This window comes from Lacerta agilis, chromosome 11, assembly GCF_009819535.1.
Source record: "Lacerta agilis isolate rLacAgi1 chromosome 11, rLacAgi1.pri, whole genome shotgun sequence".
NCBI classification, from domain to species: Eukaryota; Metazoa; Chordata; class Lepidosauria; order Squamata; family Lacertidae; genus Lacerta; species Lacerta agilis.
This window is the reverse complement of record NC_046322.1, coordinates 193-115,050: the sequence shown is the minus strand read 5'-3', so window position 1 is coordinate 115,050 and position 114,858 is coordinate 193. Positions and strand designations below refer to the sequence as shown.

Below are 114,858 nucleotides of genomic sequence, written 5' to 3'. Positions count from 1 at the left end.
CTCAGGCTGCCTGGGCAGTTGAACCCTCCCTCCCTCCTCTGCCAAGGCTGTTGCTCTATTGCCCCCCTCCCTAACATCTTAGCACCCACCCCCTCCAGGAACAAGGACAGGCCAGTCTGCCTGCTCCCCAGAAACAGCCAGTACACTGAGCTGCCAGCAGCTTCTTTTGAGCTCCCCACAATGCCCCCACCGCTGCTCCCTCCTAGCCAGGTGTGCAGAAACAGCAGCAGAGACTGTGGAGGGAAAGGGCAATAGGGGCTCAGGGGCAGAGCCCCACCTTCCCATGAGGAAGCCCCCACAGCATCTCCAGGCTTTGCCTTAAAGCCTGAGGAGCTGGTCCTGCACTGCAGAGACAGCCCTGAGTGCGATGCCTGCCCCAAGGCCTGTGAGCCTAACAGGCTGGTATCTGCTAAGTGCTCTAACATAATGGGACCAGTACCCAGACTGGTTTCCCTTGCCCTCCCCGCACCAGCCCGTTTCTTTTTTCTTTTTCTTTTTTTTATTAAAGATTTTACAAATACAACAGAAAGAAAAAAAATCCACCACAAATACAAAACTTAAATATAATTATATACAATGATCATTTTGGTTGTATGCGTCTTCTTTTCCCAATTCTGAACAAAGTATATTGTACATATTGTACATATACACATACAATACAACCAGCTAACAAAAAAGAAAAGGAAAAAAAAAGGAAAAAAGGAAAAAAAATAAACAACATAAAAGTAAATAAATAAAATAAACAACATAACAAAAAAGAGAAAAAATAGTAATGAACAATTAAAAATAATAATAATAATAATAATAATAATAATACTAAATGTTCTGCTCCGTGTTCGTTTATTATATTCACCATCTTCCTGACCAATCCCTTGACTTAAACTGCTGTAAATCTGAATGCTTACAACCCTGCACACTTCCTTGACTCCTTTCTACCATGCATTCTTAGGCATTTCATCGCTCTCTTCTCTTTACTTCAAACTATTTTCCTTCCCTTCACCCCTCGAATGCTGGCATGGTAACAATACTTTTATTATATCGCACCAGCCCGTTTCTGGGTGGTTCACTCTGTAATCCCAGCAGCAATAGCATCCTGGGGCAGAGGGTGCAAGGGAGCTCTCCTCCCCCCACCTCTGAGCAGGGCCTGCTCTTCTCCCTTCCTCTGAAACCCCCATCTCTTGGGGGAGATTTTGCTGCTCCTGCCATCAGGTCCCCAGAGAGTTGCCCCCAGGAGATGGGGAGAAGCCCCCAGAGCAGGCACTGCTCCCAAGGCAGCTGGAGCTGTGCCAGAGGTGACGTTATTGGCATGGGGAGGTGGTCCTAATCCTCAGCTGCCTGCGCTGAGCCCAGAGCCAGAAATAGCCCCCCGGGGCTGATCTGACAGACAGGTGGGCCGGTGGACAGGCAAACGGGTGCCCCAGAAGGAAGGCACCCCTTCCTCAGCCCCACACCTGTTCCTGGCTCATCACTCTGAGGGGAATTAGGGAGAGCAGTAGGCAGAGGAGCACCTTTGCTGCCCACGTTGTCCTGGAGCTGCCAGCAGCGTGGGACACACTCTGCTCTCAGTCGCTGAACACACATGCAGCACCTGCTGTAATTAGACATTCATTAGCAGAAAAGATGGAACAGTTTGGAGGTGATGACAGAGTTTATGCATGGAGATGCTCCCATGGTAGGAAAGGGGTTTCCAGTAGAGATTGGAAGGAGTCCTTGCTGGGTCTAGCACTGACCCTGGCCTGGCCTGGCCTGGGCTGGTCAGAGCAATTAACAAGTTTGCACAGCCTACAGAAAGGGAGGTTTCATAGAGAGCAGAATAAATATTCCCAAGCAGCTCTCAGCTGAGGGAGCTGGGCAGGAAAGAGCCCCCACAGCCCCACCCTGCAGGCAGCAAAAGGCACTGCATGCAGGACCGTGTAGGAAGGAAGAGGCAGGGCTTGGGAAGGCCCCATAAGGGTGAAGGGGCAGGAGCTGTGGCAGGGTGTCCCCTGGGGGTCCACATTGCCCAGCAGGCACACACCAGCAGTGGGACTGTTGAGGACATGAGAAGGGTCTGCTGGATTAGGCCAAAGGGAGCCCACCTAGGGCAGCATCCAGTCCTCACAGTGGTCAACCAGGTGCCAGTTATGGAAGCCCACAAGACCTGAGCACAAGAGAACTATTTGGACTCCCTCCACCCCTGGTGGCTTCCAGCAACTGGTACTCTGAAGGCTCCTGCCTCTGACAGTGAAGGGAGAACATGTCTCAGAGTATTGGGGGTGGGGTGGATTTTCCATGCTTAGCAAGGAGGTGCTGCCACTCCTGGGCCCAGCTGTGCCTTCCTCCTAGTCTGAGCTCAGATGGAGAGGGTGGGGGCCCAGCAGGCCATAGAGCTGCCTCCCTGGAAGGTCCACCCGGCACCCTCCCTCCATGCATTGTGGAAGGGAGCCAGTGTGTTCTGCTCCATAGAGATTTCGATGGGAGTGGCAGGAATCGATGTGTGTGTCAATCAGCTGCCTTTTGCTTTCCTTGCTGCCTGGTGTCATATACGGTAATCTTAGAAGTGTAGAGTTGGAAGGGACACCTGAGGGTCGTCTAATCCAACCCCCTGTGATGCAGGAATCACAACTACAGCATCCCTCAGCTTCCAGTTCCTGTCTGCCTTAATGGAGGCAGCTCCTACAATAGCAGGAGATCATTAGCAAAGAAAAAACAAGGATGATTGAGGGTAATTAGCCTTGCAAGTTCCCCCCAGGGACGGGGGGGGGGGCAGCCTTCACTCACAGTTCATCTCAATACCTGGCTCTCGCTCCAGCATGGAATGCAGGAGGCAGGGAGACGCTGAGTGCGAAAGCACTTCACCTAGAGAAAACCCTCCTATACCGCCATTAAGAAGCAGAGATTCTTCTGTTAATTAGAGTTTAATTTACCTGAAGTACAGGTGTGTGCTAGAAGAGATGACATCATAAACTGTGGAACAGAACCAGCTGCAAGGTTGTTAAGGTTTCAACTTGAGAGAAGACTTCCTTCGGTGCAAAAGGTGGTGTGGGGGGAGGGGAGCCTGCAGTTTCGGTATATAAAGTTTTCTTCTCTACATTTATGATTCAGCAACCCTCCTTTGAATGTTAGTTCAAATTATATATGCACAAGTGAGGAGGGATGAAACTGGATTATAGATATGGAATATAACATTAATTCTAGCATGGGGGGCCACCTAAATTATATAATTTGGTATTTGAATGATTGGTTTTAATAATTGTAATATAATTTGGTATTGTTATAATGAGGCTATTATTGGATGGTAATTGAAAATTAATAAAAATTATTATCGGGGGTGGGGTGGGGACAACTACAACATCCCTGACAGATGGCCATCCAACCTCTGCTTAAACCTGTTGTATGCTGAATTGGATTTCATCGAGGATGGTTCTGCTGCTTTCATATTTGTATGCATTTTTAGCAACCATGGGCTCAATTTTTAAAAGGCAGGGGTATAAATGTTTCAAATATATAAAGTAGACTACTAGTAGGAACACTGGATTATCCTGTAGTCCTGTCTTCAATTTCTCCTATCTCAGGATAGTAGGGAGCATGGGAGGCGGGTGGGGTCCAGATTGAGGATCTTGAAGGGTGTGTGTGTGTGTTTTCTAGGCTAAGGAGCACTTGGGATGAGGAGCTGCAAGGAGCCATAAGGCCCATTCATCTCCCGTCCACAGAAGCCTGGTTGTGGCTGTCAAATGGGATGATTCACTGGCTTCTTTGCGCATGCCTCTGCTTCTAAAAAGCTCTGCTATTACCTGCAGAAGATGGTGCTGATGAGGGCCAGTCAGGGAACAGCTCCTCCATCTGTTACCAGAGAAACTCCTCAGGCCACAATGCCAACACACACACACACACACACAGAGAGAGAGAGAGAGAGAGAGAGCAGGCACACTGGGGCCACTTGTCACCTGCCTCCTGCAGCAAGGCAGCCAAAGGGAAAATCACAGCAGAGGAAAAAGCAGTGCTAGGGAGTGAGGAGAAATTAAATTCAGTTCACATTTAAAGGGGGATCAATCAAATTTGCACTTTCCAAAACAATAGGAGAAAAGAAACACAACCTTCTTATTTCTTTTTTTTTTTTAATAGCTACAAGCTTGGTGGATCAGGGGAATGCTTTTGAAATTTATCTTGATTTCAACAAAGTCCCGTATGATATTCCTGTGGTTAAGCTGGTAAAATGTGGGCTACATCATTTGTGGATTTGTAGCTGGTTGACTGAACCCAGAGATTCTTTGTCTCAGCATCCATTGGTTTGGAAAAGTCCCCTTGGAGCTCTTCACAACAGTCTGGTTCCATCCCAGTCCAACCCTAACCCTTTTGTACAGCCCCAACCTGCCCAGTCCAAACCCCTTCTCCCGACACCATAATCTCATCCATGCATTGAGACACCCCCCCCCCCAAGCTGTGCCTGTCCGTCTGGCCCTGTGCATGGAGCAGGTAGCATTTCAGAGAAAGCTACCTTGGAGGTCTTGGCTTTCAGCATCCTACCCAGCAACCTACGTTGGGCTCCCAGGACCTCATGTCTTTGGTGCCACCAACTCTTCCCCAGCCCGGTCTCCCAGGCTACCAATGCAAGAGACATCAAGCTGGATCCTTCCATGTTGCGATGTTCTTTCAGGCCAGGCCACGATAATCCCACAGCCCCTCTGCCATCAAGCCAAATGCCAAACTGGCATGGCCTTTCATCAGGGAAGCCAGGACTCTCCTCCTTATCTCCCCCCACCCTCCCCTTGGCCACAGTGCTGGGTCAGCCCGGGGGGGGGGGGAGAGGCAGTCAGCCACCCTGGCAGAGGCCCAGGAGCCCAGCCCTGCCCCTCCTCTCCAGCTGTCCTCTGACCATCTGACACGGGGTCTCATCCTGGTAGTGATGATTACTCAGAAGGCCAAACTCAGTACAGGAACTATCTCTCTGCATGCCTTGACACTTGGGAGCGGGTGACTGGCTCCTTGTCTCTGGCTGTGCCCCCACCCCACAGCCCCTTACAAGGCCAGGCAGATGCCCTTCAGACAGAGGGCTTGGAGGAGCCAAAGACACCCAGCACAAAATCAGGTGTAGAAAAGAATCAGGACACCCTCCCACGGGGTTCCTCCTCCAGGCACCCCTCAAGCCTCTTGTGCAGCAAGCAAGCAAACCGGCAAGGCCAGGTGAGGAGGGGTCTTTGCTCTGTGGAGAGTGCTCTTGTGATCCACCAGCCAAGATGCCCCACAGCCACACTGCCCAGAGCCAAGGGCCCACTGGGGCCTCATTCAGGCAGCAGAGCTGGGGCTGAGCACTGTCACACTGAGGGCCCATCAGTGGAAGGTGTGGGATGGGTTATTGATGGGTAGGAGGGGATGTATTAATTACAATTTATCCCCCCAGTCTCCCACTTGTGGGTTAAGCAGAGTATTTAAACCCCATCCTTGGCAGCAAAACATAGATGCTTGAAACTAGGCTGCCAAGCATTATATTTTCTGAGCAATCCCAGCTAATGAAGGTTAGCTGGCTTCCCCTTTGCTTCCCCCTCTTAACAGAGAACCAGGCAACAATTTATAAAGTTAGCTTAAAAATGGTGTTTACTTACTTAACAGTTTTGCGTTGGATCACAGTAAAACTATGCAGGTAAAATACTTCTAGGCTACAAAATACATCGTTGATTACAAACATGGAGTCTGTGCTCAGAGAGGCCACCAACAGGCCTTGAAGACATGGGGAAGCAGAGAAGTGTGAGAGTGACCGGAAGCAGAAGGGCTCTCTTGTTTCTTCCCGCTGCTGCAAACAAGGAAAATGGCATTGCACAGAGCTCTCTCCCCAGCAATCACATTCCTGTGGCCTGAGTCTGTCTAGCAAGGCGGCCCTGTGATCGTTTGCCCCTCAACTTACTGTTGAGTATATGCTTTTGTCTCCCACATTGCCTGCTGGGATGAGGGGTCCCAGTACTGCCACCACAGCTGCTCAGCTGCTTGACAGCCCTTCCTCTTGGGCTGACAGCTAATTTACCCCACAGTGCCTGGGAGTTTCCATAACCCCAGGCTCAGCCCCCTGACTAGACCCCCTTTCTGGCCTCCCTCTGTAAGCTGCTCAGACAGACCTTTGTGCACTGTCTTCCTGGCCCTTCTGCTCCTCTTGCCTCAGCACTGTACCCCCCCCCCTTTTCTGTGGGGAATTTGTCAGTCCTGGCACCTGCTGGCTCTCCTCCTCTTCTAGGGAATGGGTTGGGTGGCAGGAGGCTGGCCCTGCCCAGGAGCATTACATGCAGCCTCAGCACCTGGAGAGGAAGAGCTGAGCACCAAGGCCCAGCAGCCTTTGCAGCTCACAGGATGTGTTGGCACAGGCAGGTTTTTGAGTGCAGGGGGCAGCAGCTGCTGCTGCTTCCACAGGGTCTTGTCTTGCATCATCCAACTCCTGTCCTGGCCACCCCATTGGCCCACCTGCAAAAAGACCCTCAGGATTGCTGCTGATCCTAAGGATGAGCCGCCTTCCAGTCTCATGGCTCTACTGCTTGGTGCCAGTCCTGTCCCATTGCATGGCTTCTGGTGCCACAGCTAGGACTGTGCTGTTGTGACACAGAAATAACAGCAAGGCATGATTCATCTGTAGAAAACCCACAAATACAGGAGAAGGCAGTAATGCTTCTGAATGCCAGTTACTCAGGGTGGGGAGAGGGCTAGTCTTGTGCTCAGGCCCTGCACAGGCAACTGGTTGGCCACTGTGAGAACAGGAGTGTGGGCTAGATGGGCCTTTGACCTGGTCTAGCAGGTTCTTTTCCTGGCAAAGGGGCCTTCCCCCAAATTCCCAACCCTCATGGTACCTGGCACTTGGGAAGATGTTTTCACCCTTAGATACTAGGACTAGGAGACCTGGGAGGACACAACACTGATGTTTTGGATGCACACACATCCTAATGAAAAGGAAGGCTAATTTGGAGCAGCAGAACCTCATAAGCAAGATGATTTGGAGAGGTGGTGGTGACACAGACTGGAAATCTCTACCGTAGAGAAAGATCCCGAGTGATGCACATCCCTGCCCAATGCCTAGTGACCAAGTTGGGGGATGAGGAGCAAAGCAAGAGGCTTCCTTTCTGGGCGGGGGTGGGGCGGCAGTCACTCCTCGGAGGCAAGTGTGCTGCAGATCGAAAGGGGAACAGGAGGACTTGCCTCACCTGCTGGTGCGAGGAGCGCCTTTGCATCTCGACTCCTGCACAGCGCAAGCACAGGAAGGCCCGGCTGAAGCCCCGCCAAGAGGCCCACCTGCTCCTGTCTGCTAGGGGCCGGCCAGTGTCTGCTGCTGGAGGTCACCGCTGCTCAGAAAGGAAGACACGGAGTGGGGCAGGAATGGGGAGATTTCAAGAGGCAGAGGCTATTCCAGGCCCGCTGGGCGCTTGCAGAGCTTCCTGTCTTCTGCAATGCTGGCTTGCGACTCCAGCGCAACCCAAGCAGAAGCCCCACAGCTTCGGACCCTCGCCCGCCCCATAGCCCTCCAGCATCTGCCTGATTCTGGGGAGCGCTGCGCAAAGGGAACACCCTCTGTTCCCAGAGCAAGTCCGTGAGAGAGAAAGCCCAAAATAGTCCCTGAAAGGGAGGAAATATGTGGCGCCGCTTCCCAAATTGGGAGCGTCCTCCAGCTCCCCTTGTCCCACGGCCTGCTGGGAGACTCCGGGGTGGGGGAAGCGGCTGGCCGGGCGGCAGCTGTCTTTGGCCTGGCGACCCCCGACTCGCCTGCCCAAGCGGAAGGGGGGCCACTCGGGGCCTGCCTTCGCCTGGGGGGCCTCCTGGCCAAGCGGGCCATGGGGCGACCCTGCAGAACGATCGAAGGCCCTGACCGGTGGGTGCCTCAGTGGCCGCTGGCGGGGCGCGGACGGGCTAGGCGGGCAGCCTCCAGGATGGGGAGGTTACTATAGCAACAGATCCAAGGCTAGAGGGATGGATAGCTGGACGGAGCGAGCTGAAAGGGGTAGCGGGGAGGCTCGTGCTCGAGGGAGGGGGAGAGGTGCCGGGACGCGTGCCGTCAGGCTGGCTGGCTAGCGGCGATGGGGTGGGGGCGTCCCGTCTCCGCGCCTGCCTGCCTGCTTGGCCGGCTGCCCGCGTCCCCGCCTTCCGCTCCCCGCTCCCGCCCGTCGAGGCTCGTCGGCCGGTCCCGTCTTTGCCAGCTTGTCCCTAAAAGGTGCTGCTGGCCGGTGGGGGAGGGCCCGGCCCCTCCCCGGCTTTTAGGCAGTGCGAGCCGCTCGGGGCGCGCAGCCAGTATCCACCATTCGGGGCTCCGCTCGCCTTTCCTTCTCGCTCTCGCCCGCTTGAGCGCCTCCGACCGTCCTTCCCGTCGGGTCCCGACGCCTCTCCAGCCGCAGCCATGGAAGCCATCAAGAAGAAGATGCAGATGCTCAAGCTCGACAAGGAGAACGCCATCGACCGAGCGGAGCAAGCGGAGGCCGACAAGAAGCAGGCCGAGGACCGCTGCAAGCAGGTGCCCGCCCGCCCAGCCCCACAGGCCTCTTGGCGCCCACTCCCCAGAAGGGCGGAAGGGCAGACCCCCAGTAGGAACCACACCTCACTAGCCCCCCTCCACCCCCGACAGTTGATCTGGGAAACACCCCCAACTTTGGGTGGACACTTTGCCAGGCAAGAAGACCCCCACCCACTAGCTGTGAATCCGTTTCCAGCTGCCCGGAATAAGTCAGGCAGATGCCCACCCAACTCCCACCGCTGGGCTCCCATCTCTGGAGGCTCCCCACCCCAGATATTCCTGAGTGCAGGAACGCCCTCCTGCCCCCCGTCAGGCCCCTCCCTTACCCCGGGCACCCACTTTCCCGCCGGGTAGGAGCGAGCAGCAGCGCCTCGGCCTCCCGCTGACGCTCCTCTCTCTCTCCCCCCGACCCCACGCAGCTGGAGGAGGAGCAGCAGGGGCTGCAGAAGAAGCTGAAGGGGACGGAGGATGAAGTGGACAAGTATTCGGAGGCCGTCAAGGAGGCCCAGGAGAAGCTGGAGCTGGCCGAGAAGAAGGCCGGCGACGTAAGTCCGGCTCGCGGGGCGGAGGGGCGGCAAGGGGAGGCGCAGGCATGCCCTCAGAGGGCCAGTCCTGCCCGGGCCAGGGTGGGTGGCGCCGAGGAGCAAGGGCATAGGGGACGGGGCCCCTCCAGGTATTCCGAGCTCGTTAAGCCCCGAGCAGCTGCCCGCCAGTGGGGCCTCCCCCCTCCCTCCCTGAGAATGAATTGAGCCGTCACTGGGCCATTAAGACGGGGCGGGCGCGGAGGGGAGGCTCCGGGCGCGGGCCTTGGCACCCGCGCCGCCCGTCAAGTTGTCAAGGCATTCCTGGGCGCTCGTTAGCTGAGGGTCTCCCCGGGGCCAGGAAGGGGCTCTTGGCGCGGGAGGTGATGACACGGCGTGCTCCTCCGGCCAGGCCGAGCTCCAGGGAACGACAGCTGCGAGGGCTTTAAAGAGGAGCCCCCTCGGGGGACCCGCGACTGGCTCGGCCTCCTTCGAGGGCATTTGACACCCTATAAATAAATGCTCCTTGCCCGAGCCAGGCCCGAGACCCGGGTGAAAGGCGATCAGGGGGTCTTAAGGATCGCCTAAAAGGGACCCGCCGCCTGGAGCTCCGCCAGCCCGGACCCGCCGCCAACAGCGGGAGGAAGGGCGGGCGAGGAGGGGGCGCAACCTGCGCGGCTGGAGCCAAGCGGGGAGCGCGGGGCGGGGCCTCTCGTGCTCGGACCGGGCTTCTCCAGGCTGCTTGCTCGGCTTGGTCCGCGCACAGCTCGGACACTGTGCCAGCACCTGCCCGGTATTTCCGGCCCGTGGAAAAGCCCCTTCTTGGCCGGGGCAGATCGGTGCCCACACGCGTAGCCTGCCTGGCGATTGCCTTTGCGCCAACGGAGCCTATCATGCCGGGCCAGTCCAGGAGCAAAGGCCGCCCTGGCTGCTCCTCGAGTGCCAGTGGGCACTGCCAGCAGACATGACCTCTCCAGACTCGTCCTCTTGGAGGGCTCGAGCCAGACAGATGCCAGGCGAGGCGGTGCTAATCGGGGTGCTAATAGGCTCCCGCCTGCTCCTTCCTCCAGCGGCTTAACCCAGAGGCGGGAGGCTGGCGACGCAGCCTGGTCCATAGACTTGCCACTCTTAGCCCCGGGAGGCCTTGCGGGGGACACGGTCTACCTGCTAACCCGCCCCTCAAAGGCTACAGTGCACAGGGCCCCATGGTTGGATGATCCCCCTCAGCTGCCGCAGGTTGGCACGAGAGCCGCTCTCCTTGCTTGCTGCAGGGCGCAATGAGCCTCTAAGCCAGTCCCTTGGGCGCAGGACCGGGAGGCTGCGGGCGACTCCTCCAAGGGGCATGGGTGCCCCTCCTTCCGCACCCGCATCCTCCTTGGCCGCGATTCATGCATTGCAGGGGGTTGGACTAGATGGCCCTTTGGGTGCCTTCCAACTTCTCAATCCTTTGAATCTACGATTCCTCATGGTTGCTGGGCTGCCCAGCCTCTGCGCTCTGTTTTGCGCAGCTGGCTCAGCATTCAGCCCGTCCCAGCCTCCGCCGCCTTTGCTCATATTTGGCCATTCCCCGAGCCCAGAGGAGGAGACTGGCTAGAGGGCGGCGGCGTGGGGGGGGGGGAGCTGACTGGCGCAGAGCAACTGCCGGGATGTAGGAGTGCAGCCGCCCCGGCTCTGTCCCACTCGGAGGCAGGTCCCGCTATTCCTCTCGCGGCCCGTCCAGAACAAGGCAGATGCAGGTTTTCTCCCCAGTGCAGCTGGGCTCTGGCAGGCAGGCCAGGGCTTCCCCATGTTTCGTATGTCCTGCCGATGGAGCACATTTTTCGCATGGAGCACATTTTTCGCAGCCCTATGTGGGAAGTAAATGCCCCATCACGGAAGTGTGTGTGGCTTCTTATGAGTCCTCATGTAAAGGTAACTTTGCCTTGGGAAGTCCCCCCCGTCCCCCCCACCCCCATTTCCTGCGCTTGTACTTGGAAGGGAACATCGGACTGCTTTGCAATGACTCCAGGCCCGTTTGGGGGCACCAAGACCAGGGCAGCAATTCTGGCTTGGAAACAGGCGAGCTGGCCTGGCACCATTCCTCAGGCTTGCCTTTCAGGTCCCCCCATTTCCATGAGTACAGCACACACATGCTGACTGATGGCACTTCAAAGGGCTGGTCATGGGGGTACAGAGCCCAGGTGGTCATCTGGTCTCTCCCAGGCCAGCCGCTGGAGAAGCTGCCACTGGATGCAGGAGGCAGCTAAAGGAGGCCAGGCTGAGCAAGAGGGGAGGCAGGTCAGGCCCTGGGGAAGGAGAAGGCAGCAAGGGAGGGGCACCACAGGTGGCAGGAGGCTGCTCAGGGGCCTGACTGGGCTGGAGGAGACAAGGCAAGCACCTGAGAGGTGGAGGTCCTTGAATGGAAACATGTAGGTGCGCATGTGTAGCATAAGAGCAGGAAATGATGGGAATGTGGACAAACCATGGGGTGTTCTTTTGTCCTGAATGGAAAGAGAGGAACTGAAGCCTGGGAATGTACCAGGGTGATAGCACAGTGCAGACGGCAAAAGGGGAGGTGGCCCCAGATTCACTGGTCCAGGGGGCTCAACATGCCCCGTTCAGAAGGGACTATGATCATAAATGTCACAGGCCAGTTGCATCTTTCCCCGGCCCTGTGGGACAGATACTTTTGCCCTCACAGCCTCCCCAGGAGGAAACTTGGCAAGGGTGGTTGCGTGGGGAGGGACATCCTAGACCTAGAGGGACAGGAAGGAACCCTGACCTCTGAGTTCCGGCCTCAAAGCGGTGGCGGTGCCTAGCCAAACCCTGGGAGAGGATGTGGACCTGAGGGTGTTTCTAAGTGTCAGCAAGGGTTGGGCTTCAGGTTTGCTCTCCTGAGAGCAGGACTGGCTCAGCCCACCCTTCGACCCCAAGACTCTTCGCAGCATGCATTTCTGCCTTAGGGGGCTGGTGTTTCTCTTTGTGCACCAGGAGGCTGCCATGTCACACAATGGATATAGCACAGGCACAGCCTGAAGGGAGTTGCTTCTGGCACCCTCACAGCTGAAGGCAGGAGAGGGGCTCCCTAGAAGCTGGCCTGGACGGGGGGACGGGCAAGTGCTCCTGCAGCTCCGCCAAGCACTAGCCCTGGACTAGGGAGTCTTTCAGGTGCAAGCCTCCTTGGTCCTCTGGAACGGAAAGTAACTCAGTGGCCACAGATGGCTACTGGCACCCCAGAGCCATTCTTTGAATTTATGAGCATCTCATTTTCTAATTAAGAGTCAGAGAACTGTAGAGTTGGAAGGGGTCCCAAGGGCCATCCAGCTTATCCCCTGCAATGAAGGAATCTCAACATAATTCAATTCAATTAAAACATTAGACATTCAAGAACTATCAGACTCTGGGAGCTGTGCAAGGAAATAGTAAAAGAAGATAAAACCTGAAAACCCAACACTATTCAAGCAGCTTTAATGATATAAAACAGAAATAGACAGGACAAAGCTGAGTGGTGGAGCATCTGCCTTGCATGCAGGAGGTCCTGGGTTCAGTCTCCAATGGCAGCAACTCCAGGCAGGGCTGGGAGACACTCTGTTTCTGAAATCCAAAGCAGCTGCTGCCTGCCTGTGCAGACACTACTGACCTAGATGGCCCCAGTGGTCTGACTCAGCAGAAGGCAGAGAAAAGGAATTGTGCTCCAATGCAGCAAGCAGCAACATAGTATTTCAAGAGACCAGGGAGTAGAAACACATGGGAAATGTATGAGCACATCCAGCTTGGCATAGAGTATTGTGACACCCCTTTCCCAGCACTTGTTTTGGAGGGGCCCTATCATGCCAAAAGGTGGCAGGTGCTTAGCTACCAGCCACAATGGCTGTGTTCTCCCTTCACCGCCAGCTGTTTCACCCAAGAAGGGGCTGGAAGGGATCTTGGTGGCCATCTAGTCCAACCCCCTGCTCAGTGGAGGAAACACAGAGCTAGAGTCTCCACCTCAAAAAGAAAACAGACGGATGTCTGGGTCCTGCTTGAAGACCACTTGGGACGGAGAGGCTTGCCCTTGCTCTCCAGGGAGCAGGAGGTGCTCTCACCACCCTCAAACTCATCCTGCCACCTGGGACAGCAGCAGAAAAGAACTCCCTGCCCTTTTCTGTGTAATGACAGCCCTTCAGCAAAGACGATGAGAAAGAGGAAGAAGGCTCTCATGTCTCCTCTTCTCTGGGAAAAGCAGGCTCAGTTCCTCCAACCTGGCCTCACAGGACTAGTTCTCCACACTCCTTGAGCATCTTTCTCACCTTCCTCCGAAGCCATTCCAGTTTATCTACGGCAAAGTGGAGGAGCCCAGAACTGGGCAAAGGACTTCAGATCTGGTTCAGAAAAGGACAACTGAAATGATCGTGGGGATGCAGGAAGGTGGTAATGTTTGGGACTTTTTAGTTTAGAAAAAAGGCGAGGAAGAGGCGTCATGATAGAAGTCATGGAGAAAGTGGCAAGAGAAAAGCTTTTCTCCCTCTCAACACTAGACCTCATGGACGTCCAATGAAGCTGATGTTGGCATATTCAGGATAGATCAAAGAAAGGACTTTTTCACACAGTGCACAGTTAAACTATGGAACTCACTTCCACAAGAAATCAGAGGCGGATTTAGGGAAGTGCAACCAGTTGGGCATGGAGCCTCAGGATAGGAAGAGGCAAGGACACCAAATTTCGGTGTTGCACATGGTGCCGCTGAAATTTGAGACCCCAAAGTCTGCCACTGCAAGTAGTAGTGATGGTCACCAACTTGGATGGTTTTAGATGGGGATTAGACAAATTCATGGAGGGTAAGGCTATAGATGCGGGTGGCACTGTGGGTTAAACCACAGAGCCTAGGGCTTGCCAATCAGAAGGTCAGTGGTTCGTATCCCCGCAATGGGGTGAGTTCCTGTTGTTCAGTCCCTGCTCCTGCCAACCTAGCAGTTCAAAAGCACGGCAAAGTGCAAGTAGATAAATAGGTACCGCTCTGGTGGGAAGGTAAACGGCGTTTCCGTGTGCTGCTCTGGTTCGCCAGAAGCGGCTTAGTCATGCTGGCCACATGACCTGGAAGCTGTACGCCGGCTCCCTCGGCCAGTAAAGTGAGATGAGCGATGCAACCCCAGAGTCGTCCTTTTAAGGCTATAAAGGGCTCCAGGCCAAGATGGCTATGCTCTGCTTCTACAGTGGGAGGCAGTAATGTTTCTAAATGCGAATCGCTGCCTGGAAACCAGAAGAGGGGAAAGTGCTACAGTACAGTATTGGGTTTCCCATTAGGGCATCTGGGTGGCCACTGTGAGAAGAGGATGCTGGACTAGATAGGCCCTTGACCTGATCCAGTAGGCTCTTCTCAGGTTCTTAAGCAGAATTTTATTCTCCCTTGCTGTGCAGTGGTGTTGTCTAAACACTCTGTGATGAATGGGATAAAGGCAGCTTTAAAAGGAGCAGAGAAAGGCCAGTGGCTCTGATGGGGGACCCCTCTGCCCATTTGTGATTCACAGGTCTGGTCCACGGGCTTCTGAGCATACACAGGGTGCCAGGTATGCCCACCAGGCAACCACTTTACTGAAGCCAAGGAGGCCTGGCCAGTGCCTGGATTGGTGAGTCCCTGGAGCAGCCACATGGGTGCTGCTGCTGCTTTGAGTGCCATGTTGTAAGAAAGTAAGACCAGAACCGAATATCCTGCAGCTCCAAGGACAAAATGCCCCAAAGCAGGTACAGAGTGTCCCTCAAAGAATCTCTTAACAAAGATCCCTACTGATGGCTCACCTTTACAGGAGAGCAGCCTTGGAGCAGCAGATGTGACCTTCATTCTTGTGCCTTTGCAACAACCATGTCCAGCAGCTGACCCCGTCTGATAGGGAGACTCGGTTCAGTTTATCCGAAGGTCACCAAGTGGCAGTGGATCGAGTTGTCCTTCGGAGGAGTCACAGCAGCAGGGAGATCCGAAAGTCCCCGCTTGGCTTCCAAATTGGTTCTCTTCTCAGCCCTCCAGCCAAGTGGCCACCGGATAAGCTCTGTGGGGGCAAAGCGAGCCCAGAAGGGGGCGCAGCGGAGTCTTCCCTAAGGCCACCGCATGAAGCCGTCGGGCGGGCGAGCGATGCTCTTCCCGGGGCAGCGATACTTGGCACGTTGCCCCGGGAGAAACCGTCGGGGAGTCCGGGGCCCCCGCTTGCTAGGAGGCCTGCAATGGCCAGGCCTGCACGTAGCCTTTTGCGGCTGAGTCCGGCCCGCCTAGCGCGCGCTGCCTCGCTTTCGACGGCGCCGCGACCCCCGAAGGACAGCCCTAGCCCTAGCCCCCTCCCGCCCTCCCTCCGCGGCGGGCTCTTTAAGAGCGAGCGAGCGAGCGAGGCCGGGCCACCGCGTTGGAGGAGGCGCGCGATGGGCAGAGCCGGCAGGAGGAGGAGGAGGCGGGGCGCGGAAGGGCGCCTCGCCCCGCATCCTGAGCGCTTCTTCCTGCTGGGCGGGTAGGCGAGCAGACGGAGCGACCGAGCGACAGCTAGAGCCCGGGCCAGGAGCCCCGCCAGCCCGCCGCGCGCCCGCCGCCCCCGATCCAGCCCCCGCCCGCCCCTCCGCGCCTCCGCCCGGGAAGATGGCCGGGAGCAGCTCCATCGAGGCAGTCAAGAAGAAGATCCAGACACTGCAGCAAGTGGCCGACGAGGCCGAGGAGCGCGCCGAGCACCTCCAGAGGGAAGTGGACGCCGAGCGCCAGGCCCGCGAGCGGGTGAGAGAGCCGCGGCGGCGGCGCCGACGGCCGGGAGGGTCCGCTTCGCTCCCCGGAAGGGCTCGGCCGGCGCCCCGAGGGGACCGGCCGGAGCACCGACGGCCTCGACAGCCCCGGGGCGACCTTTCCTCTGAAAGCTTGTGTGGGGCTGCCGGGGCACCCGGCGCTGGACTCTCCCCGGGGCGACCCAAGGAAGCATTGACTCGGACGAGCGGGGTTCCCGAGCATGTGCAGAGGGCTGGTTCGAACCGGGTGGGGCTTCCCGTCGGGGGACTCCCCAGGCATCCGCCTGCATCCTGCCTGCCTCGTTCTCTCGCGCTCCGCCCAGCGCAGAGTCGCCCGGCCCACCTGGATCCGGGGAGGCGCCGCTTCCTCCGCGCTCCTTTCCCGGCCTAAGGCAGCATGGGCGTGGCCTCGTCGCCCGCGGGCCACATGGTTGCTCTCGGGAGAGTGGTCTTTCTGGAGGGTGCTAGGGTGGTGCCAGAGGACGTGGTCTCCGCAAAGGGCTCTGCTCTCTAGCGAAGCAGCATGTGCGAGGCGCGCGAAGGTCTTACAGCTCCTTCAGCCACTCCTGGCAGGGGACGCCCTTGTGCCCGTTTCCCATATGGGGGAGCGGAGGGTGTGAGGCTGGCATGCTGCCCACGGGCCTCTTTGCAGCGGAGTGTGAGGCCTGGTGGGCGCCTCCTCCTCCTGGGGTTCCTGCCCCTGAATCCTCACCCTGGTACTCGCACCCCTTCCCAGGATCATCTCTCTAGTAGTGCAAAGAGAGCAAGGTGGGATCCTGGTGCCATTTCAGCTGTGCGTGAGAAGGAGGTTCCTGCTGAGAAGAGGGTGCGCTGCGCACTGCAGGGAGAGCGCTGGCTGTGGTTGCCTGGCTGTGCAAGAGCTGGGGGGTGGGAAGCTGCTTTGCAGCCACGATGGGTTGGGGGACAGGATTTGGGTCAGCTTGACACCCCCCCTTTCGCCAGGGCCTGCTACTGCCTGTGACATCATTCTGTGGGGGGCTCGGACGATTGGGGTGTGGGACATGCCTGGCCTGGGGGCGGGGGCTTGCAAGTGGTCTTTCCTCCGAGAGGAAGACAATAACGAGGGTGCACTACTGAGGTGTGTGTGTCTTTCCCTGTATGCCTGACCCCTCCTCTTTGCAGGCTCTGGGAACTGAAGCAGACCGGTAAATAATTGACAGGAGGCTGGCAGGAGTCCTGAGGGTGGCTTCCTGGCCAGCCCCAGCTGGTGCCCCCCTCCAGTCGCTTGGCTGTTCCCTGAGCCCAGGGGGAATCAAATTATCTACTGCACCATACACCTGGGGGAAGGGAACAAATATGAGGTGGGGACCTTCTGGTTTTTTGCAGAGCTGTGAGAGCGTTTCTGCATTGCAGGGAATGAGCAGGAGCCTCCTTCCCTGTGCCTGGGACTCCCAAGCCAGAGAGTTCCTTCTGGAGGGCTTCCTTCCCTCCCTGCCTCTTTGGGCTGGAGTTTCTGGCCCTCTGGGTGGGTGAGAGGGCCTTCCCTGTGCACCCCTCCCCTGAGGATCTTGAGTAATCCCACCTGGTTGTGTGGTGGAAAGAGAAGTGGGCTGATGCTGGCAGTTGGGGTGGGGGACTTAGCCCCAGGACCAGGATCTCTCCCCACCTGTGTCTCCATTGGGTGAGGCATGGAGTGGGAAGGCTGCCTGGCTCAGTTGGGCTGCAAAGGCTCAGCAGCCTTGACCCCACAAACAGCTTTGGATCCCCATAGGAAGCTCACCTGGCTCACCTGGCTTGGGGGTGTCTGCACTGAGCAACAGCAGCTGCCCAGTTTCAGGATGGAGTCCTGGTCAGCCATCAGTGATGGAGCCCTTAGCTCTACCAACAGCCAAACAATTTGTTCCAATTTAAATTCTGTTTAGTTTATGAAATTTATATACAACTTGACTGTAACAAAACATCTAAGTGGTTTGTAAGTCATATGGTTGTTTAGTCGTGTCCGACTCTTTGTGACCCCATGGACCACATCACGCCAGGCACTCCTGTCTTCCACTGCCTCCCGCAGTTTAGTCAAACTCATGTTGGTAGCTTCGAGAACACTGTCCAACCATAAGACATATTAAGACTATCAATACAATACAACACCTTTATTGGCATAAATAAAACAATAAGCGCAAAACCATCTATATATACTGAAATTCTAAAACATATTAAAATTATCAATAAAAACCAGCAATTAAACATTGAAAAATGGTTAGAGTTAGCAATGAATGAATGAATGAATAATAATAATAATTTATTATTTATACCTCACCCATCTGGCTGGACCTCCTCAGCCACTCTGGGTGGGTTCCAACACAATATTAAAATACAATAATTCATCAGATATTAAAAGCTTACCTAAACAGGAATAGGACTAGGCTAGCAAAAATATTTGAAGCAGGCACCAAAATAATACGGGGAAGGTGCGTGCCAGATGTCAATAGGCAGGGAGTTCCAAAGTGCTGGGGCACTTTATGAGGCACCTGTAAAAGGGCTGGTTCTGCAGGTCGAAGCAGCCAACAAGTTGTTCAGGAAAGTGCAGGTCTTGCCTTATGGCTGTTCTGCTACTCAGAAGTCTTCCACTGCTTCTTGTGTGCAGCCTCCTGTCTTAAGAGCCCTATGGTTAGTGCCAGGGCCAACCCTCCCTTGAGGCAAGGTGAAGTGACCATCTCAGGCAGCAGATCGTTCTCTCCACCCCACCCCACCCCTTGTTTCTGATGTAGATCTTCATGCCCCCTTCTTCCCTGCCTGCCTCAGGCACCAAAATGTTTTGAGCTGGCCCTGGTTAGTGCAGAAGGTCCTGGCTTGAATTCCCAGCAGCATCTCCAGGTAGGGTTGAGAATGTCCCCTGCCTGAAACCCTGGAGAGCTGCTGCCAGTCAGTGTAGACAATACAGAGGCAGATGGACCAGTGGCCATAGAAGGTAGCTTCCTATGCTTCTTTCAATCTAGCCGTTCCTGGCTCCATTCATTGCCTAATTCCTTTGTAGAGCCACCTGCAGCAGTGACTGATGGTGTGTCTTGTGGCAGTGAATTCTGTAGCTAACTGTGCATTGCTGTGTGGACTCTGGGTGGCAGGTGGAGGGGCAACCATGCCTCTGCTGGAACCTTTAGTCTGGCCCATAAAGACAGTCATTGCAAGATTCAGGAGCCTCCCTATCCCTACCAGTAGAATAATGCAATCACAGAATTGGAGAGTTGAAAGGGACAACAAGGGTCATCTAGTCCAACCACCTGATGCAGCACTGCATTAGCCAGGCATTTTTATATTGCCATGGGGAAGTGGGGATGAGGCGTGGAGACTTCCTTTTCTGATCTCAGGAGTCCTCCTCCAGGTGAGCATCCCAGAAGCTGGGCTTCCCACTCCTCCTTGGTCCTGTGCCCCACAAAGCCCTTCCAGCCTCCTCTGCTGCTCCTTCCCTGGGCCCAGCTCTCCATGGGTCTTGGGGGAAGGCTGCTTCCTGACCTCCTGCCTCTCTGTGGGGCAGTCCTCAGCCTTCCTGTGGCTGCTGTGCCCCCCCCTTTGCTGATTCCTGGGACTGAACCAGCAGCAGAAAGCACCTCCCTTGGTTGGAATGTGGGGGGAGGGAGGGGCTGAGGGAGTGGGGGTGGGGGAGGAGTCCTGCCTCCGCTGGCTCCTCCCTTCCCTTCAGCCAGAGCATGGATGGGGAGTGAGGGGGAATCCCACCCCCATGCTTTGCAGCTGCAATAAACAGGAAATCCACCCCCCACCCCCTGAGCAGCTCCAGTCCATCTCCTTTTTGGGAGCGAATCTGCTCTGGAGGCATTCCTGCCGCTTTAGTCACTCCAGCGCAGGCAGGCAAAGCACCCATCCTACTCCTGCTCCTCCCCCCCCCCTCTGCTGGGCTGCCTCCCTTTCCGACCCCCAGCTGGGCTGCTGCGGCCCAACAGCCATCCTGTCTGGGTGGGGCAGGTTCCCAGGAGCTGCTTGGGCCGGTCTTTGCCCAGTGTGCCAAAGGCTTTCAGCACACAAAAGTTGGAATGTGACGTCACCTTGCAGGTGGAATGGTACTCCTCTTGTGTAGGCCGGGGACCTGGGCGGGGTGTGTGTCCCAGGAGCGTCACCTAAGAAGAGCCCGCTGAATCAGGCCAAGGGCCCATGCAGCACCCTCTTCTCACAGAGGCCAAATAGATGCCCATTAGGGGTCCAGCAGGATTTGGGGGCAAGAGCCCTCTCCCCTCCTGTGGGGTCCAGCAACTGGGATTCGGGAACTGTGGAGGCAGAGTAGAGCCATCCTGGCTAGGAGACACCAAGAGCCGGCTCCCTCCTCCTCCTCCTCCTCCTCCTCCTCCTCCTCCTCCATGAATTTGTCTAATTCTCTCTTAAAACCATTCAAGCTGGGGTGGGGAGTTCCACAGTCTGCTGCTGCAGGAGGAGGACTTTTCTCTTTTCTCTGTTCTGTGCTGCTGTGAGGGAGAGCAGCCCCCCCCGCCCTGCACACCCCCAGTTGTGTTGTGCTTTAAAGTGCCTAATGCATGCTAAAGTTTAAAAGCCTACAAGTCCCGGCCTGCAGGTGTTCAGTCTTAAGTGCACGAGATGGAAGGAGGGGGGGAGTTGGGGAAGGGGTGGGGGTGATATTGCACAAGTTGGGCCAGCTCCAGAGAGAGGAAGCAGCCGGGAAAGCACCTGGGCCGGGGGGGGGGGAGCCTGGGGGAGCTGCTGCAAGCCAGAGCTGGGAAGGAACCTTCCTGGGAAGTGACAGGAGACCTTCTGCGGGCAGAGCCCCCATCTCTTTCCTCACAAGGCTTCGTTTCCAGAGCCTTGATCATCTTAGTCACCCTCCTCTGCACATGTTCCAGCTTGTCAATATCCTTCTTACATTATGATGGCCAGAACCGGACACAGGTGTGGTCTGACCAAGGCAGAATGGAATGGGACTTTCCTCCCTTAATTGGGATGCTATACTTCTGTTGATGCAGCCTGGAAGAGCATTAGTTATTATTTTTGCTGCTACATCACACTTTTGACTCATGTTAAGCTTGTGGTCCACTAAGACCCCTAGATCTTTTTCACATGTCCAACTGGTAAGCCAGATGTTCCTCATCTTATATGTGTGCATCTGGTTCTTCCTGCCTAAGTGCAGAACCTAACATTTGTTCCTATTGAAATTCATTTTGTTAGATTGGGCCCAGGTCTCCAATCTGTTATGGTCATTTTGAATCTTGCTTCTGTCTTCTGTGGCTTTGGCTACCCCTCCCAGTTTGGTGTCATCTGCAAATTTGATGAGCATCCCCCTCAGTTCCTTCATCTAAGCCATATAGATGTTGAACACCATTGGCCCTGCAGCAACCGCTTTGTCCCTTTTCCCCAGGATGACAAGGAACCATTAATGGGCACTTTGGGTTTGGTCAGTCAACCAGCTACAAATCCAGCGAAGAGTAACCTTGTTCAACCCACATTTTACAAGCTTCCTCTCAAAAGTATCATGGGACACTTTGTCGAAAGTCTTACTGAAATCAAGATACACTAGGTCTACAGCATTCCCCTGATCCACCAAGTTTCTAACTCTATAAAAAAGAAAAGAAATGGGATCCATCAGGCATTACTACACTACACTTGATCTTAGCCAAAAGGCCGAGAAGGCATTACTTACTTTTGAGAAACCCATGCAGGGTCTTAGAAAAGGATGCTGTGATTACTAAGTGCTCACAGACCAACTATTGAATTATCCGTTCTAGGAACTTTCCTGGTATTGATGTCAAACTCACCAGTTGGTAGTTACCTGGCTCTTCTCTTTCAGCATTTTTGAAGATGGGGACAAGATTTGCCCAGATCAAGTCTTCAGGGATCTCTGAGATTGCATCTGCAAGCTCCTTTAGTACCCTTGGATTCAGCTTATCAGGCCCTGGGGATTTGAATTCATTTAAAGTAGCTAGGTGTTCCCTTACTACTTCTTTTTGTATCTTGGGCTGCAGCTCCTTCCTTACATCATTCTGTTATCACCAGGTTGGGCATCTCTTTCCTTTTGGGTGAAGACAGAGGCAAAGTAGGTGTTGAGTAGCTCCGCCTTTTCTCTGTCACCCAATAGCGTTTCTCCGTCTTCTCCACACAGAGGACCTACCACTTGCTTGTTCTTCCTCTTGCTTCAAACATAGCTGAATAAATCTTTTTATTATTTTTAAGCACGAGCTCGTTCTGAGCTTTAGCCTGCCTGACCTTCACCCTGCAACTGTTGGCTACTCATGTATACTCCTCCTTTGTGATTTCCCCTTTCTTCCATTTCTTATACATGCCCTTCTTAACTCTAAGCTCATCTGTAAGCTCCTTTAGTACCCTTGGATTCAGCTTATCAGGCCCTGGAGATTTGAATTCATTTAAAGCTATCATTTAAAGACTATCATATCTATTACTGTGGGCAGGAATCCTGTAAAAGAAATGGAGTGGCCCTCATAGTCAACAAAAGAGTGGCGAAAGCTGTACTGGGATGCAATTTCAAAAATGATAGAATGATCTCGATACGAATCCAAGGCAGACCTTTTAACATCACAGTAATCCAAGTTTATGCACCAACTACCAGTGCTGAAGAAACTGAAATTGATCAATTCTATGAAGACTTACAACACCTTATAGAAATGACACCAAAGAAGGATGTTCTCATTATAGGGGATTGGAATGCTAAAGTAGGGAGTCAAGAGATAAAAGGAACAACTGGCAAGTTTGGCCTTAGAGTTCAAAATGAAGCAGGGCAAAGGCTAATAGAGTTCTGTCAAGAGAACAAGCTGGTCATCACAAACACTCTTTTCCAACAACACAAGAGACGACTCTACACATGGACATCACCAGATGGGCAACATCGAAATCAGATTGATTATATTCTCTGCAGCCAAAGATGGAGAAGCTCTATACACTCAGCAAAAACAAGACCTGGAGCTGACTGTGGCTCAGATCACCAGCTTCTTATAGCAAAATTCCAGCTTAAACTGAAGAAAGTAGGAAAAACCACGGGGCCAGTAAGATACAATCTAAATCAAATTCCTTATGAATACACAGTTGAAGTGAAGAACAGGTTTAAGGATTTAGATTTGGCGGATACAGTGCCTGAAGAACTGTGGATGGAGGCTCGTAACATTATACAGGAGACAGCAACGAAAACCATCCCAATGAAAAAGAAATGCAAGAAAGCAAAGTGGCTGTCCAATGAGGCCTTACAAATAGCGGGGGAGAGAAGACAAGCAAAATGCGAGGGAGATAGTGAAAGAAACAGGAAATTGAATGCAGATTTCCAAAGAATAGCAAGGAGAGACAAGAGGGCCTTTCTAAATGAGCAATGCAAAGAAATAGAGGAAAATAACAGAATGGGAAAAACCAGAGATCTGTTCAAGAAAATTGGAGATCTGAAAGGAACATTTCGTACAAAGATTACCACAATTAAGGACAAAAGTGGAAAGGACCTAACGGAAGCAGAAGACATCAAGAAGAGGTGGCAAGAATACACAGAGGAATTATACCAGAAAGATATGGAGGTCTCATACACCCCAGGTAATGTGGTTGCTGACCTTGAGCCAGACATCCTGGAGAGTGAAGTCAAATGGGCCTTAGAAAGCCTTGCTAACAACAAGGCCAGTGGAAGTGATGATATTCCAGCTGAACTATTTAAAATTTTAAAAGATGATGCTGTTAAGGTGCTACACTCAATATGCCAGCAGGTTTGGAAAACTCAGCAGTGGCCAGAGGATTGGAGAAGATCAGTCTACAGCCCAATCCCAAAGAAGGGCAGTGCCAAAGAATGCTCCAACTACCGCACAATTGCACTCATTTCACACGCTAGCAAGGTTATGCTTAAAATTCTACAAGGCAGGCTTAAGCAGTATGTGGACCGAGAACTCCCAGAAGTGCAAGCTGGATTTCGAAGGGGCAGAGGAACCAGAGACCAAATTCCAAACATGCGCTGGATTATGGAGAAAGCTAGAGAGTTCCAGAAAAACATCTACTTCTGCTTCATTGACTATGCAAAGGCATTTGACTGTGTCGACCACAGCAAACTATGGCAAGTTCTTAAAGAAATGGGAGTGCCGGATCATCTCATTTGTCTCCTGAGAAATCTCTATGTGGGACAAGAAGCTACAGTTAGAACTGGATATGGAACAACTGATTGGTTCAAAATTGGGAAAGGAGTACGACAAGGCTGTATATTGTCTCCCTGCTTATTTAACTTATATGCAGAATTCATCATGCGAAAGGCTGGACTGGATGAATCCCAAACCGGAATTAAGATTGCCGGAAAAAATATCAACAACCTCAGATATGCTGATGATACTACCTTGATGGCAGAAAGTGAGGAGGAATTAAAGAACCTTTTAATGAGGGTGAAAGAGGAGAGCGCAAAATATGGTCTGAAGCTCAACATAAAAAAAACTAAGATCATGGCCACTGGTCCCATCACCTCCTGGCAAATAGAAGGGGAAGAAATGGAGGCAGTGAGAGATTTCACTTTCTTTGGTTCCACGATCACTGCAGATGGTGACAGCAGTCACGAAATTAGAAGACACCTGCTTCTTGGGAGAAAAGCAATGACAAACCTAGACAGCATCTTAAAAAGCAAAGACATCACCTTGCCGACAAAGGTCCGTATAGTTAAAGCTATGGTTTTCCCAGTAGTAATGTATGGAAGTGAGAGCTGGACCATCAAGAAGGCTGATCGCCGAAGAATTGATGCTTTTGAATTATGGTGCTGGAGGAGACTCTTGAGAGTCCCATGGACTGCAAGAAGATCAAACCTATCCATTCTTAAAGAAATCAGCCCTGAGTGCTCACTAGAAGGACAGATCCTGAAGTTGAGACTCCAGTACTTTGGCCACCTCATGAGAAGAGAAGACTCCCTAGAAAAGACCCTGATGTTGGGAAAGATGGAGGGCACAAGGAGAAGGGGACGACAGAGGATGAGATGGTTGGACAGTGTTCTCGAAGCTACTAACATGAGTTTGGCCAAACTGTGAGAGGCAGTGAAGGATAGGCGTGCCTGGCGTGCTCTGGTCCATGGGGTCACGAAGAGTCGGACACGACTGAATGACTGAACAACAAAGCAGCTACACCGGTTTCCTTAAACGCCTCCCAGTTTTCTTTCTTGCTGGAATTGCCTGCATTTGTGTCTTCAGTGTTTCATTTTTAAGAAACTCCCATCCATCTTGGGCTCTTTGGGATGTCACCCAGTAGCTCTTTAAGCTTTTTGAAACTGGACTTCTTAAAATTCTAGTCATGAGTCTTATCCCACCCAGTTTCAGTAATGCCTACCATGTCATATTTGCTATCCTGTATAAAAGCTCCAATTCGTCTTGCTTGTTTCCCATACTGTGTGCATTTGTGTAGAGGCAACTGAAACCACGAGTCGCTCCCTCCAACTGCTTGCTTCTTGTGATTTCTTGCCCTTTAGCAGGTTTCTGGAGCACCACCTCAGTTTCCTGTGCATCAATGAAGCTATTATCCCAGTACTGTGTGTTCGTCTGTTGTCTGCAATGTTGTTTCCCATCTCAAGATCTGGTTTAAAGCTCTCCTGATCGGGTTCACGCAAAGGCATTCTTGCCAACCGCTATGAGATGCAGCGCATCTGTTGCCAGAAGTCATTCCTTAAAGAAGTGAAGATCATGATCCAAGAAGCCCAACCCTTCCTGTGCAGCCAGTGGTTTACCTTCAGTATTTTCCTCTCTTCCTGCCATGGCCTTCAACAGGAAGGAGTAATGAAAAGACCACCTGTGCTTGAAGGCCGAGTCTCCTAGTCCCTTGCTATGCATCGCAGGCTGTGTGTGGCAGTATTATTTGTACCCACATGAATCAGAAAGAAGGGGTAGTGGTCAGTGGGCTTGATAACACTTTGCAACTTCTCTGTCACATCGTGAATCTTTGCACCTGGAAGACGGCACACCTCCTGGGGCACCCTGTTTCCACTGCATAATTCTGCCTCTGTCCCCCTCATAGGAAGTCCTCTATTACCACCACTCATATCTATCTCTTCTTGGGAGTGGCAGCACATGTTCTAAGCACTGTGCCTTTCAAAGCCTCCTTGGAGTGTCTGCCACTGCTGTTCTTGAGTCTCGCCCTTTTGTCTGTTGGAGCTTATCTGGATATTATTGGGATAGATTACAAAGGCAGGAACCTTATGGTTTGAGTACTTCCTACTCCTTCCTCTCAACTTGCCTTCTGCAGACAGCAGTTCCCTTTCTCTGAGGTCATTTCCTTGTAAGGTATCAAGTGGGTTATCGGCATACTCATCCACAATCAGCAGCCTTGGATCTGGAGGGGTTAGGGCTGGATCCAGACACATCAAAGAAGCGTTTCAGCTAAATGTGTTGTAAACTCATCCAGGGAAATCCAGTTGGGAAAGATGGGACTCCACAGCGCCATCTGGTGTCACAGTGTTATATTGCATATAAAACACATTCCTTTACCAATCTAGCTGAGTCCTAGGTCAAGAACGGAAAATGTTTTCTCCAAACCCATCTCCTCCTGTGTCCTCCTCCTTGGGGGGGGGGGGGGTTAGCAAGAATCATTCTTTGCTCTGTACCTTTCACAGTCATCTTGGTGTATTCTGAGGTCAGCAGTTGCTGTCCCAGCTCTTCTGGCCCAGAATCGGAAGCGATTTTGCAGCCCCAATGACCCAGCACGGCTCCTGACAGTCCCACTTCTGTGTGTCACATTCTTCCAGGGGTTCATCTCTTGCAACAGGCGATCTTCGTCTCTGTAGGGGCATCCCGCCTCTCTTGCTGTTCTATCACATCCGCTCAGCTCTGTTGAGAAACCTGCATGTGGTCCTGTCACTCGAAGTGTGCCTAGGCAGGCAACAAGTTGCTGGACCTTCTCATCCAGCAAGGCAACCAGTTTGCACTTTTGCACATTCTCCAGTAGGAAGACCGACATGGTGCAGGCGTTGCAGGTCATGGCAGCAGCTCCCTCACCTTCCATGCACACCGTGAGACAGGACTCTGGGCCTCCCCCACTCAACATCCTGGCCAGGGACTCTGTGCACAAACTCACAGAAGTGGCTAAACCGTGACTGCTGCTGGCTGCTATCTCCTCCCCAACTCACTTCCTCCTTCAGCCTGGCTTCCTCTCAGCAGCAGTAGTGCCTCCCACTCAGATCATGTGCTCAGCAGAGCACTCTGCCACACCCTCAAGCCTGCAAGCAGCCTTCATGCCAGATCACTCTCTTCCGCCTCCTCTTGCAATCCTTGCAAATTCCCCTGCTTGCAAGCTCCCAGAAGCTGCAATCAGCTAAGTTTAAGAAAGTGGAAAGTTTTCTTGATTCCTGGAAGTGAGGCCAAGAGGAGGCCAGTGGGAGTATTGAAAGGGAAACTGCGCCCCATGGCTTATTTGGGGGGCGGGGGGCGGGACACACACATGTGCAAGAGCAGGGCAAGGAGAAGTGAGGCAAGGTTATGGGGACTGAGTTGAGGGGCTTTGGGCTTGGTGAGCCGGGGGGGGGGGGGAGCAGAGGAACTGAGATTTGGGGAAAGATGCTGGGGCTCCCCAAAGGGCCAGCAATGGGGAAGGGGATGAGGCTCTGCAGGCCCAAGCCTGGGATGGGAAAGGGGTCTAAGGGAGGCCCCTTTTGGCTTCCAAGTTGGCTGGGCCTTGGCTGGGGTCAGCAGGGAGAGGGGAGGGGCTGGAGCTCAGGGGCAGAGCATCATCCCCAGGGTCAGACCCCTGCCTGGCACCTTGCGAGTCCTGGCTGCCCACCAGTGACTGGCTGGATCCACCAAGGCCTGCCCAAGTGGGCACAGCTTCTGATGTGCCTGGAATGGCCTAGGCTTTCCTGGGGTGGTGTTTTGCCATCTGTGGGGTGGGAAGGGCTGTGAGGTGGGAGTGGGCAGCCCTGTGGGGCTGTGGTTGGGTGGCATGGGGAGGGCAGCACGTGCCTGGAAGTGGGGAGGTTGGGCTGTGGAGCAGGGCTGTGCCTGTGCTTGACCCCTGGGCCCTCTTCCTTCCTTCCTTCCCAGGCTGAGTCCGATGTGGCCTCTCTCAACCGTCGCATCCAGCTGGTGGAGGAGGAGTTGGACCGAGCCCAAGAGCGCCTGGCCACCGCCCTGCAGAAGCTGGAGGAGACGGAGAAGATGGCTGACGAGAGCGAGAGGTGGGTAAGGGGGCTGGGGGGGGGGCGCCTCTGGGCCTGCTTGAGATCTCCACAGCTGCCTTGGGGCCACTTTGGGTGAGCTTGAAAGGCCTTGGGGCAAAGAAGGTCCTCTGATGAAGATCTGAATATGGGAACGTGAAATGAGGCAGAGAACAGCTGAAGTGTAGAGTTGGGGGCACCTCAGAGGTCATCCAGACCCACCTCCTTCTGATGCAGGAAGTGCTGTTCTCGACTCATCCCTTATCTGCATATGATTAGGAGAGGTTTCAAAGGCAGGAAGGCTATGGCTCAAGTGCTTCATGCTCCTCCTCTCAACTCTCCTGCTGCCATTCTGGATCTGCCCAGAGTCCAGTCAGGAGAAGATCCATTGGGAGACCATCCCTCATTTGCAGGGGGGTCTCTGTGTCAGAGTCCACAAGAGAGAGGTTCTGCCAGCTCTGGCCAGAGGGAGAGGGGAGCCAGACCGCTGAGGGGCTGCAGTCTTTTCAGCCTCTCGGCGTGGCTTTGGGTTTTCCAAGGCAGGGAGGGCAGCCTGGGGAGAAGCCCATTCCCGGCAACCTTTCCAAGGGAGGTGCTGCCTTGTGCTGTGACGGAGATCCTTGAGGTGCCTTTGTGTGGCCTGGCCCTCCCTGCGAGGTAGGCCACCACTCTGGGCAGGGAGGGCTGCCCCCTCAGAGCCTTTAAGAGGAGACTTCAGTGGGGTCACTCCAAGGATCATGCAGACTGCCCCTTTCCTGAGCTCTGTGTGTGGGGTGTTGGACATGGAGGGTGAGGTGAGAGCCTGTCTTGGATGAGCTTCTGGGGTAGTTTCTGCCTTGGGTGTGCAAGCGAAGCCAGCGAGGCCAAGAGGAGCCAGGATGTGGCATTCCTGGGGTGGCTCTAGATGACCCTTGGGGTCCCTTCTGACTCTAGGGCTTTGTGGTTCTTGGACGTCTCCTTGGGGCTCCTGGGTAGGGCAGGCTCTCTGGAGGGGGCGCCAGTGTGGGTGGGGCAGTCCTGGGCCCGGTGGCTGACGGAGCTTGTGGTTTCTCCTCCTCCCCAGAGGCATGAAGGTCATTGAGAACAGAGCCATGAAGGACGAGGAAAAGATGGAGCTCCAGGAGATGCAGCTGAAGGAGGCCAAGCACATTGCAGAGGATGCCGACCGCAAATATGAGGAGGTGAGGTGCCCTCGGGGGAGGGGAGATTTGATAGGTGGAGGGTGCCTGGGGAGGGAATCAGCTGCCCCACCCCCTGACTGCACTCCTGACGTCTCTCTGCTTGGCTCATAGGTGGCCCGTAAGCTGGTGATCCTGGAGGGGGATCTGGAGCGTTCAGAGGAGAGGGCCGAGGTGGCCGAGAGGTGAGTGTGGCCACAGGCAGAGGGGAGAGAGGCTCCCTCGCTGGCCTCCCTTGCAGGGAGGAGACACCAGAGCTGGACATCAGAGTGCCTGAGGCTGTCCTGCATTAGGACAGGAGCACCCAGAATGGTCCTTCTCTCCCCCCACCCCTATTAGGGTGGGAGTGGGGGAGGAAGGGAACCTTGGCTTTTTTGCAGCATTAAAGAGGTGGTCCCTGGCTTTCATGGTGGGGGGGGGGCTTCATCCTGTGCACCCCTGTCTTTGAGCCACGTGCCACAGAGGGGGCTTCCAAGGCCCAAATAGCACTAGAAAAGGGAGCAGCTCCTCCCCTCCCTTGACTCCTTGTGTAGAGGGGTCTGCTGATGCTGCACAGCCCCCCTTGTGTGATTGGTCTTCCTTTGTAAAGGGGGGGGTATTTCATCCACCCCTCTCTTTGTTGTGGAGCTGACCCCCTTGGCTCCTTCCCATCATTTTTTACTCCCTCCTCACCGCAAGAGCCTCTCATGGTGACATAAGGAAAACAGTGCAGGCAGGATTGAACCCCAGGCTCCCTTTCGCCTTCCAAGGTTAACATACGTTTGACTGCATTGACCCCCTCCCCCGAACTTGAGTAGTGTCCTCCTTGGAGGGCACCTGTTCTGCTCTCTGGAGGCCGCCAGGCCCAGGGCGGCTGCATCCTCCCCACTGCTAAACCTTGCTTGCCCCCCCCCCCAGCCGCATGAGGCAGCTCGAAGAGGAGCTCCGCACCATGGATCAGGCCCTCAAATCCCTGATGGCTGCAGAGGAAGAGGTACTGAGCAGGGGACCCCCTGCCTCCGTCTCTCTCTCTTTCTCTGAGCTGTGCGCACTTCCTGCTCCTGCTTCCTCTGGTCACTGTCCTTCTGGAGCACTTCTTCCTCTCCTCTCCTCTCCTCTCCTCTCCCATCCAGTCTCTCTGCTCTGTGCCTGGCTCAGATGCCGCCCCCCCCCCCCCATGCAGGACCCTCAAGGGGAGGCATGAGAGGCGGCCCTGTGCCAGACAGAGAGGTGGCTTTGGCCCCATTCTGCATCACCCTAGGCAAGGGTGGCAAGGCTGTCTGGCTAGGAATGGAGGGCAGCTGGGAAAGGGGTCTGCCTTGGAGCCCATGGCCTCTCGAGTGCAGTGAAAGGCACATAGCAAGAGATTGCATTTATAAGTTATATTTATTATTATTGTTGTTGTTGTTGGATTATCTTGCCCAAGGCAACCCAAAGTGACTTAAAACCAAGCAAACCAAACCCCACATACATATACACACCCTTTTAAAATGTGGGTGTTTTTTTTGGAGGTGGGGGTGTTATTGGCTTTTTATTTTGATTATATATACTGTAATGTGGTTTTTATGCTGATCTTTTCTGTGAATCGCTCTGAGACCTCTGGGTATAGGGTGGTATATAAATTCAATCAAAAATAAATAAATAAAGCAAACAAGCAAGCCAGGATGAAGGGAATACAGAAAAACAACCCACCAACGTCTGAAAGGAGACAGATAGTTAGAAGCCCAAGGCCTGGTTATACAGGAAAGTTTCTGCCCGGCATCTAAAGATATATAATGACGGCACCAGGCAAGCCTCCCTGGGGAGAGCATCCCACAAGCGGGGAATGGGCAGCGATGGGGCAGGAATCAGGCTGCCAGCCTGGCCCTGGTGACAGTCTGGTGGCAGAGAATGGTGACGTGGTTTGCAGGCAGCCCAGAAGGAGACGGGGATCTCCCAGCCACCTTCTCCAAAAGGGGCGTCTTTTTTTTTTTTTTAAAGATTTTATTATTTTCTACAATAAACAACAATACAAAATACATCGAACAAAGAACAATTGACAAAAAAGAACAAAAAACACAACAAACACATTAAAGCAACAAAAGAAATAACAAAAGAAAACTTATACATACCTACACAGGAACTGAATGATTGTTTAATTCCAATTTCAAATCTTCTCTGGGGGGACTTCTCCCGTTCTCTCGACTGCGTTCAATACTAATATACTTTGGTAACTTTGTAACTATTTTCTTATCATTCACCATTATTCTTAATAAACTTTCAAAATACTAACTAATCATATATATTTCATTACTTAAGCAACATAACCTTAAAAAATTTCTAAATCATTCATAACATTACTTCTAATGTACTGTTTTTATCTAACATCATCTAGCTAAAGCCACTTAAACAAACTGATTCTGCTTCAAATATCTAACTTTTCACGATTTTTAAGATAATCCTTAAATTTCTTCCATTCATCTTGCACCTTCTCCTCCCTCTGGTCTCGGAGTCTCGCGGTCAGTTCAGCGAGTTCCATAAAGTCCATCAGCTTCATCGGCCATTCTTCCACTGTCGGGAGCTCTTCACCTTTCCAGTTTCTTGCGAGTAGGATTCTAGCAGCTGTTGTGGCATACATAAAGAACACTCTATCCTGACTGGGTATCTCATGATTGGTCATGCTCAAAAGGAAGGCCTCTGGTTTCTTACTAATGGGGCGTCTTAACCAGAGCGAAGAGGTCTGAGGGAGGTTGCTGGCCTTGCAGAGGCAGAGCTGGCCCTCAGCCTGACACACACGTACACACACACACACACACACCTGCCATCAGTGCTGTAATGTGGGTTGTGGCCTGCGCCTGCCCCCAAGGTGGCTTTTTGTCTCTCAGCTCATCCCAGGGAAGTGTGCTGTGCCAAGACAGAGGCCTCTGGATGCCTGCAAGATGCAAGGGCCTTGCTTTGCTGCTGGAGACCCACAGCTTGTGTCTCTCCCCACAGAGGAGGAGGGATTCTCAGGGCCTTGGCAATGCCTCTTGTGGCACCAGAGGAACCTCCTCCTGCTGCTTTCTCTCTCCTGCTGCTTCTTCCTCTTCAGGTTCTTCTCTGCTGTCTCAACTGGTTCTCCTTCTCTCCTTCCCTCTCTCCCTTTTCTTCCTTCTCTCCTGCGCCTGCCTCTGTCTTTCTGGACATGACACAGTAAATGTGGGGATCTTGAGGAAGAGCTGAAAATTGTCACCAACAACCTCAAGTCCCTGGAGGCCCAGGCAGACAAGGTAGGAGGGGTGGGGCGGGGTACTGAGCTCCCTGGTGGAGGTGAGGGAACTTGGGTGGCACAGGGATGAGAGTGGGTGGGCTTCCTTCAGGGAGGGGCCTGTTTGGAATGGGGCAGGGGCTGTCCTCCCATCTCCCCTCCCCCCTCACACTTGCTCTCCCCGTCTCCAGTATTCCACCAAGGAGGACAAATACGAGGAAGAGATCAAGCTGCTGACCGACAAACTCAAGGAGGTGAGCAGCGCCTGGGATGGGTCTCCTGGTCCTTTGGGGTGTCTCCCCTCCTCTCTCTCCATCCAAAGCTGGTGTGGGTGGGTGCTGAAGCCGAGGGGCAGAAGATCTGTGGTTCAGGTCCAGTAGCAGATTGGGCTGGGTAAAAGATCCTCAAGTCAGAAACCCTGAATCTTCAACGTGGGACGCCCACGAGTTCTTGAGTTAGCAGAAAGGGAAGGAAGCTTTTCTCTCTTCACTTTCTCCATACAAGCAAGATGGACCCAGGCTCTGCTGCGTTTGGAGAGGCATTTAGAAGCAGAACAAGCTCAGAGTCCAGGGGGTGGGGTGGGGTGGGGTCAGGGCCAGACCCTCCCTGGCGGGCAGGGGGAGTGATGAACCCTTTCAGCCTGCAGCAGCCTGAGCAGAAATCTCTCCTCCATCCCACCTAGCCTCCCCCCACCCCCATGCCAAATAGTAGCCGTGTATGTGTATATGTGTAACCTCCTTTGGGGTTCAGGCACCCCTCACACCACCCCCCTGACTCCAGAGCTGGCTTGGCAGCCTTGGCTGCTGCTGCTTAGAACCAAGAGGCAGGTCTAGTTGGGGGGCAGCCCTGGACGTGTGGAAAGAAAGGAGATGGCTACGGTTGACTTAATGCCTGGAGCTGTGATCCCCATGCAGAGCCCAATCCCAATGAACTCCTATCCCTGCACAGCAGAAGGTTGGACTGGATGACCCTTGGGGTCCCTTTCAGCTCTACAATTCTGTGCATGCATCTTTGGAAGCCAGAGCTGCCACTTAACTGAAGGGACCATGAAGTTTATTTGTGCAAGACTTTGTACAAAGAACCCACAAAGGAGGGAACTGCTTCTTAACATACAGTAAAAAAAATTAAAGAAGACAGAATAAAATGACCATAAATGAACAATAGACCAGTCATCAGTAAAGGGGATGTAAGACAACAAAATTGGAATTGAAGGACTAAGGCAGGGGTCAGCAAACTTTTCCAGCAGGGGGCCAGTCCACTGTCCCTCAGACCTTGTGGGGGCCCGACTATGTTCTTTTTTGTGGGGGGGGGGGGGGAATGAATTCCTATGCCCCACAAATAACCCAGAGATGCATTTTAAATAAAAGGACACATTCTACTCATGTAAAATACACACTGATTCCTGGACCGTCCGCGGGCCGGATTTAGAAGACGATTGGGCTGGATCTGGCCCCTGGGCCTTAGTTTGCCTACCCATGGACTAAGGAATATTCTCACCATCTCCTAATGATGTGTGTGGGCAGAAGAGGGAGCCTTTGTGTTCTGCAATGGGGAGCGGCTGCGGAGTTACTCCTGCCTTCTAGGGGGTGGAGGTCACAGCTCTGGACCCAACAGCAACATGGGAGGATGCCCCCCCTTGAGTCTCCCACCCAATGGGCTCTTTATGTCTTTCCTCCCTATCTGCCGCCCCCCCCCCCCCCGCAGGCTGAGACCCGGGCAGAGTTTGCTGAGAGGTCTGTTGCAAAGTTGGAGAAAACCATTGACGACTTGGAAGGTAAGAAGGTGCTCCCCCCCCCGCCTGCCCCCTCCATTGGGCTGGGAAGTGCTGGGGCTGGGACCCAAAGCAGGGGATGGGCTCTGAGAGGGTTGGGTCCTTGTGAAGGTGGTAAGGGTGTCCTCCTCCTCCTCCTCCTTTCCTCCTCCTCCTCCTCCTCCACCTCGTCTCTGTCCCAGCCACCCTCCTTCCTCTTCCTCTCCCCTCCCTCTCACGTTCACTCTTTTCTTTCCACCCCCCTGCACTGCTCTGCTCTGCCTCACTGCCTCCACCTTCTCCACCTTCCATGCACACCTGCAGACGAGGTCTATGCCCAGAAGATGAAGTTCAAAGCCATCAGTGAGGAGCTGGACAATGCCCTGAACGACATCACCTCCCTCTGAGCTCCGTCTCTGTCTGCTCCCGCCCTCCCCCTTGCTTGCCCAGGATACACCCCCCAAGTGCTCCCCTGTCTGTGTGCTGTGGGGGGGGGGGTAGAGGGGAAGCCAAGTTACCTCAGGTGGGGATAGGGGGTGGGGTGGGGGGATCTGTGCCAGTGCCAGAAGTGCCTTTCCTGGCAGAGGAGGTGGCGTTTGGGGGCTCTGCTAGCCATGCAGCCTTAGCTGGAGCTGGGGGGTAAGGGGATCCGGGCCTCTTCCCTGGCGGGTGGGAGTGAGAACCCACTGTGGAAAGCAGCCTAGCGCCCCTCTGGCTCTGCCTGTCTGTCTGTCCCACTGTCTGTCCTCCATGCTGCATTTCACGACTCTGTTCTCCTCTCCAGTCTCTGGTTCAATAAACAGTTTCAGCAAAAGCCTCTTTTTCCCTCATTCTCTCGCCTCCATTTCTGTCTCCTCCTCTGTGGGGCTCTGGACTCGCCTGTTGCCCAACATGCCTGGTTAGTTCACCTGCTGTCTCAACATCTCCCTCCCCATGGGAAGAGGGGAGGGCTCCTTGAACCCTGGCCATCTGAGTGGGCAAGGGCCGCCTCTGCGGGGGGCGTCAAAGGGCTTTCCTTCACTCCCTGTGTTTGGGGGAGGGTCTCTCCCTGTGAGCCCCATGGAGGAAGGGGGCTTGGAGGGTCCTATCTCTTTGCCTTTGGCCAGCCTTCTCAGGGAACTGAGTGGTGTGACCCCTTGAAAGCCCCAAGGGAGCCTCTTGCCCCCTGCCTGTCTGCTGGGGGGGGGGTAGCTGCCCTCCATCCTGCAGCTGGCCTCCTCCCCTGGCTCCAGACTGGGAAAGATGGCAGGTGGAAGGAGATAACTGGGGTATCCTTGGTTGGGTTGCCTGGCAGCTGTCCCAGGGAAGTGCTTCTGGCTCCTGGAGGGGGACTTGGGGGTCTCAACCAGCTGCTCCCTCCAAGAGGCTATGGGACGTGGCATGGAGGCCTCCCTGGAGCAGCAGCCCTGATTTCCATGGCTTCCCTTTTTCCTCTGGTGCTGATGGGCCTCCTGCCCTTCCTCTTCTCTCTCTCTCTCTTTCTTTCTTTCTGTCTGTCTCTCTCTTTTTCTCCCTTCTTGCTGCTGGACACGGATTTCTCCCCTCCAGAGCACTCCCGGCAGGAGGAGGAGAAAAACAGCCTCCTGGCTACTGAGCTGCGGCTGGTCCTCCACGGCCTCCACAACTGAGCCCCCCAGCTGCCCCTGCCTGCTTTGGGGGGGCAGCCCCTCCTCTGCCCCTCCATTCTCCCCCATGTGAGAAGCCCTTTCCTTGGAGCAAGAGGATTTGGGAAGGGGGGTCTCATCTCATGCACGCCTTCCTAGAAGATGGACCTCCCAGAAGAGAGGTGTGCTTCCCAGTCTGAGCTGGAGAAGAGCTCAGCAGATGCTGGGCAGGGTGGGAGCCCCTTTTAACAAGGGGTGGGGTGAATGGGACAGGATCCTGGCAAGCGCCATCTCTCCTCTGCCTCTCCATCTCTCCTGAACTACTCCTGCTGCTGCTGCTGCTGCTGTCTTACTCCTCTTCACGGATCGACACCCTCTTCCAAGGTGTTTGGGGACTGGAGCTGACTGTTCTCCTTAGGAGCAAGTGGTGGCTAAGAGGGCAACCAGGACGGAGCGGCCACCATAGCTGCCCTCCAGGGACTGGGGCGGAGGGGGGATCTTGCTGTTGGATGGAGCTGCTGAACTGACATGGCCCTCGCTCTCTCTCTGTGTGTGTGTGTGTGTGTCTCCTTTTGTCTCCTGCCTCTTTCTCTCCTGGGGTGGGTGGGGTGGGCTTCCTTCTGGCGGTGGTGGGGGGTGCCTGCCTGCCTTGTGTTTGCAGAGAACTTGGCCAGCGCCAAGGAGGAGAATGTCGGCATCCACCAGGTTCTGGACCAGACGCTGCTGGAACTAAACAACCTCTGAGGAGGGACTGGAGGAGCAGCAGCAGCGGCCCCCTCCCCCTGCCCCACACTCTTGCTCGGCCAGCACCTCCTGCTGAAGGGAAGCCCCCTTGCCCCCCAGGCCAGTGCTGGCCCCTGTGGGGCTCTGCCTCTGCACTGCCCCCCACCTGCCTGTCCAGTTATTAAAGCAAGTTGAACAGAGGACGGCTGTGTCTCCTGAGGTCTCTTTGGGGTGGGACAGTGAGAACGGAGCGGCAGGGAGGGTGGGAGGTGACTGGCCCACTGCAGGGGGTGGGGGGTCCCTGCCTCCACACCCCCTCTCTGGACATAGGCCTTACTGTTGTCCTCTGGGGGGAGGCTAATGTACTTGTGGATACTCCCTTGAGGGGTGGGGGAGTGCTAAGGAACACCTGAGGTGAACCCCCCCCCCCCCGGATTAAGGGGTGGATGCAGCGCCCAGGAGGCCCCAGAGGGCAGCACCTGCCATTTGCTCCCTTGGGGGGGGGAGCAGCAGCGCCTCCGGTTTGTGAGAGGCCCCTGTAGGCAATGCCTTTCTTTGATCTGCTGCCCCTGTGGCTCCTGCCGCCCAAGGCAGTGGCCTCACCTTGCCTCATGGGTGGGTCAGCCCTGGTGGTTGACTCCAAGGAGAAGGGGTGTCTGAGAGGGTGTTTGGAGGAAAGGAGCCAGTCTTTGGAAGAATGGAAGCTGCCTCAGTCCCTTGGCTGACTGCTGGGCCATGTACTGGCTGGCATCTGCTCTCCAGTTTCAGGTGGGCCGCCTTCCTTGCTCTCTGTCGAGGACGGACCCTGGACTCTTCCGCGCACCAAGCCAGGTGCTCCACAAACAGCTGCAGCTCACCAATGGGGCCTGAGGGGAGGCAGGCTGGCTGGCCAGACAGGGAGGAGGAGAAGCTGGCTAGACAAGGCCGCCAGCCAGGGGAGATCCCTGTTGGGGGTCAAGAGCCAAAGGCCCCTTTCCCTACAGGATTGGACACAGTCACTGTGGGGGAAATGGAACCAGCACCTACCTTCCATGTTTGAAAGAGGAGGTGGATGAAGACCTGGAGGTTGGCCCTTGGAGTTTGGGTGGGGGACAGAGACACTTCTTAGCCCACCTAACTGTAGGAAGGATGGAGGCTTCCAATGCCTGCTGGGTGCTAGAGACCCTGGGGCAACCATCCTGTGCCCTTTGGCGTGGGGTTCCTCATATGCTGGGTGAGGCTGCCTTGCCTCTTGCCTTTCTGCAGAGCTCTGACCCTCATGCTCTGTCTTGTGGCCCCAGGTGGGGGTGGGTGGCGGGGATTCATTTCTGCACCAGAGAGTTGTTCTGTGAATAATGGCCTGGCAGAGCCCGCCAGGTGCTTTGGATAGGAGCGGAGAACTAGTATAAGTTTGAGATCATTCAGCTTCCCAACCTGAGGATGTGAAAGTGGTCAATCAAAAAGGGATGCACGAGAATCCAGGAAGTTAGGGGCGAGAAGAGTGGGGGAAAGGTTTGCTGGTGACACCCAATGAGGCAGAATGGTTAAACCCCAAAAGGCATTGTGAGGATTCCTCAGTCGGCTGAATAAGTAGTAAAAGGGCACATGCAGGTCAGTGAAAATAAGTGATGCACACTGCTGCAAAATACATACACCTTAAATTTCACAGCATTGTAGAGTTGGAAGGGACCTCAAGGGTCATCTAGCCCAACCCCCTGGAATGCAGGAAAAAACCACAGCTAAATAATCCCTCATAGAGTCCGTTTCACTGTCTTAACAGCTCTTGCTCTCAGCTCCTCCTGGTGTATTGTCAGTCTGTAGTCGGTCGAGTCCTGCCCTGCAGAGCAGGAAAACAAGCTTGCTTCATCTTTCTTTTGACAGCCCTTTAGATATTTGAAGATGGCTCTCATATCTCCTCTCCGTCTCCTCTTTCCAAGCTAAACATACCCAGCTCCTTCAACTGTTCCTCATAAGGCTTGATTTCTAGACCCTCTGCACACGTTCCAGCTTGTCAACATCCTCCTTAAATTGTGGCGGCCAGAATTGGACACTGTATTCCAGGTGTTGCCTGACCAAGGCGGAACAGAGTGGGACTATGACTTCCCTTGATCTGGACACTAGACTTCTGTTGATGCAGCCTAGGAGAGCATTTGCTTTTTCTGCTGCTGCATCACACTGTTGACTCATGTTAAGCTTGTGCTCCTAAGACCCCTAGATCTTTTTCAAATGTCCTACTTGTAAGCCAGATGTTCCTCATCTTATATGTGTGCATCTGGTTCTTCCTGCCTAAGTGCAGAAGCTTACATTAGTCCCTATTGAAATTCATTTTGTTAGCTTGGGCCCAGATCTCCAGTCTGTTACGGTCATTTTGAATCTTGCTTCTGCAGCATTGGCCACCCCTCCCAGATGGTGTCATCTGCAAATTGGATGAGCACCCCCCCCCCCAATCCGTTCATCTAAGTCATTTACAGATGTTGAACAACAACGGGCCCAGGACAGAACCCTGCAGCACCCCCCTTGTCACTTTTTCCCAGGATGACTCAGAACCATTAAGGAGTCCTCTTTGGGCTCGGTCAGTCAACTAGCTACAAATCCACCTAACAGTTAACTCGTTCAAGCCAAATTTTACAAGCTTCCTTGCAAGAATATCATGGGGGACTTTGTCAAAAGCCTTAGTGCTTTTTTATATATATAGAAAAAGGTGCCCGTACTCACCATGAAGTTGTCACACTTTTAAACCCTCCACCCCCCAAAGCAAGTCAAGATCCACTCTGTCCTCCGTGTTCCTAGATGCCCCCCCCAGGCGCCCCCTCCGAGGAGTCCAGGGCCCTTCGTCCTCCCATAAAATATTGGAGGGCCCCCACGCCCCCCCCCCAGTTGATGGGCATTGCCATTCACACGGGGTCTGCCGCCGCTTCTAGAGAGGCGTGGCTCCCCTGCCTCCGCCCCCCCCATTTGACTCAAGTTCCCCGCCCCGCCCCGCCCGCAGTTCCCGGAGCTAAGCGACGGCCTTGAGCTCAGCCTTCTCCCGGATCGAAAGGCGCTCGGGAGCCCCCTGAGCCGCCCCCCCCCCGCGACAACGACGTCCGCCGGGCCCCGAGGAGGAGGAGCCTCCGCCGCCTTCGCCCTGCCTCCGAGTCCGCCCTCGCGCCGGGCCGGGATGTGATGTCAGGAGGGCGGAAGCGGCGGAGCGGAGGCCCGGCTGGGCGGCCGAGGGAGCGGAGGGAGCGGAAGCGCGTCTTCCTCGGGGACTGGACCGGCTAGCCCCCCCACCCCACCCCGGGGCTCCTCGCGAGGCCTGAGCGCGGCTGCGATGACTCTGGCCGTCTTCTTCGGCTGCGCCTTCATCGCCTTCGGGCCGGCACTGGCGCTCTTCCTGCTGACGGTGGTGGCCGAGCCGCTGCGCATCATCATCCTCATCGCAGGGTCAGCGCCGGGGGGGGGGGAAGGGGGAGGGGGACCGGGAAGACCCCCCGCCACGGGAGAGCCGCTCGCCCCCGCAGACCGCGCCCCCTCTCCACGACGGCCCAGCTCCTCTGGGGAGCTGCCGGCACTGGCGGAGGAAGAGGGCTGCCCCGGGTGTCATGGGGGTGGGGGTTGACATCGGCGCGCCGCCCCCCTGGTAGCCCCACCCCCGGGTGCACCGCTCAGGGTGCTGGAGCGGCTAGCTCCGCTTCCGACTGCCGGACCCCCAACCCCCGGTGGGCTTCGGGGCTGGGGCTCCTGGGCCGGCCTGGGGGGTACCTGGCTGGGCGGGGGGGGGGGGCGCCGGTGACCTTGGCCCTCTTCTCCTCCGGCTGCAGAGCCTTCTTCTGGCTGGCCTCACTTCTCTTATCCTCGCTCGTCTGGTTCATCGCGGCCAAGGCCAGCGACCCGTCCAACGAGGCACTCCAGAAGGGCCTCCTCATCTTCGGCGTCATCTTCTCGGTGCTGCTGCAGGAAGCCTTCCGCTTCCTCTACTACAAGCTGCTCAGGTAGGGGCGCTAGCGGGGCACGGGGGGGGGGCTACAGCCTTGGCCCAGGAAAAGACCCCCAGAAAAGAAGGCCTGGTAGCCCCGGGAGAAGCCTCTGCCTGAATGCCAGGACTGCTGTGGCTGCTGCCGGTCAGGGCAGGCAGTGCAGGGCTGAGTGGGCGGAGGGGTGTGACAGGGCACCAGGCAGCTCCCCCTGTTCCCATCCGTGGTGGGTTGAGCAGCCACAGCCAAGGGGGGCTGGTTAGGGGGTCAACCTGGAAGGAGGCCTGGGGGGGGGGCGCAGGGCTCTCCTCGGCCTCTTATACTTCCTGGGACCTGCGGCAATGTTACAGATGTCAGTGATCTGAAGGAAACAAAGCTGCATAAAGCAATGTGCGCCATGAGAAAATACAGATTAAACTGGTATATGAAGAGGCTTATCAGAACAGATTCTTAGGCTGATTGAATATTGGGCCTCCCTGTATCTTCCCTGAGCCTGTCTGCTTGTGCATCGGAACATCTTCCATTCCCCAGGCATTTTGGACTGACGCTCAGGGATTCCCACCCATGCCTGAGGGTCACGATCCCACAGCCTCCAGCTGGGCAAAAGCATGGGAAACAGAACAGGGAGAGGGAGCAAGACTGTTCTTTGCTCTCCTCTTACACGGATTAGCTGCTGCAGTGGAAGTCTGCACCTTGGACCCTTCCTCCTTCTTCAGCCTGTCTTTATGGATCTTATGGCTGCTGTCTTTAGGCTCCGACACATCTCGTCATGCGGAAGGCCTGCCTTTTCCCGATAATATTACCTTCCAAGGTTGCACATTGCTGTCAGCTCAATGATCCAGCACTAACTTGTTGCGCCCCCACCCCCCATGAGGACTATGGGGTGGAGGAGACTCCAGGGCAAAGTGAGATCCCTGGGGCAGAGACTGTGTGGATTGCCCCACAGTCCACTTTGGGGGCTTCATTGCTTCGGGGGCAGAGGAGATACTGGTCAGCCTGTAGCGACTTCCTGGGCCTTTGGTCCCACCCACCTCTGGAGCTCAGGGATTTCCTTTGAAGGCTAATCCTGATGAGCGCCACCTGTGAGTTGTTTGCAACCACTGGGAGTTCATGGGGAGAGGTGGTGGGCTGCCCCACGGCTGTGAAGGCCAGCAGGGTATCTTAGGCGGGCAGAGGTGGGCTTGTCCTGTATGGACTCAAACCATAAGCTTGTCTGGGGGTTTCTTCTGTGCAGACTTTATTCTCTTGAAATAAAGTTGAAAATAAAGGCAGAAAGGAAGGGTGCCTGCGTTGCCGTAGATGTCCCTTGGGGGTCCCTTCCAACTCTACAGTTCTCTGGTTCTAAGATAGGCCAAAGTGCTTAAGATGAGATATGCTGAAGATTTCCAGTACAAAACTCAGGATTCCTTCTCTCCCCTGACCAGGAAGGCGATTGAGGGGCTGTTGGCCCTGAGTGAAGATGGTTGCTCTCCCATCTCCATCCAGCAGATGGCATACGGTGCGTTTCTAGAGGACGGGGAAGAGAAATGGGCAAAGAGGGTCGTCTCTTCCTTTGGTCAAAACGCAGGCGCTCTCAGCCCAGGCTCCCTTGGGGAGAAAGGAGGACTGGAAGTGGGTGGTGGGGTCCCCATGCAAACATTTATTCAGAGGGCTCTGACTTTTAGACCCATGGGAGGGGCTGCTTGAGCGTTCCCACCCCTCTGGACCAGACAAGCTGGGGCTGAGCAATCTCCCTTCTGGGTCTGCAGAAGTGCCTGTGAGGAAGAAGAGCAGTGCCCCCCCATCGTCCAGGAGGGGGTGGAGAACATGGGGGAGGCTCTGGGAGCATTCCTGGCGAAATGTCTGGGTCTGACGAGAGCTGTGGGCAGCCTGCAGGGTGTGGGAGGGATCCACGGTCAGACTCTGTGCACAATTGCTTCCTCATGGCTATGCATCCCTTCATCCCCGCAGTGGCCGGCCTGGGTTTTGGGCTCATGAGTGGTGCCTTCTCCATGATCAACCTGCTGGCAGACGCTCTGGGGCCAGGCACGGTGGGGATCCACGGAGATTCCCAGCTGTACTTCCTGACATCAGGTAAGCGCCTGCCCCCCCCCGACCCCTCTGGCCTGCCTCCTCCCTGCCTAACGGACGTTCTCTCCCGCCACAGCCTTCATGACGCTGGTGCTGGTCCTTCTGCACACCTTCTGGGGGATCATCTTCTTCCATGGTTGTGAGACCAAGCAGTGGTGGGAAGTGGGGGCTGTGGTGCTCACCCACCTGATCGTCTCTGGCCTGGTGAGTAGCTGGAGGGCAGCTGCTGCTTGCGGAAAACAGGGTTTATTTATTTATTTATTTGCTATTAAGGTGTAGCATAAAACAAACAGTATATTGCACAATAAACAAATCAGGTGCAACATTTATTCTTTTATTATAAAGGAAGGATAAAAGAGAAGGATAAAAGAATAAATGGAATATAAAAATGATGGCATTAATGAAGTCAAGCTACCAAAAACAAACCCTGGGTGATAAAGGGCAGAGAAGGGAGCAGCTGTCACGGGGGGGGGCAGGGGCTTGGGGTCGAGTGGTGCAATCTTGACACTGTGCCTGATCTGTGCTGAGCTCCCTGCCGCCCACCCCCTTCCCCTGCTGGTTACTGGCAGTGATGTGGGGCTGGGAAGGGGAGAGGGAAAACGCTGCCATCCCCTCTGGCCACCCTACGGGCTGCTATGGGGTGTCTCTTCCACACTCTCCATTCCAGCTCCCTTAAGAAGTAAAAGCAGAGAAAATGCATTAACCTAAATCGTAAAGGAATAAGTGAAATAATACTGACTTCGGTCTTCCAAATTCCCAACTGTTCTTAACTTGCTAGTATTGGGTATTTTAATAGGTTTTTAAATTTTAAAATGAATCTCCAGAGAAATTGCATTGAATTTGCTGTTATTTAGCTACATTTAATTGCCAGCATAAAACAGACTGTATCTGCCTCTCAATTAGAAAATTCAGCACTGCAAAGTCATGTCCCAGGTAAAAAGTAGAGAAAAAGTGTTTGCAGTCTTCACGCAAAAGTTAGAAGAAGTTCTGGTATAAAATTAGTATTACCAGACAGGAGAAGCAAAATTTACAGGGGGAGGGAGATGTGTGGTGGAGAAGTCTAATTGGAGCGTTGTATGGAATCTGTGAAGCTGCTCCTTGGAGGGAATCAGTCCATGTCCACAGAAATGGAAATGCTTTGGGATGGGGCGTGGGGAATGGAAACTGCATGAAAGGATGGGGAAGACCATACTAGTCTCTTCATGTTCAGAGGAAGCGGCCCAGCAAGGTCAAAGGAGCAGGCAGAGAAGTCTGGTGCATCGGAGAGTGGGAAAGCCAGCTGAGGAGAAGCAGCTCTCCAAAAGCTCCCTGAGGAATAGATTATTGAAAGTCCCCAAAAGCAGGACAAACAGAACAATTTTTACCTTGTACCCAAATGCTTCGCATGCGGGGCCAGTTGAAAATCCCCTGGAAGGGAGTTGCATCAAGGGGCACCACCACCGAGAAGGCCCTGCTTCTTGCTGCTGGGCTGCCGCAGCAAGTCAGGCCCCCCCTGCAGGAGCCCTTGTCCCAAGCACTGGGGTCCCAAGTCGCTCCGGGCTCTGGGTGCAACCAGCCAGGCCTAGTTGCCCACTGGCAGCCAGTGTATCATCTTAGGGATCGGGGTGGATGGTGAGACACCTCCCCCTCCCCATGATGCTCCTCTAGGATCTGAGCTGCCGCTGGCGCAGCTTCCTTCCCATGCTGAGCCAGAGAGGTGCCTCTTGCCACACTCCGGCCTCTGCGATGGTGCCAAGTCATGGAGCGCCCTCATGCTCCTTAAGGCCCAATGTTTATGGCATAGGCCAAGATCTCAGGTGGCCTTCCCTCTTCTCCCTCCTTCATTTTGGGCTGTTCACCTTCCTCATCAGAGCTGAGGGTCATAAACATTGGGCAGGCCGGGAAGAGAAACCAGTTCAGGAAGCAGCAGCCAGCTCCCAGGTGCACTTTGGGGGGAGAAAGGGCTGGCCCAAGATGTGGACCCCCCCCCAGCTGAAGGGGCTCCCTGTTCTGCTCATCCGCCCTTCCCTGCCTCTCCTGCCCCGTCTTCCCAAGACCCAGCATAGGTGCTCCTGGGCACCTTCTGTCCTCACCTGCGCAGAGAGCTTTGAGGCGGCTTCCTGAACCAGGCACTTTGGTCATGGGGAGCTCAGGCGCTATGGGCCAAGCACTGGCCGTATTGGAGAGGGGGATTGACATACCCCCTTTGACCTGGGTCAGCACACCTGAAACAAGGTGAATGGAGTGTCTGGGTCACCATGAAAGGGGGGCTGTGATGGTCCTCCGAGGCCTCCCCCCCAAACACACTGCTGTCAGCCAAAGGGTGAGGCAGGTTTGAGATACTTCTTCCATTCAGTTGTCATACCAGCAGAAATCTGAACAGGCCAATTGTTAGATGATGGGTGGGAGCAAGTTATCAAGGACATGCTAAAAATCCTCAAAAGACAAGAAAAGCAGCAGCATATTTGAGAGCTGTATCCTGGAATGAAACTCAATTCCTGCCTTTCTTAACCTTACATTTAGCATAAGACGGTCTAAAGTGATTCAAAATCCTAAGTTAGAATCATACGTTGTTGCTGAAAGGGGATCCCAAAGGTAATCTAGCCCAACCCCCTGCAGTGCAGGAACCACAGCTAAAGAATCCCTCACAGATGACCACTCAATCTCTGTTGAAAACCTTCCAAGGCAGGAGAGTCCACCAGCACCCAAGGGAGCCTTTCAACTACTGTTGATGCAGCCTAGAATAGCATTAGTCCTTTTTGCTGCTGCATCACATGGTGGATTCATGTTAAGACCCCTGGATCCTTTCCACATGCTCTGCTGGCAAGCCAGGTGTCCCTCATCTTATATTTGTGCACTTGGTTCTTCCCGTCTAAGCGCAAAACCTGACATTTGTCCCTATGGAAATGCCTTTTGTTAGTTAGTTCTTCCTCCAGATTCTGCCTTCTGCAGCTTTCTTTCCCCCTCCCTGTTTGTCTGCTGCAATGTGATGTTGTCTCTCTTCCTGCAGACGTTCTGGAACCCGATCTACCTGGGGAGCCTCCTCCCTGCCTACCTGCTCATGGCAGGTGCTGCCATCTGGGCCTTCCTCGTCTCTGGCGGCTCCAAAGAGAACCTGCGCCACTTCCTCCTGTGTAAGTATGGCCAGAGGTTGCCCCAAGGGCAACAATGCCCATCATCCACCTGGCTGGCTCCAAGTAGCCACCCACCCAGAGCCTTTTGGCTCTCCCTGGAATTGGCCCCTCCATCCCCTGGGGCTTCAGGTCTCAGGCTCTTTGCCTCTGACCCCCTCTTGTCTGTTTCCACAGGCCTGCGGAGTGGGACAGCGCCACCGCCCGGATCCTGAGGCCCCGCTGGGCTCCCTCGCTCTGTCCTTTGGAGCCATTTGCTGGGGCAAGGAGGATGCAGCTGCTGTGCCTTTGGGAGTGCTTCTGGGCCCGAGGCGGGGGCCACTGGACTTGCCCCCCAGAAGCCCCTCTTGGGGCGAGTTGCTGTAGAAGGTCTGGGCCTGTCCTCCAGCCACAATGGGCATTGCAGCAGAGCTCCTGGACCCGGTGAATCTGCAGCAAAAGCCCCTCCCTCCAGAGAGGGGTTCCTGGCTCTGGCCAGCTGGCATTGTTTAAATAGGGGGGTGGGCTTTGGGGGTGCTGGGGCGAATGACAGATGCCAACATATGGGGGGGCTGAGCATCTGTCTCTGTGTGGGTGGGGGTGCCGAGGGAGAGCCAGCTGTGGTCTGCTTGGAGGAGAGGGGATCAGGGTGGGGGTTACTGGGGAAGTGGGAGTGCCCCACCTGGCCTCTTTCTTTCATGGGGGGCACATCTCTGCACTTTTGTACTAATAAAAAGGCTGGATGAGGCCCACTGTGTGCGCACCTGTCTGTGGGCACTGGTGGGGTTGATGGTGCTACACTGAGGGAGGGGGGCTTTAGAGAGGGGGCTGCATCCTCTCAGAGCTGGGAGATGGTAGAGAAAAATAGGGCTGGGTTGGCTGCTGGTTGCTTCAGGGGTCCCCTCCTGTTTGGATTGTGTTTCTGGGGGGTGGCAAGATGTCCTTTGGTGTCCTTCCAGTCTGATGAGAAACGGTTGGGGGGGGGGGCTGGAAAAAAGGAGATTAAGAGGAGATATGAGAGCCATCCTCAAATATCTAAAGGGCTGTCACATGGAAGAGGGAACAAGCTTGTTTTCTCCTGCTCTGGAAGGTAAGCTTCAAACCAATGGCTTCAAGTTACAAGAAAGGAGATTCCAGCTAAACCTTAGGAAGAACTTTCTGGTGTCAAGAGACGTTTGGCAGTGGACCGGTCTCCCTCCGGAGCAGTGTTTCCCAACCTTTGGCCTCCAGCTGTTTTGGACTACAATTCCCATCATCCATGGCCACTGGTCTTGCTAGCTTGGTATGATGAGAGTTGTAGTCCAAAAGCAGCTTGAGACCCAAGGTTGGGAAACACTGCTCTGGAGGATGTGGATTCCCCTTGTTTGGAGGTTTTTAAGCACAGCTTGGATGGCCACCTGCCATGGATGCTTTAATTGAAATTCCTTCATTGCAGAGGGTTGGGTTAGATGTCTCTCAGGGTCCCTTCCAACACTACAATTCTATTAAATGAATAAATAATTTGAGGTAATTGGACCTCAATTAATCCAGGGTTTTCAACACGAGTACTAATTGGGCCCCAAAATGCCTCCTGTTTCGTTGTATACTCTGGGACAATTTTTCAATGTGAAGAGCACCCAAATATAGAAAGAAACACAGTTTCTTTGATAGACTACACAGGTAAGGCCACATGAACCTCCTCCTCCAACTGTCCCAAAACCTTTTCTTTATGGAAAAAGTTAATATAGCTCCAAATAACTGCCATGATGCTGCATCCTGAGAGCATTAAGCCTGAGCTCTTTCACTGTCTCTCCCTTTGCTGGGACCTGGAGCTTATCCTGCTTCTGACATCATTGTTTGAGTTTTATACCACCCTTCACTGATGTCCGAAGGATACACCTGCATTCAGCCTCAGCCAAATCCACAGAAACCCCCATGGCCAGTAAACCTCTGCAACTAGCTTCCCACCAGACTGACACTCCAACAGTGTTGGCCATTAAAGAAAACAGAAATCAATATAAGAAAAGAGGGGCATTGCTGGTTAAGGAGTCTTCACCTGGTCCATTTCTGTCCTGCTGATCATTCTTGCTTCAACTTGGGAATCGGGAAGTCTGGCCTTTAAATACATGCCCAGAAGAGGATTGTGGCGCCTTCACATCAAGCCAGTGTGAAGAGAGCAATCCTGGTGGTGCCAGGCTGAGTCCAGTGCTAGGAGGGCCCTTGCCAGCCCCTGCCAGCTGGTGTGAAGGGAGGCCAATCCTGCTTGGTTGACTCCTTCCTTGTTTCTCCTTCCCATGTCAAGTGGTGAGAAGGACAAAACAGTAACCTAAGGAGCCTGGCTGCTGGATCAGGCCAAGGGCCAGAGAGTTCTGCATCCTGTTCTCACAGTGGCCAACCAGATGCCCATTATGGGAAACCTGCAAGCAGAACAGGCAGAAAGCAACCTTTTGTGGGCAAAGCCAAAAAGTCCTGCTTGCAGCTGCCTTTCAGCCACCACTTTGCCAGCTGGCAGCCAGCTGTGCACCACACCAGGAACCACAGCTGAGGGATCTGGACAGGTGGCAAGGACATATCACCTGTCAATCAGGTGACAGCATGAGGTCATGTGATTCACAGTCGGCCAGCTTCACCCACCTGCAAGCTTCAGCAAAGGCTAGGATCTGGTCCGTGGAGCCAAAAAATGTGCCCTGGCCCCGATTTACAGAAATGGCCTGTTGAGCCCCTCCCTCCTTCCTGCGGCTCAGACTCAGGGCCATGCCAGCAGGCAGCTGCCCCCTAGGCTACAGGGACGTCTCTTGCCACAGGCCCTCCCTCCCCCCTACTAAAAAAATGCCCACCACCCACTGCCATTGGGCCTGGCACTGCAGCTGAGTCCAGAAGCCACTGGGTCTTTGAGCTCCACACTTTCTCCACACGCAGTGGCTCTCCAGGGCTTAGACCGGGACTCATTCCTAACTTTCTTTCGAAATGCTGGGGATTCACCTGGAGAACTACTACGTGCAAAGCAGGTGCTCCACCACTGAGCTACAGCCCTTCCCATCTCCCACCCAAGCTGGTTTATTGGCCATGGCAATTCAGTCACCAAACTTGTCTATGTGCTCTTGGGCTTCTGATTTCTCTTGAACAACTGACATGGCAGCACCAGTCTGGCAAAGTGGTCTTGATCCATTCACCCATTGCATCCTGACATTTCCCTCTCCTGTATAATCCTAGAATTGTGGAGTTGGAAGGGACCCAAAGAGTAATCTAGTCCAACCCTCTGCAACCCGCAGTTTCCTTTCTTGTATGTGGACAACATGGTTTAGGTGTGCTGTGCTGCCCAAGGCCCTTTTGCCCATCCCTGCCTTGTGTCATGGGACATCATCTTCACACCTGGATCCAGTGCCACACTTCATTTCCGCTGTGCCCAGCCGAAGGGCACCTCACAGCCAAGTGGGCATTAGAAGCAGCAGGGCTTGAGCCTCGGGGGGCAGAAGCAGGCCAGGCTGCCTCTGAGGCCTCCCTCCCTTCTCTCCCCATCCTCAGGGCCCTCCCTGAAGCCCTGCTTTTTCAGGTAGGGTGGGGAGGCTTCCCACAGAACTGAACAAGGGAGGGGCTCCTTGGGAAGAGGGTGGGCTGTCCTTCACTGGAGGTTGGATGGCCATCTATCAGGGATGGTTTAGCTTTTATTCCTGCACTGCAGGGGATTGGACTTGATGACCCTTGGGATCCCTTCCAACCCAACACATCTGTGACTCTCTTTTAAAAAGTGGACAGAGATGGGAGCATGTGCTTCAAACCTTTTTGTAATGCAAAAAAGAACTGACACAATAAAGGCCTGTTTCCATTGTGGGTTCTTGTAAAAAGGGGGTGGGGCGCAAGAGGGTCTCAGTTCACAACAAATGCTCTGTGTGTGGCCTTTGCGACCCAACAGCTGCCGCAGCCAAGTCCACACCCAGCCAGGCTTCCATGCCATCCATGCAGACCAGAGTGCTGCTGGTGGGCAAGGAAACCACAGGAAAGGAACAGAAACGGGAAACAAAATATACCACGTCACATACGAAGGGGAAGAGGAAGCAGAGGCAAAAGGAAAATGCGGAAATGCTACGTTTCTCTTCCATCTCCTCCCCGTACATATTTCTCCTGGTTGTAACATTGTCAGTATAACCCAGTAAAAACGGGGTGAAAAAAGAAAGATGCCTCAAGCAACAGTAATGAAGCCATGAATCGGATTGTGAGTGTGAGAGGAAGAGAGGGAGCTGCTCCTGTTGCTCTTGCAGTTGAAATACTCCAGAGGTGCTTCTTGTGCACAGCAGAATCTTTAGCGCATGCCTCCTCCTGACGCCTGTCTCTGTGCTGCTCACTTCTACTGTGTGTCGGCCAGAGGACGTCTCCCAGGCTGGGCATCCCTTCATCAGCCAAGATGCCCACCTGGCACTGCCCTGCAATGGCTCAGAGCAGCAGACCCAAGTTGTCTCCCTTTCATCCGGCGCTTGGTTCCAGTCTTCCTCCCATTCAGAACCAACCAGAACGAAGACAGTTGTTGACATATTCAGGATGGACAGCAGGAAGGGCTCCCTCTCCAAGGCTAGATGCAGTGTCAGCAAGCCACCTGGGTGCCTTGAAAGGCGGAATGGACCAAGACAGGGAGGAGGAGGTGGCCCTCTGTGGCCACAGGGCATACTGGCTGTGCGCTCCCTGTGGAAGGAAAGGCAACTGGACCCTTGAGAGCAGCTGCAGGGAGGGTCTCCCACCCCAGGGACATCCTGCACAAGGCACTTGGGTAGCCACAGGGGGCAACAGGAGGCTGGGCTCAAGAGGCCTTGGGCCTGACCCAGCAGAGCAGAGCAGAGCCCCCTCCAGTGGGCCAGATCCAGCCGCTGCTGCCCAGGACTGTGGGAAAAGGGAGAGGGGGCTTGCCACTGTTTCCCCCAGGAGCCCTTGGCCCTTGCCGAGGTCCCTGTGCTGGTTTCTGAGGCTCCTGTCTGCACGCTTCTGCTCAGTCAAGGGGGCAAGTGCCAGGACCAAGGCTGTGGGGACACCGTGGGGCTGGGTGCCTGGGTGTCTCTTCCTCGTGGGGTGGGGGCAGGGAGGAGTCGGGAGAGGCAGGGGGAGAGAAGCTGCCGGGGCTTCCTTCTAGGCTGCATTCTCCTCTGTGGTGGCTGCTGTGTAGATGATGCTGGACTTGATGGGCTGACAATCCCGTCTGCAGGGGGCGAGTGGGAGGCAAGTCAAGACACAAGAGAGGCACATTTAGAACAGAGTTCTTCCCCCTCTCCCCAGCAGCAGTCTCCCCTGGACTCCTTTGTGCCTGTGACTGTCCTTTCATTGGGGCAGGTCAGAGACAGGCAGGAAAGGGAGCAGCTCTTTTCCTGGGACCCTCCCTGAGAAGCGGGAGAGGGGAGAGAGACTGAGAAAGAGCACTTGGGCTCCCTCCTCAGCCACGTGGGCTCTCGTGGCACCCCTCCCAGAAGGGGGTCCTAGGCAGAAGCCCCAGATCCAGGAGCTGCCCTGACGGAGCCTCTGCTGGGCTTTGTGCCTTCAGCTCCAGGGGCTTGCGATGCCCCCTCCTCTTACCTGCGGTTCTGGGCCTGGTGCTTCCGGACATAGAGGAAGAAGGCGAGAGCAGTGATGCCAAAGAGAGCTGCAAACATGGCGGCCAACACGTCCCCTGTGGAAAGAGAGCAACTTGTTGGTTCTGTCCTGGGGAAGGTGGCCAAGGGGTGGCCTTGAGTGGTGTGGGGGGAGTGAGGGAGGTCCTGCCCTGTCTGGCTGGAGAAACTGGGTTGGTGGGGAGCCCTTCTGAGGCACCTTCCAGGCTTGCAAGGAGGGGAGCCGTGACCCATACATAAAGGGTGGCAGTGTGAACCACAAAGCCTGCAGAGAAACTGGTGGAGAGGAGCTCTTGCCCCAGACCCCCCCCCAGCAAGAAGGCAGTGAGGTCACAAGCTATAGTGGCCAGGTGGAGCAAGGGGTGGGGCACATACCTGTCTGAATGGAGGAGCCCACCTGCTGGTCAGCGCCTGGAAGCAAAGCAGAAAAATGGGAGTCAGAAGCCAGGGAGGGGCAGCTGGGGGGCTCCTCTTCCCAGCTACCAACCAGTGATCAATGCCTCAGGTTGCCGGGGTGTGTGTGTGTTGAAGATGGAGGAGGGGAGGCACAAGTCCCTAGTTCTGCTCTTACCTTCACTTGTGGCTGGACCCTGACCTAAAACACACAAGACAGTGAATTGTAGGAGGAGCTGTTGTTGTTTAAAGTGTCTCAAAGAAGCTTACAGTAGAGTCTAGACACTAGCCTGCAGAACAGTAAAAACCCCAAAAGCGCCAGTGAAAGGCGTCACCTGCCACATGAAAAGGCGTAACAGCACTTAAAACCCTCAAGATTCAGAGCTAAATGCCCAGGTAAAAAGGGAAGGAGGAGCCTGCTGCCAAAAAATAGGTAGAGCTTGATTGATTGATTGATTGGTGGGGGGGGGAAGAGAGAAGACGTGAATTCCTCCCCTCCCAATTTTCACATGTGCCCACCAAGGAAGATTTACCAGCAGCAACTGCGTAGCCACAGAGGGAGCTTCACAAGGACCCCACTCCCCCCAAAAAAACTCTGGGGGGTGCTGAGGCAGTGGCAGAACTTTTGAGGGGTTCATTCACATCTCCTTTGGCAGGAAGAGGAATGATTTGACTGTTCGCCCAAAGAATAGGATCAAGGGAAAGAAGGGAGGCAGCAGGTTAGGGCTCAAGGGAGGGGGTTATGTAACACACCACCCAGCCCCACAGCAGGCCCACAGCTTATAGGTTGCAGCTCAGCCCAGATTTTAGCTCCCTGGGTGCCACAGCCAAATGAGAGCTCAGACAACCATCAGGGAGGCGGCGGCAGTGGCCAACCCAGCATGAAGAGCAGGGATTTGGGGAGGGAGCAGAGAAGGAAAGGAGCTGGTGAGAGAGAAATGGGCAGCACAGCCACCAGCCAGAGAACCATACCTTCTCCAGAGGCTGGTTCAGAGTCTCTCCCTGAGGCACCATCTGGGGTGTGGGGCTGCCCTCCGCCTGCAAGGAGACCAAGAAGCGTCAGACCTGCCCCTCCAGGGGAAGCTCCCCACCCACAGCTGCTTCTGCCCTCAGAAGAGGCAGCCCAAGTGGAAGTGCCTGCTGAGCCTGCCAACTGGAGTATCAAGGCTGGGGGGCAGGGGTATGTCTCCCTCTCTGGTGTCCGCCCCAGAGGAAGCCCAGAAGCAGAGCTGCCAGCCAGACCTCCCCGCCAGGCCCCCCTCGTTTTGGGGGCAGCCTAAGGCCTTACCTGCTGCAGATCCTGCACTGTCGCCCCCGCCTTCCTCTGCAGGACCATAAGGATCCGGGGCCCTTGGAGATCCCCCCTCACCTGCAGGATCGAGCACAAGGAGCCGGTCTGTGTTTGATTTGCACTTTTGGTCCTTGTGTTCACTCAAGGCAGCAGGCAAAGACTGAGTCCCATAGCAAGACCCCTTGGGCCCAGGGGAGGACCATGGCCCAGGGGTGGAGCTGCTGCCTTGCAGGCAGAAGCTCCCAGGTTCCATCTCTAATGGTGGTATTTACAGAAAGGGCTGGGAGAGTCATTCCTGAAACCTGGAGAGCCACTGCTGCTCTCTGGGCATGCCGGTCCAGGGGTCTGATTCTATTCAAGGCAGCTCCCTGTGACCCTCTGCTTCCTATGTTCCTGGGGCAACCACCTCATCCCAGGGAATCTGCAGCCCTGCGGCCCAACTTCACAGCCTCCGAGAGGAGTGCAAGAGAGTTGCCACAGCTGCACCTCTACAGAGCATGGCTGGATTTGTCATTTGGTGGGGAAAATAAAGGGAGGATACTGCTCTCCCTGAGCAGGACTTGCAACAGCGCCCATCCCATGACAGACACTTTGGTTTCCCCATAACTGCCTGAATCATGGATGCATAGAATTGTAGGGTTGGACGGGACCACAAGTGTCATCTAGTCTAACCCTCTGAAAGGCAGGAATCAAAAAACCTGCAACCTTGGTTTTACTAGCGCCAGGCTCTAACCAACTGAGCTAACCATCAGCCAACCATTCAGGTTGCCTGAAACTGTCCCCTATTGGTACCAAGTGCCATGCATATCAATGGATGTCTTCGGGAAGGGGTCATCGTTCTGCACAGCTCTCCTGGGACTGACAGCTTTGCTCAGCTCCATCAAAGGCTTCCTACCCAAGCTTGGTGCTGCTGTCTAATATTAAGAGCCCTTTCACCTGTTCAGTGCCAGTTAGGTACTCCCTGGCACCGAAGATTCAGGCTCCGTCTGGTATCTCCCCAGCAAAGCCACAGATGCCCTCAGGTGACGACCATGCCAGGTGGAGACGGTGGAGCCCGAAACCCTCTTGTGGCTGCTGAGCAACTGCCTGGCAAACAATCCTATCTCTTCCTCCAAAGGGCTCCACCTGCCCTGCCCACCCTGGGCCAGGGCCAGCCGCCAGGTGAGGCACACCTTGGCTTGGGAGGGGGAACCTTCCTGTGACGCAGCAGCCCATTCAGGGAGACCAGGAAGGAGGGCAAGTGGCAGCCCTAGGAGGGAGGCCATATCAACAGGCTTGCCTGATAACAAGATTGTCCCACGGCCCAAGGAATCAGGGTCAGACTGCATGTGTTTTTTGTGGGTGGCACGGAGGCTAGGAAGTAGCCAAGGACCGAGAGAGGGAGAAGAGAGGAGAAAAAGGGGCTGTGTCTGTCCTAGAGTCATGGACCTCAGTACACAAGAGACAAGGCTGCTCAAGATCACCTTGAATGGAGGGACTGATCCTCTGATCCAGAACGAGACCAAGACAGAAATCAGTGGGTGAGTGGAGCTGCTCAAGACTCTGAGAATCATAGAATGGTAGAGTTGGAAGGAACCCCAAGGGTCTATTAGTCCAACCCCCTGCAATACAGCTGCTCCCAGAACAGGGAAGACAAAGTACCAGAACAAGAAGGAGAAGGAAAGGGGTCAGGGCAGGGAGCTACTAGAAACAAAGACGAAAGGCTCATCCGTGAAAGAGATAAATACTAGTGAGCATCAGGGGATGAAACATCCAAAGAGAGAAGTGGCCGGACTCTGTGGTGGCGGAGGTGTTTCTGGGGAGGCTCTCCACCTGCACAGGTCCCTGGCCCTCCTTAAGAGGGGATGGAGAACCAGTGGCCATCCAGATGTTGCTGGACTCCAGCCCATGAATCATGAGAGCTGCGCCCCAAGACCATCTAGGGAGCCACAGGCTGCCTTGTTGCTGCTCTACAGGGCTGGAGGTGTGACCGTTCTGAGGCAGAACTCTCAAGCTAAGTCCAGTGACTGGCTCCCTTACCAGGTGGTTGAGCCCTTTCTGGGATGTGGAGCATCGGGAAGCTGGCCAGGACACTCCGGCCCTGCAGACTCTGAGGCAAGCGGAAGTTGTCCTGGATCAGCTCGTCCTCATCTCCATGAAGGGTGTCCTCCAGCATGGAGATCTGAAATGAGAAGGCATAGGTCATCAAGATGGACCAACGGACAGAAAACACTTCCAAGGATCCAAAGACAGAACTATTGTAGAGGGAATGCAAAGCCCACAAGGAGTCCAGCAAATCACAGAATCATAGAATTGTAGGGTTGGAAGCACTCCCCAGGGTCATCTAGTCCAACTTCCTGCAATGCAGGCATCACAGCTGGATCACCAGACCACACACTGTGATGGAGAAGCAAGGCAACATGCAGGGAACTATCTTCCCACAAGACAACCCCTCTGCATGTTCCTCCACCCAGACAGACCTGATCTGGGGACAGCCGAATTGTCTGGTTAAAGATTGTCCAGTTCACCGTCTGGTAACAAGGTGGAGTGGTCAGTGAGCCATTATAGCGGAAGTAGCGACTGAGGTCATCAGGAAGGAGCTTGGCTACATCAAAGGCAGGAATCCAGGTTTCTTCTCCTGGGAAAGGAAAGGAGGGGAGGGTGGTCCATAGCAAAGGGACCCAGAACATCTGCTTTGCTAGACAGCCCCCGAGAGTTCCAGTAATGAGTGTGTGTGAGAGAAAACTCTCTGCCCATTTTCTATACACAACACACAATTTAACATACCTCATGGGCCTTTTTCCTAAATGGACAAGCCCTAAATATTGTGGCCTCTCCTCCTAGGGGAGTTGCTCCAGCCCCAAAATATCTCAGGTCGCAAAACAACACGAGATGCGCACCCCAAAAAAGTGCAAATGCAAAGTTGTGTTGCAGAACCCCTGCCCAAAGGGGCTGGAGCCCAGGGAGAGGCAGCCCTGACTCCCCATGCCCCAGCACCCACTTTGCACCCACAGAGTCCTGCAGGAAACTTGATTTCCCTAGACGAGGCAAAGCAAAAGGAGCCCAGCAAGAGCTGACAGGCTGGATGGGCATCTTCTGCCTGTGGGCTCCTTGCTCTTACCTTCTTCATGGACGTCATTCAGATGTTCAAGGATGTGCTGATATGGCTCATTTTCCTCTGACCCAACCTGGAATGGCAGTGGAAAGGGCTCATGAGAGCTCTGAGCGGGGGTGTTTGCACCTCTCAAGAGCTGGTGCTGGTGGATGTCTCCAAAGCAGCCCCCTCCCACTGCCTCAGAGCACAGGAGGAGCTGCTCAGACCCCTTGCACTGCTTCATTTGCCCTCTCTTCCTGCCACTGTCACCTGCAGAAATGCAGCCAGCACAGCCAAGCCTCCTGGCTCAACCTGCGCCTCCTGGATGCTGTCAAAGTGGGAGCTGTAATAAACCACATGAATCTGGAAGCAGAAAGAGAGAACAGCTATGAGTCCCTCAAAAGTCCCATCTGGACCTTCTCCAGCAGCTCAAGAAGTCAGGCAGAGTACTGCAAGTGTTTCACGTCATACAGTATGCTTGTAGAATGGCATTATGATATTGGTAGCTTTATTTTCCTATATTCCTCCAGGGGTGGCCATCCTACCTTCAGGATTTCTTCCTGAGGTGCCGAGGCATCTAGCTGGCAGCTTTGGGACAAAGAAAGCCGGATTCAATGGACCATTAGCTGAATTCAGCAAGTTTTCAGCTGGAAAGTCTATGCAAAATCTTCTATAATTTCAAAGGGTGAAATTAATGGCTGCTATTTTTTATTATTTGTACTGTACTGTCATCATGGTCATGATTATATGACATCATACAATATTTTTATACTATTCAATTGTAATACTGCCCTCATTGTTATGGATTAGACTGGACTGGTGAGCTTCCCTCCGAGGCATTTTTTCGGGGGGGGGGGGGCTGTAAATGTCATAAATCCAGCTATGCTGCCCCCTCCACTGCCAAGCCCTTCCCTGACTCTGCTGATGCTGAAAGGGTTTGGTTTTGCCAGCAAGGCTGTCATAGTTTTTATTTATTCGAACTACTCATAAGCCACCTTTCTGCATGAGCATCTCTCAAGGCAGCCAATCCTGCCAAGCAAGAGGCCAGAACCAGGCGGGAGCCAAGCAAGGGGCAATGGGACTTACCTCCCCGGCATAGCGGTGCCCATCCACTGTGTGCTCAGAGCCGGGCTTCAGGGCAGACCCCCAGTGCAAGTGCAGCTGGGCAGCCTGGTATGGCTGTGGGAATCCCCCGCCGGTCATGGTCAAATTCCTGGGCAGGTCAAGGACCACTGCGGAGGGGGGGGGGGTAAAGGGGAGAGACACTCCAGATGAGAGGCTGCTGCTTCCCTCTCCTTCTTTGCATGCTGGAGACAGAGCTTCCCTCCTTGGTGTCCTTTGCAGTCAAGGGCACCTCTCAGGCAAAACTCACAAGGCGCCTGAAGGCCACTTGTGGGGAACTGCAGGAGGGCAGAGGGCTCTGGTGCTCAGCTTCTGCTTCTGGGCATCCCTGGGAAGCATGTGGTTGGCGAAGGGGAGAACAGGATGCTGGAATGGATGGGTCCTATTTGGCCTGATCTAGCAGGGTTCTCCTTATGTTCTTAAGTGCCTGCTGGGCACCTAATCCACACCATCTTCTCACTGTGGCCACCAGCTATCCCAAAGGGAAGCCTTGAAACAAGCAGGACCTGAGTGCAAGTTCAGCCACTCTCCCCATCTGCAACCCCAGCAATTGGCATTCAGAGGCACTCACTCCTCTGGCAGCGCAGGCAGAGCACAGCCCTCAGGTCTAGTAGACATCAGTAGGTTTCTCCTCCATGAATCCCACCCCCCTTGGGTGGGCGGCCATTATTCTGGGCAAATATTTTAAGGAAAATGGGTGGGGGCACACACTGAGTTCAGTCAGCTTTTCTGTCTTCTCTGCAGGCCGCTGCTTGCACTGCACAGAGAAGTCAGTCAGATGCGGAGACCCCCTCCTGACAGCTGGCACAGTTTGGGCAGAAGTGCTGGCACTCACATGCTGGACCAAATCTGAGGCATCCGGGAATAGGAGTCTGCAGGTGGTATTGCAATGGCAAAAGTCTTCCCAGGTGTCCCTGACCATACTGTGTCCCCCCGCCCGCCACTGGGTGAGGGTCTGCAGCCAGCAAATAATTCCCTGCTATTCCTCCCTAATTCCACACCCCTGACCCCACACTGACCTTTGCATCCAAGGGATGGGGTGAGATTAAAAATTCCCAATCTCATTTGGATACTTTGACTTCTTTACCAAATTGATAGAAAGAGGCCCCAGTTTCTTGGATGGGAAACTTGGCGGGAGGCCCCTTTTCCTGCCCCTTCTTGAGAGCTGCAGCTGCTGCTTTTCTGGCAGAGGCAAGACCTCCTGGCAAAGACTCTCTGGGCTGCGCAGCGGAGCCCCTTGCACTGCCGCCTCCTCAGCTGGCTGCCTCTCTCTTCAGGAAGAGGAGCTGGAGGTGGGGCCTGTGGCAGGTGCCTCTGGGACTTGAAGGGGCCCCTGAGGACCTTAGCCTAAATGCTGGGGCTCTTAATTTTCAAATAAAAGCATACAAATACAAACTCACATATCATGCAGATTTTTGTACAATTCAAGTTAATCCCACCTTAAAATGGTGGGAAAAGAAGGCAATAAAGGCAACTAAAATATCCCTCCCCACAAAAAATAAAATAAAAATGAAATCCATGACCTGGGGATGGAAAAAAACCCAGTTCTGTAATGCATGTTTGTGGCCTATGATGTTAATTAAGAGAAGGTAGAAAATAAAATAAATAAAATAAAATAAAATAAAATAAATAATAATAATAATAATAATCAGGCATTCCGCACTCCAGCATAGTAAGAAGGGGGTTGTTGGTTCCATTTTTTTCATCGATGTGTGTAAATCTGTGGTAATTTGAACTTCCTTGTAGTGCTTTTTATCAGAATGAGGGTATGTACTTGCAAGTAGCAACTATTATTCAGAGAATATGCAGAAATAGACTCTCCAGCTGCCTTCAAACTTAAGATATTTCTCTCTCTCTCTCTCTCTCTCTCTCTCTCTCTGTGTGTGTGTGTGTGTGTGTGTGTGTGTGTTTGTGTGTCCCTCTGATTTTGGGGTTTTACATCTCTAGGAGAAAATTCTGTAGCCTCAAAGAGCTCCCATGGAATTGGGCAGCCACAAGGTGGAGGAAGGCAACACCCCCCCCCCAACTCTCCTGGTCCCTAGGCGTCCATCCCAGTCTCCCTCAGTCCATGGAAGACCAACTGAAGGGAGGAGAAGATCAAGAGGCTTCTCAGAATAGAAATAAGTGAAGGGGGGCCTGAGGGCAAAGGCACAGTTTCAGCAAAAGCATGAAGGAAACTCGACTACTGGCCAAGAGCAAGATCTGTCCAGACCAAGTGCAAGAAGATGTGTGCCCTTTTCACTTGCCTGAACAATCATGGCTGTTCCTTCTCTTTCTTTCTTTCCTTCTTTCTTTCTTTCCTTCTTTCTTTCCTTCTTTCTTTCCTTCTTTCTTTCCTTCTTTCTTTCCTTCTTTCTTTCCTTCTTTCTTTCTTTCCTTCCTTCCTTCCTTCCTTCCTTCCTTCCTTCCTTCCTTCCTTCCTTCCTTCCTTCCAACAGGCTCTTGTCACTATGGAGCCCTGCTCAGTCTGCAGCCCACAGGAGTTTCCAGATTCGCCTTTACTTCCTGCCTATGCAATCGCTTTGCAAGGGCACCTGTACATTCGCCCAGCTTTGCTCAACTTTCTATTCTTTTCCACTCCTGTCACCAAGAATGTTTGCAATCTGCCTCATATATGCATCATTCAAACCTGTTGAAGGCAAAAACTTTGCATTCCTCCATCCAAACCAAACTGACCCAAAGTAGACTCTTTTCAGACTTTGCTGGACTCTAATCCACTCAAGAAATAGGCAGAGAGGAAACCTGCTTTGCTGCACAGCAAATTGTGAAAGGAGACCATGAGCAGAAAGATGGCATAACTCAGCAGTAGAGTCATATACAGTACAGTGGTACCTTGAGTTACAAACGCCTCAGGTCAAATGCTTCAGGTTACAAACTCTGCTAACCTGGAAGAGTTACCTCGAGTTGAGAACTTTGCCCCAGGATGAGAATGGAAATTGTGTGCCGGCAGCACAGCACAGTGGCAGCAAGAGGCCCCATTAGCGAAAGCACACCTCTAGTTAAGAACAGTTTCAGGTTAAGAACGGATCTCCGGAACAAATTAAGCTTGTAACCAGAGGTACCACTGTACTGTGGATCTGCCCACCCCCGTGATCAAATTGCCTTGGCTGCCACATCTGCTGGAGAGAGTCCCAGCTCCTTGTCAGTTTGTTCCCCACCCCAGCCCCTGCCAAGAAAGGAGGTGCCCACATCTTCCCAAATGCAAGAGTAGCCAACAAGCATGGAGCTCAGCTGGCAGCAGGTGCTTGTCCTTAGCAGATCACACCCAGATGTTGAATATTTAGGAGAGTAATTGCACTGCAGAAAGCATGCTGGGGAGACCACACGTTCCAGAAACAATGAAGAAACGCTCAGCATTATTTTGCTCAGCTTTTAATTACAAAAAACACAAAACCTCCTTTTACATTAAATCAATAAGTCTGACCGACCTGTAGCCTTTTTGGCAGACCTTTTCCGTTAACCTTGGGGTTCGCGTTGCACCACGAGGTGAGGGAGAAAAGGGGTCAATAATGACTCCAAAGAAATGAAATAGAGAAAGAATTTATATTCTGACTGCCTAGGACAGCAGAAGGCATCCGCGTGATAATTCACAGTGAAATACCCTAGGCGAAAAGATACATACAGCTTTTATCCTCTTCAGAATCCCTCTCCCCTCATTCAGCCTCATGAGTTCATGCACGTCACACCATTAGTAACATCAAAGCAAAAAGGTACTCCAGCCAGGCCACCTGTAAATGACTCATCTTGTCTCTCTGGCCAAGACAGCCCTGAGTTTATTATTGGGTGAAAGTTAAGGCTTTTCACTTTTAAGATATGGGTCAGTCTGCCCTTTGGCTGACTCATATAATTAAAGCTTTTTGCCTTTCCCTCTAATTGGTAGGATCACCCATCAAAGGATTATCCAATCCCCTTCACATCTCTGGCCAATTTCTGTACCTTCCACGGGAAGGGGCACTCTGACCTACAGCTTTCCATTGATTAATAATATGCCAGCGAATATACACAAAAAAATAAGTTTCACAAAGAGAGCCTACAGAAAAAGCTGAATATTAAATGGCCAGAAAATTATATGAAGCAAACAAAGGTATGCACTAAGAACATGTTTCACAAAAAGAGCTTATACCAATAACATCCAGAAAATATCAAATAAATGGGGCTAAAGTTTTACAAACTCAAATAAGCAAATAATTGTAGAAGCTACATGTCAAATAAAAGAACTTAAACCCCCATTAGAGAGAGAAAGAATCTCAATTTAATAAGGCTTAAAAGAAACTTACATCAAGCTATCCAGTGAAGGTTTCCAATATAGAATCATAGAATAGAATCATAGGGTTGGAAGAGACCCCAAGGGCCATCCAGTCCAACCCCCTGCCAAGCAGGAAACACCATCAAAGCATTCCTGACAGATGGCTGTCAAGCCTCTGCTTAAAGACCTCCAAAGAAGGAGTCTCTCCTTGGTAGCAAATTAAAAGACTGTCTTTCAGAAGAAGAACCTACCTGTATTCAGGGAGAAGGAGGGTCTAGCTAGCTTATCCAGGGGAAGCCTTCCTTCCCAAGTAAGATTTTCAGCCCAGAAAATCCAAAATGAAGAAATCCCTTTCTCTCTTTAGAAAGGCAACAGACTGACTTCTCGGAGAGGTGAATGCGCAGCTCTGAACCACTAAAAAAATGCAACTTTCTCTCTTTAGAAAGTTGGCAAATCTCCCGTGCCAGGCAGAGCTTTTAAATTGGAATTCTGTGCCAGGACTTCTTGGGTCAAGATGACCCTTTCATGCTATGCAGAACAAGGGGCCCTCTTAGGTGCTCACTCTAATTCACAGCATGTCAATAGAGAATATATGAACAGAGGTAGAATATTGGTACAGAAGAAAAAAACTCCTATAGGTCTTACAAGCTATACAGAAAATTATAAAACTGAATTAAAATACTAGAGAATAAAACTAGAGAATTAAATCCTCCCCCTTCAGACTCATTTTCCAGGGTACTGAAAGAGGTACACGCTGCTCTTTATATACTGCACCCAATTGGTGACACAGCTTAATTATCACAACTTAACAGCACCTGCTATACAGCTTCACAGCTGTAAAACCAGGTCGTGACTTTTACTTTGGCTTTTAAAGAGATATACATCTTGTGAAACAATAATGAACCTCAAAATATAAATAAACCATTCAACATTTCCCCTGTGGTGGTTCATTATTGTGGAATAAAAACGTAAAGCATATTTTGTACACATATTTTGTAACCTTCGGAAGTGCTTTAGTAAAAATGTCCGCAATTTGATTGTCACCTGGAACATATTGAAATACAATTATTTTGTCAGCAATCAGTTTCTTTACAAACTGTAAACGTAATCTTAAGACTCTATGCGCTGTGTATTGGAGTCTGAACACAGGATGGCGAGTCCGCTCTGGGAATCGAGGTGAACTTTTACTGGTAGCATTACTTGCATCTGTAGATCTGCAAATACTTGTAGATACCATTCAATATCATGAATGGCCTGAATGCATGCACATAATTCACTCTCCATTGTGGAGAGACAAATAATGGTTTGTTTTTGGGACTTCCATTCAAATGGACACCCATTATAACATAACACCATACCAGACACACCCCTGTAATTATTTTGTTCCACTGCATGAGATGCATCACAGAAAATTCAAATCCTTTGTCAATACTTGACATAATCTGCAACCTATAATGTTTGGTATGTTTAAGGTACATTACAACTCTCTTAAAGCAGAGAAACATTGCGTAATGGGCTTTTCAACAAATTTTGCTAGAAAGTGAAAAGCATATCTGGTCTTGAGATTCTTTGAATGAAATTTAGCTTGCCTATAGCAGAATGATAATAATAATAATTTTTATTATTTGTACCCCGCCCATCTGGCTGGATTTCTCCAGCCACTCTGGGCGGCTTCCAACATAAATCAAATACAAAAATATCACATATTAAAAGCTTCCCTAAACAGGGCTGCCTTCAGATGTCCTCTAAATGTCTGGTAGTTGTCTATCTCTTTGACATCTGAAGGGAGGGAGTTCCACAGGGCGGGCGCCACTACCGTGAAGGCCCTCTGCCTGGTTCCCTGTAGCTTTGCTTCTCGCAGTGAGGGAACCACCAGAAAGCCCTCGGCGCTGGATCTCAGTGTCCGGGCTGAATGACAGGGATCCACTTCCTGTGCCACCACTGGCTTCAGTGAGTCAGAGTGAAAAGGTTTGGCAAAGAAAAGAGGCTTCTCTTACCCTGCTCCCCCCCCCCCCAAACCAACCAGCACAATAGGCTTGAAGGGACTTTTTTCATGCTTACTTCCATGCTTATTACATACAAGAAAAACAATACCGAAAAGGGGTACAACTTAAAAGGGGAGGGAAAAGGAAAGAAAATAAAATTCACACAATCTGTTAATAAGATAAAAATTATGACAAATATTTGTGATTGCAATTTCATGTTACAATAAAAATAAAAATCTCATTATCTTTTATACTCGACCTCCCATTTATTCCTTAATTCTTTTTACATAGATTTACTGCCATATCAAAATACTATTTTTATATTAATATTTTCACACGTTATAAATGTTTATATTACAGGTGAAACTCGAAAAATTAGAATATCGTGGAAAAGTCCATTTATGTAAGCAATTGTTTTCATTAGCTACTGGAGTTTAATATGAGAGATAGACTCATGGCATGCAAAGCGAGATATGTCAAGCCTTTGTTTGTTATAATTGTGATGATTATGGCGTACAGCTGATGAAAACCCCAAAGTTTCTATCTCATATATTAGTTTCACCTTTTAAGTTGAATTACTAAAAGAAATGAACCTTTCCACAGTATTCTAATTTTTCGAGTTTCACCTGTATATAAGCAATTAATAAAAACTGCTGGGATCACTCAAAAGCTGCTACAGATTTTAACATGTTATGATTTTGTTTAAGATATGTTCTGAAGGCCTCCCATTTTGATACAAATTAAATTCTTGGGTTTTTTTTTCAGATAGACTATCTAATTCAGCATATTCAGTCAATTTTTGTAGGCTTGAAGGGACTCTGACTCTTGCCTAACCGGAACCCAGCCTGGTTAGGGGAGCAGGCAGAGCTTGGCAACCCCTATCCCCAGTAGGCACGCGAGAGGCATTTGCCCATTCACAGTGGAAGCACCTTGGTTGCTACGGGCTTGTCCACACTTGAGCATTACTGAGCTGTTCATCCATTCTCTCTCTGGCCACACCCCCGCAGATTTGAATCTGCCTATGAGTAGCAACTTCGATCTTCTGCACCCAAGCCAGCAGACACTCCCTGCCACCTCATTGGTTGACTTCATTAAATACCACAGGACAGGGAGGTAGAGAGCAGTGCCTTATCTGGTGCATTCCGCCCCCCCCCCCCATTTAGACCCCTCAGATTTGCCTGCAGAATCATCAGGAAACTGCACAGGCAGATTGTGTGAATGTATTAATTGACACAGTAAACTCTGGTTTGAACAAGGCCTCTTTTTCTGAGCCAGGCTAAACAATCCGTCCAACACTCTCAACTGGAAAAACTCCTGCTTTAAGAGAACAAATGGATCTAGGACAGGCATCCCCAACCTTCGCCCCTCCAGATGTTTTGGACTACAATTCCCATCATCCCTGACCACTGGTCCTGTTAGCTAGGGATCATGGGAGTTGTAGGCCAAAACATCTGGAGGACCACAGATTGGGGATACCTGATCTAGGAAAAAAGCTTTGCTGAGGTTACAACACAGTGATGCTGTATGCAATATCTCCAATATGCAGTATCTCCAAATCTGGGAGAGTTGTGTAAATGTATTAACCAAATGAAAAACAACAAAGACAGAGGATACCTGCCAAAGTCTTCAAAGTCTTCAAATTATTGTGGCATCTCTCTATTAGCTGCGGCCGGCAAAATTCTTGCAAGGATCTTAGCAAACCGTCTCCTAACTACAGTGGTGCCTCGCTAGACGAAAATAATTCGTTCTGCGAGTATCTTCGTCTAGCGATTTTTTCATCTAGCGTAGCACCAATACAAGTAGCGGTTTTCGCGCGACGGAAAATTTTTTTTTCCCCATCTTGCGAGGCAGCCCCATAGACTTTTTTGTCTTGCGGGGCAGCCTTCCGCTAGCGAATGCCTTTCGTCTAGCAAGTTTTTCGTCTAGCGAGGCATTCGTCTAGCGGGGCACCACTGTATATATTAAATAAATGTACAAGGCAAACACATACATAAGTACTGTATATCCAAGGCTACCCTTCCTGAATCCCAAAAAGGTTTTCAACCTTATAGGGGACAGTGGATATGATTCTCACTGCTCAACAGCTTCAAGAAAAATGCAGAGAGCAAAGCCAACCCCTATATATGGAATTTATTGACCTGACTAAGGCCTTTGACACTGTAAATCGTACTGCCCCGTGGACTTTCCTTCTGAAAATCAGCTACCCACATAAATTTGTGAACATCCTTTGGCTCCTCCACGATAATATGATGGCAACAATTGCAGATAACAATGACTCTCAAAGTGAACCATTCACAGAGGGATCAGGCGTTAAACAAGGATGTGTTATCACCCCAACTCTATCTATTATTTTCATTGCCATGATCCTACACATCATCAAAGGGAAACTCCCCTGTGGTGTAGAAATCATACAGTATATTGAACAGATGGAAAGCTCTTCAATCTGAGCAGGGTGAAAGCAAAGAGTAAGGTTACTATAACTTCCACCATAGAGCTTCAGTATGCTGATGACAACGTAGTGTGTGCAAGCTCAGAGGATGACCTCCAAACCATCCTAAATACCTTCGCAGAAGTTTACGAAAAGCTTGGCCTGTCGCTCAACATCCAAAAAACAACAACACCAAAGTGTTGCACCAACAAGCATAAAGCAACCCCTCTGCAGCACCACAAATCCAACTCAATGGTGTAATGTTGGAAAGTGTTGATCACTTTTCCTACCTGGGCAGTTATCTTTCTACAAGGGCTGACATTGATGCTGAAATCCAGCATTGCCTGAGCTCTGCGAGTGCGGCTTTCTCCCAATTGAAGCGCAGAGTGTTTGAGGACCAGGATATTTGCAGGGAAACCAAATGCTTGTTTACAAAACTATTGTGCTACCAACCTTACCAGATGCTTGTGAAACATGGACCACTTATAAACGCCATCTCCAACTCCTCGAAAGATTCCATCAATGGTGTCTCTGAAAATTTTTATACATCACTTGGCAAGACAGGTGAACTAGTGCCAGTGTACTGGAAGAAGCGAAGATTACCAGTGTCGAAGCAATGATTCTTCAACACCAACTTTGTTGAACTGGTCAAGTTGTTCGGATGCCTGATTATTGTCTTCCAAAGCAACTCCTCTATTCCGAACTTAAAAATGGAAAGCATAATGCTGGTGGTCAACAAAGGTGGACTCTCTCAAGGCAAATCTAAAATAAGTGTGGTATAAACACCGACAATTGGGAAACACTGGCCTGTGAGCGCTCCAATTGTAGAATAGCCTTTACTTAAAGATGTCATGGACTTTGAAGACGCTTGAACTCAGGACAAAAGGGAGAAACATTTGGCAAACCCTCACCATGATCAACTCCTGCCTGGAAACCTATGTCCCCACTGTGGAAAGACATGTGGACCCAGAATTGGCCTCCACAGTCACTTACGGATACACTATTAAGACTGCGTTCATGGAAGACAATCTTACTCAGTTATGAGTGTTCACCAAAGAAGAGAAGACAGGGGTACGTGACACCCCCTGAATCTCTCTGAATAATTAAACCAATGGCCATGACAATGGAGAGGAAGAGGCCAGGGTGCCCATCCATCACCCAGCTTCTTCTGTTTGCCATTTGTTGGGTCCCTCACTGCCCCATGAATAGAGTCAGCTGACTCAGGCAGTGGCGTAGCAAGGGAGGGGCAATAGGGGTAGTGCGCCCCGGGTTCCAGGGGAGGGGGGTGACACTTGGCGGCCCCTCCTGCCACTCCCTGCCACCCGGCACCCTGTCTGTGCTGCTCCATGGACAGCTGGGGCAGCCCCATGAGCTGCCGCTCACCTGGCAGCTCACCCGGTCGCCATGGAAGCAGCAGCGCCGGGCCAGATGCACTGCGCATGCCCAGAAATTCTGGGCATGCGCAGTGCATCCGAGTCAACGGCACTGCTCCCGCGGCAACTGAGCGAACCACCGAGCAAGCGGCGGCTCATGGGCCTGCCCTGTCTGTAAAGCAGCACAGATGGGGCAGCCCACAAGCCACCGCCCGCCTGGCGGCCCACCCAGTCACCACGGGAGCAGCAGCACATGCACTGCCCGTCCGACATGTGCCGCGACGCCCTGCCCCAGGGGGGGGTGCCTCCATGCGCCGCCCTGGGTGGCCAAGAGGCTTCCTCCGCCACTGGACTCAGGTGTGATGGGCCTTCCCTGCTTGGCTGTAGGACTGGCAGAGCCTTGCTTCCCATAGAAGAGGAAGAGGAGGAGGTCTGCAGCTCAGTCCCCACCATCTCCAGTGCATAGGATCTCAGGCTCCAAGAGGTCCTTCTGGCCAAGATCCCTTGCCTTGGCTCTGGACTTCCTCTCATATGAGGCATCGGAGGGAGGGGGCAGGCAGATCAAACCAATATGGGAGTTCCCCAGATTCAACTCTATTGATGCCTCCCAAATATTCTGTGGCTTTTTAAAGAACTGGACTCCAGTTCTAGTCAACAAGCATAATCGGGAGGATGCAGAACAGGGTTCCAAACAATGCCAGAAGATGTTTTCTGCTATGTGGAAATGGGGTACTGCCTCCCCCCAGCCCACACCTTGAGCCTAGTCTTCCTCACCAACCCCCCCAACCATAACAACTGACTTTCTGCTCTCTCTCGTGTCTTTCTTGGGGTCTGCACTGCTGTGCCCAGACTCCATTCCATGCGTGTCTCTATGTGTGTATATAATAGAGCAAAGCAAGCCCCTGTGGGCCTCCCCCCATCTCCACCTGCCTTGGCTAAGATCAAGGGGTGATCCCTATGCGAGGTGAAAGACGTGGTGCGAGGGCCCTCGAAATGGCCTTTCCTGCGGTGGTTCCTTGTGTGCAATTCTCTCCCTGCTGAGGTGGATCGGGCCTCATCTCTTTATAACTTCAGGAAGCTGGTCAAGGTGCATCTTTTTGGGAGGGAAAGTGGGCAAAAATGGGCAGGAGTTTCAGGATCACTGCTGCTCCTGGCAAGAATTGTGAACCAATGACTTGTTGCTGTGCGTCTTAAAATGTATTGTGTGGCCTTATGTAGTTGCTTTATTGTAAATGACACTGTGGTCTGTGCAAGGGGATCTAGAGGCTGCCTAAATACATGAATGAGACACCAGTCCCACTGAGCGCAATGGCACTTCCTCCTGCCACGTAAAGGATCGCAGCTCAGCAGTCTGTGCGAGGGTGGAGGAGGAGGAGACCAGACTAGGAGTCGGCTCTGCCCACTGGAACCTTCAGCTCCACCCTCCACTGTTGCCCTTCCTGGCACCCCACAAGGACCCACAGACAGGGTTTCTGCTTGGGTTCCAGCAGACGTCCCCTCGTGATCTGACAAAACAGACTTACTCCAGGCCCCCTCCACCGGCTTGCAAAAACACTTTTGCTCACTCTTCCTGAGGCATTTGTCTCTCCCCCCCCTCCGCTTTCTGCACATGCTCAGTCCTGCTTTCTCCCACAATGCCCCATGAGTCGTCAAAAGGCCCTTTGTGCGGTTGCTGCATCCGCCGTAATCATTTTGCCTCTCTTTATTTTCCGTGACCTTTCTGGGTGTGGAAAAGCAGCCACCGCCCCCTGACTGGCTTTACACCTGCAGCCGATTCTTCTCACTGAGCTTCCTTTACACTTTCGTATTATAAAAGAAGAGAAATGATTCATGAGCTCAGGTATCCTGCCCTCTCCACTTCCTGGAGCATGGGCTGTTTATGTTTCTCCTCAAATGGCAGCTCTTCCAGCCCTACAGTCATCCTACATCCGATAAGCGCCTTGCACCAAGTGCCCGGCCAGCCCTCTCTTCCTTGCCTTCACAACAGCCTGGTGAGGCAGGATAGTCTGCATTCAGGGCATGGCCAGGGCCGGCCAGAGTGCTGGGGGGAAGCCTTTGGGGCAATTCAGCCCCAGTGGAGACCTGCCTGCCCCCTCCTTGGGCTCACTTTCTCTATTGCCTACTGGATGAGCATTCAAGACACTTTGCTGGCACTGAGTCTTTAGGCTCTCAGGCAAACAGATACACAACAGAAGAAGCTTTTGAAGGTTTGAGTCCATCAGGTGCAGCTAGAGGCTTTATTCCACAAAAATGCATTTCTGCTTCTATGCATTCACTAGTTTCTAAAGAGCCTCAACCTCCCTCCCTCAATTGCTGCTTTTGCTGCAAAACAGACTAAGACGGCAAAAAGGTATTATCAGTCATCTGAGTATCTGCAGTAAAACAAGAGAGCCTCATTCGAAGCTGGGTTTGTCCTTGAGATATTAATCATGCAGAGGAGGAAGGTGGGAATGAACCTGCTTGCCCAACACCCGCCCTCGCCTTCCTGGTTGTCCTTCAAGAGGCAGAGGGTCAAGCTACTCTGAGCAGAGAGACTCCATGAATCCTGTTAGCTCTTCACGCATTTTAGAGCCCAGGAAAGAAAACCAGGGCTCCAGAGTGCACAGGCAGCCCCTGGGAATCCAAGAGGCTCCCTGCTGCCTATGGGAGAGTAATGGGGGGGGGGAGAGCCCTCATCCTCCCTTCCCCATATGACTAACTTTTGTACAGAGGAAGACTTTGCAAATGGGTGGAGCTGATCCTTGAAGATCTCCAACAGTCCTTTCTTCTGTGCGGAGGTTACAAGAATAATTCTGTTTAGCCTAGCAAAAAACGAGGAGGAGGAGGAGGAGGAGGGGAGGGCTGGAGGAAGGTGGGTAGAAGGGCGAAAGCACAAGAGAGCCAGGGGGATTTCCCTGCATTGGGAGCACTGTACTGCTCACACCACCTGCTCCTTCTTCTGCCTGCTGACCAGTCAGGCAGACACCCTTGAAACTAGCAGCACAAGAAGGGACAAGATGGCAGGAGATACCAAGGCCACTTAGCCTCTGGGATGCTGTTGAATCCAGGAGTCCCACCAAGCTGCAAGCCTGCTCCTTCCCCATCTAGGGCAGGCTGCCTCCCCACCTCTCAGATGTGAGAACCCAGGACACATAACACTGGTCATTTCAGGATTCAGCTTCAGTTTATTAGCCCTTCTCTGCCTCCAGGCACTGCTCTAAAACCTCAGCTGCCTCTCCTGATTCAGATGGAGCAGAGAGATAGAGCTGGGTGTCATCTCCATAAGGCACTTCACTCTGAATCTCCCAGAAGTTATGTATAGATCTTAAAGTACACAGGGAACAAGATTGAACCCTTTGGGACACCACAGGGCTACTCACATGGTGCTGAACTGTAGCCTCCCATGACTACCATGCAAATGGACCCAGGAGTAAGAGTGGAATCACTGAAGCACAGTGTCCTCAATCCCACCTCCCTGAGACGCACCAGAAGTATCAAAAGCCTCCATCTGCTCTCAAATGTGTCATTTTGGCGCAAGGGGCTGAAGGTCTCTCAGCTCCAGGTGGCCTTGCATGATGCTGATTATTCCAGCTCAGGCATCGTTATGCTATGAAAACCACTTTGCTGGTCCTGATGGATGACTTATGGCAAAGGATGAAGGGGGGACAGGGGGCACTCCTGTTGTCTCTCCTTCACCTCTTAATGATTTCAATACCCTCAGTCACAGCAACTTTCTGGTCATCTGTCTGGACTGGGCTTAGGCTTCACAAGGTCCCAGTCCTTCTAGGATGAGCATTTTCAGAATGATGGAACCTGGGGATGGGGCGTTTGCTCTGCCCCATGCCCCCTAGCTTCACACCACCCCCCATGCTTTTCAACCTCTACATGAACTGCTGGGAGGCTGTCACCCCAAGGTTTGTGGAGCAGCATCCTCAGTATGACCTTTGGCTCTGCCTCTTTCCCCCACCTCCTTAGCCCAGGAAGGCTGTTGGTATCCTTAGCTGGTGCAGGGGAACGGCTCTGGGCTAGATCCTGCCTTTTCTATATTCCACATGCAGCTTGGCTGGCAGGTGAAGAAGCACTGTGCATCAGCTTCAGCCCACCTGGAAAGGTCTGACCTATAAACTGTGACCTACACCAGAATCACATCCAGGTTTAACTACTGCAATGTGCTCTGCATGGCGTTGCTATGAAAGGCAGTTTGGAAACTTCAGCTGGTCCCAAATGTGGTCACTAGAGCAGAGGTGGTTTTAGGGAAGTGCCACCAATTTTCCCACACTGGGTGCTGCACTAAGGGGGTGTCACAGCTATGACATAGTGAATTAAGCAAAATGGCAGGTGAAAGATGGGGGCTCCCCAAATTTTGGCCTTGCATTGGGGGCTGCTGAAATTTGAAAGACCAAAGTCCACCTCTAACTAGATCTTTGAGGAGGGAGAGAAGTGGTCAGCTACTGTAACCCCTTCTGCTGTCATGGCTCTGTCCTGCCTTCTGGTGCATTTCGGAGCCCAATTTAAAGTGATGGCTTTAGCCTTTAAAGCCGTAAACCGTTTGGGCCCAAGTTATCCAATGGACTGCCTGCAGCGCACACTATCAGCCTGCCCATGGGCTGAAGTCCTCTGCATGTGCCCAACTCCTAGCTCAGTGCTGTTGGTGTCCATGAGAGAGAGGACCTTCCCTGTGGTGGCCCCCATGCCTTTGGAACTCCTTGCTGGTGGATCTGAAGCAGACTTGGCCGCCTGTTCACCTTTGGGGAGGCGTTGAAGTTTCTCTTACGACCAGCCTGTCCTTGAGAAATGCCCTCTGGCTTAGACTGTGGGTTGCTGAGCTGTGGAAAATGTTTTAATTGCTTGGCTGAATATCTTTATTGGATGTTTTTATCTTGGGAAAGTGGGGGATGGGGAGGAAATGGAAGTTTTTTTTTCTTTTGTGCATGTTGTTGATCATTTTGTAAATGTTGACTGTTGCAAGCCCCCTTGGACAGGTGCTTTCTGGAAAGGGCTGAGAAACATTTTAAGTGAATAAACAAATGAATAATAAGAAGGGTTGGAGTGCAGCATGACAGGCACAGGTTTGAATCTAGGTTCAGATATGAAGTCCCCTGGGGGGCTTCCCCCTGGCCGGGGGGAGGGGAACCATAACAGTGCAGAACTGGAACATCAACAGAGGAGCAGCTCCACCTGCCAAAGGCTGCCTGGGCCTCGCCATAATTTGAAGCTGGGCCAACCTGTGGGGGTGCCCCTTGCCAGCCTCATTAAAATCCCAAACGGTTGATATGCCAACCCCTCCCTGCCCACTGGTGCTTCCTGGGTGTGGTTGGGCATTGGCAGGTAGGGGGTCTCACCTGTGTGTCCATTGTTCTGGAGGCGGAGCATCTCCCTGGGAGGCAGGCTGTAGTCAGGCAGCAGGATGGGCTCCAGCTGGGCACTGAAGAGGGCAGCCCCTGTCTCAATGTTGATGGGGGACTGCATGTGGCCCCCACAGTGGGGAAAATCGAAGGCCCATTCTGCCTTGTCTGAAAGAGGAGGGCAGGCGTCAGGGGAGGGGAGAGGGTTTCCTTCTAGCTGCTTGTGGCCCATCTTGGGGGTTGATGAGGTTGACCTTGAACAAGCCCTTCACTCTCATCCTGATGTTTTTAGGGGATAAACTAAGAGGCCATCAAGGACCCCAGAGATGAGAGGCAAGCGGCTCAACTTCTCCTGTCTTGCCCTTGTTGCAAAGTGGCTTCCTGGCGCCTGCTTCCCTGCTATCACTCCCCCCTGCCAGCTGGGCCCCACACACCTCCGCGCTGAGCCAGGCCTTCAAGGGCACGTGCCAAGGTTGCTCTCCTCCCCAAGGCAAACCGGCTGAATCTCAGAAGCAGCCGGTTCCCACAGGGCAAAGTGCCAGCAGAGGCACCTGAGCTTTCTGCTGGGGGAGGAGGGGGCCAGGGAGCACCAGATCCACGGAAGGAGGCCCTGGGGGCCCAGCCTCACAGGAGATGGTGGCACCTATTCTGTGGCTGCAGAGGACTCCAGGTCCACCACTGTCCCCGACTGAGCTGGGGGACCAACAGGACTGACTGGCAAGAGGTCTTTGCCCCCCACTCTCATTCAGCCAGACCCAGACCCGCCCATGCAGGCCTTGGGGTGGTGCTGATCAGGCCCAGGGAGAGCAGGACATCTGGCTCTGGGTGAGAGAGGGAGGGAGCCAGGAGCTGGCTAATCATTAAGCCCCACAGCGTCTGTTTTCTGGCCAGAAGCCCAGAGGAGAGGGTGGGGGCAAGGGCAGCCTTCACCGCCAGCCTTTACCTGCATAGCTCCAGTGACTGTTTCCATGGCCAGGAGGAGGACCTGGAAAGAGAAAGAAAAGCCAGGGATCAGGAAGTCTGAAGGTTCTCCAGCAAGGCCCAGCAGCTGCTTTACCCCCTTCCATCCTCCTGGTGAACCTCTGGTGGAGGAAGGGGATATTACTGGGTCAGGCATTATCCTGGGAAAGGGTTCCCTGCTCCCATCCCATGCAACCCCACTGCATTTCAAAGGTGGGAGAGTGCCCAGGAGCCTACCAGTCCCTACCTGCTTGCCTCCAAAGGGAGGCCAGGTGGTCCAGAGAGGAGAGGTGAGTGGCTGCTTCTCCCTCCCTCCTCCTTCCCCTGCTCAGGTGCACTCCACACCTGGCTCGGTTTCTATGGTGATGGGGAGGCCAGGTCCCCATAGCCAGCCAGGCAGCCTCATGAGGGTGGCAGAACTTGGCGTCAATGTATTGCAGGAGAGGCAAGTGGAAGAATATATGGGAGCCTTTTATGGCTCTTTTCTCATGCTGAAAGTTTTTCACACACATCCTCTCGGTAACTCTTACAACCCTGTAAAGTAACCCAACAGGATTATTCTTGCCCTGCTGAAGGAACAATGGGAGGGAGAGATTCTTGTGAAAATTCCCCTCTTGGGCCCACGACTGAGATGAGATTTCCCCTGGGGGGGCTTCTGGACAAGCACTCAGGCACTGTGGCCCCCTCCCATGAGGCTGTTCAGGGCTCTTGCCCCAATAAGCACTTTCAGATCTTAGTTCAGGGCCCTCTGTTTAGATGGCGGTTCCTTCCTAGTCTCCTGCATGACTGCAAAGAAAACTCTGGGCTGTGCCCACTCCCAGGACAAGCAAGGAAGACCCTGCTCTTGACTCTGCACTATCTGCAACCCCATCTTTTGCCCTTTGGAAATCTGCTGTCCCTGGAGCTCCAAATCCACCCTACTCACCCTTGACCCACACATTCCCCACATGCCAAACCCTTAGAAACCAAGAGGAAGGCCAGGTATAAGACTTGAACACAGTTGCCCAGTTTTGAGAGTCTGTTCTGATCAACAGGTGTGCCCTCTGTTGCAGAGAGAACTGCCTTCTATTCCCTGCACGCCCCCAGCTCAGCATTGCCTCCTCTGACTGGCAGGTGGCTCTTTTCCATTCCTACCTGGAGATGACATTGGGGACTAGACCTGGGACAGAGGGGAGCCCTACCCTTAGGCAGACGGAAGCAGCTACCCCTGGCAGCAAAACACCCCGGACGGTCCCTATTGAAACCTCCTGCATACAACACAGGAGGCTGCCCTATACTGAGTCACATCCTTGGATCCATCTGGGCCAGTGTTGTCCACATTGACTGGCAGCATTGGGTCTCTGGGGTCTTGAGAGTCTCCCCAAGCCCTATTCATTGGACTCCTAACCACTGTACTCTGGCCTTTCCCCCACCTGCATTCAGACTTGGGGATGTAAGAAGGAACAATAACTCATCATCTGGGAGGTGGCACTGAAACCACCTGAGGCATTTCCTCTAGAAGGAGGGAGGATTACGCAAACCTGAGCACTAGAATGTGCCAAGGACTCCAAAGCAAAAATGAAAATATTATTGCAAAAAATATGATGGGGTTGGGGGATGGGTGGAGGCTCCGGTGGTAGAAGGGACTGAACCATTTTACTGTGCAAAGTAATAAAAATCTACACCTAAAAAAAAGGACAGGTGGTCCAGGTGGGCCTTCAGCCACCCTCCTTGGACTTTGCTGGAGTGTTTCCTCTGCAACCTCCTGCTCAGAACAACTTCCCCCACCAAATCGTTTTAAATGAATTTCAAAACAGTAACCAATACAAAAAGGGAAAAAGCAAGTTTCTCAGGCATACAAAAGCTAAATAAATAAAAGTCATTAGGATCTAAGAGCTCATCCCCCCCCCCCTCTCTCTTGGTGTAGCAGTAGTAGTAATATTGCCCCAACCACTCTGGGCAGCTTCCAACACATATAAAAATATAATAAAACATCAAACATTAAAGACATCCAGATACAGGGCTGCCATAATACCAAACAAACTATAATACACTATATCATTAACTTTACTTCCTTTGTTACAGGATATGGCTGATGGGAAACAAACAAACACCTCTGGTCTATACAAGCCAACTGCGCCTTGAACGGGAGATTCTTCCCAGACCCTTGCTTCATTATTTGTATATACAATAAAATAAAATAATGCCAGATTTCATAGAAATTGTCAGGTGCTTTTTGTTTTGTCCACATGACACTTAATTTGTGTGATAGTGCTTCCCCAGTAAGGCTGTTTGCCAAACTATGTTATCTCACTGGTTCATATCTGGAGAATTTAAGTTTTCCAGTTTCTGGCTATGGCTGTACAGTATGCGCTGCTGTTAAAAGACATGTTACAAGTTCTTTGCTTTTTAACTGTTCAGTTTCTTCCATATATAAATTAAGCATAGCTAATGTGGAAGAAAATGGAACACCCTGAGATGTAATTAATGAAATTTCCTGGAAAACATTTTTCCGCTCAGAACAACTTATGCCACACATAATAATCCCCTCCTGGCAACCTGGGCCAGGAGTTCACGTGCCTGATGGATAGAGCAGCGCCTGAGGGCTGGGAGTGGGCCAGATTCCTGCAAGGTCTCTCCCCCCCCCCACCTCTGTGCTGGTGGCACAGACTGTACAGGACTGTAATGTGCTTCCTCCCTGCCCACCCACCCCAAGGGTGTGCACACATGCCAGGCCCCTCAGGTGGCCAATGTCTCTCTTCCCACAAGCCCCTGAGCCTGCTAAGACACAGGTGCTGGTGTCTTTCAGTGGTTCCAAAGAGTGGACTGCAGGTGCCTCTTTAAGCCTTGCTCAGCAGGCCTTAAGCCACCACGAGGCCCACCACAGTTTCTAGGGTGAAGCTGCCAGTGCACCCCAAGGCATTCTGGAACTGCCCCAAGAAATGCCAGAGACGCCTTGGTTGTGAGCAGTCTGCTTCCTCTCATACCAACAAGAGAGGCCATTTACTGCTAACATTAGTAAGTAGGTACAAGGTAGATTGTGGGAGGTCTAGAATATCTTGGGCTAAATGCAGCAAACAAAAACAAAATCTTTGTGCAGAAGACAGCAGCATAATGTAGTTCTGTTCAGTTTCACTTTCTGGGGAGACTTTGCTATTTTGGGCACTCCCCAAAAGCTCAGAACAAGAGAGGCACTAAATCCCCTTCCTTATGCTCTGCCCAGAACATAGGCTCAGCCCTTCTAATAATAATAATAATAATAATAATAATCCTTTATTGTCACACCACCTGTGTGCAGTGAAATTAAACGAGCCCCCCTCCCCCTCACATACACTCAGTCTTGTTTGCACTCTGTGTGCTTGTCAGAAGTCAATTGCACCACTATTTTTTTCCATTCAGCAGCCCAACAGCCCACGGATAAAAACTGTTCTTTAACCTGTTGGTGTGGCTGACAATACTTCTATATCTCTTGCCCCAAGGTAGAAAATTAAAGAGGTGCTGGCCGGGGTGTGAGTCCTCCCTGAGGTGACCAAGGAGAGGTGGATAGAGGTGGCCTGCCCAGTAGGGGGACAGAGACCATTTGCAAGAGCCAGAGTGGACTCTGGCGATTCCACCCCAAGGACTCCCACCTCCCATTTCTTGTCCTTGCTCAGCCCCCATTTCCTCTGTCTGGACCCCATCATTCCACCTCCTCCTCCTGCACTGATTAAGGCAAGGGATGCGGGTGGCGCTGTGGGTTAAATCACAGAGCCTAGGGCTTGCTGATCAGAAGGTTGGTGGTTCGAATCCCTGCGACGGGGTGAGCTCCTGCTGTTCGGTCCCAGCTCCTGCCCACCTAGCAGTTTGAAAGCATGTCAAAGTGCAAGTAGATAAATAGGTACCACTCCGGCGGGAAGATAAACAGTGCTTCCGTGCGCTGCTCTGGTTCGCCAGAAGCGGCTTTGTCATGCTGGCCACATGACCCAGAAGCTGTACGCCACTTCCCTTGGCCAGTAACACAAGATGAGCACCGCAACTCCAGAATCGGACACGACTGGACCTAATGGTCAGGGGTCCCTTTACCTTTACCTAGGCAACCTAAGGCCCGTGGGCCGGATGCGGCACAATCACCTTCTCAATCCGGCCCACGGATGGTCTGGGAATCAGAGTGTTTTTACATGAGTAGAAGGTGTGCTTTTAGTTAAAATGCATCTCTGGGTTATTTATGGGGCATAGGATTTTGTTAATTACCCTCCCCCCCCAAAAAATAGTCTGGCCCACCACATGCTCTGAGGGACATTGGACCAGCCCACGGCTGAAAAAGGTTGCTTACCCCTGGATTAAGGCAATTCTCCGAACGCTTTGCTGCTTAGTAAAAAAGATAATTTAGCGGGGAGAGCAGTGGCCTCACCTGAAATGGAATGGCCTTTGAGCTAGGCAAGAGCAACAGCGTCAAGGATGCTCCTCAGCTCCTCACAAGACATGCAGCTGCGTCCGTGGAGCAGCCCCATTAGCACTAGCATCCCACCATAAGGAGCAGGCTGGAGGGGACAGAGGAGGAACTCCCAGTGTTGAAGCTTAGAAAAGGGGGTTGGGAGTATCATAATCAGACAGCAAGTGACTGAAGCAGCAGGAGCTGGGGAGGGGCAGGAAGCAGCACCCCCAGGAGCTCCCCGCTCCCCCTCCCCCCGCCTATCCAATGTTTCACCTCCCAGAGCTCTGCCTGAGAGGAAGCCTATGAATTTCGAGCCATTTGTGGATCTCCGGTAGGAGCCCATCCAGGCTTCTTGAGAGCTTTCTCCTGACCACGTGTAGCAAGCAACACTTACTTAACCAAGCCCCATCAGATCCAGCAGCTAGAAGAAAATGCCACTGCGGTTTTCCCCTGAAACCCACAGGATCAGGCTTCCCTAGGGTGGAAATGGGAAAGAAAAGCCGGCTTTAAGCCTCCCCCTCCCATCGAGGTTGACTCACTTTATGGCGGTGGACCCATCAGTTGCTGCCGCGCCACTGAACTGGGATGGGGAGAACATTTTAGTCGGCAATTAAACCTTTGGTTGATTAAGCAACTTAATAAATTGACTGAACCTGATTGTATTTTGCATTACCTGAAGGCTCTGCATGCCCCCCCCGCCATCCAGGGAGCTCACAGCGACCCAATTTTTATTTAAAAGCAACGAGAGGAGAGTATTGCAAACGCATGCCTGCCATAAGCTGCACCCCCCGCCCCCAGGACATTCAGGCGAGGACCTTGGCACAAACTGCTGTGGGATCGGGCCCCTGACTGAGCCCGCCTGCTCCCCTCCCTGGCTCCCTGTACGTGGCTGGACGTGGAACAACCAGACCTGGTCAGAGTATTCCTTCAAGGTCAATTTCCTCATACAGGATTGCCCCAAAACGGCCATCAAAATGTAGCAGCTAATCCATACATAAAACACCTCTAGCCTCCACGGAAAAAGAAGTCTGGGAGCCTCGGCACAGCCCGGCTGCCTCTTGTCCAGGGCTCGAGAGAAAGAAGCCTCAGAGGCAGTAGCGCCGGGCGGGGAGGGGGCGCCACCAAAGAGCCCCTTCCCCGTGGCCCGACTAACTTTGTTCCTCAGTTGGTCTCTAAGGTGCTATTTTGTTCCTTGACTTGAGGATGGCACAAGCAGAAAGCCCAGAAGTCCCCGCGGGAAAGGGAGGGGGCTGCCGGGGGGGGGGACGTTGGCCAGCATTTGCCTGCCCTATCCGGCTCCCCAAACTAGACCACCTCCCTCCCCTCTCCCCCAGCCATTGTTCACAAAGGCCTCAGGTCGGGGGCCCGCCGGAGAAGGCGGGAATGGGAGGCGTGGATGCTTTTCGGCAGAGAGGCGAGTCGGGGCGCCTCCACAGCTGGAGCGGAACTACCAGTCCAGAACCACAAGAGCCAGGGGCCACTAGGATCCCAAGGGGGGACTTCCACAAAGATTCTTTCCTAATCAGGATCCTCCAGAGCCCGCAAGCCAAGCCAGCTCAACAGACCGGCATCCCCCTTTTGTTCACTCCTCGCCGGCCGCGCTGCTGCGCTGCTCTGGGCGCGGGCGTGGGGGCCGCTGGTACCTAGGTGATAAAGCGAGAGAAGGATGGAGGCGCTTTCCTTTCCCGCTGAGAAGTCGAACCGGCTGGGAGGGAGCAGAGAGCTAAGGGGACTCTGAGCATGTTCAGAGGCATCCTCTTCCGCCGGCGCCTGGAGGTCGCGCCGGCATTCTTGGCCCCTCCAGGGGCGACCTCCGGCTCCGGCCCCGGGAGTAAAGGCGATGTTGGAGCCGGAGGACAGCGCCCGAGCAGCCGCAGCACGCGTGGCGGTCCCTGGCGGAGCGGGTGTCCCTTCTCCATACGCCCTCCACCCCGGGGGGAGATGCACTTGCCCCCGTGGCGGGGCCTCCCTTGTGGGTCCCTCGGAAACTGAAGTCCGCTGAAATTGTGAAGATCGGCGGCTCTACCATGTCTACACGGGGATGGGGAGCGGATCTGGGGGCTTCAGCCGCACGGTTAACCCACCTGCCTCCCAGTGGGGCCCCTCCGCGTCCTCTTCGTGGGCATCGGCGGCGGCCCAGGCGAGCAGGGCGACCAGCAGGAGGAGGCGGCTGCGGGGCAGCCCTCGCCAGTCCCGGGCGTACATCGTCCTCGTTGCACGCGGCTCTCCTCCACGCCCGGCCGAGTGGGACCGGCAGGCGCTCAGGACGGCCGACGGGGCGGGCGCGCCCTTTTATAGCAAGGAGCTGTCGCTGCTACCGCCGCCTCCTCCGGGAGCCCCACGGGCTGAAAGCGCCCCCTTCTGGCTCCTGGCTCTCGGGGGACTATCCCCGGCTGAGCCTGGGAGCTCAGCTCTGCCCTGCTCTGTTGCGGTTCTTCCCAGCCCTCGCCAGGACACCCTCAGCCATGGCCGCCCCTGAGACGCACCAGCAGGCTTAGCCCCCTCAGCTGCGCCTACAAATCCTCTCTTTCTGTTAAAGGCCCCTTCGGAGCTTGGTAGCCACCAGTCTAAATTACCCACAATGACCCAGAGTCTCCAATAGAGCATTGCTCTGCTGCATTGTGGGGCACCAAAGAACCTTAGGTCAGTTGCAGAGCATTTGCCTGCTTTGCATGCAGAAGTTTGAGGTTCAATCCCTGGCTGGCACCATCTCCAGGTAGGGCAAAGGAAAGGGTTCCTACCTCGAAACAAAATAGAAAATTCTTTCCAGTAGCACCTTAGAGACCAACTGAGTTTGTTCTTGGTATGAGCTTTCTTGTGCATGCACACTTCTTCAGATACACTGAAACAGAAGTCACCAGATCCTTAAATATAGTGAGGGAGTGCGGAGGGGTATTACTCAGAAGGGTGGTGGGAATGGGTGATCAGCTGATAGGTGTGGAAAACCTGTTGACAACTCTGCAATTAGTCTTGCAGGGAAAGGCAAGGGGTGAGATGGCTAAAGATAGCTTTGTTATGTATAATGAGATAAGAATCCAATGTCCTTGTTCAAACCAGGTTTCTCCATGGTTTTAAGTTTGGTGATTAGTTGCAATTCAGCCACTTCTCTTTCCAGTCTATTTCTCCATGTCCTGGGAGATTGAAGTGTTCTCAAATGCCAACAGTGCCCTTCAGCTGTCTATATTGGACAAACAGGCCAAACCCTATGCCAAAGGATAAATGGACATAAATCTAATATCGGGAATCACAAGACAGAGAAACCAGTAGGAGAACACTTCAATCTCCCAGGACATTCTATAAAAGATCTCAAAGTAGCTGTCTTAATACAAAGAAATTTCAGAAATAGACTGGAATAAACTCAGTTGGTCTCTAAGGTGCTACTGGAAAGAATTTTCTATTTTGTTTCGACTATGGCAGACCAACACGGCTACCCACCTGTAACTGGGTTCCTACCTGAAACTCTGGGGAACTGCAGCTGCCAGTCAGAGTAGACAGTAGTGAGCTAGGTGGACCCAAGGGCCTTACTTGTTATAAGGCAGAAGCCTCCAATGCTTCTACTTTAATGGGTGGTTTGGAGCTGCTTGCCTGCCAGCACCAGTGGGGTCATTCAGTGGTGAGGCCCCACCCAGCAACTGCTGAGGATGCTCAGGTGCACTGATCCTGCGGGGTAGAGACTCAGCTCCCAGACTGATCTTAGAAGGAGCTGCAACAGCAGGTCTCCTTTCAAGCCTTAGGGATGGTGTAAGAGGGAAGGAGGTCACATCCCAATGCAAGAGGGTAGGTGAGAATGTTCACCTGTGAATGCTGCCACACCTCCATATTTTGGAGTGCAAATCATGCAGGATCTTCACCTCTCACTAACCAAACAGAGTTTTGTTGCAGCTTGAAGACTAAGGTTTGTTGTGGCATAAGACCCTTTGTTGTGTTCTCTTGCAAAGATTAATACTGCCCACCCCACTCCCTGGAATTTGTCGTCATATCAATCCTAAAATAAACTTTTGTTTTTCACATACTACACATTATTATTATTTATTAAACTTGTTAGTAACTTTATGTTGTCCAAAGCAACTTACCAACCAACCAAAAAACAAACAAACACCAAACCCTTAGAAACCCAGAGGAAAGAGAAAACCATTAAAAATGTCCCACCCACTTCTAAAAGACCACAGATAGTTAAAGGCTAAAGGCCTGATTATAGAGGAAAGTTTTTGCCTGGTATCTAACAACATGTAACGAAGGTGCCAGGCAAACCTCCCTGGGAAGAGTATTCCACAAATGGGGAGCCACTGCAGAAGGTTCATTCTTGTGTTGCCAGCCTCCAGACCTTGCATAGAGGAGGCACACAAAGAAGGGCTCTGATGATGATTGCAGGGTCTGGGTGGGTTCATATGGGGAAGGGCAGTCCTTGATGCATTGTGCTCCTGAGCTGCTTAAGGCTTTATAAGTCAAAACCAGCACTTTGCATTGGTCCCAGAAACTACTGTAATTGGCAACAAGTGCAGTCAGGCCAGGATTGGTGTTATATATATATATATATATATATATATATATATATATATATATATATATATACACAACAACAACAACAACAACAAAATTTATATCCCGCCCATCCGGCTGGATTGCCCCAACCACTCTGGCCAGCTTTCAACGCATATAAATAATTATAAAATGTCAAATATTAAGAACTTTCTGATACAGGGATGCCTTCAGGTGTCTTCTGAAAGTTGTGTAGTTCTTTATCTCCTTGACATCTGATGGGAGGCCATTCCACAGAAAAGGTGTCATTTCTGAGAAGGTCCTCTGCCTGGTTCCTTGCAACTTCACTTCTCTCAGTGAGGGAACTGCCAGAAGATCTTCAGAGCTGGACCTCAGTGTCTGGGCTGGATGATGGGGGTGGAGACGCTCATTCAGGTATACAGGGCTGAGGCCATTTAGGGATTTAAAGGTCAGCACCAACACTTTGTTGTTGTTGTTGTTGTTGTTTGAATGTTTCTGCATACTTAATTTTTTAAAAATAAAGATTTATTAAATTTGTTAACAAAAAAACAAAATACACAATACAAAATACATCTTACAAAACAACAAAAACTACAAAACTGCAAAAAATACAAAAACCTTAACAAACAAACACTTATAAACTATCCTTATCTTATTCCTAACATTGTTTGGGGACCTCCTCACATCCTCTCTTCTGCGTTCATTTCTAATCATCTTTAGTAACTTTATAACATTGTAAAATCTTCCTTCCGGGGTACAAATTATAAATTATAAATTATAAATTATAAATCTTAATATTTATAAACAATAATCATCATTTAACTCTAATCTTAATCCTAATGAAAATGATCATAACATATTTCTAACTACTTCTTATATCCTATCTTAATCTAACTTCTGGCATTACTGTAGCCTTATATATCCTCTGATTTTAATTTCAAATGTCTATCTTTTCACGTCGTTTCAAATAGTCTTTGAATTTCTTCCAATCCTCCTGCACCGTTTCTTCCCTCTGGTCTCGGAGTTTCGCGCTCAGTTCTGCGAGTTCCATGTATTCAATCAACTTCATCTGCCAATCTTCCACTGTTGGTAATTCTTCAGTTTTCCAATTTTTAGCTATCAAAATCCTAGCAGCTGTAGTGGCATACATAAAAAATGTTCTGTCTTTGTTGGGAATTTCATAGTTGGTCATGCCAAGCAGAAAGGCCTCTGGTTTCTTAGTAAATGTGTTTTTCAACACCTTTTTAAGCTCATTATAAATCTTCTCCCAGAAGTCCTTTACCTTTGGGCACATCCACCACGTATGAAAGAAGGTACCTTCTACTTGCTTACACTTCCAGCATTTATTACACAAATCATGATACATCTTAGCTAACTTAACTGGCGTTAAATACCATCTGTAAATAATTTTCATAATGTTTTCCCTTAACACATTACATGCAGTGAACTTAGTACCCTCCTTCCACAACCTCTCCCAATCTTCCAACATTATGTTATGTCCAACATCTTTCGCCCAGTCAATCATAACTGATTTAACCATTTCATCTTTCGTATGCCACTCTAGCAACAAATTGTACATTCTGGAAAGATTTTTGGTACTTGGTTCTATTAACTCCGTTTCCAACTTGGATTTCTCTGACTGAAAGCCGTGTTTCTTGTCCAATTTAAAAAATTCATTTATCTGATAATATTGCAACCAGTCAAATACTTTCTCTTTCAATTGTTCATAACTTTTCAATTTAAAATTCTGGCCTTCTTGTTCTAATATATCAGCATATTTCGGCCAATTTGCAGGCATGTTGGGTCTCTTGTAGGCCTTGGCCTCAACTGGTAATATCCATCTGGGGGTTTTCCTAACAAATCTTTATTCTGAATCCAGACCTGATACAAGGCATTCCTAATAATGTGATTTTTAAAAGCTTTGTGGGCCTTAACTTTGTCATACCAAAGATAAGCGTGCCAACCAAATACATTGTCATGTCCTTCCAAGTCCAAAACATCAGTATTTTCTAACTTGAACCAATCTTTCAACCAGCAAAAGGCTGCCGCTTCAAAGTAAATTCTGAGATCTGGCAGTGAGAATCCACCTCTTTCCTTAGAGTCTGTCAAAATCTTATATATTATCCTGGGTTTCTTTCCCTGCCAGATACCGGTAAATTTAGATAAATCCTTTTGCCATTTTCTAAAACAGTCCATCTTATCAATAATCGGAAGCACTTGGAATAAAAACAACATCTTTGGTAATACATTCATCTTGATAACTGCTATTCTGCCCATCAAAGACAATTTCAATCTCGTCCATATGTCCAAATCTCTTTTTATCTCGTTCCACAATTTCTCATAGTTGTCCTTGAACAGGTTCAGATTCTTAGGAGTCAAATTAACTCCCAGATATTTCACCTTATTAACAAAACTAAGTCCAGTTTGGTCTTGTAGTTTCTGTACCTGCATAGGTGTTAGATTTTTTGTTAAAACTTTAGTCTTTGCTTTATTCAACTTAAATCCTGCTACTTGTCCAAATGATTCAATTGTCTCTAATGCTTTAACCACGCTGGTTTCTGGGTCTTGTAGGGATAACACAAGGTCGTCGGCAAAGGCTCTCAATTTATATTCTTTTTCTCCCACCCTTATTCCTTTTATCTGTTGTTCAGTTCTAATCATATTCAGTAGGACCTCCAGAACCGTTATAAAGAGTAGGGGGGAGATAGGGCAGCCTTGTCTCGTTCCTTTTTCTATTCTAATTTCTTCAGATATCACATTGTTTATTATAATTTTAGCTTTTTGTTCTTTATAAATGGCATTTATGCCATTCAAAAATCTTTGACCGACCTCCATCTTTTCCAAATTCTTCTTCATAAAACTCCAAGAAATGTTGTCAAAGGCCTTCTCCGCGTCTATAAACATCAGAGCCGCTTGTGTATTTATCTTCTTTTCCAATCTTTCCAATATATCCACAATATTCCTTGTATTACTATTCATATGTCTGCCAGGTAGAAAACCTGCTTGATCTTTGTGGATATATTCCAGCACCAACACTTTGAACTGTGCTCAGAAACGTACTGTGAGGCAGTGAAGATCCTTTAGGACCAGTGTTATATGGTCCTGGCAGCCACTTCTAGTCACCAGTCTAGCTGCCACATTCTGGATTAATTGTAGTTTCCAGGTCACCTTCAAAGGGAGCCCTACGTAGAGCACATTGCAGTAGTCCAAGCAGGAGATAACCAGAGCATGCACCACTCTGGCAAGACAGTCTGCGGGCAGGTGGGGTCTCAGCCTGTGTACCAGATGGAGCTGGTGTGGGAATGCTTAGGAGTGTGGATGAGTATATATTAACTTATATATCTCATCCCAGCTTGTTAATACAAGCTCCAAACTTAGCAGAGTTACATTCCCTTTTAAAACACAGCAGAAAACAGTTGCATAGGCTTGCTAAAGCCTCTATAAGAAATATATATTCCTGGTATATTCCCCTCCTTTCCTCTTAAAAGTAAAGACACAACACAGCACTGTTTATAAGATATAAAAGAGTTTACTTACATTACTTCCTGAGTTACAGTACAGGCTCAGAGAGACAGACAGGCTTAGATAAATGTATTTACATGTAGTGAAGCTGATTCCATAGGGGAACAGGCTTCACCTGTGCTCCTCTCAGCTGCAAGCCAAGAGAGCATCCTGCTTCTTCAAGAGACGAGGCAAAATGGTGACTGGTCTAGGGATCTTGTTCCCAGGTGAGACCACACCTACTTCTGGTCAGAGGAAGTTAACTCAGTCCAGGTAGCAGAAAGTTATGCCTGGAGGACTGAGTTACCTTCATGTCCACTCTAGCAATGTTGTGCTTTGACTGCTCTGTGTTTACATCCCACAGCTGGTAGACAGCTGCCCAGGACACAAAATTTACCTGCACCTCCATGGACAGCTGTGAGTCCAAAATGACCCCCAGGCTGCACACCTGGTACTTCAAGGACACAGTTATCCCATTCAGGACCAGGGAGTCCCCTGCCCCCCAGAAACAGTCTTCTGCATAGCTGTCAAGTCTCCCTTTTTTGCGGGAAACTCCCTTATTCCAAGCCGTTTCCCACTGCTATCCCTTATTCTTGATATCCCTTAACTTTCCCTTATTTCCGGGAAGGAGAGTTGGAGTCCGGGGACTCCTTGGGTCCCTGCATTTCTCAGCCCTGCCTGCTTGCCTGCCTACCTCACAGGACTGTTGTGGCGATTAAATGAGGAGTAGGACCAGGGAGCTCCTTGGAGAAAAAGGTGGAATATCAATACCTAATAACAAACAAACAGACAGATATATAAAGAAGAAGATAAAATAGACGAATGTTTCTCAGCAACAGGTGCTCCGATTCAGCATTGCTGTCCCTAACTGGAGGCAGAGCAGAGCCAACCTGGCCAGAAGCCATCAGTGGTCCTCTCCTCCTGCATGAATATGCCTAATCCTTTTCTAAAGCCATCCAAGTTGGTGGCCGTCGCTGCTCCCTGTGGCAGGGAGTTCCACAGGTTAACCGTGTGCTGCGTGAATTAAGTGCTTTCTTTTCTCTGCCCTGATTTCTCTTTCGCGGGAGCTCTATCCTGGTGTAAATTAATTTGTAGCCTGGGGGGATTACCACGGCGTGGACTGTCCCCGAGAACCGTAGACTGTCCCCAGGACAGGTGAGGGTGCTGATCCCTTATTTTCAATTCCGAAACTTGACAGCTATGCTCCGAGTCCAGCCCCGCCAGTTCGAGACGGCGCCAGGGGGCCGGGCCGGGCCGGGGCGGGGTCAGCCCGCCCGGAAGGGGCTGGACCACTGGCCGTTTGAACGCTTGGCGGGCGCCGCTGGACGGAGCAAGGTAGTGGAGCGGCGACGCAGGCAGGGGGCTTCCTCGGATCCCCTTGGTTCCGCTGAGCGTGGCCGGGCTTGGGGGACCCCGAGCCCCTCTCCCGCCCCCTCGGGTGCTTCCCTCCCCCCCCCCAGCAGAACTGCACCCACCCGCCACGCGCGCGGTGACTCTTCTGCCTTACACGAAGCCGCCACGGGAACTCCGCTATAGTCGGACTTGCTTCCGAGTAGACCTGAGTTGGCTGGCGCTGGACTCTTGGGGAGCCTCTCTCTCGGGGGTCCTCGGAAGGGGGCTCAGGCAGGAGCGAAGGACTGCCGAGCAAGGGCTGCGGGGGACGCCTTCTGGGCCCTGGGGAAGCCTGCCCAGCCCGGGCAAGAGCGGGGTTCGCTCGCGTTTGCACCCCACCTTTCCTCCAAGGAGCTCAAGGTCCTGTCCTCGCCCTGCCCCCCCCCACCTCCCCATTTTATCAGCGAGGTTCGTGGCCGACTGGATTTGGAACAAGGCCCTCCCGGTTCCACGTTGCCATAAACCTCCAGAGGAAGGCTTTCTGGGTTGGTTTGTGCATTCCGACCTGGTGGGGGAACCTGCTGACAGGGTCTCCTGCAAGGCTGGTGCGCTTCCTCTGAACTCAAGGCAGGGACCCTCCCACCCCCTGCATTTCTCCCAAGCCGAACTTCTTCCCCATGTTATTCTGTATTATGCCTTGTTCATTGGTAGCACTTTGAATAATAATGGGCTGTGATTCCATTTGCTGCGTGCTTGGGACTGATCTGTGTGCCAAAGGGCTTGTGTTGATTCTGGATAGTGCCTGGTGAAGAACCAAAGATCAGGTACTTGCACTGCTCAGGGGCCACCTAAGAGCCCTGCTGAACTAAGCTAATGGCCCCTCTTGTTCTCACAGAGGCTACCAAATGCCTCATGAGAAGCCTGCAAGCAGGACCAAAGCAAAGCAGCAACTGTGCCCACTGGCTGGTATTCAGAAGCACGACTTCCTCTGACCATGGAGGTGCAACACAGTCATCAAGGATAGTATCCACAGAAAGTCTAAGTCTCCTCCAGGAATTTGTCTAATCCTCTTTTAAATCTATTAAAGTTGCTGGCCATCACTGCCTCCTGTGAGAGCCAGTTCCATAGTTCAATTATGTGCCATGTGATGAAGTTCTTTTTGTGTGTCCTGAGGCTTCCAGCAGTCTGCTTCAATGGATGGCCCCAAATTATAATGCAGGAGCTTTGAGGGCAGGGAAGGAGGAAGAGCTGGGGAGCAAGCTGGAAGGCTTTCCCTCCGCGGCTGCAGGTGGCAGGGCTCTGACAATACCAGGTGCTGAGAATCGCAGGTGAGGGGAGTACTGCTGTTGTGCTCATGTCCTGCTTGTGGGTTTTGCAGGCAGGCTCTTCTTCTTATGTCTGCCTGTCTATGTTCTCCATCCCTTGCATTATCTTTTAACTTCTATCATGCCCCGCACACTTTTACTTACCTTTTCTCTAAACTAGAAAGTCCCTAATGTTGCAGCATTTCCTCTTAGGAGAGTTACTCCATCCACTAGTTCATATACAGATTTGCATAACATCGTTATCATATCTGAAGTTTTATTCCCAGTCCCTTTCCTATTGATCCTTAGTATGGGCTGGCTGGAGCCACTTTCTTTTCAAGACATTTCTCCTCCCCCCCCCCCCAGAAAAACACACAATGGCCAGCACCCTTGGGAGCAGCTGCCACCCGGTGGAGGAGCAGAGAGCTCGGTGGGAGAGGAAGCGCTGTCGGACAGCTAAGGAACTGGTGGAAACAGAGCAGCAGTACCTGGAGCAGCTGGGCTTGGTAGCCACGGTGAGAAGCTGGGCTGCAGGGCCCTGGACCTTTCTCGGAGCTCAGATACTATGCAGGACTAAGGGTGCCATTCTGCTCCCAGCTCTTTCTTGAAAGAGCAAGCTGACCTGGCTTCCTGGCTCACTTTTTTCAGTGATGTGCTGATTTTTCTTTGTTGCTGTTAGCAGCTAAATGGTGCAGGGAGAGAGACCAGAGAAAGGAGGAGCAGAAAGGAGAAGACAGCTTCTCACCACCCTCAAGCCATGAGCACTGCAGCCTTCTCTTGGTGCTGGCAGGGCTCCTAAGCAGAGCACTGCAGCTGCAGCTGGATCAGGCCCAAGTGGGCCCACCTAGTCCAGCCCCTTCTCATAGTGACCAACCAGATGTCCCAAATGGGAAATCTGTTAGCAGAATCAGAGTGCAACAGGCATGCTCTCCCAACTTATTGTTCAGAGACAAACTGCCCATGACAGTGGAGGTGGAACATAGCCACTGCAGTTAGTCTGGTTGATATATAAGATCCAAACCAGTTTAATGTCCATATTAAGATAACGGTTTCATAATTTTTGACTTGGCAATATATTGTGAACCATAATGCAAAAATCACAATGTGGGAAAAACTGTGAATGCAACCAATGCCTCTACAAAGCTCCATCCTTATTTCAGACATGGGGATATATCAGTATATCGCTTTGTTTAGCTGGTGATATATCACAAAGTTGAAAACCAGATATCTCCCAACCCTACTGTTCACCTCTACATAGTTCCATCCTTATTTCAGACATTGTGATATATCAGTATGAAGAAGGGTTTCCTTTTTTCTAGCTTTGAGTCTTCCAACACTCAGCTTCATTGGTTGACCTTGCAAGTTTTGTGGGCCTTTGTTTGCAGCAATGGGCTCTTCAAATTCTCTTTCTTTCGTACCCCCCCCCCCCGCATCCTGATTGTCTGCTTGCATTTCTTTGGCCCAAGTTGACATTCCTTTTTGTTGTCCTTGTTGGGACAGGCCTTCCATTTTCTAAAGGAGGCCTTTCTGCCCTCTGCTGCATTCTAACTGAACTGCTATTGCTGTGGCTTTGAACGACCCACAAGCATTCTGGCAAAATCTGGCCACCATCATTTTCTTGTTCAACTTCCTTTTTACCAGACCCCTGCTTTTGGGTAGTTATCTCTTGAAGTCCAATGTAAAGGTGCCATACTTTCTTGACAACTGCCCACTTAACGTTGGACAGCACACCAAGCTGTGGACCCCACTTTAAGATGAAGTCCAGCATGGTCACCCCTCTGGTCAGTCACATCACCAACTGCTGTAGGATGCTGTCATTTACAATATGTAGCAATGTTCCCCCTTGATTGTGACCTGAACATGCATATATCCAGTCAAGGGTTAGGTTAGGTTAGTTAGAAAAGTCTTTGTATCTAGGGAGGAGTAACTGCTTTGTATGTCTCTTTTTAGTACTTTTTGGCCATCCTGAAGGCCAAAGGGACCTTGAAGCCAGCAGATCAAGAGGCTATCTTTGGGTGCCTGGAGTCCATCTGCTCTGCCAGCCGGTAAGGGACCCACCGGGGGAGCCTTTGTCGATGGGTGGGGTAGCATGGGTCTGTTGGGTGGTGGCAGTGGGCTCTGTGAGTTTTCCTCTAACCTCCTGTTCTGTATCCTGTCTGGTTTTCCAAACCTACAGGACCTCAGTACACTGAGACACCTCCTGACTGCTTAATATGGGTGGGGGTAAATGTGAGCTGGGTTAGGGGTTAGCTTTATGATGGAGGGGATTGCACCCTCTTCAATTTTCAGATGATTACATTTCAATCAGACTAAACAGACACTTGGAAGTCCTCTTTGCAAGAACCACAATGCTACCTCTCAACCTGATATGTGTGGACTAGCGTAGGCTCTCAAATGACAGACATGGATCTGTAAAGGAAACTGGGAGAGTCAACTGTCTCCTCAGTTTTTTGGGACAACAGCTGCCCCTGGCTGGATTTTGGCCTTTGGGACAACATCTTAGCTAGGCCTGTGCGATGTACCAATACATAGTTCAAATCCGGTTTGAAGCCCACATTGCAATATTTGACCCAGCAATTCACTGTGAACGGCCTTCAAAATTCCAGGGGCAATATAATTGTGAAAAATTTGAGAAGTCAGCACAGCCCAGCCACCCCTCCTTATTTCAGACATCATTATATACTGGTATATCACGATGGTTAGCTGCTGATATATCCTGATGTTGAAAACCAGGTATTGCCCAGCCCTAATTTTAGCAGGATGGATGAATCCCAAGCCGGAATTAAGATTGCCGGAAGAAATATCAACAACCTCAGATATGCTGATGACACAACCTTGATGGCAGAAAGTGAGGAGGAATGAAAGAACCTTTTAATGAGGGTGAAAGAGGAGAGCGCAAAATATGGTCTGAAGCTCAACATCAAACAAAATAAGATCATGGCCACTGGTCCCATCACCTCCTGGCAAATAGAAGGGGAAGAAATGGAGGCAGTGAGAGAGTTTACTTTCTTGGGCTCCATGATCACTGCAGATGGTGACAGCAGTCACGAAATTAGAAGACGCCTGCTTCTTGGGAGGAACGCAATGACAAACCTAGACAGCATCTTAAAAAGCAGAGACATCACCTTGCCGACAAAGGTCCGTATAGTTAAAGCTATGGTTTTCCCAGTAGTAATGTACGGAAGTGAGAGCTGGACCATAAAGAAGACTGATCGCTGAAGAATTGATGCTTTTGAATTATGGTGCTGGAGGAGACTCTTGAGAGTCCCATGGACTGCAAGAAGATCAAACCGATCCATTCTGAAGGAAATCAGCCCTGAGTGCTCACTAGAAGGACAGATCCTGAAGTTGAGGCTCCAGTACTTTGGCCACCTCATGAGAAGAGAAGACTCCCTGGAAAAGACCCTGGTGTTGGGAAAGATGGAGGGCACAAGGAGAAGGGGACGACAGATGATGAGGTGGTTGGACAGTGTTCTTGAAGCGACTGGTATGAGTTTGGCCAAACTGCGGGAGGCAGTGGAGGATAGGGGTGCCTGGCGTGCTCTGGTCCATGGTGTCACAAAGAGTCGGACACGACTGAACGACTGAACAACAACAATTTTAGCAGTGTGCAAAACTCACATGTGAACAATGTGCTGAAAATATTCCATATGAACCTACTCAGATCCTGAGATCATCCACTGAGTGTTCCTCCTTTTGTGCCTCCTCCTTGAGGGGTCCAGAGGGTGGCAACACGAAAATGGGTCTTTTCTGCAGTGGCTCCCCATTTGTGGAATGCTCTCCCCAGGGAGGTTCACCTGGCACCTTCATTATACACCTTTAGGCGCCAGGTGAAAACGTTCCTCTTCAACCAGGCCTTTGACTGATTGACACCTGATGCTCTTTTAAATGTGGAAACAGGGATTGTTGGTTTGGTTTTGCTCATATTTTTATTATGTATTTGTGTTTTTATGTTGTGAATCGCCCTGACATCTACAGCTGAATAGTATTCCTTTGGGCAGGAGGAAGCTTTGTCCTGTGTTAAGAGATATCAAACCCGACCCCTCCCTCAGGTGCAGAACAGAGCCTAACTCTGAATCCCTGTGAGTTCCCCTCCAAGGCAGGCTATCTCCTTCAAGGCAGGATATGCCACTAACCACAATTGTCGTGGATAGTCCCACACCCATCTCTCATATAGCCCCTTATGGAAGCTGTGGAGGGGGGAGCAAGGGAAGCGGACACGGGGCAATGGATTCAAACTACAGGAAAGAAGATTCCACCTAAACATTAGGAAGAACTTCCTGACAGTGAGAGCTGTTCGGCAGTGGAATTTGCTGCCAAGGAGTGTGGTGGAGTCTCCTTCTTTGGAGGTCTTTAAGCAGAGGCTTGACAGCCATCTGTCAGGAATGCTTTGATGGTGTTTCCTGCTTGGCAGGGGGTTGGACTGGATGGCCCTTGTGGTCTCTTCCAATTCTATGATTCTATAAGGGGGAGCATGTGTGAGGCAATACTGGTAAAGTGGCATTGCCCCCCACAAACTTCTTGATTCAAGGAGCCCTCTCCCACTTTGCACCCAGGACTCTGCTTTTCCATCTGGAGGGAGGTCGCTTGGGGCTTGGCCTGGAGGGTTTCTGCCACCAGCTGGTTCTCTACATCTGCTATGCTGAAAACCTTGAAAAGGCCCAGAGCACCTTGGAGGTACCTGTTTCTTTTTCTGTCCCTGTCACACCCTTTGAGCAGGAATCTTGCAGGGAGCTGCTCTGGGCACACAGCCCCCCCCCCCGGAACCTTTTCCTGCCCTTTGCTGATCAAGCCATGTCAGTGATGTTTTAGCTGTGATTCCTGCCTTGCAGGGGGCTGGGCTAGATGACTCTTGGAGTCCCTCCCATCTCTTCAATTCTGTGATGACCTGGGGTGGGGAGTGGGTGGCAGGTCAGCTAGTGACTCCTTTTTCTCCTCTCTTGCCCTTCCAGAGGCAGGTGCAGAAGAACAAACCCTTTTCCCGCTTCAAGAAGCTCCAGGAGTCCCGACCAGAGTTTGGGGGGCTTTGCCTGGAACAGCTGCTCCCGCTGCCCCTCCAGAGGCTTTCTTGGTAGGTGGCAGCCTCTGCAGGAGGATGCCGTGTTCATCACATCTGGGAGGGGCTGCTCAGCTGGCCCCCTTGGGGCTCCAGCAGCCTGGCTGCACTTCCTTAGCCCCAGGGAAGAGGCTGCTGGAGGGCTGAGCTGGAAGGAGTGCGCCTGCCTCTCCTTCCCCACCCCATCTGACAGTGCCCCCTCTCTTTGACAGGTACAGGCACTTGCTGAAGGATTTGGTAGGAAATACCCACCCAGAAAGCTCTGACTTTAAGCAGCTGACAGGTAGGATATTAATTTTTCTGTGAGCAGCCTAGGGGACTTGCTGAAGGGTGCGGGGGATCAAGTAAATAATATTCACCCCCTTAAGCCACAGAGGCTCGAAACTACTTCCCCTGGGTGTGGGTGTGAGCTTTGTCTCAGGTGATGTTGTGGTCCTTGCAGGAGTTCTGAAGTCTGTCTCTGAGGCATATCACCGAGTCCAGGAAATATCTCGTTGCCGTGACAACGCCAACCAGATGCGCCGGGTTCAGAAGCTGCTTAAGGGACAGAAGACACGAATTCTGGCTCCAGGTGGGTCCTCTGCTTTGGTAACAGGAGACAAAGGCAGGGCAGGCAGCAAAGAAGCCACCCTTCAGCTGGGTAAACCGCCCATCTTTGCTCCTCAAATGTGGCCCTCCATGACTCTTTGGCTTCATGCCTGTGATGCTCTGCGATGCAGCTGAAGGGCAGCTCCTGGGGCTGGGCATTTCTGGCAACTGGAACAGAGACCATTTGCTAGAGCCAGAGTGGTCTCTAGTGATTCCACCCCAAAGACTCCCACCTCCCATTCTTCGTCCTTGCTCTGCCCCCATTTCCTCTGCCTGGACCCCATCATTCCACCTCCTCCTCCTGCACTGATTAAGGCAATTCTCCCAATGTTTTGCTGCTTAGTTTAAAAAGATAATTCAGTGGGGAGAGCAGTGGCCTCACCTGAAATGGAATGGCCTTTGAGCTAGGCAAGAGCAACAGCGTCAAGGATGCTGCTCAGCTCCTCACAAGACATGCAGCCGTGGAGCAGCCCTTAGCAACAGAGTCCCACCATCAGCACAAGGAGGGGGGCATTGCATTGGGCGTAGACTGCAGGTTGCATTGGGTGGAAAACAGGGCGTCATGGGGGGGGGGGCTGAAGGGCAGCATTGGAGCTGCAGGGTAGCACAGGAGTTGGTTCCTCGTACCGGCGCTTCAAGGCAGCACAGCCAATGTCCAGTTGCTACACCGCTGAGGACAGAGGAGCTCCCTGTGGATTTGCAGGTTTGGGATGCTCCTCAATCCAGCATTGCTTTGGAAGCTTCAGGCAGCATTGCTGACATTGGAAGCTTCTCTTGTAGCTGTGACTCCTGCATTTCTGGGGCTGGACTAGATGACTCTCTGGACACCTTCCAACTCTACAGTCCTACGATTCCATGTTAGGGATGCTGGTAAATCCTACTCTGTGGGTGACTCACATGCCAGCTTCTGAACAGAATATTATTCCGGGTGTTTATTAGTTGTGACTTACCAACCTTCGCTTTGGTTCTCTTACCATGAAAGGGCCTTCCAGGCTGGCAGTGAGGCATCCGCGGTCACATCCTGCATGCCCAGGGCTGCTCTGCACCCTTGTTGCTCCCATCTCCAGGCTTTATCCACCCCAGTGCAAGGGCCAACTCATCTCCCATAGGCATGGGTGGGCTTGCCCCTTTTGCCCCTTTCCCTTGTCCTTCCTCTCCCTGTTCTCTGTGGCTCAAGGACCTCCTAGCCAGTTTTGTCACAGATGAAAAGCTGGAGGGAAACCCAAGAGACAGGGTAAGATACTCAGGTGAAGGATAACAAGGTCCCTGCAAGGGCCAGTCAGGAGTGAGAACCCCTTTGCAGAGAGGTCTCCTTATGCCGCCCTGGAAGGGGTGGTGTGCAAGTCAACCTGTGCTTCGGCTATTGTTGGTTTTGCATTTGTGTTCCACCTTTTCTCCAAGGAATACAAGGCGACATACGTGGTTCTCCCTGTCCCCCTTTTAGCCTCACAACCACCCTGTGAAGTAGGGGAGTCTGGTAATCTCAGCAGATTCCTCCGGTGTGACAGTAGCACAACCTCCATGCTGGGGAGAGAGAGGGTAAGAGTCTCATCGAGACAGAGCCATACATTGATGGCTGAAAAGGCCATGAGAGCAGCTTACATGCCCAGCAGGGTCCCAGCCTGTCAGGGAGCCTTTTGTCTGATGGAAGCTGCCACCCTCAGTGGGTCTGGGGAGGTTACCTGACTCCAGCAGTCCCAACACCCCAATTGGCCTCTGTGGCCCCACATTTTGTCACAGGGCGCTGGTTTCTCCGGGAAGGCTGGCTATTGGTGGTGCCCCCCAAGGGGGAGGAGCTGCAGCGCCGGATGTTCTTCCTCTTCTCTGACATCTTGCTGGTGACCAAGCCCTGCCACCCACTCCACCCCTGGAACGCACACAAGTTTGCCTGCCAGGCCGTTCTCCCACTCAGGCAGGGCGCGGTGCAGAAAGTCTTCGGTCACACGCAGAGCCAAGGGGGGCTGCTCAGTGTAAGTTCTTCCCAAGCCCAGCAAATTCTGCCTTGGTGTAGGAAGCCCTTGTCCCAACCACCCTACTTGGGGGGGGGGGTCCACACCTGGCCCGCTGGGTAAATCCTGTGGCAGCAGCATCAGAGCAGGTGCAAGGGGCAGAGGCAACAAGTTGGCTGAAGCAAGCCTGCTGGCAACAACAAAGGGGAGCTGCTGGGGTATGTGTGTGCCTGCACACACAGGAACAATCGCCCAAAGGTCCAAGAAATGGGTGGGGGTGGGGGGCTGCTGCTCTGCCACAAAGGGCCAGGCGGTGCTTTTCTGGACTTCTGACAGGCCTCCAAGCACCCCGTCATGGGATGCCTTGAAAAGGAAGTCCTGGACCACCTTTACCTGGGCCATTTCTGTGGCCCAACCTCCTGCCTTAGCCCAAGAGCTTGCCATCTCCCACCAATGCTTCCCTTCTTCCAGGTCTCCTTCCCCCACACGACGTTGCTGCTGATGTCGTGTAATCAGGACGACTTCCATGAATGGCACCAGACCCTGTTGGCTGCTGTCAGGTAGGCTACCCCCTTCCTCTGCTGACTGTGGAGACATTGCTGGGCTTGTGTTTTTTGAGGTTCAGAACTCACCTCCTTCCCTTTCCACCTGCAGGCAGCTGCAGATGGACTCCCCTCCAGCCTGCTGAATGGAGGACCTGCACAGGGCCAGGCCAGTGAGTGCCAGTGGCTGTGCAGACTACATAGAAACCACTGGTTACCAAAGCCACTATTTCCCTTCTTTGGAAGCCGCAGCCCAAGACCCAACCTGACCTAGGACTGGCCCATCCTTTCTTTTGCTTCCCCTTGACTCTTACCTGGAGACCCGCAAGATGTCCAGAATTGGCCTGTTCATTGGAACTGCCACCTGCAAGGCCACTCTGCCTATTCAGGCTGCAGAGGCACCTGAGCCTTAAACATAGTCAGGTGAAGGAGCAAAATGTCCATCTCTGCATCAACAGTCTCACTTAAGATGGCAGGGAACAAAAGGTGCAAGTGTCCCTTGGTTTGAACAAGCTGCGATCTTTTAAAATCTGCATTTTACCTTCATGAATGTATAAAAAATGACAATCCTTTTAGAATTGTTAACACTAGATAGACTGCTTCTGGGGCCAAAAACCCCCGTGGGCCCGTTTGGCATGATGACGATGTGGTGCATCTGCGTGGTGCATCCTGTGCAGCTGCTGCTCCGTTTATTCTCTACTACTAAGAAACAAAATCCCTGAAAGACTCTGATGTACACTGTGGTCTCCACAAAGGCAAAGTAATTAAAGTCTGTGGTGTCAGCAAGCACAGTGATGTCTTAAGCCAGGGGTGAGGAACCTGCATCCCTCAGCAAGGCAGAAAAGGGGACAGACCCAAAGAGAAAGAGGTTCTTAAGGATGCCCTCTGCTTCTCTGCCAAGGGATGGCTCTCTGTGTGGACCTGGGATGGGACACAATGCAGCCCAAGGTCTCTCTCTACTTGCCCTCTGTATGACCACCCAAGTAAAATGCATCTCCATAAGGCAACAGCTTCTGCAAAGAATTGGCCTGTCACGTTTAACGGAAGTATGTTCTACTCACTCCTGACACACTTGTAATTGCAATTATAACCATTTTTACACTGCCATTACAAAATATATTTTGAGATTATGGTTTTTGTGTTACCAGTGTTCAAGTTTTGTGTAGCTTTAATATACTTTCTTTGAGATTTTGGTGTATTAAAACATATCTTTTAACCTCAACTGGAAATGTAGCAAAGTGAGTTGTTTAAAATGTCATAGAATCTTGTAACTGTAGAGTTGGACGGGACCCCAAGAGTCATCTAGTCCAACCCCTGCAATGTAGGAAGAAGAGTTAACGAGTCCCTGGCAGATGGTCACCCAATCTCAGCTTTAAAACCTTCAAGGAAGGAGAGACCCTAACCTCACGAGGGAATCCGTGCCACTGTCAAACAGCTCTTACTGTCAGCATGCTCTTTCTGATGTTGGGGCAAAATAAATGAAAAAACAAAGTGATGTACTACTTTTAATACAAGACTTGACAATGAGAGGGGAGATCTGGGAGTTACAGAAATGATCCAGTGGAAATTACTAATTAAATGCAAAGGTTGGCTTTCAAACAGTGGCTCCAGTTGCTAGGCGGTGCTTTTGTGTTCCTAAAGCAGCCTTTCTCAACCTTGTGTCCCCAGATGTTGCGCCATAACTCCCATCATCCCTGACCACTGGTCCTGCTAAATAGTGATTATGGCAGTTGTGGTTCAAAAACATCTGGGAACACAAGTTTGAGAATGGCTGTCTTAAATTGCGAGACCACTCCAGCGTAAGGTTTTCCCTCTCCCCAACTTAACCACCTAGTCCCAGTAAGTCACCTGCTCCTGGCTCCGCTGGTGCCACTGCATGCCAGATATGTCACCAAGCACTATCACTCAGCTGCAAGCAGCACAGAGTGAGTTCAGAGAAACCAAGGCATTTGCCCCATGGCTACTGTCGTTTATTTCTGTGTGCCTAAAGGTCAGAGAGCTTCTCTTTTTTCAAGTTTCCAGTCCCAAGAGCGAACTAGTACCCTGCATAGCAAAATAGATAAAAGTAGGGAGGTGGTCTCAAAAAACCCAAAGAAATGCAGCTCCTCTTGCCAACATCAAGGTGAGGTTGCAGACAGGCTTCCAAATGACAGGAGAAGGGGAGGAAGTGGTGTCTGTCCTTTCTACACTGCCGTGCCCTCAGATGGGCTCCCCTGGAGTGGAGCTTCCCCTGCCCTCAGCGCAGCCTCCCGGAAGCCCTTCAGCAGCTGATTCACCAGCGTCTTCTCACTGTCGCGCTTTGGGCGCAGGAGGGGCGGGAATGGGTTCCCCTTGTACTCAATGACGGCCATCTCAGCACGGTCCAGGTTCTCCCGATTGGGGATCCGCAGCAGGCGTGTGTAGTTGCTGGAGTGTGCCTGGAAGCGAGGAGCCAGCACCTTGAAGAGCTTGTGCAGGAGGTCCTTCTCCTGGGGTGGGGGGAGGCAAAAAGAGGGGGGCTCAGTGGGGGCAGGGTTGCCAGGAGACCTCCCCCCCCAGAAGGGATGCAGCCTCACCGTCAGCCAGAAGTCGGCCATGCGCATTGCTTGGGGGTCCGTGTCCCCACGCTTGGCATAGTTGATCAGCTGCAGAGAGGGAAGAGAGGAGAGGCTGTCAACATAAACAGCCTGCTGGATCAGGCCAAAGGGGGTTCATGTAGTCCAGCCTCCTGTTCTTACAGTGGCAAACCAGATGCCCCCAACGGGAAACCTGCAAGCAGGATTCGAGCACAACAGCAATGCTCCCCTCAGGTGGTTTCCAGCAACCGGTATTCACAAGCATTGCTGCCTCCAGCTGTGGAGGAAGAACAGAGCCATCCTGGCTAGGAGCCATCGAAGACTTTGTCCAGTCCTTTTAAAGCCATTCAGGCCACCACTGCCTCCTGTGGGAGGGAGTTCCAAGGTTGTACGATGTACATCTGCCCTGAATCTCCCAACATTCAGTTTCACTGGAGACCCACAAGTTGGACTGTTACGAGAAAGGGAGGAAAACGGAAAAGTCCCAAACGCTGCCACCTTTCTTCATAGGGAAGTCCCTTCACCCCCTTGATCTTTGAGCCCTTTCCTAACTCTGCAATATCCGTTTTGAGGCTGCGGCCGCGCCAGAGGTTAGCATCATGGCAGTTTCATTTTGCTAACGATCCCCAGTAAGGGCTTTGCTTTTTCACGGCCGCGCAGACGCGAAGGGCATTTCTCTGCTGCGCGCCCGCCCGGCGGCCACGACGCGTGTCTACGGGGCCCTTGCGTTCCGACGTGCACCGCTCCCGCCCGCCCCGCCCCTCTCACGTGCTCGGCGTAGAAGCGCATTTCATCGGCGCGCCCGCGAGGGGCCTCGATTCGCTCGTGGCGCACCAGGGCCGTGACGAGGTTCCGCAGCAGGTCGAGGCGCGAACGGGGCCCGAGGCCGAAGCTCCGGTGGACGCGGCCGTGCGAGATCCACGCCGACGCCGAGAGACGCATCGCGGAGCCACCGAGCAGGCCGACGCCGGAAGCGCCCTTGGTCACGTGGTCCTCGGGGCTCCAGGGAGGCGGACCCCGCCCGGGCCTCACTTTCATTGGTCTGTGTTCCCGGCGGCGGAAGTCCCTCCCTTGGCGGCAGAGCTTGATGCGGCCTGCCCAGGAAGCGAGTCCTCAGTGAGGAGCGCGGGGACGGGGAAAGGATCCGGGATGGAGGGCGGCGAGAGGCAGAGACGGGGTGGCCTCCTCCTCCTCTGCTGGGGCCGCTGTCCGCCTCCTTCGCCCTGACGGCCTCCGGGGGGGAGCCGGTCCCGCCGCTTGACACCGCGCGGAGGGAAGCGGGGAAAGGGCGCCGTCGGCTTCCAGGGCTGCTTTGATGATTTTGGTCAAGCAGCGGGCAAATAAATGAGAATACCTGACCAGTTGCGTTGCAGGAACTCGGTTCTGAACCCCCCCCCCAAGGTAATGCCTGTTCTCCTCCAAAATAAATCCTGGCCAAGAATGTGTGAGAGAAGGCTATAGACGTGTTATAAGGGGAAAAAAAAAATCTCACTTCTGGGGTCCCGTATAGAACCCCTTGGGAAGGTCTCTCTGTCGGAGAGAAGCAGCAGAGGCCAACCAGAGTATATGGAAGCAAAGCTATATAGAATGTATATAAGAATGTATCATCTTATTCCTTGTGTAAATAATAAACTTTATTGTTTTACATGTACCAGGTTCTTTGACTTATATACATACTAAGTAGATCACGGAAGGGCATCATGCAATGTGGGGGGGGGGAGACACCATTTGACAGCTTTTATGAATGAACCCTCATCATTCACTGAATGGAGTGGATTGACATTGTGAGTTGGTGTTATTCATTATAGATACAGTAGATGGTGCTGTGTAGCTGTCAGAGTTCTTTCGCTTCTTGGAAAGGATAAAGTAACTTTATACATAAGTATCAATTATTATACCTGTGTGAGTGCCTGGAGGCGGTTGGAGGATGGATGGCGGCTAACAGATTGAGGTTGAATCCTGACAAGACAGAAGTACTGTTCTTGGGGGACAGGAGGAGGGCAGGTGTGGAGGATTCCCTGGTCCTGAATGGGGTAACTGTGCCCCTGAAGGACCAGGTGCGCAGCCTGGGAGTCATTTTGGACTCACAGCTGTCCATGGAAGCGCAGGTTAATTCTGTATCCAGGGCAGCTGTCTACCAGCTCCACCTGGTACGCAGGCTGAGACCCTACCTGCCCGCGGACTGTCTCACCAAAGTGGTGCATGCTCTGGTTATCTCCCGCTTGGACTACTGCAATGCGCTCTATGTGGGGCTGCCTTTGAAGGTGACCCGGAAACTGCAATTAATCCAAAATGCGGCAGCTAGACTGGTGACTGGGAGTGGCCGCCGAGACCACATAACACCGGTCCTGAGAGATCTGCATTGGCTCCCAGTACGTTTCCGAGCACAATTCAAAGTGTTGGTGCTGACCTTTAAAGCCCTAAACGGCCTCGGTCCTGTATACCTGAAGGAGCGTCTCCACCCCCATCATTCAGCCCGGACACTGAGATCCAGCGCCGAGGGCCTTCTGTCTGTTCCCTCACTGCGAGAAGCAAAACTACAGGGAACCAGGCAGAGGGCCTTCTCGGTAGTGGCGCCCGCCCTGTGGAACGCCCTCCCATCACAGGTCAGGGAAATAAACAACTACCTGACATTCAGAAAAAACCTGAAGGCAGCCCTTTTTAGGGAAGTTTTTAATGTTTGATATTGTTGTATTTGGTTTCTGTTGGAAGCCGCCCAGAGTGGCTGGGGAAATCCAGCCAGATGGGCGGGGTACAAATAATAAATATTATTATTATTATTATTATTATACCTTAAGATAATTTCTTTCCACAGACACACAGCTCCTGCAGGAAACACCGTCCTGGGGAATGAGGAGGTTCTGGAACATTGCCTTGGAGGGTTCTAGGTTGGCTGTGCTCACAATAGGTTACCAAGGGCACTGGGTAGAGGAAAGATGCACCTGGAACCTGGGCAGTACAGAGGGGTGGAAGCCTGCTGGCACTGACCATGGCTGGTGGGTACCAGCTTTGGGCACCCTGGTCTCCTCTTGATGAGTCCCTGCAATGGCTGAGGGGTGCCAGGTCTGTTGGCACCAAGCACCCCTTCCGAAGTGGGCAGAGCCCAGCAGCAGCTGACCTGGAAGTGCAGCTCTGCTTCCAGGGACTTAGTCTGGTGTTAGAGCCTGGTGCAAAGATGGGGGCAGGGCAGCCGCAACCTCCTGGAGCAGCTGGAGAGACAAGGGGGCGCTCCAGCAGTGTGCACAGGCCACAGGTTGTGCGCCTCTCAGGGCTTGACTCTGTCTTTGGACACCTCGTGACAGCACAGCCCCCACGCTGGACTGGCTCTCTCAGAGTCTCTGAGCCCTCGGCCTTCAGTCAAGTCATAAGTCCCCGCCAGCGCTGGCCCCGTGGACTCCAGGAGCCACAAGTGCGCATGGCTATGGCCATGTGCCGACAGATGCTGCGAGCCATCCTTCTTCTCTATGCTGTCTACAAGAAATGCGCTTTTGCTTTGCAACATTCCCACTGAGAAACATTCCTGACTAAGAAGGGTCATGGCTACGTGGCACCTTAGCGGATCCCTGTAAATGTGCCCCAGCAGGCTGGTTTATTTCCTTGCTCCCCAAAGAACTAGCAGACTCTATTTCTCAGTCACGTTCCTCCCATTGAGAGACAAAACTTAGTTACCAGTGTCAGACTATAAGGTGTCAGTCCATGGAGGGACACACTTCTGTTTGCAGAGTCCACCATATGGCTTTGATCCTCCACAAAGAAGAACGGACAAAGGGTCCTATAGAAACTCTGTGAAGCTATCACCCTTGCAATATGACTGGCTCTTCAGTGGAAGGAGCAGAAGAATATAAAAATAGTTCAAGAGCAGTGGAACTTGGAACCTGAATTTTCCCTCTTCCTCATTGATTTATGATATTCAGAGACATGTAGACAGTTAAATATAATTTGTACATCCTTAGGAGTAAAGGAGATTATTTCCCCAAAAGCTGCCAACCTCTTGTTTTCAACATGCTAAATGGAGCCTGTGGGGAAAAATATTTTTAAATGGAAGCGGAAACCTATTTGTGAAGCAGAGAGACTTTAAATTTTCAGCACTGGAGAAACATTCTGCTATACTGAATGAAACTGAAAAACAATTGTAAAAATAGTTCAAATATTCATTAGCCAACAAAGGATAATATGTGGAACTGAAGACCACACAGACATGTTTGTGGATTGCCAGGTGGAGGAGTTTTAAGAGCATATATACTGTAGATAGATAGATATAACCTCTGGCTATGAAAACTCATCTGCCAATCGTCCTCAGCTAACCAAGTGCAGAAATATTTTGGTGGTGAATTATCCCCCGTGTCATCTGCCGGTTTTGCCAACTCAGTCTTTCTCTAGATAATTTATGTATAACTAGAAGCACTAGACAGTCCCACAGTCACCCCCGCATAACACAGCAAGGATGGAGTAACAAAAGCCCTGAATTACAGCTAATGTAGTTATTGCTCAGTTTTGTAGGATTCCAATCCATGTGGGAATTGCAATGATTTGGTGGCTGAGGAGAAAGCCATTGCCTCTCTGTGCTTGGAAGTTAGAAGCTGAGTTATGCTGGGAAACTGGTGGGTGAATGTCCAATCTTGTAGGGGAAAGGCATGTGAGGTGGAGGGAGAATAGAAAGCTCCATTGCACAAGTGGAAATCTTTGCATAAGGGCTTCCACTCACAGGACCCGTCAGCCAAATCCCACCCTATATGTCCAGATAGAACAACACTAGAGAATCTGATATTGCAGAAGGTCCATGGAGGTCCACTGGGGTTAGAAGTGAGGGACAATGTTTGTAGGTATGTGCCTTGCTTCATGCTTTTTAAAATCAGGGCAATCATGATTGACAGCTAGAGGATAACTTACCAAGGAGGATGGTAGAGGACTGTTGGTTGGAGGTGCTTTCTGGACAGTGCTGTGGAGTCCTGAGGGATGCTGGTTTGGTGCGTGATGTGCTGGGCATCATACAGCGGAGTCTGCTGTTTGAGCCAGCTCTTCTAGATGATTTAAAACGTGCAGCGCTGTCCTTTCAGGGATTAGTGTTGCCTCAAGGGGTTAGTGACAGTGTTAGAGGGCTCCAGAGAGCCCTTGGCCTTTTCATGAAGGTCGGTTTAGAGGTGGCTTCTATAAAAGTGGGGGCAAAGGGGATCCTGGAGAGAGAAGCACATATTCCCTTTTCTGGATGCACCTGAGATCAAAAAACAGGGAACCATCAAGACAGCACCCTATATACTCCTGACTGAACTTGAAAATGTATATTTCTTGCCTAATACCAAGGATAACAGTTTGCATCTGTATCACCGTGCAAAGAAATTTTTCTGTGAAGCCCCCCACCCACCCACTGAATAGAAGGAAGGGGGAAGTACCTGGTGGTGTTCACTGACCAATGCTGCCACCAGCCTTTCAGACACAGCTTTTGTGTGAGTGTTTTGCAGACCCTCATCCAGGAATTTCTTGGCTGCAAGTTCTCAGTCATCAGATTTCATTGAGCTGGTGACATCACAGGCAAACATGTACCATACATAACTTGCGATATTAAGGTTGTTATCCAGTATGTCCTGTGTCATCTGTACATCCATTTTCACAACACTCTCACTATAGCAACTAGCATACTAGGTGGGGATCAAGTGAGGAGTTGTGGAGGAGAAGAGAAGAGGAACTTCCTACTGAAGACAGCGCTTAAAGGCAAAAGCTGTTGATTATGTGCAGCTTACAGGCATTGCATGAATAAAACTCATCCACCCTTGGGAGCAAACTGTGATCTAGACTTTTGCATTATGGATATGCATGTCAAATTCTGTCATTTTCAGTGATTTGTAATATACCGTTTTTGACTGGAAACCTTTTGCATGACATACTCCAATAAATGGTTTGCATTTTTGCTTGGTGTCTTTGTGGTCAATTCTCCCATGAGGCAAAGGGTTTACTTACACAGGTTGAGACGTAAGGGAAGCTGAGGCTCAGAGAGAGGGACTCATTCACAACCACCAAATTTCTGTGTAGCAACTTCAAAAATAAACAAAAAATTCTCCACAAAGGAGTGATGAGTAAGAAATGTTTCTGTGCTCCTTGGATGGGTTTGGGGCGAAGTGGGCATTGCCATGTGCAGGTAGGAATATCCCTGGCCAGCAGGAGCATTAGTTTTAGTTCTTCCTGGAGCATTAGCTCTTTTTTTGGTGCTGCATCACACTGTTGACTCATGTTAAACTTGTGGCCCACCAAGACCCTTAGTTCCTTTTCATATGCACTGCAAGTAAGTCAGGTGTTCCCTATCCTATATTTGTGCATATGGTTCTTCCTGCCTAAGAGCAGAAACTGACATTTGTCCCTATTGAAATTCATTTTGTTAGCTTGTGCCAAATTCTCCAATCTGTTATGGTCATTTTGAATTCTGATTCTTTATTCTGCAGCATTAGCTCCCCCTCCCAGTTTGATGTGACCTGCAAATTGGATGAGCATCCTCTCAATTGCTCATCCAAGTTTGAGTTCCAACTGATATCGGGGAAGTAGAAGCCCCCATGATTACAATATCTCTCCCTTTTGAATGTTCAGTAATCTGTAATTCCTCCATTGTTTCACTGGCAATTTCATTTCCCAGAAGGTGGAAGAAGCAACAAGGGGATCATCTTTATTGGACCTGGTCCTCACCAACAAAGAGGAACTGATTGATGAAATGGAAGTACTGGGAACCTTGGGAGAAGCGATCCTGTCCTCTTGGGTTCAGGGCCGTCTTAAGCATATCCAGCGCCATGGTGGGAAGATCCGGTGGGGGGCCCCCCATTTCCCAGAATTGTCAACTTTTTTAGGCGGGGGGACCCCCAAAGTTGTTGACCATTTTTAGGAAAGGTTCCCCACAGGGGTGCATAGCATGCAATGTGCATGTCCAAATGGTGAGAAGGGGTGTGTGCGGGGAGGGGGGGAGAAGAATATTTATGGAGCTGTTCCTCTCCTGGCCTCCCCACAACTCTCGCACAGAACCCTCCAAGCTCTTCCCCGCCTCCCCTGTCACTTCCCAGTTGTGGCGGCAGCCTTGCAAAGGCAGAGCGGGGAGATGGATCCCCCCCCCCCGGTTGCTGGCCAAAGGCTCAGCTTGACTGCCCGGCCACAGTGCCTGGCTGGGGGAGGGCAAGGAGGGAGGGAGGCTGCCAAGGCAGCCAGCAATAGAAGCGCTACTCTTGCTCGCTCTCTGCAGCCAGCCAGCCAGTCGAGCCCGGAGCGCAAGCACAAGGGAGGCACAGCAGAGCATGCAATCTGGATCCCAGAAGGTTATGGATTTGCCGGGTCCTGCGCCTCCTCATATGCATAGCCAAGATCCCGATTGCACACTTTGCTGCACCTCATGTTTGCGCACCGGGTTTGGCTGGCTGGCTACATGGGGGCGTGGCGCACATCACAGAAGGGCGCAGGGCACGCCGGGGAGGGGGCAGCCGCAATGGCACGCTTTCCCAAAAGGAGGCTCCGGGCGCAGTGTGGCATGGCAGAGGCAGACAAGGGTGGCGAGCTGAGGCGCTGCGTCCAGCCTCCACCTCTTCCTTGGCGCCCTCCAGAACGTGATGCTGTGGTTCCCCGCACCACTAACCTCTATGGCTACGATGGCCCTGCTTGGGTTTCATGATATAGAAGCAAGGGAAAGTTGGGGGTGGTCTGACATGCACTCTGGAATTTAAGAAAGCCTAAGGAACTACTGAGTGAGATTCCATAGTCAGAAATACTCAAAGAGAAGGGAGTCCAAGATGAAGGGGAGTTTCTTAAAGCTGAAATATTGAAGGCACAAATGCAGACAATTCCAACAAGAAAGAAAAATGGGAGGCATCTAAGGAAACCATTGTGGCTGCATAAGAAGCTTACAGACAAGCTGAGAGTTAAGAAAGGCATGTATATGAAATGGAATAAAGGGGAAATCACTAAGGAACAGTATACACAAGTAGCCAACAGTTGCAGGGGGAGAGTCAGGCTGGCCCCCTCTTTGGGGGATGAGCCTTGGAGGAGAGGAGCAGGGCAGAGCAGGGGCGGAACAAGGGGGCGGCCCGCCCCGGGTTCCAGGGGAGGAGGGTGACACTTTGCCCGCCCCCGCCCTACCCTGCCCCACTGGGCGGGCTCCCTAATGGGGGCATGCTGCCTTTCCCCCCTTTTCAGCAGCTTTTTTTAGGCGCGAGGGGCGGGCCAGCGAGGAGGGGGCATCATGCCAGCAACAAACCGTGATGCCCTCTCCTCGCTGGCCCGCCCCTTGTGCGGAAAAAAAACCGCTGAAAGGGGGGAAAGGGGGAAGCAAAGCAGCCATGTTAAAGAGCCTGCTTTGCTTCCCTTTCCCCCCCTTTCAGCGGTTTTTTTTCCGTCCGAGGGGTGGGCCAGCGAGGAGGGGGCATCATGCCAGTGACGCCCCCTCCTCGCTGGCCCGCCCCTCACGCTGAAAAAGAGCCGCTGAAAAGGGAAAAAGGGGGAAGCAAAGCAGGCATGTTCAAGTGCCTGCTTTGCTTCCCTTTTTCTCCCCTTTCAGAGGCGGGGGGGGGGGAGTGAAGCAAAGCAGGCGCTTAAACGCGCCTGCTTTCCTTCCCTTTTTTCCCCTTGCGGAGTCGCGGCATGGAGGCAAGGAGGCAAGGGGCGGGCCAGCGAGGCATGATGCCCCTCCTCGCTGGCCCGCCCCTCGCCTCCATGCCTCATCCGACATGCGTTGTCACGTCACGACGCATGCGTCATGCCCCGTCCCCAGGGGGGTGCCTCCGCACCGCCACCCTGGGCACCGCAGAGGCTTCCTTCGCCACTGGGGCAGAGCAGGAGTCCCCAATCGCAGTGGTTTAGGGTAGGGGGAGGTATGAAGGGGGGCAGGCCAGGTAAGGGACACACGTGCCAGCCCCTCCTCCAAGCTGGGGAATTGTGCTGGTCCTATCAGCCAGCACTCAGGTCTGTGAGTACTGTTGTTGAATGTCAGGGCAGCTCAGAATAAGATTTAAATAAAAATAATAAGGTATACCACCCTATACCTGCAGGTCTTGGGGCGCTTCACAGGATAAAATTAAAACAGGAAATACATAAGATCTCCCTCACTCATGATCTGATTATAGATGAGGAGGTTGATCTGGCCTGTGTCACTGAGACCTGGGTGGGTGAGCAGGGTGGAGTTGGTCTTGCTCAACTGTGCCCACCTGGGTACTTGGTGCAGCATCAGGGCAGACTTGGGGTTCAGGGAGGGGGAGTTGCTGTGGTCTATAGAGATTCTCTCTCTGTGTGTGTCCAGCTAAGGGGCAATACTGTGTTGTTGTTTTTTAAGTGTTTTACTGGAAGTTCCCTTAAGTGTTTTACTGGAAGTTCCCTGGACAAAAAAATAATAATAATAGAGAGAGAAGAAATATTCTGTATATTTTCTGGCCACCAGCAATGGGGAACTGATAGGATTGCTTAAACAAATCCACACTACTAGAACAAGATTCAATTCAGTTGAGCAGTTGGGGAAATAAGGAATATTTCCAAAAACTGTTTGCAAAGCTGGAACTTCCCCATTTTTAAAGCTCAAGCACAAACACATGGGATCAGCAGGGCCCTGAGCTCCTACTTACATCCTGTTTTAAGTTTCATGTCTGTGTCATTCTCTGTCCAAGTACCGCAATTCTGCTCCTAGCCAGACTACAATTTTGCAGCAGTACGTGGGCATCTATGACTGCATTTGGAAATTTATGGCCTCATCCATCATGCACCTGATCCCCATTGCCCAACCCTGCTTAAACCCAGCAGTACCCCTGCAATGTGTGTTGCTTGATATAGCTATCTTGTGGTGCCATATCTGACATTTGAGTTTTCCCCTCAGCTGACAGCTTCAGGAAGGCAGTTGCACCTGATGTAGGGAGAAAGTTAGGCACAGCCTCTTCCTCAGCACTGCAGACCCAGTCTAAATAAAGGCAGGCCTGGTCCTTTGGAGGGATAATAGAATGTCTGGAAAACTTCAAAATAATAGGATGTACCAGAAGTTATAAGCTGGAGAAAGTCAGTCAGGAAATAATGGGAATATTATAGGGTGTGTTCCAATTTTAAATTGACTGCAAACTTGGGGCCCATTTTCCAATCTATCTGACATTTGTAAGTCACCCCAGAAATCTGTCACTAGTTATCTGTGTAAGGTCATGAGTTTAGACAAGAGCTGGGAGCTGAGTGGTGGGAGAGATGGCAAGGCAGCATGAAGGTAGACTGCAGGAGATTATGGAGTTTATGATGTGTATGTGTGTGGCAGTGTGTCGCTGCTATCGCAGCAAGATCACATGTGGGAGAAGTGATCTTTTCTGGTGTTGTGTGTGCCCATACAGCTCCTTGACAGGGGTGCAAGGGACCTAGATATGCCTTTGCACCACCCTGTAAATTATGTTGAGATGATGATGCTTAACCTAATTCTGTTCTTTCTATTTACCCATCAAGCAAGAAAAGAGTTTTGTTTATGTTCAATTTATTGAAGATTTTCAAGCACAGAAGCTCGCAATCCAGAGCAAGATGTCTGACCATCCCAGACACACTTAAAAATAATAATAACTTTCCCTCATTCATATAGAAAGAGGGCCATTTCCCTCCACCACGGGGTGGGGCACAACATGCAAATGCTAGCGCAGAAAGAAGCAGCTGGATTTCGATTATATGGCAGTAGGTAGACGTTTCATCAAAGGGGATCTCAAGAGAAATGCTGGAATTCATTCAGGACCATGGAACTCAGAGTCTGCAACCTCTTGTCCACTGTGAGAGATCTCTTCCTTTGCAATGATTCCTCCAAGCAACCCTAAAAGTCAGAAAAAGAGCAAAAAATAAAGCAAGGGAAGCCACGTGACTGCTGCTTGGATAACTACAACTGAGGTGGATCTTTTTTAAAAACTCCACAACATTTCCAAGTGAGGTATTTGTGTCAGCTGCAGAATCATTCTTCCTGTTCACTGTCTCTGCTGATGATCAGTTTTGGTGGTCAAAGGGAAGTCTACCTACTAACAGCATATTTTGCCCTTCTAGCAAAATTTTGCTTCCCATCCCATCGAACTTTACTGCTCAGTCATGAATACAGCTGCCGAGCTGCTCAACTGCCTCATTCCTTGAGTCTGAGTGACTGAATCTGTATCCACCTCCCATGTGCCGGTTCATGACTAGGCGCTTCCAGATTTCACAGTGCTGCCACTGAGGACTTCTTGGATCATTCTTTGTCTAGCTCCTCCCTTTGACCTTACCGCCTTGCGTGACCCTGCTGGGAGTACGAGACTTCCAATGGCTTCGCTCACAAGGGTCATAGGAGCGTGCAAGCCCCCACACCACTCTCCAGTGAGTGAGAAGCACATTCAGAGGCACATTGTGCCTAACAATGAAGGTGGAACAGAGTCATTGTGGCTCCTTTTCTCCAAGGAGCTCAAGCTCCCATACATGGTTTTCCCCTTAGAAAAACAGTGTAGTGTAGGTTGGGTTGTGAGACAGTGACTGACTCAATGTCAACCTGTGAACTTCCTGGCTGAGTCAGGATTTGATCTCTGGTCTCCCAGGTCCTCACTTACCACTACTCCACATTGGCTCAGTTGCCAAATCATTTCCTTAAATCCCCACCAAGACAGCTACTAACAGCTCCTAGTAGCCACCAGCCATCCAAGTGTTTGCTGCACACAGTAGTGGCTGGCTTTGTGAGGCGGGTGGGGCTGTGGTCTCTTCCTGCGATGCTGCCAGTTACTCAGAGGAAGTGGGGATAGGCAGCAGAGTCCCAGAGCAGTGAGGGCACTACTGGCTGTACATTTAGGAAGCATCTTTAGCCCTTGTCACTGCCAATTGGGGAAGGATCTTTAGCTGCCAGCTATACAACAGTCCAGTGAAACCATCTTTCTCCATACAGTTATGTGAACTGAAAACTTGGCTGGTATTGAATGTTACAAGCACTGAGATATTAGCACTTACCATGCATCCATCCCTTGAGGGTCACGGACAATCCTCTTGACACAGTTAATATCATTTGTGATGTCATCATTTAAGAACGCTGGCAAAGATTTGTCAGAAAGCAAATGAGGTTACTGGGGATTCCTAAAATGCAACCCCAAAATACAAACACCCCCAAGGTTGCAGAGGCTGCCTCTGAACTGTGAAAAACCTTTTCCTAGAGGTCCATCCAACTCCAAGCCTGAATACTTTTGAAGAGCACTTAAAGCATTTCCCCCTTGAGCTGGCATTCAATCATTTTAGCACCAAGCAGGGAATCCCTTCTAGTCAGCTACGTTTTAGCCAGAGAAAGAAATCAGTTCTTTAAAAATGGCCCATCTCATCCTCCATCCAGACAAGCAAGGTCACAGTTCCAGGACACATTGCAACCTGGTAAAAGCAGGAGGATACAGAGCAGAAGCAGTGGGACAGAGCATGGCCTAGTGGCGTCCTTTGTCCCATGGTAAGTAAGGCTTAATGGAAAGGAGGAGTGTGTGGAGGAACAGCAGAGACGTTCAAGCACATTCGGGATTCTGCTATCCTCCCAGGGTCAGGGGACTGTTGATGCCTGCTAGGCACTGTTGGCAGATGGTTCTTCAGCCCTATGAAGATGCTTTGTAGAACTGGGATGTTAGTGCTCAAGTAATGTGTGTGTGACTGCGAGAGATGTGCAAGTTGTGGGAGGAATGTGGGAGAGATGTATTTGTGGTGTGTGTGTGTGTGTGTGTGTGTGTGTGATGGAAGAAGGGAGGGACAGATTTACATGTTGTTTCGTGCAAGTGAGAAAAAGGGGTTACATGTATGTGTGGTCAGAAGGGAAGTTATGTACTCGAGCAGAGAGGGAGAGCAGTGTGTGTCTCTCTGTGTGTGTGAGGGGCTGAGGTGTAGCATGGGAGAGCCAGGGGGGCCATCACCCCGGCACACATTTTTGAGGGTGTGTAATCAGGTATCCCCACGACAGGCACCGAGCCCTGGCAGCTGAGGCACAGCAGCAGGCAAGTTGGTCTGGTGGGCAGGTGGATGGAGGCAGCAGTCAAAGAGCCTGTTGGAGGTGGGCTCCGCCCACCCTCTGCAGGGGGCTCTGCATGCCACTCCCTGGTGCCTGCCCCAACTGCCCAGTCCACCAGTGGAGGGGGGCAGCAACCCACACTACACTGCTGGTGAGGGGGAGGGATGCACGCATGCACATGTGGTGCATGAGAGAGAGAGAGGCATATCTGAGTGTTGGTATATCTGTGCAGTATAAGGTGGAGCAAAAGACACAAAACTTGCATGTATGTCTGTGGTCTGTATATGCGAGGGCATGTGTGTGCTCTGTGTGTATGCAATAGTGTTGTGCACCTACCTTGTATAGATTTTCCTGGTACAAGGAGTGCTCCCTGGTGTTATGGGACAACAGCAGTACTAGTGTGTACGTTTGTATGTAAAAACAATATTAAGTGACACAGTCAGGAGAAACAGGGCACAGCTGGCTTCCCATGGTAAACATGGGGGAGGAAAGCAGCAACCACTGTACTGTACTCTCTGGAGTTTTCCCTATGCTCACCCCAATGGCTTTAACTCAGGGGTCAGCAACCTTTTCCAGCCGTGGGCTAGTCCACCATCCCTCAGACCACGTGGGGGGGGCAGCGGACTATTTTTTTTGGGGGGGGGAATGAACGAATTCCTATGCCCCCAAAATAACCTAGAGATGCATTTTAAATAAAAGGATACATTCTACTCATGTAAAAACACACTGATTCCCGGACTGTCCGTGGGCCAGATTGAGAAGACGATTGGACCACATCCAGCCCCGAGCCTTAGGTTGCCTACCCCTGCTTTAACTCAAACAAATAAATGGAACCTATACTATGTGAAACATTTTGAATTTCATTATGTAGTTCCAATTTTTATTATTAACTGTGTCATTAAAAGTTCATCACAAATTCAACAAAGAAGGGGGTATAGGAAGAGAGAAGTGCGGGAGACACATTTTAAAGTTTATTATCAGTACCAGCATTTCTGGAAGTCCAAAATTCATTTGACAATAAATCTGTAGTCACCATGTCTTGCAAATTTGGATTTGTGGGTCACCATACCAAAAACATTGGGGACCACTGACTAAGGACAGTCCTGAGAGCGGGACAGATACACCTGGGGGTGGAGGTAAGGAGGTTGTGGTGTTGTTGTTTTTTAAGTCTTCATGTAAATTCAGCAGTTTTTTAGTGTGAAATTCTCCTGAATGACAGCTTTGTATGCAATTTTTTGTAATCTAATGTACTTTTGTATGCAATTTTTGTAAATATATCTATTTATAGGCATACTGTGCCCAATGCAGTTGGCTTGAGAAGTGCATTGCAAGATTAGAAGTGTGAGTTTTGAAGAATGTGCTGTGTCTTTTTCCGTGTATTATTTCAGAAGGCGCAAATTTGGTAGATTCACCTTCAAATGTGAACTGAATTAAAGAAGTGTAAGCTAGCATTCCCTGCAGTATCAAGTTGCTTACCATTGCAGGAGCTTCTACACCCATTGGCTGTTGGGCGATGTCCATTGTCGCACCACCAGCGGCTGTTTATCTGAAAGATTCCATAGTCACGACTGCCATCGGAGTTTGGTGGCCCCACGGCTCTGGTGTTAAATCTGCTTTCATGATAAGCAGTACAGACCCCTGGAACAAAGTGAACAAGAAAAGGACTACAATTTGGGTATACGCTTGATGTACAATCTTTTTTGTCAAAGTTTTGAAATAGAATAATTTAAAAACATTCTTTCGATGTTGACTATGGAAGCTGCCTGTAACGTCTACTCCCCCCCCCCAATGGTCTTAAATAGAAATTTGCACAAACAACGAAGGAAAGTTGGGACATTTTGATGGGCAGCAGGGTGTGTGAACCTTTTCTGATAAGAAGTCCCCATTTCAGCTTTGCAAAGATGAAGGGAAAGAAAGAGCAAACTCACAGTTGGCCAGGCTGACGCGATGGTATCCATCCAGCCCAGCCTGTTTCAAACGTTCAGCCAGTTCACATCTCCCATACACTTTGGCTTCATTCCCTGCAAGGAGGAGGCAGAAGAGGGCAAGGGCCAGAACCTTCATCTCTGCGATTCCCTGGAGAGTGATGCTTGGATTCCCTGGGATCCCCAGTGGCTTTTGTAGACCAGTGTTTTGGGCGGAGTCCAGATGGTGAGCAGAACACTGATTGGGGAGGGGAATAAGTATTAATAGGAACCCCGCCCCTGCAAAAAAGACACATGATGCAATTCTGGTTTGATATATGATAACAGTGTGCAACTTAGGAAATATTTCAACAATCATAGAATCATAGAATCATAGAGTTGGAAGAGACCACAAGGGCCATCCCGTCCAACCCCCTGCCAAGCAGGAAACACCATCAAAGCATTCCTGACAGATGGCTGTCAAGCCTCTGCTTAAAGACCTCCAAAGAAGGAGACTCCACCACACTCCTTGGCAGCAAATTCCACTGCCGAACAGCTCTCACTGTCAGGAAGTTCTTCCTAATGTTTAGGTGGAATCTTCTTTCTTGTAGTTTGAATCCATTGCTCCGTGTCCGCTTCTCTGGAGCAGCAGAAAACAACCTTTCACCCTCCTCTATATGACATCCTTTTATATATTTGAACATGGCTATCATATCACCCCTTAACCTTCTCTTCTCCAGGCTAAACATACCCAGCTCCCTAAGCCGTTCCTCATAAGGCATTGTTTCCAGGCCTTTGACCATTTTGGTTGCCCTCTTCTGGACACGTTCCAGCTTGTCAGTATCCTTCTTGAACTGTGGTGCCCATAACTGGACACAGTTTTCCAGGTGAGGTCTGAATATAGTAGTACGATTACTTCCCTTGATCTAGACGCTATACTCCTATTGATGCAGCCCAGAATTGCATTGGCTTTTTAGCTGCTGCATCACACTGTTGACTCATGTCAAGTTGTGGTCTGCCAAGACTCCTAGATCCTTTTCACATGTACTGCTCTCAAGCCAGGTGTCACCCATCCTGTATTTGTGCCTTTCATTTTTTTTGCCCAAGTGTAGTACTTACATTTCTCCTGTTAAAATTTATCTTGTTTGCTTTGGCCCAGTTGTCTAATCTGTTAGGTCATTTTGAAGTGTTATCCTGTCCTCT

The 114,858-nt window shown here is 51.7% G+C and overlaps 7 protein-coding genes across 16 annotated transcripts; 4 read left to right on the top strand and 3 right to left on the bottom strand.

Annotated features, from left to right (window-relative positions):
• Positions 1 to 8,211: 8,211 nt before the first annotated feature.
• Positions 8,212 to 36,421, top strand: TPM2 (tropomyosin 2). Of its 8 annotated transcripts, none has more exons than XM_033163857.1 (9): positions 8,212 to 8,458; positions 8,878 to 9,003; positions 27,648 to 27,781; positions 28,824 to 28,941; positions 29,053 to 29,123; positions 29,836 to 29,911; positions 32,335 to 32,397; positions 33,848 to 33,917; positions 36,159 to 36,421. In XM_033163857.1, the coding sequence occupies exons 1-9, from the start codon at positions 8,345 to 8,347 to the stop codon at positions 36,239 to 36,241; spliced, it is 855 nt and encodes a 284-aa protein (XP_033019748.1). In that variant the 5' UTR covers positions 8,212 to 8,344; the 3' UTR covers positions 36,242 to 36,421. The 8 variants fall into 8 exon arrangements, with proteins under 8 accessions (XP_033019748.1, XP_033019747.1, XP_033019746.1 ...); XM_033163856.1 differs by lacking the exon at positions 36,159 to 36,421 and adding an exon at positions 34,218 to 34,710; XM_033163855.1 differs by lacking the exon at positions 29,836 to 29,911 and adding an exon at positions 32,090 to 32,165 and having other exon boundaries at positions 8,213 to 8,458.
• A 3,059-nt stretch (positions 36,422 to 39,480) lies between these two features.
• On the top strand, positions 39,481 to 45,846 carry LOC117055103 (gamma-secretase subunit Aph-1b-like). The gene is made up of 7 exons (XM_033164470.1): positions 39,481 to 39,625; positions 40,003 to 40,173; positions 41,580 to 41,653; positions 42,106 to 42,228; positions 42,302 to 42,429; positions 45,215 to 45,338; positions 45,513 to 45,846. The coding sequence occupies exons 1-7, from the start codon at positions 39,513 to 39,515 to the stop codon at positions 45,548 to 45,550; spliced, it is 771 nt and encodes a 256-aa protein (XP_033020361.1). The 5' UTR covers positions 39,481 to 39,512; the 3' UTR covers positions 45,551 to 45,846.
• Positions 45,847 to 50,362: 4,516 nt separating this feature from the next.
• CA9 (carbonic anhydrase 9) lies at positions 50,363 to 79,748 on the bottom strand. Of its 2 annotated transcripts, XM_033164333.1 has the most exons (13): positions 79,557 to 79,741; positions 73,063 to 73,104; positions 72,117 to 72,287; positions 56,728 to 56,873; positions 55,912 to 56,004; positions 55,669 to 55,735; positions 55,028 to 55,185; positions 54,588 to 54,729; positions 52,566 to 52,646; positions 52,250 to 52,315; positions 51,260 to 51,295; positions 50,850 to 50,943; positions 50,363 to 50,478 (listed from the first exon to the last, which is right to left on the bottom strand). In XM_033164333.1, exons 1-13 carry the CDS (start codon positions 79,675 to 79,677, stop codon positions 50,409 to 50,411), a joined length of 1,287 nt encoding a protein of 428 aa, XP_033020224.1. In that variant the 5' UTR covers positions 79,678 to 79,741; the 3' UTR covers positions 50,363 to 50,408. The 2 variants fall into 2 exon arrangements, with proteins under 2 accessions (XP_033020224.1, XP_033020225.1); XM_033164334.1 differs by lacking the exons at positions 50,363 to 50,478; positions 50,850 to 50,943; positions 51,260 to 51,295 and adding an exon at positions 51,349 to 51,479 and having other exon boundaries at positions 79,557 to 79,748.
• Positions 79,749 to 86,744: 6,996 nt separating this feature from the next.
• On the top strand, positions 86,745 to 96,684 carry ARHGEF39 (Rho guanine nucleotide exchange factor 39). Of its 2 annotated transcripts, none has more exons than XM_033164485.1 (10): positions 86,745 to 86,808; positions 88,476 to 88,624; positions 90,060 to 90,154; positions 92,666 to 92,786; positions 93,062 to 93,180; positions 93,378 to 93,448; positions 93,608 to 93,736; positions 95,494 to 95,723; positions 96,174 to 96,262; positions 96,357 to 96,684. In XM_033164485.1, the coding sequence occupies exons 2-10, from the start codon at positions 88,487 to 88,489 to the stop codon at positions 96,388 to 96,390; spliced, it is 1,026 nt and encodes a 341-aa protein (XP_033020376.1). In that variant the 5' UTR covers positions 86,745 to 86,808; positions 88,476 to 88,486; the 3' UTR covers positions 96,391 to 96,684. The 2 variants fall into 2 exon arrangements, with proteins under 2 accessions (XP_033020376.1, XP_033020377.1); XM_033164486.1 differs by lacking the exon at positions 86,745 to 86,808 and adding an exon at positions 88,089 to 88,133.
• A 1,051-nt stretch (positions 96,685 to 97,735) lies between these two features.
• On the bottom strand, positions 97,736 to 99,756 carry MRPL17 (mitochondrial ribosomal protein L17). Its single transcript, XM_033164536.1, has 3 exons — positions 99,568 to 99,756; positions 98,800 to 98,868; positions 97,736 to 98,712 (listed from the first exon to the last, which is right to left on the bottom strand). Exons 1-3 carry the CDS (start codon positions 99,739 to 99,741, stop codon positions 98,428 to 98,430), a joined length of 528 nt encoding a protein of 175 aa, XP_033020427.1. The 5' UTR covers positions 99,742 to 99,756; the 3' UTR covers positions 97,736 to 98,427.
• A 1,869-nt stretch (positions 99,757 to 101,625) lies between these two features.
• Positions 101,626 to 102,553, top strand: LOC117055046 (FANCD2 opposite strand protein-like). The gene has a single exon (XM_033164375.1). It carries the CDS (start codon positions 101,789 to 101,791, stop codon positions 102,308 to 102,310), a length of 522 nt encoding a protein of 173 aa, XP_033020266.1. The 5' UTR covers positions 101,626 to 101,788; the 3' UTR covers positions 102,311 to 102,553.
• Positions 102,554 to 109,435: 6,882 nt separating this feature from the next.
• Positions 109,436 to 113,880, bottom strand: LOC117055226 (lysozyme C-1-like). Its single transcript, XM_033164662.1, has 4 exons — positions 113,680 to 113,880; positions 113,228 to 113,389; positions 110,725 to 110,803; positions 109,436 to 109,579 (listed from the first exon to the last, which is right to left on the bottom strand). Exons 1-4 carry the CDS (start codon positions 113,813 to 113,815, stop codon positions 109,513 to 109,515), a joined length of 444 nt encoding a protein of 147 aa, XP_033020553.1. The 5' UTR covers positions 113,816 to 113,880; the 3' UTR covers positions 109,436 to 109,512.
• Positions 113,881 to 114,858: the final 978 nt, after the last annotated feature.

Bases quoted from the DNA above. Each gene is read 5' to 3' on its own strand.
- TPM2 (XM_033163857.1), top strand. From the start codon at position 8,345: ATGGAAGCCATCAAGAAGAAGATGCAGATGCTCAAGCTCGACAAGGAG. The intron at 28,942-29,052 runs GTGAGGTGCCCT...CTTGGCTCATAG, and splicing joins CCGACCGCAAATATGAGGAG to GTGGCCCGTAAGCTGGTGAT. The intron at 32,398-33,847 runs GTGAGCAGCGCC...CCCCCCCCGCAG, and splicing joins TGACCGACAAACTCAAGGAG to GCTGAGACCCGGGCAGAGTT.
- LOC117055103 (XM_033164470.1), top strand. From the start codon at position 39,513: ATGACTCTGGCCGTCTTCTTCGGCTGCGCCTTCATCGCCTTCGGGCCG. The intron at 40,174-41,579 runs GTAGGGGCGCTA...TCCCCTGACCAG, and splicing joins CTCTACTACAAGCTGCTCAG to GAAGGCGATTGAGGGGCTGT. The intron at 42,229-42,301 runs GTAAGCGCCTGC...CTCCCGCCACAG, and splicing joins GCTGTACTTCCTGACATCAG to CCTTCATGACGCTGGTGCTG.
- CA9 (XM_033164333.1), bottom strand. From the start codon at position 79,677: ATGTACGCCCGGGACTGGCGAGGGCTGCCCCGCAGCCGCCTCCTCCTG. The intron at 54,730-55,027 runs GTCTGTCTGGGT...TTCTCATTTCAG, and splicing joins TTCGGCTGTCCCCAGATCAG to ATCTCCATGCTGGAGGACAC. The intron at 52,647-54,587 runs GTAAGGGAGCCA...TCGATCCTGCAG, and splicing joins AGAAAGGGCTCAACCACCTG to GTGAGGGGGGATCTCCAAGG.
- ARHGEF39 (XM_033164485.1), top strand. From the start codon at position 88,487: ATGGCCAGCACCCTTGGGAGCAGCTGCCACCCGGTGGAGGAGCAGAGA. The intron at 88,625-90,059 runs GTGAGAAGCTGG...GTCTCTTTTTAG, and splicing joins AGCTGGGCTTGGTAGCCACG to TACTTTTTGGCCATCCTGAA. The intron at 93,181-93,377 runs GTAGGTGGCAGC...TCTCTTTGACAG, and splicing joins CCCCTCCAGAGGCTTTCTTG to GTACAGGCACTTGCTGAAGG.
- MRPL17 (XM_033164536.1), bottom strand. From the start codon at position 99,741: ATGCGTCTCTCGGCGTCGGCGTGGATCTCGCACGGCCGCGTCCACCGG. The intron at 98,869-99,567 runs GTGAGAGGGGCG...CCCTCTCTGCAG, and splicing joins TGCGCTTCTACGCCGAGCAC to CTGATCAACTATGCCAAGCG. The intron at 98,713-98,799 runs GTGAGGCTGCAT...CCCCCACCCCAG, and splicing joins TGGCCGACTTCTGGCTGACG to GAGAAGGACCTCCTGCACAA.
- LOC117055046 (XM_033164375.1), top strand. From the start codon at position 101,789: ATGGCTGGTGGGTACCAGCTTTGGGCACCCTGGTCTCCTCTTGATGAG.
- LOC117055226 (XM_033164662.1), bottom strand. From the start codon at position 113,815: ATGAAGGTTCTGGCCCTTGCCCTCTTCTGCCTCCTCCTTGCAGGGAAT. The intron at 113,390-113,679 runs GTGAGTTTGCTC...ACTTTGTTCCAG, and splicing joins TCGCGTCAGCCTGGCCAACT to GGGTCTGTACTGCTTATCAT. The intron at 109,580-110,724 runs GTAAGTGCTAAT...TCTGACTTTTAG, and splicing joins CCTCAAGGGATGGATGCATG to GGTTGCTTGGAGGAATCATT.